The following is a 144,179-nucleotide window of genomic DNA, read 5'->3' as shown; positions in this document are numbered from 1 at the left end:
CACAATAGTGTTCCACTATATTCATATACCACAATAGATGGGTACTCCCTCATTTTCCAGGTCTTTGTTAATAGAGGAAAACTGCCATAAATATTTTGCACATCTGGGTCCTTTTCCTTCTTCTTTGATCACTTTGCGGTATAGGCCTACTATTAGTATAGCTGATTCAAAGATTATGCACAATGTAGTCACTTTGGAGGCATAGTCTCACATTGTTTTCCAGAATAATTAGACTAATTCACAGCTCCCCCACCAACACATTAATGTGTCTCCTTTCCCACATCCCTTCCAATATATCTCATTCTTTTTTTTTGTAGACTTTGCCAATCTGATGGATGTGAGGTGAACCTTAGAATTGCTTTATTTTGCATTTCTCTAATTGTTGGTCATTTGGAGCATTGTTTTGTTGGGTTATTGATGACTTGGATTTCTATCTTTGAAAACTGCCTATCTATGTCTTTCAAACCATTATGTTAAACATTTTCAAACCCTCTACACTTCATTCCCCCAAATACCAGTTCATTTCTTCCTCTTCCTTACTCCTTCTCTCTTCTAGGATGCTCTAGTACCTAATCTCCCTTCATGGGCTTTGCCTATAGATGCTTTCTTTGTTCTCTCTGGGACTCGTATGAGGTGAGACCTTTAAAAGATGTCTCCTGAACCAACAAACATATTTTTAAACTCCTACTATGGAGGGGCCAGGAAGTGTGCTGGACACTAGGGAAACAAAGACAAAATGAAAATCTCTGCCCTGAAAGATCTTATTTTCTACCAGGGGATGCAACATGTACATAAAATAGCAAAATGCTCTGTTAGGATAATAATGGCAGCTATATGGCTCAATGGATAGAACACTGGGCCTAGAGTCAGGAAGACCTGAGCTCAAATCCAGTTTCAGAACACTTAACTAGCCGTGTGACCCTGGGCAAGTCAATTTACCACTGTTTGCTCTGGAGAAGGAAATGGCAAACCACTCTGATATCCTTGCCAAGAAAACTCCAGTCCCAGCACTCTATCCACTGCCCCATCTAGCTGCCTTATGTGTATTGTCATAGTGTCATATTTTGTCAAATGTTGGCTCATCCTACCCATAAGCAATTAATATTTCTCTAATTACTATCTTTTTTCTGTACAAAAAAAGCTAATTCTTTCAAAGGACTAACATAATTGATAAACCATCAGGCAACCTGATTAAAGGAATAGAATAAAAAATCAACAAAATAAAAATGAACATGTCAACAATCACAAGAAAACCAGGAGAAATAAAAGGAATTATTATAATCTGCCATGATTCTACGTATTCATATTTATCATTCCTTATAATTCTATAATATTCCATTACATCTATGCATAGCTATTTGTTTAGCCATTCCTTAATCAATGAGCATCCACTTCGTTTCCAGTTCTTTGCTACCACAAAAAGGGTTGCTATAAATATTTTTATATACTGGGCACTTTCTTAGCAAAGTATATGTAGCACTAGTGATCTAAAAGCCTGCCTTACTTCTATATGATAGCTCTTTACCTAGTTTAGAAATAAGATCATGGGTCCTTACTATTGTTATCTTCCCCTTAATGCCCCACTATTTTCTTGTCATGGTTTTCAGTACTCCAGTAAATCTTAGATTATTGGTTGGACTAGTTTTCTAGGTTGGTTCTTTTTGCAAGTATATATTTAAAATTTTGTATGCATTTTTAGTTTGTTCTAATATTTCTTGTTGTCTCATAAAATTGGTGCTTTATGTTTGTCTCATTCTAATTTTCAGGGAATCCATTTAGGAAGTAAAATTTGCCTACTTCTGTTCTATGCTAGTAACCAATATTTCTCCTTCCCATTCTTTCCTCCATAGCTTTTATTTTTCCTGAGGCTCCACTTGGACTTGTGAAGCTATTTTTGTCTTCTGGAGGGTTTACCTCTGGGATTTCTTTCAATCCATAGTAGCTTTTTATTGGATTGGGCATTTTTGCTTCTATTTACTAATATTTTCAGCATCAGTTCCTTGGTTGGGACTTTATGTTTGGGGCAACTCTGTTTCCTTCAGTACTCTTGAATGTTATGGTCAGGCTCAGCTTGGTCCTGGAAGTGTTATCTAAGATTAGGCTCTGCCCTCTGAAGAAATTTTTGCATTTATGCTTAGTCCCCTGGCAACTTGACTTAGGTTTTGACTCCAAGGAAAAAACAAGTGATTCTTCTGCATTTAAATGAAACTATGCGCAAAATATCCAAGAGAACAGCAATACCATTTCTAAGTCTGTATCTCAAAGAGACCATAAAAATGGGAAAAGGACCCACATATACAAAAATATTTATAGCAGCTCTTTTTTGTGGTTGGCAAAGAATTGTAAATTGAGGGGATGCCTATCAATTGGGGAGGTGCTGAACAAGTGGTGATATATGAATGTAATGGAATATTATTGTTCCATAAGAAGTGATGAGCAGGTAGACTTCAGAAAAACCTGGAAAGACTTACGTGACTGATGCTGAGTGAAGAGAGCAGAACCAGGAGCACACAGCACACAGTTACAGTAACATTGTGCGATGACCAACTTTGATAGACTTCACTCTTCTCAGCAATACAAGGATCTAAGACAATTCCAAAAGACTCATGATGGAAAATGCTATCCACATCCAGAGGAGGAACAATGGAGTCTGAATGCTGATTGAAACATACTATTTTCTCTCTCTCTCTCTCTCTTCTGTTTTTTTCTTTCTTGTGGCTTTTCTCTTTGGCTCTAATTCTTGTTTACAACATGAGTAATGTGGAAATATGTTTAATATGATTGTACATGTGTAGCCTATATCAGATTGCACACCATCTTAGGGAGGGGGCAATAGGAGGGGGATAAAATTTATAACTCTAAATCTTATAGAAGTGAATGTTGAAAAGTAAAAACGATAAATAATTTTTTTTAAATATCCAGGGGAAGACTTTGATGGATTTAATCATTATTAGATGTACCCTACTGTAATAACAGATGCATTTATTTAATGATTTGAGGCTTACAAAGTGCTTTAGATACATCATTTCATGTGAACTTCACAATAACCTTATAAGGTAGGAACTACAAGTATTAGCTCCACTTTGCAGATAACTGTCTTAGAGAAATTAAATAGAATGCCTGTGGTTGTACTGGTTATACCATTATTCAGTATTAGAAGCCAAAATGAAGCTAGATATTCTGATTCTGAGGCCAGCACTCCATCCATCACATAACATTGGCTCTATTAATTTGAATTTGTATCCAAGATTCAAAGTTAAAGCAGTATAGAGATATAAAGAAATAATCTGGAAAAAATATAAGCAAAATTCTACCTTTCCTACTGAAATAATCCCCAGAACTTAAAAAAGAGAGCTCTCATACTATAGGAGGATACTTTAAGCTAATTTTTCATCGCAGGAACTGAAAGGTGGCATCACCTATTAAAATGGAAACGGAAAAACAGCATGATCAAAATGCTTTAGTAAACATAAGTAGCAGTCCTATAAAAATGTTAAATGGTCCTATTAAACAAAGTGATATAAACACTTTTAGCCCCATTAAGTCTTGTTTTAAGGGCTAAGACAAAATAGAAACTGAAATACTTATAGTGATTTAATTAAAAGAGGATTAATACTCTCGGCCTAAAATGCATTAATATATTACATGGTGAAATTCCTTACAAAGTCAAGGGATAAATTTTTAAAATACAAAGCATTATTCTTGATTTTCTCCTTTTCACCATAAGCCTTCTCAGAAAGGCAATTTTTTCTCCTTTTTCTCCCCATACCCACACCCCAGGTTTTTTTTTAACACTGAGAGAAGTGCTTAAGATGGTTATTCCCATCAATGATGTTTTCTCTGATTCTTTAAAGTTGTTAGTAAAGGATCATGGTATATAAGAAGCCAATATGTCCCTTGATCAATAAACTATGAAGACTCAGCATATGTGAACAAAGTTTGGTTAGTGGCCATGGAGAGAAATCCACTAATGGCTAAGCTTGCTGCTAGTTCCTGGTAAAGTATGGAAGTGTGTGTGTGTGTGTGTGTGTGTGTGTGTATGTGTGTGTGTGTATTGGTGTGTGTATGTGTGTTTGTGTGTGTATGTGTATGTATAGGGGGTGAACATTTGGATCCAAGGCACTGACAAAGCAGCATTTGTTAATTACTTCAATTGGGGCAGAAGCAATCAAGTAAGTTATTCAGGTAACCTATACCTTTACATTATGATAGAACTCTGTGGGGATAAGTGCCATATATTATAGTTAGCTGGTTCACATTCTACTCCTTCCTACATGAATCATCAAAGTAGGACTTAGATCATTCTGTAGCAGACAAGACAACACTATTCTGAAATAGTAATCAAATTTTTTGACCCTGGACAAAGTGCATGAAAGTCATACAGGTCTCATGGTCCCAATCTCATTGCAATCATATTTCAGGATCAGGGTTGATGGGAGAAATCTCAAAAGACTGAAGTGACTACATACGTAAAGAGAATAATAAACAGTTGGTAAAAATGTTGAGATGAGCTAGGCTAAGGGAAGATTCCAGGGGGTAACCTACTATAAAGCTCTTAAAATCAACCTCTTAATGACTATTTTATGCATCTTGTAATTCAACTATTTTCAAATCCATACCACTGTACTACCAACTAGGCTACATCTTTTTACTTCATCCACAAGAATAATATTAGATGACTTGACCAAACTTAAATCTACTCTGTTTACATCTGTCTCCTGACATGAGTCTTGATATTTCCATGGATGCAAGATGGCATCAATTTGAGCACTCACTCCGATGGCAAACATCATAAAACCATCCACATAGTTTCACCCTATGTAATTCCTTTGTTTATGTCCTCTCATAAACCCCCCTCAAGAATCCACTCTGTGCTGAGAGCTCTCCAACTGATCTTTTTGGAATTATTCAAGTTCCAGGAAATCATTGTGTTATTCATTATTATTACCCTTCACTCTCCTTATCAGGGGATGACATCTTTTCCTGATCATTGGTGAGCAAATGAATGAAAACTTAACTAGCTCACTATATCTAGCCAGTCCCAGGCCAAATTATGTTTCATATCCCATACAACCATCTACGCAGGCAACTTGCATCTCCCTCCCACCATGGGGATATACTTTTTGCTCTGGGCAAATTAATCAAATGAATATTACCTTTGCTTTTGGAAATGATGTACTAACTAAACTAAATGATATATAAACTAAAACTTCCTTCCCTGGCTACAACTCCCTTATGTCTCCCCCATTAGTGTATAAGCTCCTTGAAGACAAGGACTATCTCATTTTGTGCCATATGAATTCCCAGCACTGGAATATAGTAAACTTAATAAATGCTTTTTTATATTTTTCATTCATCATGCACTTTTGATTAAAGGAGCAACTTGAGATCATTTGAAGTGCTATGCAATTTTCCTTAACTTATCAAGCCCGTTCTTTTCTTGCTATTCAATTCTCCATCTAGCTTTCTCTCTACTATTGGTCTCTACAATACATGCAATACATGCTGATGGACAAGTTCAATGATCTATTCATTCAAGTTCATCACATTATGCATTTTGCTTTCACTAATCTAATAACCCTATCAAGAAGAAAGTGAAGTTAGTCTAGCATGAGTTGCTCTTGATAAATCCATCCTGATTCTTAATGATTATCTCTTCTACTTTTAAAAGTGCATGTTGCCTATACACCATAAAGCACAAACCCCTCACAGATCTGGGTTCCTATTTGTGGTGGGATTATCTGATAAACATCTTGTCTTCATTCACTTTGCTCAGGTCTAGTCAGATCTTGGAAACTTCTAAAGTCAACTCTAATCTGGATATCAAGCTATTACTATGGCAATAGGCTACTAGGTGGCATACTGGAGAGACCACGGTCCTAGAGTTGGGAAGACCCAATTTCAAATATAACCTCAGACCTTATCTGTGTGGCTCTGGGCAAGTCACTTCACCCCTATTTGCCTTGGTTTCATCACCTGTAAAATGGGGACAATAATAGCACCTAATTCCTAAGACCGCTGTGAAAATAAAATGAGACAATCATTGTAAAACACATAGCACAGTGCCTGGCACATAGTAGGTGCCATGTTAGCTATTAATATTAATAGACACAAATAATAGCAAAAATCATAAACCAAAAAGTGGCAATCTGAAACCACCATAGAATTATTTTCAGCATCTATTCTTCAAGTGAGCACCCTCCCAATTTCCTCAGGACGGTCTGGAATAGAAGTCTCCTTCCTGCACACCCCTAGGTTTTCATGAATCCAGAATCAAGTTGATTGTCTGCTCTCACTTGGCCTGAACTAAGGCAGTAGCTGTATCAGTGACCTAAGGACTGATAGATAACAGACTGCAAATTTGGTTTAGATGATAAATGTTTATAGCACGAACTTCAAAAAGAGAGGCAGAGCAGTAAAAAGGTGAGAGAGAATCAGAGTCAAGATCTAGGTTTTCTTGCCTCTGACACATATGGGCTACATGAACCCTTAGCAAGTCACTTATCCTCTCAATGCTCTGGGCAACTCTCTAAGGCAATAATTTGCAAAGAAAGTGCTAACCCACATTGGTAAAGGGAATTCCCTATTCTGTTGAAATCACAGAATAGTTCTTATCCTTATCTCTATGAACTTCAAAAGAGGAGAGGTTGTTGAATGATAAATGGCAGGAGAGTTTAGATGTATCAGTGGGGAGTAAGGAGTATTCTAACCTACCCTCCAGGACAAGCATCAGGGATGTGAGAGAAGATGCAACCAGTCCTAGAAAGGATGATTAGGGTGTGGAATGTTACACAGGGAAAACCAGATTGCTGTGAGTTCAGGAGGTGGATCACAATAGGAAGAGATCTAAAATGAAATGATTAGTTAATTATGGGTTGTGAATTCTGGAATACACCGTGGAATCAGTGAGTAGAGCTGGAGAGGGACATTGGAGGGCTAGGGCTGAGGTACTTAGAGATGAGAGAATGGGCAGTGGGGGTTAGGGATAGGAATGGATTCAGTATCATTTGTTCTGGGAGAATAAGAAGAGGTAGGAGTTTGCTACAATAAGGGAAGAGTCTGGGCTGTAGCATTGAAAAATGTTTTGTGTGTGTATGAAGTTTGTGATTGTGCCAGTATACATCTGAAGGAAAGGGGATAGATATAGTGAATCAGTCTAAGAGAGACTAAACAAACTGAAATTCAAAATAGAATTCAAAGTATCAATACTAAGATACTCAAATAGATCTGTGATCTCAACAATTTTTGAGTTCTCTCCAGTGATATGAAATGAAAACCATTCATGCCTGCCCATCCTGTTCTATTCTTACTCATGTCTTCCTAATTTTCCACAGAAGGCCACTCGACATACCCTTTCACTTTCTCCTGACATTAGGAAAGTTCTAGAGTAGCACCCTGGCCATCTACCTGTCATCTCTCACTCTTGACACATGAGCAATCCATCTTCTCCTTCTGTCATACAATTGATGACACCCTTTAGTCTTGTTCTGCTTGGAAGCTCTTCAGTGATTATATAATGGGGCTTACTCACACTCACCATGCACATGTCCTTATGTGCTATACTTGTCTTTAGTTCTTTGAAGCAGTGGTACTCCAGATCTCATGACCATATTGCAATACAAGAAAAATGTTTGTATTGAAAAGATGAACCTTTCATCTTATAGGAAGACTGGGGTTGGTAATGTGCTTTACAGCCCATTCTCCTCCTCCTTTTTCATACTGGGCCCAGTTCATTGTCTTTCTCTGTTTGTCCCAGATATATAATGTTGGATAAATATCAAAACTGAATAAAATTGAAACCAAGGCAAAACAAAAATACAATTGAAATTTGAATTTTTTAATTCAGTGAATAAGCACAAAAAGATTTCAAATATGAGCATCTCGGTGGGAGAGAAAAGGGTAAAAAGAAAAAAATTCTTCCAAAAACATCTAGAAATGCTAGAATAATTGTGAGTTCAAAATATTGTTTTAATCTAGAATAAAAATTAGCATGTTATTTCTCTTTTGGGTCTATAGAGGGAGAGAAAGTCTAGGACTTCCCAAGATAAAGTTCCTCAAAGAAAAACTCAGTGTTTACTGCTTTCCCAAAAGAGAAGAAATCTCTGAGCCCAAGGCATGTAGGACTTAATAAACAACAACTTGAATTAAGCTCAGAAGCAAACAAGGGACCAGTAAAGGTGATTATAGTTTTATTCTTTTACACATATTCTAAAGTATCTATTTTTTATGTATTAACATTTGGTGCAGTTACTGGCCTGCTACCATCCTAGATTTGTTTCCACTTGCCTTAACTGGTGTACAATTAACTGTTGAAAGTGATTTTGTTTCCCGAAGGCTCATTTTATTTTAAAAATTTTTTTAGATTTTTTATTTTTAGTTTACAACACTCAGTTCCACAAGTTCTTGAGCTCCAAATTTTCTTCCCTTCCCTCCTCTCCCCATCCTCCCCAAAACTCCATGGAATCTGATATATGTTCTACATATACTTTCACACTAAACTTTCCACACAATAGTCAAGTTGTAAAGAAGAACCACAACCAATGGAATGAATCATGAGATAGAAGAAACAAAATCAAAAAAGAACAGAAAAAAAGAGAAAGCAAACAGTTTGCTTCAATCTGCATTCAGACTTACCATTCCTTCTCTGGATGTAGACAGCTCCTTCCATCACGAGTCTCCTGGAGCTGTCCTTGAATCCCACTCCACTGAAAAGAGCCAAGTCCATCAAAGTTAGTCATCACAGAAGAAATATGTCTGTGGTTGTGTACAACGTTCTCCTGGTTCTGCTCCCCTCACTCAGCATCAGCTCATGTAGGTCTTTCCAGGTTATTATGAAGTCTGTATCTTCCCCATTTCTTACAGCACAATAGTATTCCATTACATTCATATACCACAACTTGTTTAGCCATTCCCCAATTGATGGGCATCCCCTTGATTTCCAATTCTTTTCCACCACAAAACAAGCTGCTGAAAAAATATTTTTGTACATTCGGGTCCCTTTCCCACTTGCGTGATCTCTTTGAGATATAGCCCTAGGAGTGATATTGCTGGGTCAAAGGGCATGAACATTTTTATAGCCCTTTGGGCATAGTTCCAAATTGCTCTCCAGAATGGTTAGGTCTGTTCACAACTCCACCAACAATGTAACAGTGTTCCAATTTTCCCACATCCTCTCCAGCATTTATCATTTTCCTGTTTTGTCATATTAGCCAATCTGACAGGAGAGATGTGGTACCTAACAGTTGTTTTGATTTGCATTTCTCTAATCAATAGTGATTTAGAGCATTTTTTTCATACGACTATAGACATCTTTAATTTCTTCCTCTGAAAACTGCTTGTTCATATCCTTTGACAATTTCTCAATTGGGAAATGACTTGTATTTCTATGAATTTGGCTCAGTTCCCTCTATATTTTAGATATGAGGACTTTATCAGAGACACTGGTTGTAAAGATTTTCTCCCAATATTCTACTTCCCTCCTAATCTTTGTTGCATTGGCTTTGTTTATACAAAAACTTTTCAATTTAACATAATCAAAATTATCCATTTTGCATTTTGCAATGCTCTTTATCTCTTGTTGGGTCATAAATTTTTTACTTTCCCATAGATCTGCCCAATTTTTCCTCTACTGCTTTTCTAAATCCTTTTTGAGCTCTTCCATGGACTGAGACCAGTTCATGTTTTTCTTGGAGGCTTTTGATGTAGGCTCTTTGACTTTGTTGACTTCTTCTGGCTGTATGTTTTGGTGTTCTTTGTCACCAAAGAAAGATTCCAAAGTCTGAGACTGAATCTGGGTGCGTTTTCACTGCCTGGCCATGTTCCCAGCCAACTTACTTGACCCTTGAGTTTTTCAGCAGGGTATGACTGCTTGTAGAGTAAAGAGTACTTTGTTCCAAGCTTGGGGGGATGCACTGTTGATTTCAAAGCTATTACAGCCAGCTCTGCAAAACCAGCACTCCTCCTTCCCCAAGAACCCCCAACCCGAACTGCACTTAGATCTTCAGCAGGCTCTGCACTCCTGCTCTGATCTACCACTTAATTCCTCCCACCAGGTGGGCCTGGGGCCAGAAGCAACTGCAGCTGTAGTTCTGCAGCTGCCCCGCCTCTGCTGCCCCCAGGGTGGTGGCTGAACCTCGAACTCTATCACCCTGTCCCCAGCAGCTTTTCCCACCAACCTTCTCTGTTTTCTTTGGTGTTTGTGGGTTGAGAAGTCTGGTAACTGCTGCAGTTCACTGATTCAGGGCGCTAGGGCACGCTCCGCCCAGTTCCTGGTCTGATTGGTCCGCGCGGCCCACCCTGGGCTCTGCTCCACTCCGCTCCCAGCTCTGTGCGTGAAAGACCTCACCCAGCAACCATCCAGGCTGTCCTGGGCTGGAGCCCTGCTTCCCTTTGCTATTTTGTGGGTTCTGCAGTTCTAGAATTTGTTCAGAGCCATTTTTTATAGATTTTTTGAGGGACTTGGTGGGGAGCTCACGCAAGTCCCTGCTTTCCAGCCACCATCTTGGCTCTGCCCCCTCCCTTTCCTATAGATCTGACAGGTAAACTATTCTTTGCTCTCACAAATTGCTTATGGTATCATGAACTCATTTTGACTTTATTTTGGTATATGGTGTAAGATATTGGTCTATGCCCAATTTCTGTCATACCATTTTCTAATTTTCCCAGAAGTTTTTGTGAATTAGTGAATTCTTAGCCCAGAAACTGGATTCTTTGGGTGTATCAAAGAGTAGATTGCTATAGTTGTTGACTACTGCATCTTGTGTACCTAACCTGCTCCATTGATCTACCACTCTGTTTCTTAGCCAGTACCAAGTAGTTTTGATGACTGCTCCTTTATAGTACAGTTTAATATCTGATACGGTTAGACCACCTTCCCTAGCATTTCTTTTCATTAATTCCCTTGATATTCTGGACCTTTCGTTCTTCCAGATGAATTTTGTTATTATTTTATCCAGCTCTGTAAAATAATTTTTTGGTAGTTCGATTGGTATGGCATTGAATAAGTAGATTAATTTAGGTAAAATTGTCATTTTTATTATATTAGCCTGGCCTAACCACAAGCAACTGATGTTATTCCATTTATTTAGATCTGACTTGATTTGTGTGAGAAGTGTTTCGTAATTGTGTTCACATAGGCCCTGGGTTTGTCTTGGCAGGTACACTCCCAAATATTTCATAGTGTCTATAGTGACTTTAAGTGGAATTTCTCTTTCTCTCTCTTGCTGTTGAGCTTTGTTAGTAATATATAGGAATGCTGAGGATTTATGTGGGTGAAGGCTCATTTTATGATGGCATTGTTGTCCAAAGAAAGGTAGTGGATAGAAAGCTATCCTTAGAACAGGAAGATCTAGGTTCAAGTCTTAGACACAGAGTGGTTGTGTGAGCCTTAGCAAATCACTTAACCTCTCACGCACTGGGCCAGAGGTGTCAGATACACTGCCAAGGGCAGCATGCCTCCACAATACTAGCGGGTCTGAACCAGACTGAAACTGGGAAATATTTAACAAGATAAATAAAAACACAACAAAACATACACAATATAAATATATGTTTTTTTAAGTCAATATGTGCATGCAAGGATCCTTATGTATGGTTCAGTGGCTCCTCTTTCTATTTGAGTCTAGACAACACATGAAGACTATAATTTGCTGACCTGCCTGAGTCCTAATTCCTTAGAAGGAATTTTCTCACCTGGAGATTCCATATACTAATGAAATCAGAGCTCTAAGTCCTTCTCCTATCTTTTCTGTTGCACAATCATTCAGGTAGTTCAGCATTAGAAGGCTAGCACTGGGATTTGAGGAAGGATCCAGGTGATAATCTTTATAGGCAGAAAAATTCTCTCCATAGCTGTAAGAAAAAATGTTGCCACCTTTTGAATTCCAAATGTTCTTTGCCCTTGAATTAAAATTCTTAGTCATGTGGGGAGACTGAAGTGCTTCAGTGGCCAAAGAAATAAGCCAATCAAGATTTGCTATTTTAATGCTATTGCATTAATTCCTTGGCTTTGATCTAGTCATGTCCTCTGGCTTACAAAAGGAGGAAAAGAAAGTATATTAGTGAGGGTTCATGAATATGTAATTTAGAGTAGATATGGACCCACAAATTGCTTTGAATCTGGGATAGCTGTTCTAGGGGCCCTATATGTGAGAAGAGGGTACTACTGTTAAGTTGTCCACTTTTTTTTTAAAGAAGACAAAATTGGCCCTCAGGTGGGTAAAAATGAGAAGTTAAGATATAAAGGAATAGCAACAGACATGGTTTGTGGATGAGCAATGGATCAGAAGGAATCAGAAGACCTAGCATTGAGTACTAACACCACAATTTACTACTGTAGGAAAATCACTTTACCTCTCTTAGCCTTAGTTTCCTATCTTGAAAAAAGAGGAGGCTAAATGAGTTAATCTCAAAAGTTCCTATCAGCTCTAATACTCTATAATTCTGTTTTATGACTTGGTTAAAGTCACATATGGTAGAACTGAAACTTGAAGCCAGGTCTTCTTACTCCTCCCAGACACTACAACATAGATTTGGTACAAAATCTATCTTTTTGCATCAGAGACCTGACTAGTGGAGATGTTTTATTTTGATACCAGAGTCACTCTTGAGATTTTAACTTGAATTTCTGTGTGGCTAAGAAGAAAGGTAAAGTTGGCATTGGAATTCTTTATTACCTACCTACAAAAATAGATAAAAAACAGAGAAGTCATAGGCTCTACCCCACTCCAAACTATATGATTTTTAAGTAGAATCATTTTCTTTTGGGGAAGGCAGATAATAAAATAAATCATGAAAGATATATAAGAATAAGCCAGGGATTAGATTCTAGGATTTCAGAATACTACCACCATCTTTACTCCTACTTCTTCGAGAAAGTTACACTGAGGGTTCAGTCATTAGTAGTTCAACTGCTTTTACCTCCAAAGTGCTCTAGTCATCCCTATCATAAAAATCCACCTTCCCTTTAATTTTTATTACCCCCTTGAACTTTTGCCCTTTTTAAAATTTCCCAGCCAAATTTGTTGAAATAATAAGATGCTTCCAATTTTTATCTACTCCCTCCTTGATCCTTTGTATCTTTCAACCCAATTGATTGGCTTGCATTCCTTACTAATCTCACACTGTCCTCTTCAAGCCTTCAATGATCCCTTTATTGCCAGTTTCATCGGTACTTTCTTGGTCTTCATTTTCTTTGACCTCTCTTCAGTATTTGGCACCAGACCACCTGTTCTGAAATTTTTCTCCTTAAGCTTCTGGTTTTTTGTTGGTGGGTTTTTTTCTCTCTTCTGGGTCTCTTCCTACCTCATTGATTATTCCTTCTCTGGCTCTTCTTACTCCTTTGGTATACCTACTTGATGTTATGATCCTCTTCAAGAATGAAGGACAAACAACAACAACCTAATACATGCAAAATTTGTGTCAGCTGCTGATAATAACAAGGGCCTAAGCTCTGGAGTCTTGGAAAAATTCTCACTTCTGTGGCTTTTACCAAACTCCTTCAAACCTCTGTCTAAAAAATCTGGGAAAATCATCGCTTGACTCTGACACCACCACATGTGGCAGTTCATTTCATCATGAGTGCTTGCAGGGGTGAGGAACCTGTGGCCACTTGAGTGCAGACTTTTGACTGATCAGTATCTTCTAAAGTATGGGACACCCTAAAGCTCAGGAGCCTAGAGTCGGGTTCCCAACCTGCCTGACTCTAAGGGTGATACTACATTTTGTTAATAGCTGGTTTATGGCTGCTATGACTGTTGTCATAATGTTTATAAGGATATGTTTCCTTTTTAGGACATATTTGCTTTGCTTTTTTTTTCTTGCTTGTAAACTGCAACCTTAAATTCTTTCCTTTGTGCAAGTAGATGAATTTACATTGTGAATATGCACGTATATGTTGTTTAGTGAGCATTGGTAAGTGCTTGCTGATGCATCGCATAGATGTGAGATGCTATATGAATTGTTGAATAAAAAGCTCTGCTTTTAATACTCTTATAGCATGTTTTGAGGTCTGAAGACTGGTTCAGGAAAGGAAAATCAGAAATTCAGGCCATGAACAAACTTAATTTTACCTTTTTTCTTTGATTTTTCCTTGAGACCCATTTTGATTCAATGGTCACTTATGTTGTGGATGAGCTCTAGGAAGCTTAACAAATAAATGTTTCACTACGTTGAGCCAAGGACATCAGACTAGGCCCAATAAACATAGAATATCAGCCATCTGGTGATACCTCCTTTCTTTCTACCTTCTTTTCCTCCTTCATTCATCTCTTTCAATGGATAAAAATCCCAGGATCTGAGAGGAAATACAAGAGATTCCCCATTTCTCACTGACCCAGAAACCTTATGAGCTGAGGAAAACTAATGCAACATAACTTTCATGTCAGATGGAACCATTTCTGAATAAAAACTGGGAAGATATATTTGATGCTGCTACCAATTCTTCTTCTCCCTCACCTTCCATGAGTTAATTTGATGTATACTTTTAAAAAATAAATTACATGTTTTTTTAATCAATGAAAATCTACACATTCTCCCTCCCTCTCAACCTTTATCCCTTTAAAAATGAAAAAAACAAATCCCTTGTTACATATATAGTCAAGCAAAACAAACTTCTGCACTGCCCATGTCCAAATGTTTTTTATATATATAAAATATAACATGAACACATATACATATATAGACATATGTGTATGTATGTATATATATATATGATACATGTTACATATACATATAAAAAATTCTCTACTGTGAGTCCTTTGCCTATCTCTGTCAGGAGGTAGGTAGCATATTTTATCATTAGCCCTCTGGTACTATGATTGTTCTTTATGCTAATCAGAGTTTCTAATCCTTTAAAAGTTGTTTGTCTATACCATATTGTTGTCATCATACAAATCGTTCTCCTGGTTCTGTTCATTTTGCTCTGCATCAGTTCATATAAGTCTTCCTAGATTTCTCTGAAATTATCCCCTTCATAATTTCCTACAGTATTCTATCACATTTTTAACTTGTTCAGCCATTTCCTAATTTATGGGGGCTTCCTCAGATTCCCACTCTTTGACATCTCAAAATGAGCTATAATTTCATATATTCTTAGAGTTATTTAGAACTTAGTCCTCTCTCAATCTACTTTCCATTTAAGTCCACCTTCTCCCTTTCCTACCTCTTTCCCTATTGAGTGAAAAATATCTCTGTACCTAACTGTGTGTGTATATATTCTTCCCTCCTTTGACCAATTCAAATGAGAATGATGTCAGTCATTCTCCCCTACCCCCTCCTTCTTGTTTGTATAAATGTCTATTTGTACCCCCGATTATATGAGATAATTTCCCTGAAATTTTCTTTTCTTTTCCCTACTTTATGTATTCCCTTTTCTCTCCTTTTCCATTCTTCTTTTAATACCATCAAAATATAATATATCCCTCCCCATAGCACTATACTCAGTTTTGCAAGTTAAATAATTTTTAGCTGTAAGCCTGCCAGAATATGGTGTTCCAATCTCTGTACTCTTTTATGGAAGTGGCCACTAAATCACATGTGATCCTGACGGGGGCTCCTTGGGACCTGAGTTCCCTCTTTCTGGATGCTTGCAATATTTTTTTCTTTGACCTGGATATTTTTGATTTGGGCTATAATGTTCCTGGGAGTTTTCATCCTGAGTTTTCTTTCAGGAAATAACTGAAATATTCCTTCTCATTCCCCTTTACTCTGGTTATAAAAGATCTCGACAGTTTTCTTTTAAGATTTCTTAAAATGTGATGTCTAGATTCTTGTTTTGGTCATGATATTCAGGTAGTCCAATGATTCTTAATTATTTTTTTTTGATCTGTTTTCTAAGTCTTTTTCCCCCTAGGATTTTGCTATGAGATATCTTAAGTTTTCTTCTATTTTTTCAGCTTTTTTTTTTTACTTTGTTTTAATATTTCTTGTTGTCTCATGGTGGACAATCATGTCTCATTGATTCCTATTTGGTCCATTCTAATTATCAAAAAGTTTGTTGCTTCTGCGACAAACTCTTGTGCCAAACTGTTAATTCCCCTTCTATATCTTTCTTCCTTAGCTTTCATTTCTCTTTCATTTTTAATTTTTGTACTCCCATTTCATTGATAAAAAAAATTTTAAAACTTTTTTCAACTCTTCCTTCACCTCTTCCAGGAATTCTAGTTGAATTGGTTTTATTGAGTTTGTGCTTGTAAATGTTTTGGAGTCATTCCTTTCTTCTGCATTTGTGTCTTGAGTGACATTATTACCATAATAACTTTTATGGTGGAATTCTTTTTTTTTGTTTGCTTATCTTTCTAGTCTTACTTCTTGACTTTAGATTTGACATTAGGGCTAGACTTTGCTTACTTCTGGAGGGAAAGTCTGGATTGGTCCTATTGTTACTTTCTTGAGTAGAGGGTAGGTCTCTCTTTTTGTTTTTCAAGTCAATAAATATTTATTAAAGGTCTATTATGTGCCAAGTACTATGCCGGGGTGGAGGTGGGGAAAGGGGAGTAAAAGGATACAAAGAAAGGTAAAAATAGTCCTTGCCTTCAAGAAGCTTACGTTCTAATGGGGGGAATACAACATCCACATAACTATGTACAAACAAAAATGTACAAACAAGAGTGCATATACGATAAAATGGAAACTATCTCAGAAGGAAGATAGCATTAAGGGAGACCAAGAAAGCCTTCCTACAAAAGGTAGAATTTTAGCTGACACTCAAAGAAAACCAGGAGTCAGAGGTGGGGAAGATAATTCCAGGAATGGAGGACACCCAGTGAAAATGAACAGTTTCCTAATCAGTTAAATTAAGGAATTGTATAAGTCTCTGAGGGCAGCTAGGTGGCACAATGGTTAGAACACTGACCTTGGAGTCAGGAAGACCTAAGTTCAAATCTGGCCTTAGATACTCACTAGCTTATGACCCTGGGCAAGTCACCTAACCCTGTTTGCCTCAGTTTCCTCAGCTGTAAAACGAACTACAAAAGAAAACTTCAAACCACCCCACTATCTTTACAAAGAAAACCCCAAATGGGGTCATGAAGAGTTGGACACATAAGTCTCTGAGATTGGTAGTCTTTTTCTTAGACTCCAAAGAATCTGTCCTGGAACTGGGTAGCAGGCAACAAAGTTGCCACTTCATATGTGTCCCCATCATAGCATCTCAGTAATGGTCTGAGAATGGCTAAGTATGGGTTTGGCACTTCCTCTTGTGCTGAGCAGTACACTAGACCCTGTCCCCAGTTTCTGCAGTAGATCTCTGTCTGTCTTCCTATGCTGACCTGGACTGGAAAAAATGACCCACTGTGAATTTTTCTTGGATTTCACCATCAGGATTCAGTCTGGTACATTGTATTTTTTTTTTTTAGATCTGTTTGGAGGGGATTTGGGGGAAGAGATTCTCACTATACTTATGCTTCCTGATACCCTGCCATATGGATTCCACCCCTCAAGCTTTGATTTGAAAATTTATGTTGTATAATGATCCTGACATCTTACTTTACTGTAAAAATTGTCCTTCAACAAATCTCATTTTGACATGTATTTCTGTATGTCAGTCTCTTTTTCCTTTCCTAGTGTGGATGCTAATTTAACATATCACTTGCTTTGAGAGACATTTGCTGCTAAGTGTAGGAAATAATATGGATAAGAGTTATTGGTTACCTCCCCTTTCTATGTCAAGAACTATCACATGGACCTAGAAAATAGCACTAATTTAATAATTTCAAGTAATGACATTAACTTGCCCTTGCAAGCATTTTAAATACTAAAGTTTTTATTGATAGAACAAAGAAAACAGAATAGAACCCAAAACATAACCCTTAAAAATCTAACACGTATCCTTCAGTGAGCCACTCTTTCACGAAGCTCCTCACAGATTCTTGGTCCTGAATAGTCTTACAATCCTGAATAAGCAGGTCCTTTTCCTGCTGCTCCCAGAAGCTGTTACCTTTCCCCTCCTTCTCCTTGTCCTCTTCCCCCTTCTTCTTTCTTGTTCTTCTTCTCCTCCTCCTCTTCCTCCTTCTTCTCTTCCTTTGTTCTCCCCATCCTCTTCCCCCTCTTCTGCCTTCCCTCTCCCCTCCTCAACATGGGGTATCAATCCCTCATCTGAGGGTGTTCTTCCCAAAGGAAGGTAAATTTTGATGGCTGAAACCTACCTAGTTATCTTGGGGTTTACTAGCTAGGTTTCTTTCTCCAATACCATGCCTTAAATCCAATTCACTTTGGCTCTCATTGATTGGCCAACAGTTAGTCCCTGACTAAGCACCACTTAATGATTATTTTTTGGGCCCTCCTGGCTCAGAGCGAATGTAAATAGTAATTGTTTCTCTTTTGGCTAGCAACTCTGAGGTTCTTCACCTCCCGGTTTAACTTTTTTTTATTATTATTATTGAAGGGGTCATCCCTTGACTTACTTCTTAAGCAGGCCTGTTCATTGAGTGGGCCTTATCTCACTCAACGTGAGAACTCAGAACGACCTTAGCTTGAAAAGACCAAGGTCTCCCACTGCATCCTGGGCCGTCTCCAGTTGTCCTGAGCTATATCTGACCACTGGACCCAGATGGCAGGTGACTTTACACAGCCCTCCCTTACTCAAATCCAATTCAATTGCAAGTCATATCATTATCTTCCTGATGTCATGGTCTTCTTCGAGAATGAAGGACAAACCACACAATCAAGGCATAGCTCCCAGTGGGCAGCACTAAGTCATTACTTTCACTCAAGGTCAAAACACTCTGCTAGGCAAATCTTTGTTTGCTGGGTACCCCAGAGAGGGGAAAGCCTCTGGAGTTGGGTTGTTTGTTTGGTTTTTTTCCCCTGGGAGGAGATACTGTTCTCACTGAGTTAATGTGGCAAACTAGGGACTTCCTCTCATTTGAGAGTTTCCTCTTTTGTTAATATTCCTAAAGACTTCTGGCCTTACAAAAACTTATCCAGGGAACAGTTATTACTCATAGGTAACATGGTAATATTAGCTATGTGACCATGGCTTTACGTGCACTTTACAGGCCCTTTACAAATGTTACCTCATTTGATTCACACAACCATCCTGGGAGGTAGGTGCTATTACTATCCTCATTTTACAAATGAGGAAACTGAGGCAAACAGGGATTAAGTGACTTGCCCAGGGTCACACAGCTAGTAAGTGTCTGAGGCCATATTTGAACTTAGGTCTTCCTCAGTTCCTGAGCCTAATGCTTAGTACCAGTACTTAGTACTAGTGCCTAGTACTGTGCCACTCAGTGGGAGAAAGTGCTTTACACCTTACTACCACAACCATACTTCTAAGATACAATGCAGTCAGTTAAATAGATTATGCCAGAACTATTTTGGTTCTATTTTGGAGTCTGAAGACCTGAGACTGAATTCTACCTCTGCTACTTATTTCTATTTGTCGTGAGATAAGTTATTCTGTACCTCTGGACCTCTGTTTCCTCATCTGTAAAATGAGGGTGTTAGATTGACCTCTAAGAGCCCTTCTGGCTCAAATTGGTGATCCCAACACCTTATATAACATAAATATTACATTTTATTTGTTGGTGTTCACAGAGCTATAATTATATACAGGATGTCTCAAAAGTCTAAATGCAGAGTTCAGCTCTATTAGCTTACATAATAACAGAATAATCTATATTCACTAATACAAAAAGGATCTGTGAATTCTTTAGCATAAAGGAATGCCCACTGTATAAATTCCCTCTGCCAATAGATTACTATAAGATAAATTCTAGGGAATTGCCTGAGATACATAGAGGTTAAGTGACTTGCATAGAGTCATACTGCTAGTAAACATCAGAGCTAGTATTTAAATCCAGGTCTTTATGACTCCCAAGAACTCCATCTACTATATTACCATCTTCTAGTATAGATATATTCTAAATACTCTCTTTAAAATATGGTAGAATCAATTTTCAGAGATCACATGCTGCTAAAGAGGGAGAAATAATATTTATTGACTTGAAAAAAAAAAAGACCTACCCTCTACACTCCTTCCCTCCCCCACCTCTTCAGCAAAAATTATGCTAGATTTGGAGTCAGAGGATCTATGTTTGAATTCTGACTCTGCTATTTATTACTTGTGTGATATTGGGCAAAGAGCTTAGGATCAGGAAATCCTGGGTTCAAATCTCACCTCAGAATTGACTAGTTGTGACCCTGAGCAATGACTGAGCAAATCACTTAATTAATTTGATTCTCTGTTAGACTTTATGGCCTCCAAGGTCCCTTCCAGTCCCAATTCTATCATCCTTTGAAAGACATATTACTTCTCTGGGCTTCATTTTCCTCATTTTTAAAATGAGAATGTTAGAATAGATAGGTTTGAAGGTCCATTCCAGCTCTAAATCTATGATTCTATTGTAGCATCCCACTAGTTTGGGCCACTCTCTCAACCCAACTCTCCCTTATAAATTAGGACCTCTAGGGGGATTGTCAAGGTACTTTTGTGGGTCCATATCTTAAAACTATAACCTCTGTGTTCCATTGGTATATTTACCCTTAACAATCAGTACAGTAGTACTATTAGTTTAAAACAAAAGCTGAAATAGAATAGCGCCATCAGTTGTGACAAAGCATTTCTCCCACTTCCCCGCCCCCTCAAACTTGAGAGTAGCTTTTTGTTTAGTCATCTCTAACTTTTTGTGACCCCATTTGGAGTTTTCTTAACAGAGATAGTGGAGTGGTTTGCCATTTCCTTCTTAAGCTCATTTCATAGATGAGGAAACTAAGGCAAACAGGGTTAAGTGACTTCCCCAGGACGTATTTGAGGCCACATTTGAACTCAGGGAAGATGAGTCTTCCAGATTCCAGGCCACTGGCCCACTGTAGCCACTGTGTCACCTAGCTGCCCATAGACCCAAGGTACACTTCTAGTAAATAATGATTAACAGTTGGAAGAGTGAGAACACACATAAAATACTCTAGTCAAGAGGCACGCATATGGGGAACATATACCATCAACTCTTCTTCATAATTTTTTTGTACCTCTTTTATACTAATGATGCAAGTTGATTGCTTATATCCTGGTAGATTATGTTTAGCACTACAGGGTCCCTGACCTCCTTTCTCTTCTCTTTTCATGGTGCTTTCCTGCTGATTTTCCTGAGTCACACATGCCACACATCTCTTCTGTGGTGTTCCTTAGGTCTGCTCTTCTCTAAAGATCATATCCTGACTAGCTTCTATCCAAAGTAGAACACTCTAGGACTGCTCTTTCCCGAGCCAGGTATCTCACGCTGTTTGCCTGCAAAACCTTGTTGCTAAAGGAGGTGGGGGAATAGAGGAAAATGTCCTCATCCCCAGCAGCCCTCACCTTTATCCCCATCCCATACTGGGGAAGAAATGATTCTCTTTCAAGAGGTGGGTTGTTCCTTTGTAGTCGGCTCTGTTCTCACTGCCAAATATGACTCTTAGAGTTCCTCCTGATTTGATTGACTCCAGAGCCAGCAAACTTGCATTTGAAAGGCTATCAGGGGCATGGCTGATCAAGTGTGATTGAGGAGCTTCTTCATACCTCGTGTATGTGTGTGTGTGTGTGTGTGTGTATGGGTGTGTTTGTCCTTTGTTCTTGAAGAGGATGTCAGGGAAATGATGACATGACTTGCAGCTGATTTTGATTTGAGTGAAAGAGGGCTGTGCAAGGTCACCAGTCTCACTTTCTCCTCTAGAGCCATCTGGGCCCAGTGGCCTGAGATTCACCAGGATGACTGGAGATGGCCCAGGATGCAATGGGAGAGCCCAGCCCTTTCAGGCTGAGGCCTTTTCAGGTTCTCACTTTGAGTGAGGTAATGCTCATTCAGGGAATAGGCCTCTTTAAGAAGTGAATTTTGGGGAGGCAATTGGGGTTAAGTGACTTGCCCAGGGTCACACAGCTAATAAGTGTCAAGTATCTGAGGCCAGATTTGAACTCAGGTCCTCCTGATTCCAGCACCAGTGCTCTATCCACTGTGCCACCTAACTGTCCCTCATAGCTCCTAAAGGAGCAAAGAAGTATAAACTCTTCTTTATAATTTCTCTGTACCTCCTTTATACTAATGATGCAAATCGATTGTTTATATCTTGGTAGATTATGTTTAACAAAATTGGTGTCGACTCATTCAATTTTTATTTTACTATAAATATTCAATATACAAATATGGATACAGTGTTGGCCTTGGATGCAGAAAGATGTGTTTAAATGTACCCCAACACTTATTAATTGTGTGATCATGGCCAATTTATTCAATCTCTCTGAGTTTCAAGCCAGTTTCTAAGACTTATCTCCTAAGTTATAAAAGGGCTTCAGCCTATTATAGTGGCATATAGCCGCATATATGGCATATAACAAGCATAATAAATGCTTGTTAATCGATTTTTCCATCTAAAAAGAATACCCACACTACTTCAATCATTATCAATTATGTATTTACTATATCAACTCCCTTGGCGGATAGTTGTATGAAATCAGGAAGTTTGAAAGGACAAGCAAGCAAAAGTGTTAATTATCGTGATTAGCAATGAAACAAATTCAGAACCTGGTTTTTATGCCAAGTTCTAAATACAAAAGAAACAAAAGCATGGTTTATTTATTTTGTCTGGACTTGTGCTTTAATTGATATGAGGAGCTTTAGGTGATGAAATTCCCTTTAATAATGTTGATCTGTAACTGCAATTATTTTTGTTCTGTCAGGTCTGACTCTTTTGTGACCCCATTTGGGGTTTTCTTTGCAAAGATACCTGTCATTGGCCATTTCCTTCTTTAGCTCATTTTACATGTGAGGAAACTGAGACAAACGGGGTTAAGTGACTAGCCCAGGGTTACACAACTAGGAAGTACCTAAGGTCATATTTGAACTCAGTAAGATGAGTCTTCCTGACTCCAAGTCCAGCACTTTATCCAGTATCACCTAGCTGCCCTTGTGACTGCAATACAAAGTTGCATGTATTGGGGCTGAAGTTAACCCAAGTCTTCCTGATTCTGCTGCCAGCTCTCTATCCACTCTACCATGTTCATTCTCTATATAGGGCAAAAACAATCTTTAATTTGGGTTTGTTCCTGATGCCCGGTGGGTTGTATTTATGTGATCAGATTTTTTCAAAAAGTGTTTCATGTTCTGGCAAAATTAGAAAGACTTCTAGAGACAAATTTTAGGATTTAGAACAAAAATATGACCTGAATACCCTTTGCCCCTCCCCAAATAGCATATGTAAGGATAACATTCTTTCTGGGATGATTTCCCCAACTCACACTCATACTGACAGGTTGAGTCCACGGAAAAAGACTACTATTGCTACTATGAATACTACCCAGATTTCTAGGAGTAGGCCCGAGGGAGCTGGGTTTCTAGTACTGTCAACCAAAAGCCCCCCACAGAGTGCTTCCCATTGACAATTGGCCAGTCAGACTTAATTAACTTCTAACAAAGGTGTTTATTAAGAAGATAGAGCAAGAAAAGTAGTAACAAAAGCATCCGCACCCCAGACCCAAAGCAGAGGCCCACTCTCCACTTATATAACACAAAACTCCTAGAGAGAGAGTAGGCTCAAATAAAAAGTACAAAGGCAATGTTTAGAAAAACTCCTGGTTACCCTAAGTTGTATGCTAACTTTGTGGAATTCTCATGAAGTCCCGTTTAGGTGTAGCTCTCTGCGGGCCCTGAGGAATCTATACCTCAGTTGGGTCACTTGTCTGCCATGAGGCAATCATGCTCCTTGAAGCTGATTTTACTCAAGCAACCATATTTCTTAGGGTCCTGCTGTGTAGACTGGATTCTACAAAAACTTGGCTAATTCTTCCTTAAGAAGTAAGGAGACTGTCTTCAAGATTTGATTGGCTTAAAGGACTGGCTCAGATATAATGACTTCTTTGAGGAGCTCCAGTTTTCTTTCTGAGGCTTCTACTATAGATTAACCAACACCAGGAAGTTGTGCTTAGTTGTGTCGAAGAGGTGTCCTTACTGAATAACTTGTTGAATAGCCTTTGCTTTCTGGAGCTAAATAAATCTCCTTTTATAAACTGTTGAATGACTTACAAGCATCTCACTTACTTCCAATATTGGACCTAAACTACCAGGGCACTTACCTGAATCAGGCCCAGCTGGAAACATTATACTGTACTTCTCAATCTATGCTTGTCTGCATTTGTTCTCAGTATGTCTCTTTTTGTCCCTGGCTGGATGCTCTGTCTTCTGGTGTTTCAGTCTGTCAAAATAAAAGTGTGTACGTGGGAGGGCCTAGGAGGGAGAGGGAGAAATTCTCTGCCTACCTCTCCTTTCCTCTCAGGGTCCTAGAATACTCAGGTTCCAAATGTGGAGTCTAGTGGTTTGGTTTCCTACTTGACAGGACTTGCTGTTTTCACATGTAGCTCCCCCTCCCCACCCCCACTTGATTTTTCTCAGCCAATCAATCACAAGATGTTTCCTATCTGGCATCATCTACCTTTCATCCAATGGCCCAAACTCCCATGGTCCTTTCGAAATGATTAAGGGCTTGTCCACATATTCCCATTTGACTATAGGAAAATTATATACTTTACTACTTTGTTAGCTTTGTTGATTGAGGTGAGACAAGACAAGAGGCATTTATTAAGTGCTTATTATATGCCAGGCACTGTGCTGAGCAATGGGGATACAGCATAAGCCAAAAAGAGAAGTTCTTTCAGGAGAGGGGTAGAAGAAAAGATACCTACACCATGGCCTAGGGTCAAAGTCTGGAAAGTCTGAATGAGGGGGAGGTGCTGAACTTTTCCCATATATATTTTTCTGCATATATTTCTATATATGTAGGCCTCCTGTGGTAGCATGCAACTTTCTCAAGAATAGGGATTGTTGTCTTTTTTTTCTAACCTTTATATCTCTAACAGCTAGAACTGGAGTTAGCTGGGGTAGCTATGTGGTGAAATGGATAGAGTGCTGGGCCTGCAGTCATGAAGATCTGAGTTCAAATTCAGCCTCATACACTCACCAGTGGTGTGACCCTGGTCGAATCACTTAATCCCTATTTGCCTCAGTTCCTTATCTGTAAAATAGAAACACACTGAAAAAGGAGATGGCAAACCACTCCAGTATCTTTTCCAAGAAAACACCATTTGTCCATGGGGTCACGAAGAGTTGGACAGGACTGAACCACAAACATCAAAAGTACAATGGTGGTCCCTAAGTGGTGCTTAATAAATACCTGCTGACTAATTAAAATGACATGTGATTGTGAAGCACTTTGCCTGTGACACCAAATGTTTCACCAAATGTAACACCATAGCATCAAATATTCCTAAGAATTACATTTTGGTAGCAATTATATCTGTTTCACTGAGTGATATTGTTAGATTTGCTATAAAAATCTAAAAAAGATTAAAAAGCATATTATCTCTAGTAGTAGATATTTTAAAACAATTTTAAAAGATTATTATTTTTGTTAAGTAGTTAATGGTTGTCTCCTGCCTCCCTGGAACTAATTGCCTCTTGAGTCCTTCCCTAATCCATCACCTACCCAAAGGTGCTCGGCAGTCCGGAGTTTACAAAGTTCCTTTTTTCCTAGGAAGTTTTTTATATTTATTTTTTCTATTTAATTTCCCACGTCTTCTGGGATGTGTAGGCAGGCTGGTCACAGCTATCTCAATCAATTCAATTCAAAAAGCATTTGTTAAACCTTTAAGTACAAGGCAGTGATAGGTGTTACGCGGTACAAAGACAAAAGCGAATAATAATAAGTTTGCATTTATAAAGCACTTGGAGATTTGCAAAGTGCTTTACAAATTTTATCTCATTTTATCCTCAACAAACTGGTAGGAAGGGGGTCCCTGAGCTGTTTCCTAGGAAGTTTGGGAGCACAGCCTCACGGTGATTTAAAGTGACTAGATTTTCTTTTCTTTTCCACGCCCCTCCCCCAACCTTATCACAACCAAGTTTGTACACGTAGGGTGAAGGCAACTTCAGGAATGATAAGAATCTTAGCCATAATATTAGAATTATAAATGAACTTAACAATCCATGGGGTTTAACTTCCTCATTTTACTGATGACACCCCCTGAAGCGCAGAGAGGTTAAATTACCTGTTCGAGGTGTTATACACAGGTAGTAAATAGTGGAGGCTACATTCCAACGCAAGTCATCTGCCTCCAAATCCAGGGTTATTTCCATTATATCCTGTTGCTACTTATTAGGACTTTAAAAAAAAAACAACTAGCTGGGGAGATACTTTTAGGGGTGAGGACCGGGATACCGTGGGGGAATCGCGCGTCTTCAACTCCTGGGTTTGCCCCTTATTTTTCCTGTCTGGGTGTCTCTTACCTTATCTGTAAGAGAGTTTGGCTTTGGGCTGGATGACCCTCCAGTACTAAATCTATGATCCTACAACTTTTCTGGGCCCTAATAATGGATCATGAGGCGAATGACCTATTTATTCGATATTTTTGAGCAAACTTGTGCTTGGGGGTTTTCGAAGGGGCTAGGTCTAGGCCAGATCCAGCAACTAGGTGGCAGTGGATATACTGCTGGACCTGGAATCTGGAAGTGCTGAGTTAAAATTCTGCCTCAGACACTCACTGTGTGTTCCTGGGTGAGTCACTTCATTTTTTTCATCCTCAGTTTCCTTAACTGTAAAATGGGGACATTGATAGCACCTTCCTTGAGGGTGGTGGGGAGGATGAAATGAAATAATATTTGTAAAACATATGGCAAATATTAAAGTGTTATGTAAATACTAGTTGCAATCATCATCATCATCATCGGTCCAAAGTGTTAAATACTTGTTATAGTAGCTGAGTTAAACTGTTAAATACTTGTAGTAGCCGAGTTAATTTTTTCATTAAATTGTCTCTGTTGGGGGACGGAGGGGAAGAGGTCGAGAAAAGGTAGCCATTTTGGAAAGGGAAAAGGAGGGAGGAGGAGGCGGTAGGGGACTCGCCCAGGAGGAACCCGAAGCTGGAAAGAAAAAAAATTAAGGTGGGGGTGGTGGTATTGGTGTTGGTGTTGGCGTCTCCTTAGCGCGCAGGCGCAGCCGCCCAGGCCGCTTGCCCACGGAACGGTAAACAGTGAGGTCACGTGAGGCGGCCCTGCTCCCTGCCCTCGCGCCGCTTCACGCAGATGGCTGCGGGGTCTCGCGCAGCAGCGGAGACAGCACGAGGCGAGCGACCCCTGGGCCCCGGGCTGGCGTACGGAGGCGAAGACGACGACGACTAGGAAGGCGAGGGCGAGGACGACCACGACCGCGGCAGTGGTGGTAGCAGTCGCATTGGCAGCCTACGCCCCCGGAGGAAAAGAGGCAGCGGCTGCGGCCGCAGCGACGACGACGTCCTGCGCATACCCCCTCTCGGCGGCACCCACCATTCCCCCCTCCTCCGCGGCGGCGGCGGCGGCAGCAGCGGCGGCGGCGGCCACCATCTTCCTCCTGCTGCCAGTGGTAGCGCTCGTCGGGCGGAGCTGGGTGAGTTGCGGCCGCGGCCGCGTCCTGGGAGACAGGCTCCCGTCCCCTCCCCCACCCCTTTCCCAAACACACCTCCTCCAGCTCCTGCCTCCCCAATCCCGTACCCGGGGCAGTGGGGGCGGCGAACGCCCAGCTCTCACCTAGCGGTGGAGAGAGCGCCGCCCCGGCCTCCTGCGCAACGTCCTCCCCGCCCGGACCCAGCGAGACCGTTTGTAAGGCGGAGGGCTGGGGGGGCCCGGCCTCGGCCCCTTGGGAGCTCCCGCTCTCTCGCTCTCTCTCTCTGCTGCCCCCTTTCCTTTCCTCCTCCGGAGTCGCGTCTGGCCCTGACTTCTTCCCCAGCCCGCGGGCCTCTTATGTGCGTGGGGCCCGGGGGAAAGCGGGCTGGCGGGGGTTTCTCCTTCCCCCCACCCCCGCCCCCGGCAGCCGGGCCGATAGGGACAGCCCAGGCCTAAGCGTGGCCCTGGCTCGGACCCGGCGGAGAGGGCGTGGGAGCGGCAGGGCGCCAGGGATTGGCGTCGGCCTACACGGCCGCGTCCTGGCGCGCCTGTAGCCGGAGGAGTTAGCCGAGCTTCATCCCTTCATCCCTTCCTGCCACCTCGCGTGTGCGTGTGCACGCCTGACACTGGCCTTGCGGTTAGCTCAGGCTGAGGCGAAAAGCCCACGCATCTTGTCTGCTGAGACACCGAGTAATTTAACGAGCCACTCGTAGTTGGTGTTTTAATGGTACTAAGTAACTGATCCTCTGACCTTAGAGGGAGGGGACCTGGAGACAAAATGTTTTATTCAATTTTAAAATTATGTATTGCCCAAATCAGTATTTTTAGGAAGAGTACCCTTAAAAGAGGGCTCATAGGTACTTCCTTTTTTACAAAATGTTGTAGTTAGCATTAATTGCATAGCAACTATAATTTTTTTCAACTATAATTTTAACAAAACTGTTTATGTATTATTTAACATGGAGGGAAAAGAAGGCATTTGCCGTGGTTAAAACTTGTATGATCTCTCACGTATGAAACTTACGGTAACAAATTAAATATAATTTTAGTTTATGAGGACATAGCAGTAGAGTACATCACTGCAGTATGTTTTCTCCTCGGCTTCTGTTTTATTTAGTAAGCATTAAGTCTACCCTCTTCCGAGTTGAGGTGCTGAAGATAAATTAACACCTATCTCATTTTTCAACCTGATATAAGAAAAATTCTTCAAAGGTGTGAAAAAATGATGCTATTCTTCATTGCTCGATGCACCACATTTTTAAAGTAGCATTTATATAGTACTTTAAGGTTTGCAAAGCATTTTACATCTGTTATCTCATTTTGATTCATAAGTGACATCTGACATTGCCGATGGGCTTTAAGGACCTATCCCTGGACTGGTAGTGGAAAGGATACAAAATCAAGAACTAAAAAAGTTGAGCACTTATGTTGGAGTTTGCATTGCTTTTCTAGTACACAAAAACTACCATAAAAAGCTTACCAACTTTTCATCCTCCAATTGGTTGTCAATAATTACATTTACTAATATTTTTGTGAGGCACTATGGTGCAGTGGAAGAAGGACTATATTAAGAGTTGGAAAGGGACTACCTGGTTTGTAATACTGGCTTCTCACTCATTTGATTTTGAGGCAAGCCCCTAGACGTCTGTAAAACAAGGGGGTTGAGAAGAAGACCTCCATGGTCCATTCTTGTTTTGAAACTGTGATGTAATGACTATCTCTCTTAGATTTTTTTCTCACTTCTATAGGGCACCCCGGTTGTATTTTAGCTATATTCCATTCCTAGTCTGATTTTGCTCCTTTTACAATCACCTAACCCCATTTTCTCTCCTTTCCTGTACCATAGGACAGAATATCTTGCTCCTTACTAAATTACAAAACTTTTTATAAGTGAGTTTTTATTCTGAATCATACTTACCAGAACTCATTAGCAGCCAACAGCCATTAGAATTGAAACTAGCTCTGAAACCTGGAACTTGCTAAAAGTAGAGAGATGCATTTTCATTCTTGAAGAATTGCCCTAGGTGCTTTTTAAAAGCAGTTTCTTAAATAAGCATCTTTTACAGGTGAGGAAACATCTGTATAGGCTAACAAATTGTGACTTGCACATGGTCTAAACAGTGAATGAAATAAAGACTACTGAGTTCTTGAGTTTTTCGGTATATAGTATCTGACCCTAGAATTTTTTTTCTTTTGTTGAGAATTTTATTTCCTTGGTGAAGAGATATCTTTTGAGAAAACCCTGCCTACCAACGAATTTTGGCACCTGTTTTGCAACTTAGAACCATAGGGAATTGCTCAGGGCACACTATGAGGTTAAATAACCTGCTGAGGGTCACAATCTTAGGCAACACTTAAAGGTAGTTCTTCTTGAGTGATATTGAAGCCAGCCCTCTTGCCAGCCATCATGCTAAACTTCCTCTAGAATTACAGTGTTACTTATTTTAACACTTATTTTGCACCCTCTGGGGACATTAGAAAACTTTTGGTACTCATCTGTAGGCTACTTTAGACTCTGAACCCAGCTGATTGCTCATTCTCATTGGCATGGCACTTTGCCACAGCCTTTCAACTTGAAAACTGAATTTACAGTAGTACTTTCCAGATTGTTAGGATAACCCTCAGACAACTTTTCCATGTGAACACAGTGGTATTGCTCATAGGTTATTTCTGAAGAGTACTTAGAGTCAGGTGAGGTTTGAATACGATCTCAGATACTTTACTAGCTCAGTGACCAAGGATAACCCTCTTAGTCTGTTTCTTCATCTGTAGAATGGAGGTAATAATGGATGCATGATCAATCTTAGAGGGTTGTTCTGAGGAAAGAACTTTCAAACCTTAAAGCACTATACAAAGTCAAAGTGATTGACCAAGTTCTGCTGAGTAGAAACTTACTGAAAGATGCTATTAGGTTATAAAATACCAAGTATGTGAAGTTGTCACTTTAAAAGGAAAGTGTTTATGAAATACAAATATTCCATGTTCAAAACCTGAAAAGAAATTATGTGTGAGAAACAAAGTGCATTTAGTTGATGGGGCAGTGTATTCTCAACAATTAGACCTAGAATTGTACACAGAAACTAAAGAACAGTGGAATCAACCCAGCTAATTTTTCTAGCAAAGATTGATAATTCTTTAGCTTCTGGAACACCTTGTTAATAATAAATGGAACATTAACAAACATCTTTTGTCTTGCTGTAGAGGATTAAATATTGGAGAAAATTTGGGAAAATACAGGTTAATTGATAGTCTTAATCTCAGATTTTAAACAGTTATTGGGAGATATTTAGAGTAGTGAATCCAAATTATGAATAAATTAGAATTTTCTAATGTACTAAAATAGATTGGGTTATCCATTTGACGTGGTAATAGGATGTACTCCTCATATGTGACATTACCTTGTATTTACATGTTATTTTACTCTAAAGGTAAAGATATTTAAGGGATGTCTGGCATGAATTAGTTTTTTTCCCCCTTCCACGGACTTTTTAAAAAAATAGCTATAGACTTTCTCCCATTTTATTTACAAATAAGCAAGTTGATGCTACTTGAAAACTAAGTTTATCCCCCTGCTTATAAGTAACCCCTCATTTCTAGCTAGAGTTGTACAGACCATTTATTACCAAAGTTTTCCATGAAACCATATTTCATAGAAAGTTCATTCAATTCAACAGAATTGGTTGATAAACAGTTATTAAGCACCTGCTTACTATGTGCCAGGCACTGCACTAAGCCTTGGGAATACAAAGAAAGGTACTAGATTGATTATTGCTAAGGAGCTCACAGTCCAATAGGGGAGACTATATGCAAATGATTAGGTACAAACAAGCTATATATAGGATAAATGGGAAATAATCAACAGGAAAGGCACTAGAATTAAGAGCTTCTTGGAAAAGGTGGATTTTCTGAAAGACTTGAAAGAAGCCAGGAGGTGGAGATAAGGCAGGAGAGAATTCTTTGCATAGAGAATGGCCACTGAAACTCCCAGAACCAAGATGGAATGTCTTGTTCAAGGAACTACAAGGACACCAGCATCATTAGATCCAAAGAGTATATAGCTACTGTAAGGTGTAAGAAAGACTGGAAAGATTTGGGGAGGGGAGTGGTAAGGGGAGGGTGTTATGAGAAGCTTTGAATGCCAAATGAAAAATTTCATATTTATCGCAGAGGTGATAGGGAGTCACTGGAGTTTATTGAGTAGAGAGGTGACCTGCTCAGACCTAACCCTTTGGGAAGATCACTGACAGCTGAGTGGAAGATAGATTGTAGTAGGGAGAGACTTGTGGCAGGCAGGCTGATCAACAGGCTATTGCAAAAGTCCAGATGTGAGGTGATAGGGGACTATAGCAGGGTAGTGGCAGTGGCAGAGGAGAAAAAGGGGCTATGAGGTGTTAGAAAGGTATTATCTGCTATAGGCCTTGGCAGCAGATTGGATCTACAAAGAAGTGTGCTTTGGGGAAGGGAAAATAGTGCTATTAGAATTTATAGCTTATAATTAAGATCTGTGATCTCAGTCATATGAAATCAGTTACACTCGCCACCTATGCAGATTGCACATCCCCTCTACCTTTTTTTGGCTCATGTTTTTTGATAAGCTATCAGGTGGTTCTACTTAATATACTAGTGGGGTGGCGAGTGGCTTTTTGGATCTTCAGATCTAGAAAAGGACAATAAAGATAATCCAGTCCAATCATCCTTTCTGTTTCTTATTCTTGCTATAAGGCTGACCGAGTTCTTTTTCCTCAGAGATAACCGAGGATGCGTGTCTAATGTACACCTTAGACACATTACTGTAGTATAAAATAGAAAATAAAAGATTAGTACATGCCAACTGTTAAGAGTGCTAGTCCTTGTCTACAGTCAGCGGAGAACCAGTTTACATATCTACATTTGAGTACCAGTTTCTCCTTTTGGATTTGGGAGAGTCCTTACTTGTGGACAAAACTTGCCTGATCATTTATTTAGTAGAGGCATGGACCTCGACCTTGAACGAGTTTGACGCCTTGAGTTCTGGCATCTAGCACCTGAAGCCCTAATTGTCTGTCTCCCTTTTACTGCCACTGTCTCTGGGTACTTTACACTGTCTTCCTTTTACAATCACTTCTCTCTTTTCCTTCTCCTTTGGTTTAATTTTTTTTTACAAGAAAAAAGAGAATTTACAAATTCAGGTAATTAGAAATATAAAAGAAATCTGATCCCAAAGCTGTCCTATCATAAGTTCCCAATGATCTAGCCTGGCTATCCTTACTGCTTCTTGACTAGGCTGTGTTCTCTCTCCTTGGACCCCCCAAGAATTATTGTCATCTTCTCATCTGGGCAAACTGAGGTGTAATTTTGCCTACATGGTCTTTCTATACTGTTTATTGGTTCATCTTTCTAATCCCTGGTTTATTCTGAGCAAGTTAGGAAGCCTCTGATGACATGGAAGGCTTATAATATGCCAAGTCATCTAGTCAGTAAATTTAACCACACCAACATACAAACTAGCAATTATGAACCAGGTGAAAAGAACTTGTTTCTGTCACCTTAAATTAGAAATTTTTAACCCAATACACAACTAAAACTCACAAAAGACACTCCCTTCTATAAGTAAGTAAAATTTTATGCAAGATTAAGAGTGGGAAAAATAATTTCTGACTGGGGTAATAATTTATAACACTTCATGGAGGAAGTGTCATTTGGGCAGTCTTAAAAGATGGATAGGATTTCAACAATGGAAAACAAAGGAGGAAGGGGAAGGGCAGGGCATTGAAGGCTTTGGAAAAAATGAATAAAGGCATGAAAATGGCAAAGTAATGGGTATGGTTGAAGGGTTTAGCAAGTAGATCCATTTTACCTATTCTGTGTTCTAGTCTGGGGAAAGTAGTGTAAGAAAGTAGAGTGGCCCGTATTCTTGAGGGGTTTGGACTTTGTTGAGTTGTGAAGAGGTGAAAGGCCAATTAGGCTATTGAAGTAATAGGTGGTAATAAGAGTTTCTACTAAGGTGGGGACATAAAGGAGTCTGATGGAGAGGAGGCTATGGAAGTAGAATTGGTTACTTGGCAACTGGATGAGTGGTGAGGGAGAGGAAAGAGCTAAGTGACTGGGCAACCAGAGCCTTGAATTTTTCTTTTTTTTCTCCTCTAATTGCAAGGATTAATCAGCTGTAGGACACATGGAATTTTGGGGGGGGTAGGCTTTGAGAGGTACTTGCGCTTCTGTTTTAGGAAATTGTGAAGACTGGGCTTGGGAAATGTGTAGTTATGTGCTTTTGAGGATAAAAAATATATATAATTTTATATATATATATATATACATATACATATATATACATATACATATATATATATACATATATATATATATATAACCAGTATAAAACTTTACAAAGAAATACTTAACACTTCTTAATTAGATTTGCTTTGTACTCCCTTCTATGAAAATATAAAGAAGTCAACGATAAAAGTTTTATACTGGTTGTGAGGAATGCAAAGAAAGCCATCCTTGGTATATAGGCTTCTACAAATTGTTTACAAGGCAAGAATATTTGAAAGTTTAAATAATTGTAGAAGAATTAAACAATTCAGTACCAGAAATGCCAAATGAATGGTACAAACCAGGAGTTCTCAAACTTTTTGGTCTTAGGATGGACACCTTTATACTCTTAAAGATTCAGAGCTCCCAAAGAACTTCTGTTTAGTTGAATTCTATCTGTTGATACTTAACCATATTAGAATTTAAAATGTCTTAAGATTATTATAAATAGGTTTGACTTTGAGAACCCCCTGAAAAAGGGTCTTGGAGACCCACACTAGTATATAGACAAAAATGCTACATATGAGTTATCTGTCTGTAAATTCTGAAGGTCAGAAACACCAAAAAATATAGTTGTGTGTGTGTGTATGTACACATGTATATATTTACATACATGGCATAGCTATAAAGATTACACTTATGTAAAATTGAAGCAGAATGGTTAAAAATAGTGCAGTAAAATTTTAAAAGCATTAGAAAATTTGCTGTTTGTCAGACTTGCCTAAAACTAGTTTAGATAAAGTTTTTGCTATGAGTACAAGTGTCAGAACTAATTGTGTCAAGATATTAACTTTAAAAACTCGATAAGACTTTATTGATGTTTTTTTATATCACTATCACTTCTCAATGACTCCCACCTCCACCAATAGAACCCTCTCTTGTGAAATAAAAAACTTAAGTTTAGTGGAAGAATTTTAACATTGGCTATCTGATAATATAGGCCTTATTCCATGTCGGTAGTCTGCTAAGAGTAGGGAGGCATGCCTTAGCATCAGTCCCCAGAATCAGGATTGCATTGACTATGGTGTAAATTGTTTTCTTGGTTCTGCCTACTTAGCTTTGCATCACTTCTTAAAACTCTCATTTTCTGATAGTCATCAGTTTGGATTACACAGTAATTCCATTGCATTCATTTTCAAGTTATTCCTCAATGCATGGGTATCCACTTGAATTTTTTTGCTACCACAAAAAAGTGAAGCTATGTCATTTTTGCATAGAGGACCTTTCAGTCTTTGACCTTCTTGACATACATACCTTGTAACAGGTTGGGTTTTTTTCAGAGTTTTAGTGACTTTTATATCTTTAGTGATTCATCTATCTTCTGTGATCTGAAATTGTTTTTCAGAATCTTTGGACCAGCTCACAGCCCACCAGTTATGCATTCATGTTTTTCTTCCCACCTCCTTTTCTCTTTGCATGTAAGAAAAAACTGCAAATTTATTTTAATTCACATTTTTAATTAGCAACTTGGAACATTCTTTAATATTGTGGTTAATTTGTATATCTTTTGAAAACTGCTTGTTCATATTCTTTGACCACTTTTCTATTGGGGAATGGCTTTTTACATATTTATATAAGAAATTTATCAAAAATTTTTATGAAGCTTTTCCCCTCCAATCAACAACTTCTCTTCTGGCTGTGTTGTTTTTGTGCATGCAAAACCTTCAAACTTTTATGTAATCAAAATTGTCTGTTTTATCTTTTATGATCATCTTTAATATCTTTGTTAAGACCTCTCCACTTAAATGTAGCTGTTCCAACTACCTTCTTTTTTTTTAATTGACTATCTGTGTATATATAGGTCCCCTATCCTTTGACACTTATTTTTTATGGTATAAGATATTGGGCTAAGTTTCATTCATTTATAATTTGTGTGAGCATTCTGTGAAAAGTAGAAGCAGCAATTGCAAATTTTGTACTTGGTAATTTTAGTTGCGTTTTGTGCACATATTTCATCTTCGGAGGAAGTTATTTTATTTTGTATATAACTCATTAGGTTAAAATGTGTACTTTTTTTGGAAGGGCTTCGGAAGAGTAAACAGTATTATTATCTCATGTATTAAAAGATTGGTGGTATGTATCTGTAAAACTATTTAGTAAATGTTTCCATTGTTCCTAGGGTTTACATGTAGCTTTGGTATTTCTTACAATCGTTAAGCTTCTTAGTCACTACTTTCTTCCAGTTTTTAACCTGTGTGCTCCATCTGCTAACTGTTATTTTCCAACACTGTTGTTTTAACTTCACTGCTCTCTTTTTGGTTCTTTTGTGTACTTTATTTTGATTCAGAGAGAAGCTGATGACATTGTAGAAAGAACTTTTTATTGAGAGAAGACCTAGGTTCTGCACTCCAGCCCTGCCTCTTACTGTGTTACATTAGTCAAGTCACTTAGTTTCTTGATTTCCCTATCTGCAAAATGAAGATTAAACTAGATTATTTCTAAGGGCCTTTCCAGTTTTAAAAATTGACAAACTTGAAAGAATGGAATACGTTAGAGGTCACCTTGTCAGGACTCATTTGAATAATTTTCCACATTTTTATATCATTTGGTAAGCTTTATATGGATTATGTCACTTGTTCCTTACAACGTCCCTGAAGATGGGTGCTATTTTAACTTCCATTTTACAGATTAGGAAACAGACTCAGAGATTTAAGTGACTTGCCCAGGGTCACACAATAAGTATCCATGTTTGGATTTGAACAGGGTTCTTTCTGACTTCAGTCCATTGTTCTTTCCAGTGTAATACAGTGTGGGGTAACTGATGATAATTAGCTGGTGCTTGCCATGAATATTTATCTTATTACAAAACAGTTATCTCTCTGCCTCTGATGGACTGGATGCTTTGCTAAACACCACCTTGGAGTTATTGTAACTTTAAGGTGTTCTGTTAAAGAGCAGATAGGAATACAGAACCGATCTGTATAATAGGTTCTTTTGTTTTTCCTGATTAGGTAGGACACTTGATGTAGACTGCAAACTTAATACCATAACTTAAGTGTTAATCTGCTAAAAGACTTCATGAATTACGTAACTGAATAAATTTTCAGCTGCTTTGATTACGTGCTGCCGGAAGTAATAGGATTCAGATTTCAGGTCTATTAAAAATTTTGTTTTATTTAAAGATGCCATTGACTTTGGTGTCTGTAGCCTGAGTACTGCTTTACCTTGGCAAAATATCTTGGGTATACAGTCTGGATTGTTATATGTTCTAATATTGATATTTCTTCCAGCATAATTGTTTGAAGGTCTTTAGTAAAAACATGTTGAGGGAAGTTAACCACAAGATTTGGTATGTTCTTAGGTTTTCAGTCCTGTCTTGAAGCATAACTTTGTAAAATAGTTGTAGTATAATTGGATATTTCTCAGTTCTCTTTTGCTTTTGCAAAGGAGAGTGGATGAGAGAAAATTTTCTTGATTCATCCTATCATCAGTTTGTGAGTAATTACATTAAATTTCTTTTTGTACCTAAACTTAAAAAATAACTTCTACTGTCTGATAACAAAGATCTGCTTCACTAAACATGTACCATTGATTAAATAGTCTTTCCTTAGTAGTCTTTTTTTCCTCCTTTCAATTCTCTTGTGCTTTTCCATGGTGCAGAAACCTTCACTTGTATTAGAGCATGACATAGAGCCATTCTTGATTGATTTTTAGGTATGTGTAGTTTATGGGTGTTCAATTTTTACCATTTAGATTATTAGTATTAGCAGCAAACTGGCAGTTATTTTTTAAGGTTAATATTTTACTTCAGATATCACGAAGCTTCCTCCTTTCCTTACAGTTTATCTATCTGATTCTATTCTTACTGGTTTGTCAATTGTGATTGAGCAAGTCTCCAAAGACATAGACTTTGTATAGTCGATCTAAATCATCAGTAATAGTTATATTTTGTAATGCATTCTCTGCAGATGTGGAGCCATCTCCTTAAATCTCAGTTTTTGTGTAGTTATTTGGATTCCTAAGAGATTTTTATGAAGTGTGGTTTTGCCATTTGTATTGCAGACTTTTAAATAGGTGTTCTGGAATTTATAGGCAGATCATCTGTGGAGAAATTATCTTAAAGAAAACTGAAAAGGAATTGAGAACTGAATACATTGTCAACTGGACCCAATGGGCCTCTAACCTGTGGATATCTGGAGTCAAGGAGAGCAGGCTAGAGACGAGAGTCAGGAATCAAATAAGCTTGATTTCAAGTGAAGGAAATGCCTTGCAAGCAAGGAGGCATTATTAGATACAAGTACTGGGGACCTGCATTAGTGTGGCGGAACCTTGATTTATGTACTTGTGGCTAGATAAAAGAGTCAAACCGTGTAGTGTAGTAGTAGTAGTGAGGTGCAACAGTAAAGCAAGGTTGTCTAGGAACAAAAAGTCCATTCATAGCAGGGTTTCATGTCTGGTGCTTGCCTGAGCTCAGGGACCATCAGTTCTCGAAGGGGAGTGCAAAGGATTGTTGTTATGCCAAGCTCAGGGCACAGCTTGCTTGCTGGGCTTTAGCTCTGGAAAACAGGTTGTCTCTTAATATCTTGACATCATAGAGTATTGTGTACTGGGCCTGGTTTCTTCTGTACTTTTCACAAACCAGTCTCATGACTTTTTTTTGTCACAACATATTCTTTTTAATTGTCTAATGTCAGGATAAATAGTTTGTAATAAGGTTGCAAACAAGATCTTAACTTATCTCATTTTGATGATGAACTGAGTCTTTTTAATTTTTAGAGAAGAAAAGAAAAGTTCTGATTTTAAATTTGATTTTTATCCATTACATTTCAGAAGTAGAATCTGTGGTATGAATAAGGATTTAAATCTTAATGACAAAAAATAGCATTTTAAAAACTAATAGAAGTCAACCCTTTTTGGGGTTTTAAGAAAATATAATGATAATTCCTATAAATATTGGACGCATTTTAAATGTACTTTAAAAAGGGAAATGTTCCAATACAGAGTAGTTTTACTTTTGAAGTGTTTTCAACAGATCAGAATAGAGAAACTGGCTTTAGTTTAAAATGGTGTTTGATGGAGATTGGTTGTCAAACTTAAAAGTTTGCCTCTTTGTATGTTCATACAAGGTACTTAGTTGTCGTACATACCAACATCTGTTAATTTTGTCCTTGTGAGCCCTCTGTTAACTATAATTTTTGTTTAGTGGGAGCTGATCAATTTAAAGCACTTTTAAATTTAGGAATAGAAAGAACAATGGCATGGAAATCAGGAGACTTGTAGTTTTGAGCCCTTTCACTGACCAGCTATGTGCCTTTGGGAGAGTCACTTAACCTCTCTAGACATCAGTGTCCTCATCTATAAAGTGAGTTGTTGGGACAAGATGATCCCTAAGGCTCCTTCTTATCCTCTAACTGAATAACTTAGAAGTTCTTTCTGAAAAAATGACTTGTGCTTAGCATAGTTTTTAATATTATAAGTGCTTTTTGTTATTTTTTTTAAAGCTGAACCATGATTCTGAGAAAGTTGTGTTAACCCAAATGCTCCATTTCCATAAACTTAGTTCCTTCTCCTTTGTGTTGTAGTTCTTTATGTGCATCGTTAAATACCCTCATTTACCTTCATTGCTACAGATCTTGATTTATTTCTTTTTCTGGGTATGAAGAAAGTGCCTTCACAAAGATCATTCAGTATCTGATTTTGAATAGGTAGTATTAAAAGTGACTTTGAGAGAGCAGTGTGGAATATTGGAATAGTAGCAGCTAGTGCCACAATGATAATTAGATTGTAGCCAACTTGAGAGCAAGACCTTGCTAGATCTTTGTTTTTATAGTGCCTAACCAAGCAGTTAAAATTTAACAGATGGTTAATGAGTGTTGAATTAGTTGAATTGAAATAGTGGACCATGCCAGAAAACAGAGTGAAGACTATGTATTTGGACATTAAAAGATCTTTCAGCCCTGAAATTGAAAACCAATTTTAAGATTATGGATATTTGTATATCCCTGGTGTTCACTTAATTGAATTTGTGCATGTGATTAAGCTTAAGTAGATAAGCACCTTCAATGTTTCAGCATCCAAGATTTCATTAATATTAGTACTCTGTCATCCCCTCAGTAGGTCTTCACGAGTTTCTGTGGTGTGTTACTTTTCTTCCCTCAAATGTCACTTGTTGAGTATCTTCTGCTGATAAACCTCTCTAACTTACCTAGACTGATTATTGAATGACATTTAGACCTGCTGAAGACTGTGCTTTGTTGATAAAGCCTTTAAGAACCCAAGGTCATGTCTGTATAAGAGTAAGGCATTGGAGTAGAAATTTTAGTGAAATAAGACAAGTAAGGAAGACATTTTAAATATACAAATAAAAACATTGTAAGAAAAAAAGTAGATCATAGATTTGGAGCTGGAGGGGAGCTCTTGGAGTCCACTTAGTTCAACTCCCTCATTTTACAGTTAAGGAAGTTGAAGTCCAGGGAGGCTGTGACAGGTCAGTCACACAGGTAGGAAACATCAGAGAGGCAATATTTGAACCCAGGTTGTCCAGAGTCAGTGCTCTTTTCTTTGAACAGTCATTCATTTAAATTGTTCTAATGTAAATACTCATTTTCAAATTGCATAAGCATTTCTTAATCACCTACCAGATAGGCACTTGTTCAGGAGGGGATGAGAATACAAGAAATAAGATTTGAGTTTCTGCTTAAAGTGTAATTAAAGGTAAAGGCTTTTGTTGTTTGGTTGTTTCCAATCATAGCTTACTCTTAATGACCCCATTTCTTGGCAAAGATACTGGAGTGGTTTGCCATATTCTTCTCCAGCACATTTTATAGATGATGAAACTGAGGCAAATAGGGTTAAGTGACTTGCCTCCAGGGTCCTAAAGCTTGAGTCTTCCTGACTTTAGATCCTGCACTCTACTGTTCTTCCTGGCTGCCCTTGGGTTAAGTCTTAAAGGAATACTTAAATGAAACTTGAACAGTATGAACCAGGAGTTCCTTTAAGATAAATAGTCTATCCATTTAAAAACAAACCAGGAAAAACCCCAACAACTTAGTAATAGTTTGAGGTAGTTGAGACCAGCATTGTATTTTTCTGTTGAATTAAGTCTGGTCATATAATTGTCCAATATTCTCAAACATATTTTAGAATGTGTTGTAGATAAATGGATTTTTAAGAAATATTTCATTGTTTTTAATGGATAGTTGGGAAACATGGATACTCCTTTTATTGATACAGATTGCACCTCCAGAATGGGTTTTTATAGTTGGAGATCATCTTTCTAAACCTCATTTTACAGAGGAAGAAACAGCTCAGAAAGGTTAAATTTTTAAAATTCAATTTTATCTTTAGTTCCAAATTCTCCCCTTTTCTCTGCCCCTTCTCCATCTATTGAGAAAGCAAGAAAAAACTCCTTACAAATATGTATAGTTATTCAAAATAAATTTCCATGTTAGCCAAATTTTTAAAAAGGGCAAGAAAGAGAAATAGAAAAAAATATGCTTCAATCTGTGCTTAGACCATCAATTCTCAATCTGGAGGTGGATAGCATGTTTCATCCTGAGTCCTTTAGAATTGTTGGTTGGTCATTGTGTTGATGAATTACCAAGTTTTTCAGATTTGATTAGCTTTACAAATATTGCTGTTAACTATATAAAATGTTTTTTGTTCTGCTCACTTCACTTTACATCAGTTCCTACAAATATTCCCAGAACCATAACTTGTTCAGCCATTCCCTAATTGATAGGTATACCCCTCAGGTTCCAATTCTTTGCCTTATAAAAAGAGCTGCTATAAATGTTCTTGTATATTTGAATCCTTTTCCTATTATTTTGATTTCTTTGTGGCATGGGAATGATATACCTGGTATACCTAGCAGTGCTATCACTGAGTCAAAGGGTATATATGCAGTTTAATAGCTTTTTGGGCATAGTTCCAGATTGTTTTCCACAATGGGTTGACTAATTCACAGCTTCACCAGCATTGCATTTTCCACATCTCCAGCATTTGTCATTTCCTTTTTTGTCATCTTTGCCAACCTAATGGTGAGAGGTGGTAGCTCAGAGTTGTTGTAATATGTATTTCTGTAATTATTAGTGATTTAGAGCATTTTTTCTTTGGTCATTGATAACATTGGTTTCTTCCTCAGAGAAGTTGAATTAATGAAGGTCACAAAGAAGAGCCAGTGTTTGAATTCAGGTCTTCTGAATCCAGATCCAGTGTTTTTTTTTCCAATTTTGCTTACCATCTTCACATGTTTTGCCTTTTTGTCCGTATCTTTCTGTATTTCGTATAGGATCTATTCAGTACACTGCAGGCCTTAAAAAAAAAAACAAAACTCCAACAGCATTTGTGGATACTGTTGAACTATTCATCTCCTATTTCTTACTCTTGCAACATGACTGGTACAACTTTTGTACTTATCTTTCTCAAAAAACATATGCTTTCCTCACCTTTGATCTTTCTGTTTGTCACCTGCTGCAGATTCTTGTGAGGTGGTGGCCTTTGATGAGTTAAAATCATTTAATTTCACTGAACTGTTCCAGATAATGAACAGTGTTGTGATCCTGCCTTGTCCAAAATAATATATATGTAAAATATATGTGTCTAATTTAGGAAGCTTCCTGTCCAATTATATGCTTTAATCTGGATAATATGCATGCTTTTTCCCCCCTAGTAAGCCAATTTCTTATGAATGATTATGGGTGTCTTTGGAGAACCTTGGAGAACCTTTCTGTCAGTAGAGAATTCATCTTCTGTTTGACCTCTACCCAGGACATCCTTCATATCACTGATGGATGAATTAGATCTCACTTTTTTACATTGCCCTTGCTGTTAGAACTTTGAGGATCATCAAAATAAAGTTAACTTTATGGTAGCATCTGCATAGAGTTTCTTTGTGGGATTTTAATATTCTCTTGGGGAATATCTTGTTTGAGGTTGTATCTAAGATTCTATTATTGTAGTAAGTCAGTTGCTTTTAAAAATAATCCACATATATTAGAGACAACTGGATCTTAGAGTTTATTCTATACCTTTTAGTCATCTTATTGAATGACCTTGTCAGCTGTAGAAAATAGTCAATGAAAGCTTATGTGTGGTATTGATGAACAGTCACTGGAATTGGACCTGTGTTTGAATCCTGGTCCTGTTGGGTATGTTAATTTTAAGCTCTTGAATCTCAGTTTCCCCATCTATAAAATTAGGGGATTTGATCTTCTAAGATCTCTTCCAATTCTGAGTAATATCATACTATATTTTTATCAAAAATTGTCCTATGTGCACATACCTTCCCGTATTTTCCCCAGAGATATTATAGAAATGATAAAGGTAAATTTTTTTTTATTAAAATGGATAAAATTGTCTTGATTGCCATTTTTGGATAAAAGTACTGTATGTGATCTTTTCTATTCTTTTTAAATCTTCTTTGAGATCCTGAAAATAATTATTGTCTTTAAAGTTGCATTGCTTACACAGTATGGATTTCTTTTGTATAAAGTTGGTCAGGTTGTGCTGGTCTTTGGTTTTCCCAGCTTCATATTTTTAAGGATTATTACGTCTTTTTCACTTATGAAATCAAATCTATATGAGAGTTGGGGCAGAAATCAGAATATAATTCTAATATGGTAGAGTCCAGAAATGTTGTTTTCCACTAAAGTAGCTGTTGTGAATAGGTCACTATGGAAACACTAGACGATATATATGTTTCTCTCCCCCCCCCCCCCCCGTTTTATCTACAGGTATTTTTTAGAGGATTTGGAGGTAGTGGGCTCTCCCCTACTAGTGGCTATCAGTATTACTTATCAGGGATGTTGTAGGGAAAGATTCTTATTCAGATGGTGATTGGATGACCTCAGATTTCTTCTAACTTTGAGATTCTTAATTCTTTGATTCTGGCCTAGTTATCACACAGATTTGTTTTCCCCTCAACTGCTTTTAAAAAAAGTTTATTTTTCACTTAACAAGTATTTATTTTCTCTTTTCCTGCCCACCACTGAAAAAAAAAACAAGAAAACTAAGCCCTTATAACTAATATGTTTAGTCAAGCAAAATAAATTCCCACATGGATCATGTCCCAAAATTTATATTGCATTCTACTCTTGGGTCTGTCACTTTTCAGAAGGTGGATAGCGTGCTTCCTTATCAATCCTCTGAAATCCTGGCTTCATTGCTCAGAGTTTATAAGTTTTTCAGAGTAGTTTGTCTTTTTTTTTTATAGTCTCATTGTTTTTGTTGCATTTGCATGATCCAACCGTAAACAATGAATAACTCCATTTATGTCATTTTTTAAAGACCACATTTGTAATTATATAAATTTTGAGAATGTCTTGGTAGATTAACTTTCATATAATTTATATATTTTGTAGTTTTTTTTTTGTCTACTGATCGTCACTTGTCTTTTTAGTGGATAAATTAATTTCCCTGGTTCTGCTCACAAGCCTTCTCAGGTGTTTTTATTCTTAGGGCACAGTAGTATTCCATCATTTCAACTGCTTTTCTAGTTTCAGCTTTCTTGTTTGTTACTCTTTAACATTGTTTAAATTTCTCAAAGGAATAGTGAGACTAAATATCTTAGTCTTTTTCTTTGCTTTTTTTTTTTTTTTGAAATTCAGCTTATTTAAGCAGGTAGGTTGGGAGCTGCTATAAATGCAGACAGTGCTTTCTTAAACCATCATTTGGTATTGGTTTTAGCCTTTGAAGTTCTCCCTGAGGTTACCAGTGATCTCAATTGATAAATCTTATGGCTGTTATCAGTATCCATCTTTCTTCCTTTCTGCTGCTTTTTTACTCTGTTGACCATTCTTCTCCTGAGCCTCCTTGGCTTTTGTGACATTGCTTTCCTCTTTTCTGGTTCTTTGTCTGATCATTTATTTTCTCTTGGTGGATTATCATCCATGTCCTACTGTAACAACAGTTTGGCTAGCAGCAGCTGTTGAGGTATAAGACCCAACGAGACTAGCAACAAGAGCTGCTAGCACAAGTTCTTTGATCTGCTTTACTAAGGAAAGTAACTTTAAGGGGTGAACAATCTCACTTTAATCACTTTAATCATCATTTACTTAGTTCAGGAGGAAAAGCCAGCACCCTGAACTTCAGAGCAAATACAAACAAATTACAAACATCAGCAGACACACCTTGTCTTGATCAAATCACAATACCTCTTTACCAGAGAAGAACCAATGGGTCTGGGTTAGCAAAGCTGGGGGGCAGTTACAGTGGCTTGCCCAGAGTCTCAACACTCCTTCCATGAGTGAGCTACAAAGGAAAAACACTGACCTCTGAGTTTATATACCCTGTTCAGGGTCAAAGGGCATCACAACATGTGACTCACACCCACATGACCTAAAAGCTTCTGGAGTCACGAACATGTGACTCAAACCACATAAACTAGGCTTTTCCTTGAGGTAAGGAGGTCATCACAACTCCCTGATTTAATCAAAGTAACAAAGGTGGGACTCATGAAGGGCACTTGATTAAGTGCTCCAAAAGAGAAAACAGTAAAAAAGTCCCACTTTAATTACCGATACACCTACCTCTTAATCTTGCATGCTCCAGAACGCTCTGTCCTGAGACCTCTTCTTTCTGCAGCCTTTCTTTAAAATTTTCAAAAAGCATTTATTGAAGCTGTGTGCATTGTAGTAAGTGCTAAAAATGAAAAGATTGTTTGTGAAACCCAGACGATTAAAAAAAGGAAGTCCTGATTCTGTTCTTAACAACTTTTCACTCTACTTGGAGAGAACTCGGGACACCGATAGTTACGTAAGGAAACATAAAATAACAGAAGGGAGAGTGCCAACCCAGGGGCAAATAAGGAATGCCCTCAATTTAGGAGATGGCACTTGAGTTAAGTCTTAAGAGGAGCTGGAGATTCTAGGAGGTGGAAGAAAGGAGGATAGCATGTGCAAAGGTGGGAATTGGAATGTAGTGTACTAAAATTAGCAACAGTCCAATTTGTTTGGAAAGTAGCATTTGTTAAGGGGACTTGTGACTTAATCAGTCTGGAAACATTGGCTTGCACTGTATTGTAAAACACTTTAATGACAAACAGAAAGATCATTTTGTTTTTGTTTAAAAATTTTTTTCTTGGGATTACATGAGTTCAATTATCATCTTTGTGCAGATGATTGCCAGATCTATATATCCAGCCTTAATCCCTTTCCTCAGGTCCAGTCCTATATTTCCAACTGGATGCTCTGCAGGCATCTCAAAAACATGTCTTTCCCCCAACCCACCCATTCTCCAAATTTCTTTTTCTCAAGAGTGACCGTCTTTACATCTGGGTTCCCAACCTCATATTCATCCTTCACTCTTCTCACTCATACCCTATCTAATCAATAGCCAAATCTTTTTAATTCTACTTCCACAATAGCTCTTGCATATTCTTTCTACTCACAAAGCCATCTATTTCAGGCCATCATCACCTGTTGCCTAGACTATTGCAACAGCTTCTTTTTTGTGTTGGTGGCTTTCATTTTTCCTTTCTGTGGTCAGTTGCTGAAATAAACTTCCTAGAGCAGAAGTCTGAATATGTTACTCTTCTGCTTCAGTTATTTAAAAGTTATTTAAAATATGAATGCCTCAGGTTGGCTTTTAAAAGTCTGACCCTAGCCTACCTATTCAAGCTTATTTTACATTTACTGTCCTTTATACATATTGGGATACTTGCTGTTCTTGACTGCATTGCATACATCTCTACCTTTGTACAGACTGCCTAGAGTATACTCCTTCCTCAACTCTTGTTTCTTAGAATCACTGGCTTCCTTTAAGTCTCACTTTATGTGGCGCCTCTTTTGGGAAACTTTTCTTGATGACTGTACTACTTGTTTTTACTTCTTTATCCTTACAGATCATGAAATGTATTAGTTGTTGTTATAGCCTGCTAGTAGAATGTAAACTTCTTGAGGGCAGGAATTGTTTTTGGTTTTCTTTCTATCTCCATCACCTTTCTTTAGTGCTTAATAGTGTGCTAGGGACAAACCAAAGTGAAATGGTCCTTTATTTACTGATTCCCAAAGTATATTTTTCCAATGTATTTTTATTGTCTTGGTAAGTCCATCTCCACATTGAAGTCACTGAACAGTAAAGTATGTGATTTAATTTGGGTGGGTCTTGTTAAATTCTTCGTAGATATTTCTCTGTCTCTCCATCAGTTTTTGAGACATAAGTTCCAGCTACTTTCCAGTGATGTTTTCTTAGGCTTTTTCATTGCAAGGTGAACTAACCATGTATCACAGGAAATATTTATTTATTGTTTTTAGGTATAGTGCATCCCCAAGTAGAATCCTTGAGCTCATCTTCCATTTAGCTGCGATTTCTTTGGTTGTGTATTTGTTTGCTTTGCATGGGGAAAAAAATAAACAAACTTATGTCTTAAACCATCTGTTTTGTTAAGTCTATCATAAGGAGACCATGCTAGATCATAGTTTAATAGAACCCATTTAAAAGGAAGAATACTTGATATATGATTTATTTCTTCTAGACAAAGTGAGATATGCTATCACTGATATATAATTTTGTAAAACTCACCAGTAGAAAAAAAACTTGCATTTAAAAGTTAAATCCTTCAAATTTTGTAACGTAACTCATTAGTATATTTATTGAAATTACAAATAGTTGGACTTGAGTTACTTGAGAAGGACATTATTGAGTAAGATTATCTCAGGTGTTTCTCCTTTAGTCATTTCTACTGTCTGATCTAGATACTTCATTTTTATGGAGAAAATATCTACATCTTTCAAAGAATTGTTAGTGTAGGGCTGGACAGTGGTACTTTTTCAGTATGTGTCACTAGTTACTGTAGAAGATTTAGGATAGCATGGTTAATAATTATGGCTAATCTGATTATGGCTTAGCCTTTATAGTACTTCATTGGAATGCTTGGGGATTAGGTCTTCTGATTGATATAATTTTCTGGTTAAGTGGGTGTTAATCAGAAATTCCCTTTTTTCTTTGCTGAAAATTTTTCTAAAGTGTATTAATCTGATGTTTGATAGTCTAAATTGTATTGAAGTAACTTTTAACCTAAATTAAATGCGCATTAATCGGAGATTTCCTTTTCTGTTGAAAAATGTTCTAAATGGTTTTAGTTCACTTTTATGTCCATAGTAAGTTAGGGTACTGAAATCAGTGAATATTTGGTGATTAATCTTTCAGTATTTGAGGGTCTTCATTCTGAACATCATTCATGATTAATAACAGATGTTAGAGAGTTGGAGATTGAGGGGAACCTGTACCAGTTCCTGGATATGTGTGTGTATACATATATGTTTATGTATACACACTCACATACAAACTCATGAAGAAATTTAAAAAAAAGAATGTTGCTGCTATTTATTGCCTCTTTTTCTCGAAAGTAAATGCACAGGAAATTGGATATTTATGCTGTGTGCTAAAAATCTTAGTGTAGTTTAAGCTTTGACTTTCTGGAATGCTTTGTATATATATTTTTAAAGTTCAGAGTGCTTTACAAATAAAATGAGGCTGTTGTATAATTTTCACAGTAATGGCATAAAATGCTTTTAAGAGTAATTCACTTTCATACTTACTCTATGTATATTTTAGGTGTTATTCTAGAAGATAGTTTAATTTATCTAAAACAGACTTAAAATGGGTTATTGTATTTAGCTATGTAATTTGAGATTTGACAATTTTTTTTCTTTTAAAAATATAAATATATTGTAGCCTGTCAACAGTAAACCAGAAATATGCCATTCTACATGCATGGTGAATCATACTTAATAAAAGTTGGTTTTGAATTGCCAAATGCATAGTCTACAGCAGTGAGAATTTTTTTTTTTTAAAGAAACAATTCAGAAATACCTTAAGTGTTCTTTTAGACTCAAAACAGGAAAAAGAAAATAATTTGGTTGTAGGTGATTTTACATTCGATAGCTTTATTTCTTATGATATTTTTTTTGTCTTTCTATAGGGCTGAAAGACACACAGAAGTCTTCATGGATATAGTTGATACATTTAATCATTTAATTCCTACTGAACACTTAGATGATGCCCTATTTCTAGGATCCAACCTGGAGAATGAAGTCTGTGAGGATTTTAGTACAAGTCAGAATGTCTTAGAGGACTCGCTGAAGAACATGCTCAGCGATAAGGATCCTATGCTAGGATCTGCGAGTAACCAGTTCTGTTTGCCTGTTTTGGATAGCAATGATCCCAATTTCCAGATGCCTTGTTCAACAGGTAACTCTTATGATCTTTTTTTTTTAAATCTGCAATTTAAATAAAGTAATTTTTAGCAGCATCCTTTTTGATGATGAAGAAAATGAATTTAGGATTCTACCCTTTATAGCTTAGAGCTTCTCAGGCATCAGAATAAGAACTTATTGAGCCTTCCTGACTATTCTCTCTGGAAGGGCTGTTGAATTTTCTTCTGGGACACTTTAAATTGTAGTCCTATCTGTAGCCACAGGGGAAGGACTAAAGAATCTCTCAATGTCACTTCCAGTCCTCTCTATTATTTATCCCAGTTTATATCCTTGATGTGCTTTGTGCAGGCACTCTCCTCACAGCCAGAAAAAATAATCAAAATCTGTAGCATTGAAAAACCAGAATATGAGAGCATTTTATGGGGCACAATATGATACTTTTGTTATATTTTCTCATACCCTAATGGTGGTGGTGAAGGTGTTTTAAATGACAGGTTTTCTATTTGATATTCTGTGGTAGAATGGCCACTAGTAAAGAAGTATGATAGAAGAATTGTAATGAGTTCTTTTATTTAGACATCATAGAAAGTGTGCTTTGGGAATAGAAAAGGCAGTGTGGTATGTGATCAAAATAAAATATTTTTAAAAGAATTTCGAAAATTGAAATGATGAAGGTAGTTGGACTGGCAGTAACTTGAAGGACATTTACATTTTTTGTATAAATACTCTTTAAAACATTATAGTATTTTGTTTGGGGAAAACCACAGGCTTTCTTTAAGTAAGGAAAGGAATAACACTTTAAAGCAGCAAAGTACAAATTTTCTGGTAATCATATGTCTCAATTAATTTAATAAAAGAAGAAAAAAATCTTACTACCTATGAAAAATTTGGTAATTTTTTTTATCCTTTCCCTAATAGTAGTTTTTCAAATGTATGTGTTGGACTGTTTTTCAATGACTTATTTTTTTTGCAGGACTTTTCAATTGAATACTTTTAAATGTGAGCAAAATTTTCTGTCTAGCTAATTTTCTTCTGTTAAATATATAAGTTGTAACTTAGATGTAGGTGTCCCAATCCTTCTACCTTTGTACATTGAGTTGTTTCCCACTTGATTGTTTAGACCAGTTCTACTACCTACAGTTTGAAGTTCTTTCTGTTTGACCGTCTAGTGATACAAGGGTCTTGAACTGTTTCCAGTTTTTATAGCTCTACCTAGATATTTCTTTGAAGTCACTTAATTTTACATTGAAATATTTTCATTGTTTTCTAAATGTCTTGAAGCTTTTCCACTTTAAAAAAATTTTTTTTTAAGATTTCTATTTTGGTACTTAATGTTAATACGGTGTTTCTAATTTGTGCTTATGTATTTGTTGCAGTGTTTAAAAAATTTCCTTTATCAGCTAACTTAATTCACAGTTGGCACTTGATCCACCCATTTTTCTTCACTTGCAAAATTCCAAATCTTTCATTGTTTTGTAGGGGTTTTTTCCTTTGGTGATTTATTTTGATAAAAAGTTTATGACTTGGGATTAAAAAAAATTAAATTGTTGAAAACTTTATCACCTTATCAGTAAAAGTTTTAGGACTCTTGTTCATTTACTTTGTTCATTTTACTCCTTTCCCATCAAAAAAATCCTTCTATTTATAATCTATGACTCTATTGCTTGCTGTTTGAAGTTATCTTTTAGAGTTTGACATTTTGATTTAAATGAATCAATTTGTATTATTTTCACAATTTTTTACATTAAAGTTGCTTTGGGGCATGTACTTTATTAAAGCTCTCTGATCAACTTGTTATTAATATTTCTATACAGATAGATTGTTGAAACATGTAGCAGCATTTTTATAGGTCTTTTAAAATAATAATTCTTTAATGTCTGTATTGCTTTATGTAGCATGAACATGGTGGGGAAGAGATACTTGAACTAGATGACCTTTCGGAGTGTTTTGAGCCTTTTGGTGCCTTTTGGTTATTTACATTTTCAGGTGATACTGGGAAGCTTAATTCCTTGAAAAGCATCTGGAGAAGTTTCCATGTTAATAAGAATCTATGTTGACACATGTTTTAAAGCTTTAAGTGGTTCACAAGTTATTTAATTTTCTCTGTTACAATGAAAAAAATATGATTAGTAGTTTATCTTCGTGGGTCTACTACCTCATTTATTTGGAATGGCTGAAAATGAGATAAATAATATATTTGTATACTCTTAGAAGAATGTAACTGGTAATTCTGCTTCTTAGTTGTGCTGAACTGGAGAAGTTGCTGTTGTAAAGTCCCAGGCTTTCAGTAGTTTTGCTAAAGTGATTGAACAATTCTTAGCTTATTTTTTCAGTTGTGGAGATTTCAAGATTGTAATTGTAAAGCATAGAGGGGGAAAACACTTAAAAAGTCAAGTAGGTATTTTCATTAATGTGGGTCACATTGATTTATTTCTTTATGGTCATATATTGCTTTATTTCTTTATTCACAGCAGATGAGGCCTGTACTCAAATTTATGAAAATAGTTTAACAATATCTGATACAATATGTAATCCTAATTAATTTTCTATTGGTAGTGAGTTATAACTCTATGTTTATATCATAGTCATCTTGCTGGCTACTTTTAAATTCCTTTACTTTGGTCTTTTTTTGAATTCTACCATGGTTTACTTTGTATTTCCTATATTAGTCCAAATTTTATTAGCTTTCGTTAAGAATATGTCTGATTTCAGTTTGTTTCTTGTATCTTCATGCAAAGTATTTTCTCAACTGTTCTTTTGTCCCTATAAAATCAGTAGTGTAGTTGAGAAACACTTGGCATAATGCCACTCTCCATGTAATTTTTAAAGTTGTACCTTGTAAATACTAGTGCTTAGTCCTTTATATGTTTAAGCTTTTCTGTGTTTTATAAGTCTTATGATAATATACTTAAAGTCATATTTAATAATAGAACAGCACAAATGAAAGTTTGGATTTTGGGGTTTTTTTTTGAGTATTTTTGTTTACTGCTGATTGGCCTTAATGTAATCATTTAATTTTCTTTAGTGTTTCCTTGGTGTATTTTTGGCATATAGAAAGCAGGTTCACTCAATCTTCAGTTGTATTGTCTACTACACATAAAAACAAGGCCAGTTGCTTGCCCTGTGAAAATGTTTGATGTTTTCAGTAGTCCCAGGCTGTGAATCATGGAACCAGCACCATTTTAGAAGAATCAGGTTTATACTTGACTCCTAAGGACAATGGAAAGATCTGTAGTTGGTGTAAAGGAAGGTGTAGCATATTACCAACAATGTTTGTATAAAAGAATGACATAAAAGACATTATCAGAGTCATAAATGACTGGAAGAAGAGGTGGACATTTTCATGCTTTAAGAGTGAGGAACCGGAGATACACGCAGTAGGGGAAGACTTTCAGTATGTTAAGTAGAACCAACCATCCATCCTTTCTGAAAGGATGTGAACCTAAAGAGCTAATAGAGCTATGCAAGGTGTGAAGAAGAAATGTTATTTTCTCCTACAGTAAAAGGGGATGAGGTGTGGAGAGTAATATACTTTTATAAGATTATATTATACAATATCTCTGAAAGACCACAATGTAAGCTTTTATAGCTTGGATTTTAGTTGCTTAAGAATCTTCCATAGCAACCCCATTCCTGTAGAACAAAGTGCCCCAGTATAATAATTTCAACTGTTAGACTTTTGTGGAACCTTTTAATGGAGTTAATTAAGGTTTATACTTGCATTAAAAAATTTACTGTATCAGCTTAATTAAAAAAAAATTAAAACAGGTTCCAGAATCACTTACTATATATACTTTTTGATATCTGATTACATCATTATGGGTATTTCTAATTGAGATCATGATCCATTTACAACTCATCCTTGTATTCTCTTGTCTATGTCCTATAAAATCCTTCACAGGCCTTCTGTGAGCCTTCCTTAGCTCTCTTGACATTGAAATAACAGTAGAACACATAGGATATCCATGGGTTAGCCTTTGCATTACATGATGGCACCACCTTTTCTGGGTACACATGCCTGTGATAATAGTCTTTTGATACTTTTGTTGTCAAATCTGAACACTTTTCCAATCATTGTTCTGTATTGCCATCTTTTCTGTAAGCACATCTAGGATTATGATGTTAGAGCATTTATTAAGTACTTACTGTGTGCCAGGCACCCAATTAAGTTCCAAATATGGTGAGTCCATTCTCTTTTGATAGAGAAAATAGTTTACTATAATGATTTTTGCAAATCTTTTCCATTTCTTTCATTTGTAGCCCTTTGATTTTCATCCTTAAATGCCCTTGAGGTGACTTTGCTTGGTTTCTTGCCAATCTTTCTTTAAACTGGTTTTGCCCTCTACTACTTCTCTCTTCTTCATGACTTATAATTAATCATCCGTCATCCTTTGGAAGGTTTTACAAGCAAGTTTATACTCTAACCTGGTGCTGCCCGTTGGTAGTCTTCGCTTTTTGTTTGGCAGATATTTGCTGACTAAGGAAATTTCTGGGTTCTTGTAGTTAGTCTCCTTGATATGGCAATTTCTGCATTGGTTAAACCTCTGGATAAAATTAAGACAATTAGTACTGATATTATTTCTGTTTTATTTCCCATTATTGATTTTTGGTTACCTGTTCAAGGTTGCTTCTGTTCTATACTATTTCTTTATTGTTCTTTTTAAAAAAAACAAACAACTAAATTGGATCTTAGCTCTAACAAGTGGATTCACAGTATAGAGTTGACTCATATTTAACTCTCAATAACAATTTTTTTTTCCTCTGCTAAATATAGCTTCTTTAGTTCTTTGTGCTGGTATTTGGTGTTCAACATGTGAAGTTGGCATTTGTTTCCGGTCACACAATAAATTATAGAGTGAGGAAGAGAACCCAGGCTTGTGACTGAATATAATTGTCTCTGATAATTTTCTTCAAAGTATTTGATGGGTTATTTTGTGGAAGAAGGCATAGTGTTACTTTTGTGTTCTTTAAGAGGACAGAATTCACCAATGGATGAAAACTCTAGGAATCCATTTCATCTTTTGTAAGAGTTTTTAATATTTAGATCTGTCTGGTTGTTTCTTTTGCTTATTTTAATTTATTTTTAGAAATTAGCATTTTCCATTCCAATTCTTATAAACATTCATAATGTTTTAAATTTCTAGATAAATTGTGTGTGTGTGTGTGTGTGTACATACACACTTATCGATACGTTTTATTTGGACACAGTAGACACTTCCCAACAAAACCCCAAGTAATACATCTTCCCTCAAAGTTAGTTGCCTGAAAACATTTAAGCCAAACTGTGATTGTGACTTACACATACCACTTTATGCTTTTGGAGTTTATTGATTCTTAATGGAAAAGATATGCTATAAATTTGATAGTATAGTATTAACATTGACCATTGTACCGATTTGATCTCTCTGCTCTTGACTTTTTTCTTTTTAACATTTCTGTAATCCTGTGTATTGCGCTTTTGCCTTTGCTTTCTTCAGTTTGCATGTTAATCTTTGTTTTAATTCTTGTTAGAATCCATAGTTTTTTGGGGGAAGAATAAGAGAAAGTATATGAGGGAGAATGAAATGACATAGACATTTTCCAGAGGATGCTTTAATAATCTAGTTTTTCATTATTTTTGGTCCCAGTTAGTTGTGGGATGTTGAAATTCCTTTTTAGAGTGGGATGAGTCTGAACTGATTAGATTCCTCCTCGTATTTCCTCTATCTCCATCTAATTACCTTGCAAAACTCCTAAAACTCTACAGGAGTTGAGGATAAGGTTTGTCAAATAAAATTCACAATTCTTGACATTTCAAGCACTCTAAAATTTAGTACCTTGACCCCCACTCCTCCTCCTATTATCATATATTACTCCCCTTACATACCCTGTCCAGCCAAATTAGATTATATACCTTTCTTTTTAAAGGCTTTGTATATTCCACTTTTTTTGCCTTTGCTTATGCAGAGCACATTTCAGTGCTTGAGATGACCACACCTTTATTCCTCAAAGTACCATTCATCCTTTACATGCTGAGATGCTGCCTTCTCCAGGAAATTTGCCCTGATGTCACCCTTACCTGACCTTAGTTAATAGTGACCCTTTATTCTTTGTACCTCATATAACATTCGCACCTCTTTTATATATTTTATTATTTTATATAATTTATTGTATAGTGTTTGTGCATGATTGTAAGTTCAATGAGAGTGAGAGGATGTACCTAACTTGACATTCTTAAAGACTTACTATCTTTGTACTCCAAATTCTTAAGCTAAATTCTTTAATCATATATCATCTTGAGGTATTATTGCAACCATAGTGTGATTTTATCATGGATCATGTTCAATTATTCGTAGCATATACATTAGCAAGAAGGTTGGAAACTCGGAGTACCTTTGACCTTGAAGGGATGTCAAGATATTATGTAGCTACTATGACCTTGTTTATATTCTTGATGCTGATGCATCTGGGGCTTCTTGCCTTTTAAAGGTATTATCCTGAGTAGTGTTTGCTAGTTGAAGGTGTTTTGTAGAGTCCTTAGAAATAGAAGTATGACTTAATTTACACAATTGGTGGGAAAATGTACTTTCAGTTCTCTCTCTTTCCTTCTCATTTTCTCTTTTACCCCTTTTTTCTGGGACAGCTAGGTGGGACAGTGAGTGGAGCACCAGCCCTGGAGTCAAGAGGGCCTCAGTTCAAATTTGGCCTCGGACACTTGACATACTGTATGACCTTGGGCAAGTCACTTCACCCCAATTGCCCTGGTGGGGCCCCAAATTTTTTTAAATTTACATCTTCTCTCTTCCTGGTTTTTTGTCTTCTTCATATTGTTAAAAAAAAAGTGCCTTTCCTGCAACCTGCTACTTACTTTAGCTGTTCTTCTATTTATCCTTTCTAATTGCCATTCTTTACCATTTATTCTGCCCTCACACTATTATTTGTACACCTTCCTGGGAGATCTCATCCCTAAATCTGATACCCTTTTGGTGCTCCTCAACTTTGCCATATGACTCTAGGGGCCATTTCTTCCTTAAAATTCTTTCCTTCCTTGTCTTTTATGATAATGTCATTTTGTTTCTCCTCCTTTGATTGTTCCTTGTATCTTTGTTGCTTCTGCTTCTTGCCACTTAAGTGAATTTCTCCTAAGATTCCTCTCCTTGTTCCTCATCATTCTTCTCTTTTGTTGATATTATTCACTCCATACTTTAACTGTTACCACTATGCAAAACACTACCAAATCTGAATGTTTTATTTCTATCTACTGTAGCTTTGGTTTGCATTGCCATATAGCTTCTGGACATTTCTACTTGGTTAGATAGAATCATGTGTAAAACCTATGCCATTATCTCTGCCCAAACTACTTCCATCTACTGACTTCCCTATTCTCCTGGCTCAAAAGCTCAGCTTCATACTTGGCTCTTCCCTTTTTCTCCTCTCTCATATTCAGATGGTTCTGAATTCCTGTCATTCCCTTTGTAATGTTTTTCACCTTTTTTCAGTACAGGATCTTTAATTTATTTAAAATGTTGTTTGTAAAATATATCTTTTATTTTTGAATGGCATTGATCTCTTTTCCAAGCTTCCTTCTCTGGGTCATTCTGCATACCATTGCAGTATTAATCCTCCTAAAGTAAAACTTTGGTATTACTGCCTCAGTTTTTTGCTTCTCATTCATTGCATATAGGATAAAATCCAAACTCTCTTAGTCTTGACTTTCAAGAGCAGACAAGGGATATTCTCTCTATGGGGTGAGAAGGTAAATGTTTTTATTGATTTCCATTTGATGAATAAAACTAAGAGGAGTTAAGGCCTTCCCCTCCTTATGACAATGATTGGCATATTTTGGGGAAAATAAAAATATCTAAAGCCAGATGATGACTAGATGTAGAGGAAAGAACAAAATTGGCAGGAGGAAGCAGGATCATTGTTTAATAATAATTTTAGGGATTTTTTCTTTTTTTTTTTAATAGACCCAATCTGGAGAAAAAAATAATTTTGGGAGTAACCTTAGTAGTAGGAGATTTTTGTTGTTGTTATTGTTCATTTACTAGATTTTTTCTCTTTTTTTTGGTCCCTTGACAACCAGTACAACTTGTTTTAATTTTAGCATCCATTCTGCATTGCTGAGCAAACCAAATTGATTAACATTTTTATCAATGGTTTCCTTTTACTGACTAGTAGCTCATGAATGAATTTCAAGGGAATAGTTCCAGTGGGCAGTTCCAGTGGGCAGAAGAACCCCACAATGAATGTGTCAAGGTGTGTCTTCCTTTTTCCTCTCTCTGCTTAAATTCCATGCCTTCATTTGTTATTCCTGAAGTACCCAATTTAACTTCAGTGTATCACCTACTTGTTGGAGTGAGAAATTGTTTTGTAGCTTTAAAGTAGTGTTATAATTAGAAAAGTTATCATTTGCTTACTACTTCTTTCTCCCCAAAGAATTAAGGTATAGTGGGGTAGGCATATATTTGCTTTTCATCCTAATGCTTTAAAGATAATGCAGATTTGCAGATGTAGCATTAACTTTTCAGACAAGAGGCCAACAGATTTAGGATAAATAATAGTTGCTATTTGGGAAAGGTTTAATTTTTTAATCTTTTGAAATTGTCTGAGTTTGTTTACTCTGTATAAGCTGTGAGAAACCTTTCACTTAGGGGTACAAAATCTCAAGGGAATTCTATTATGATATAATGTGATTTGGTGATTCTTCATCTTCTTTGCTAACTAGGAGATTAGTTTGATCCAGATAGGTAAAGTGGAAGTAAGAAGCTCTATAATTCTTTGTAATGTAGCTATGTATGGGCTCAGATGGCAGCAAAACTGTTTTCTTTTCTGGAAGTTGTTAGAAAGGCCAACTTTTACTAGTGGTAATTTTCCAGGAAACTGTCTTAAGATAAATAAGAGTGCTGTCCATATACTGACACTATACAATGGCTTTGGGACCTTTCCCAAACACCCCCCCCCCCCCCCGCTCCCCTTTAGGGGGTTTCCATATTCTTGGCCTAAAAATATTAATTGAAAAAATTTACAGATTTTCTGAAAGTATACCTGAATGATGGTAGTGGTGCAGAGTGGGAGAAGAGGAAAGAAGAAGTAATTTTGTGTGTGTGTGTGTGTGTGTGTGTGTGTGTGTATGTGTATATATAAAAATAGATAGACAGAGGCTGTAACTTTCAAATTGCCCCTTCTTCAGATAGGTGCACCTATCCATAAATGGGTGATAATTCATAGTCACAAAGTGCCTTTCTCAAAATTTCCTTGTGAAGATATTCTAAGAATGATTTATCCCCATTTTACAGATTAAGACACCTATTCAGAGAGTAAAGTAAGTTGGCTGGGATGACAGAACACACTAAATACCAGTGCTAGGATAAGAGCCTAGGTTTCATCGGATACCCGATTGTATTACTTTTTCCAATATTCATGTTGCCTTTTAGTCCCTATACAATTAGTGGAACATTTAAGTTCACCTAAAACTTTTGAGACAGTTATTTCTGATTTAAGATAATTTAAGCTTTTTAAAGAAACTTTACGTGAACTTTTTTTCCCACAAGTGGAGGCAGGTACATTTTTGTATCCTATTCAAAGTGTATTTATATTTTTATGAGTTTGGGTGGGTCCTATGCAATCAAATTTGCTCTGAGAACTGGCCCCACAACTAGGAAGTCCTGCCTCTGGGTGCATCATTTTCCTTTTCTTTATTTTAGGAAACTCTTAAGACTAAGTTACAGAGAAGGTGTTAACCTTCAATGGTAAAAGGAGTTTTCTTATTTGAAACTTATCTGTCGTAATGAAATTACAGGTCTGGTCTAGTTCCTACCTTTATCTGTACGTATATAGATAAACATATAAAATAGTAATAGGCTAGGTGATGTTTTGAATGGGTGCTAGACTTGGAGGAAGGTACACCTGAGTTAATATCCTCCCTCTGACTCTTTAGTAGCTGAGAAATCCTGGGCAAGCTACTTAAGTCTCTCTCAGCCCCAATTTCCTCATCTGTAAAAGAGAGCAAATAAGAGAACTTACCTCACTGGGTTGTGAGGATCAAACATTTTGTAAATAATGGCTGTGATTTTTACAAATTCATTTGCAATACAGGTTTCTTTGTGTTTATCAGCTTTTATCGTATTGAAAAATTTAAGAGAAGCTACAAAAGCTTCTTGCTACCGTTTGAACTGGACATTCTGCCCTGCAGGGTTATTTAGCACTTAGAGATACTTATCTCGAATGTCAAAATCTCAGAATTTCAGAGTTTGGAAGTACCTCAGAGGTTGTTAAGTCCTGTCTTTGCCTCAACAAGAATCCCTTCTTAAGGCAGCTTATTCTGCTTTTGAAAAGTTCTGATTTTAAGTAAAAACTTCCCTAACATCAAGTCTAAATCAAACTCTTTACAACTTAAAACTTTCATATATTGTTCTTACTAATTCAGCGATCCGTGGCTGAATGGAAAATGTCTAATTGCTCTTCCACTTGACAGCCCTTTAATACTTAAATGATAGTTATCCCCTCCCCTTCACATTCTTTTAGCAGCTTGTCTGTTTCTTGACTTTGTCCAAATTACACATGACCTTCTTAAAACGTGGTATCCAGAACTGAACACAGTACAAGTATGGTCTAATTGGGGCAGAGCTCAGAAAGACTGTAACCTCTTTTGCCTTAGATAGTATGCCTCTGAGGATTCAGTTAGTATTTTGGCTGCTATAATCATGGTGTGAATTCATTGAGTTTGTAAATGCCTAAATCTTTTTCACAAGAACTACTATCTAGTTATATCTCCTCTATCTTGAATGTATGAAGTTGATTATTTAATCCATTGTAATACTTTGCATTTATTCTTAAAAAAATTTAACTAGATTTGGCCCAACATTCCAGGCTATTTGAGATGTTTTTAAATTCTGCTTATTATTAATTATGTTGGTTATCTCTTCTAGCTTTGTGTTAATTTTAAATTTGGTAAGCATACCATCTTTGTCTTCAAAGTATTGGTAAAAATGGAAGATAGAAATGCTTTTTAAGACCTACTTCCTAGGTTTGCTTTGAGTGTCAAAAGATAAAATGTATATTTTGCAAATTTCAAAGCACCATTTAGATGTTAGCTATTGATACAGGGTGCTGTTCAGGTTGTAATTACTCGGTGAAGCCTTTCATTGTTTGGTAATGCTCTCCCTTCGCCAAATAAAATATTTATTTATCTATTTTTATGTTGCAACCCACAGTAAGTAATGCTGTTAAAAAGGAAAGATGATTAGTATAATGTTACCTGTTCTTTTTTTGTTACATTAAAAAAACACAATAGACACTTCTGTATGTGTACTCAAAGAATCCTAGCCACTACCAGCGCAAAATTTAATTACTGAAAACAGGTGGAGGGAAAGCCAAGATAGAAGACTGAAGAGGTTTGGAAAAGCTGCTGTGGTGAAAGTGAATTTATTGGGGATGTGTAAAAAGGGCAGCTAGACAGAGGCTTGGTATATAGTCCTGGAGTCAGGAAATCTGAGTTCATATCTGACCTCAGACACTTACTTAGGCTGTGTGACCCTGGGCAAGTTATTAATCCTGTTTGTGACCCTGCCAGTAACTTAACCTCAGTTTCCTCTGTAAAATAAGGTAGAGAAGGAAATGGCAAGCCACTCCAGTATCTTTGCCAAGAAAACTCCAAATGGGGTTGCAGAGTCAGACATGATTGAACAACAAAACAGATTACCTTGCCACAGTGAGGGGGCCAATTGAAATTATGTATATTTGTAATGGACCCAATCTGAAGTTTTGAGATTTTCTCTAGCTTCTTTTCAGCACTTGAACATAAGAAAAGGTATTGGATGTTGTAAATGATCCAGAGCTTGGTCTCGGCAGGACAAGGTCAGTGATAAGACTTGAAAGGACGGTGTAGAGTTGAACTGGTTCACCAAGGGGTCAAGATGTAGAAGGGAGAAGAGTGTAGCCAGTGCAGAGGTGACGAATGAGAAAGGGCTTAGGAATTAGGAGGATTGAGGGTCACCATGAAGATGAAGACCAAAGTTAGACAGTATCATATTGTTTTAAGTAATATGCTGAAAATAGAAGTTTTGACATAAATTTTGGAATGTCAGTTACTGCATTATACCTTTAAGGACTATTGGCGATATGTAGGATTGCTCGTTCGTATAATTAAATGATCCTACGTGGCTATTCTAATGCAGTTATTAGGAATGCATTTTGTAGTCATTTCCCTGTCAGCTATGTGGTGCCTTGGCCCACAAGGCTGTATGACCCTGGGCAAGTCCTAACTTGTTTGCCTCAGTTTCTTCAACTGTAAAATGGGGGTAATAACACAACTTCTAATGGTTGTTGTGAGTATCAAATGTTTAGCACAATGCCTAGTGCGTGGTAGGTGCTTGTATGTGTATGTGTTTACACACATGCATATATACACGAGTGCTTAATTCTTATTCCTCTTTTGGTGTTACTCTTCTTCCCTCTTTTTTTCTGGTAGAATGTAAACTCTTTGAGTATAGGGACCAATTTATTTGCTTAATTTAACTTGTTAACTCAGTGTGAGGTGAATTGTATTGCTTTTAAAGTGTCTTCCTCTAGCAGTATCCAGCCAGCTCACTTTACTGTCTGCTGCTAATCTATGAATTGGGAAATTAAATAACGAACCTGTTAATAATAATTATAATAGCTACCATTTATGTAGTGCTTTACAAATATCTCATTTGATCTTTAGATCATCTTAGGAGGTGGGTGCTATTTTTATTCCCATTTTACAGATAAGGAAACTGAGGCAAACAGGCTAAGTGACTTGCTTAGCTAGGGTCACAGAGCTGGTAAGTGAGGCCATATTGAACTCTGATCTTTCTGGTTCCAGGTTCAGGGCTCTATCTACTTTGATGCTTAGCTGCCTCAGGTGTTAGACCTTGAATTACTACCTGAAGGGTTATCTTGGGAGTAAAATGCTCTGCTAAATAACTACTTACTAGTAAACCGAATAGAGATTGAAGCTTTAAGATGTTAAATGACTTGCCTAGAGTCGTGTAGCTAATAAGTGAGGAGGATTTGAACTTAAGTCTCCTGACTTCCAAGACCAGGATACACATTATATGTAAACGTTGTCCCTGTTGGTAGGGTTCCTTGTTTTATGTTCCTACTGAGTAGGCATTGGTAACCTGTAGTTTGGTGATAAAGGAAGTCTAGGAAATTAATTTTTTAATAGAGCCTAAAGTGAAACTTTCTCATTTTCTTTTCTGCACCTTCTCTAATCTACCCAGCGACTTTGCCTTTCTTTCTGCCTGTCCATATCTCCCATATCCACATTCAGGCCAGGCTTACCTTCTCTGAAATGATTTTTATTTCAAAATTGCCCCTATCTGCTCTACCCTTTAATCAAAACTCAAGGGAAATCTTATCAAGGTATTAGACAATAGGTGATTATAGTCACATAGCAATAAGTTATCTCTGATGAATGAATTTTAACTCTCCTAAGACTTACTTGAATTTTGAAGCAGAACCTGTTCCAAATGAATTAGTTGTGAAATGTCATACGCGTCTCGACCAGTTTCTTCTTAGCAACCTCACTTTGCCACTCTATACTAAACAAAACTCTTTATTAGTTCTATACCCCTTAGCAACAGTGACTGGGCTTGTGATTTTATTGATTTAAGGGAACTTCTGGATAGTAAGCCACCTCTATTAGTATAATTCAGTTCATTCTTTGCCATCTGTATCCTTAGAAAGTTGTCTGGACAGCATTGAAAGCTTTACTGACTTGCCCAGGGTCATACAGCCATTATATGTCAGAGGCCAGTATTCTCCTACAACGTATTGCTTCTCATTGCTTATTAAATAAAATATAAACTCCTTAGTCTGGCATTGAAGGTCCAACTCAGCCCAGCTCAATCCAACCAGCTTCTACTATGTTCAAAGCACTGTGCAAAATAAAAAAAGAAACATCCTCTGCCCCTAAGGAGCTTGCATTTCTGTGGTGGGAATAAAATGAAGTATATTCATGACACTTTGGGAACAGAGTGTAAGCACCAACTGCTAAGAGAATCAGGAAAAACATCCCATAGGAGATGGAGACAGTGAGGACAATAATACTAGCTAGCATTCATATAGTGCTTTAATGTTCACAAAGCACTTAACAGTTCTCTCATTTTAGTTTCGCCACAGCCCTGGGAAGGTGAAACTGAAACAAATAGTTTAAAATGGCTTGCTCAGGATCTTAGAGCTAGTAAGTGTCTCAGGTGGTGAGAAAGTTTTATTCAAAGCTGTATGCTTTTGTGAAGACATGGAGGCAGGAGATAGAGTACATGGGGAAGAGGAACTTTAGGTAGGCCAGCTTGGCTGAAATTTGGAGTAACTAGGGTCTTTTGGCTTCCTAGTCAACTGTGCTTCTACCAAATAGAACCACTGACCCAAGTCTTCCCTCCTTCCTCATCCTGCTCATGATGTCCCTCATGCTGGGAATGGAGAATATGGCTTTTTTTTCCTCCTCTCCTTTTCCCTCCACTTAAGGCTTGACTACATTGGCCCTCTCATTTAGAGAGGGAGGAAGAATGGAGTGTTGGGTTGAGGTAGAACAAGGAAGGCCTCTTGCAAGAGGCAGCACCTTAAAAACAGCTCTGAAAACGTTTCAGGCATAGGTGGCAGCTTGTGCAAAGGCAGAAATAGAAGATTGTATGTTTACTGAAATGTTTAGTTGAAAAGAAGGGAAATCTATAGGTTTGGCAAAATTTCGTAATTACAACTTGTTGGTGGCTCTCAAACTAAAAGTTTTGTTGATAGGGGAAATGAAATATATTAGCAAAATTTTAGGCTTATTCTTACAGTATTTTATTTAAATATTCTTTTTTAAAAATGGTAGATCACACTTTAGTGCTTTATAAAATATTCAACTACTAATTAAATATGTTTGGTAGCAGGTTTTGACCTAAACTTTTAATGTCTGTAGTTAGAATTTTAAGTTAACCCCTCTGAAACTTAGGTTTCATCTCTACTTTTTCTATTAACTAAACATAGCTTTAGGTTGGAATGCTTTGTGGTGTATGAGAAACAATTTCCTTCCCTTCAGAAAACTTAGAACTGAATTTCATGTTCATCATTTAACACCTTTTTTGTGGTTTTAAAAAATTAACAAATGTTAATATAGTATTCTATTAAAGTTAAAAAATTCAACAGCTTCATTGTATTGATAGCTTGCCCCTGGGATCATTTAGTCAACAAACACTTACTAAGTTCTTACTGTATGCCAGGCACTGTAATAAACATTGGGGATACAAAGATAGCCAAAAGTCAAGGAACCTACATTCTAACGAGGTGAGACAACACATAAAGAAATGTTGGAATGGGGAGAGTAGTGCCCACACTTGAGGCAGAAATGAAATCCTTCAGCTTGGTGGGAAATGATGAGATGACTGCCCTGGGGCCCCTCCTTAAATAGAGGATCTGGAGTGATCTCTTAACTGTCTTCCCTTCTCTAAGCAGAGAGGGGTAGGGGTCCTGAGATGAGGAAGAAGTCAAATGAAATAAACAGGTAGGAAATGATGGAGATGAGTTGACAGTAGTGAGGTAAAAGCTTAGAGCACTAAGAAAGACAAGTTAAGAAAGTGAAATTAATGATTATAGAAATTTCTTAGTTTAAAATAAAATGGATATCATGAAATTTTATAAATTGTTTGAAACTTAGAAAATGTACTTTAGATGTTAAAATCCATTTGTCTTAGTAAGGTAGCTTAAATGATACTAAAAATATCACTGAACCCAGAGAGGTTAAATGATTTGTCTAAGGTCACAAAAATAGTAAATGATAGAGATGGAGTTTTAAACCATTTTTCTGACCTCAAATCTAGTGTTCTTTTAGGGTGTGTGTAACTTGGTGAGAAGAACTAAGTCTCAACATACAATGATTCTGAAAAAATTTACATCTTCAATCCTGATACTCAAGGCCAATTACCAGATTAGATTAGAAATCAGGATTGTCTATATCTAAAATACTTGTACTGTATTCTGAGTTGCATAGCTATACTGACTTTCTCATACTGTGAATAATACAACTACTTGTGTTTGTCTATTCTACATTTTAAATGTGCTATACTAATCTAGTTCTCCTGTTTCATTATGAGTTACTCATTATAGCAAGATCGTATTTTAAACTTTATACTTCAGAACTTCACATGGTTTTTGCACAGTAGGATCTTAATACATTCTTTTTATTGAATAATACAAATTGTTGGGAGTGGGAGCATTAAACGTCATACTAAGTGACTTGGATTAGCTAAAATTGTTAATAAGGGAAGAGCAACATTGATAAACTTTCTCTCCTTTAACTTTTATTTACTATTCCCCCAAATGAAAAATATTATTTGTTGTTATAGTCTTATCATATTGTGGAGTTTTTCCAAACTTTGTAAGATAAGTCCTGTTTCCTGACTGAAAAAGAGGACCAAGATGGAGATTTTCCCAATAGTCTTCAAAATGGCTTTTTAGGCTAATGTTAACTTAACCCAAGGGTTTTGCTCACAAGGAGACAAAATTTCAAGATAATATATTCTATGCTTTATACATACATTTCAAAATAATATTTTAAAATGAAAGTATGACGTAATCCAGTGATGTATCAGGGCAGGAAAGGTTTGTTGTTTTTTTTTTTTTTTAATTTTCCTAAACTGTGTTCCATGGACATCCTGAAAAATGCAGACATTTATGGATATGGAAAACCAAACCTCATTTTAGTGAATACCTAGAACAGAGATTGGAAACCTTACAGAAATGTAATGCCAAGTTTCTGAATCGAACACACTTCTGTTTTGTTGAAATATGATCCCTGTTTTTTGTGATTCATTTGGGACCTACCTTTTAATTTCTTAATTACTTGGTCCAGATTGTTTTCTTCTTTATTTTCTGATATTTACATGGTATCTTAGGGGAAACAACAAAAATAATTGGGGCATGTTTAATTTGAAATGCCTGGGGGAAAGAGGGAGGGCCGGACATGATAGGAGGAACAACCAAGAATTGATGTGAGATGTTACACACATAGGCTCCTCAAAACAACTCTGTTGAAATAGCCCCTACAGTATATGTCTTCGTTTTATGTATGTAACTGAGGCTCAGAGAGGTATATGTATAATGTATAATTAGACAATTAGCATATATTAAGCACTTACTGCTATGTCCCAGCTACTGTGCAGGTAATACAAAAACAAAAGTGAAACAGCTCCTGTCGTCAGGGAGCTTACTATTAGGGAAGACAATATGTATTCAAGTAAATATAAAGCACATACAAGGTAAAAACAAAAATAGTTTGGGGGGAGGGGCACTAATGTGAAGATTCAGATAAGGCCTCATGTAGAAGGTGGCATTTGAGTTTACCTTTAAAAGGAACTAAGAATATTAAGAGGTAAGGAGAGAGCACAATTCCAAGTACAGAGGTAGGATAATCTATATCTGTAGGAGGTGGAGTTACTAGTCTAGGAAACGGAGGGGTGATTTGGCTAAACTCTGGTGTACATAAAGGAGAGTAATGATTAATAATATGAGAAGGTAGGACCGTAATTTCAGCCACTCCCCCACCACCACACTCCTCTTTTACAGATGAGGAAATTGAGATTCAGAAGTTAAGTGACTTACCTAAGGTCCCAGAGCTAGTAAAGTATCTGAGACAGGGCTTCACCCCAGGTCTTCCTTCTCAGCCTAATAGTCTACCATAGTGCCTCAGGAGCCAGATTGTGAAGGGTTTTAAATACCGAATAGGAACTTTACCTTCCTGACTCCACACTAACGTCTGTTTCCATCACATACTGCTTGCTATTTTACTAAGGAAATGGGAATTTTGAAAGGGATGGGGAGAAAAAAGGGCGTTCAAGGCAATCTCTGGGGTTCATAGGCTAAAGAGCTAGGAGTCTTAGAGATCATCTAGTCCAGGAGTTCCTAATCTTTTTTGTGTCACAGATCCTAGAAGCAATCTGGTGAAGAGTATTAGGACCTATTACAGATATTGTTGTTAAGTGAATAAAATAAGTAGGATGACAAAAGAAGCTAATTACATTGAAATGCAGTTATCAAAATACATTTTTTTAAAAAGTTCACGGTCTCCTTTGCTTAGAGAGAATGTAGTAAATTCGGTATTTTGATTGTCCTACTTGTTTGTCTCCTGAATTTCTTTTTCTGTACATTTTAGCATAAGGCTACAGTGAACTACTTCTTTTTAAAGACATCCTTATTGTTAGCACACACCCTCCTTCTCTCTTCCCAATTTAAAGTACAATTCTGAGTTTTAGGAAGGACATTGATAGATTAGAGAGTTTGCAGAGATGAATGACTAGGGTGATTAAAGGCCTTGAGGTCATATGGTTTAAGGAACTGGATATACTTAGCCTGGTGAAGAGATGTCTTGGGAACCTTGTAACTGTCATCAAGTATTTGGAGGGCTGTTATGTGGAAGGTGTATTAGATGGTTTCTGTAAGGTGTTTTTCTATTTTATGGTCACTTGTAATGCCAAACAGGGTGGGACTTTTTGCTGTTTTTTGTTTTGGAATGCTTCTCAGCACTAAGGCAATCAAGTGCCTTTGAATCAAGAGTCCTTGATTGAATCGGAAGTCCTTGATGACCTGCTTAAGCCATGGGAAGGCCTAGGTCATATGGGTTTGAGTGGCATGGTTATGATATCCTCTGACCCTGAAGAAGTGTGTATATATGCTCTGAGGTTAGCATTTTGCTTGGGGGCTTACTCACTGGAAGAGTGTTGGTGTGGAGACTCTGAGTAGCAGTTAAGGAGCCAGCTGCCCCTCACCCCATCCCCACTTTGAAAACCCAGATGTTGGTGCTTCTCTCTGGTAGCTATGTGTATGTATTGCTATGGTTAGACAGAAGCCTGTCAATTTGTGTTATTTGCTCTGTTTATATAATTTCTGTTTGTGTTTTCTCTGAAGTTAAAGTTGCTGACTTTTTCCCCTGAATTAAGTGAATGATATGTGTATGTTTGATTAAAGTTGCTATGGTAAACCCCTTAATGTTGCTTTCCTTAGAAAAGGAGATCAAAGAACCTGTACTAGCAGCCCTCCTGTGTGCTGCTGTTAGTGGCCTTACACAGCCACAGTAGCTACAAGTAACATGGTTGTTACATCAGTTAACATTAATAACGTGTTTGTTGAGTAGTACACACATATTTCAGGGAATGTTTGTATGATTTTGATATATCCATGGGAGACAACTTGTAGAAGGAGAGTCTTTAAGGTTGTATTTTCCTCTCCTGATTCATAGGCTTTAAAAAATTTTTTTATTCATTTTGAACTTAAAAAAAAGACCAAAAAAGAGAGTATTTTCATGTATGTAGCACAACGTAAAAAGAGTAGTCAATATAAAACCATGAATTTCCATTTCATACCGTTTTTTTTTAAAAACTTAAAAAAAGAAAAAAACTAATAAAAACTGTAAATTGTTTTTAAAGCTTACTTGCTTTTCTGTGCTTCCGTCTAAATTTTCTTTTGTTCTCTGCTGTGCCCATTTTATTTTTTTTCCCTACCTCTCTCCCCACCCCACTCCAGAGAAGGCTACCATTAGACACAGAAATGTATATATGTATGTATGTGTGTGTGTGTATGTAAAACCATACTATACATGATTTTATTTACCAGTTCTTTGTGTGAATGTGGATAGCATCTTCCTTCATAGGTCCTTTTTAGTTGATTTGAGTAACGACCTAGTCATTTGAAGTTGTTTTTGGAACAGTATTGTTGTTATTGTGTACAGGGTTCAGTTGGTTCTGCTTGTTTTACTTTTAATTATTTCTTGCATGTCTTTACATGTTTTTCTAAAATTAATTAGCTCATCATTTCTTCTAGCACAGTACTACTATTCCATCACAATCATATACCACTGGGGCAGGTAGGTGGTGCAGTGAGTAGAGCACTGGTCCTGGAGTCAGGAGGACCTGAGTTCAAATCCAACCTCGGATACTTGACACACTTACTAGATGTGTGACCTTGGTCAAGTCACTTAACCCCAATTGCCCTGCCTTCCTCCCTCAACAAAACAATCATACACCATAGCTTGTTTAGCCATTCCCACATTGACTGGCATCCCCTTAATTCTCAGTTCTTTGCCACCACAAAGGGAACTGCTATAAATATTTTAGAACATTTAAGTTCTTTTCCTTTTTCCCCAATCCGTTTGGGAAACAGACCTAATAGTAGTATTTCTGGACCAAAGGGTAGACACCGTTTTATACCTCTTTGGGCCATAATTCCAGATGGCTCTCCAAAATGGTTGGATTAATTCACAGTTCCACTAACTGATGAATTAGTGTCCCAATTTTACCACATCTCCTCAAACGTTTATTGCTTTCTCCTTCTATCATTTTAGCCAATCTGATAAGTGTAAGATAATATCTCCAGGTTGTTTTAATTTGCATTTTTCTAATTTGTAGGGATTTTAGAGAATTTTTTGAATAAGACTATATATAGTTTTGATTTTTTTCATTGAAAAACTGCCTACTTACATCCTTTGATCATTTATCCAAATGGGTGGGGAATAACTTGTATTCTTACAAATTTGAGAGAGTTCGTTATATATTTGAGATGTGAGACTTTTATTGTATAAGCTATCTATAGAATTTTTCTCTCAATTTTCTGTTTTCCTTCCAATCTTGGCTACATTGGATTTTACAAAATCTTTTTAATTAAATGTAACAGAAATTATCCGTTTTATACCTCATAATGCTCTCTACGTCTTGTTTATTCCTTGTTCTCCTATGTTTCATGGTCTTTGAGTTTTGTTATGTCTCCCTTTATATCTAGGTCTTGTATCCATTTTGACCTTATCTTGGTAAATGGTGTAAGATAATGCATTGTCTGTGCCCAATTAGCTTTCCCAACAATTTTTGCCAAGTAATGAATTCTTATCACAAAAGCTTAAGGCTTTACATTTGTCAAAACACAAGGTCACTATAATAATTTACTACTGTATATTGTGTGTCTACTCTGTTCCATTGTTCTCTCTTTGTTTCTTACCCAGTGCCAGATAGTTTTGAAAATTGTATTTGTATAGTTTAAGATCTAGTACTACTAAACTTCCTTCCTTTACATTTTTCATTAATTTCTTTGATATTCTTGAACTTCTGATCTTCCAAATGAATTTTGTTACTATTTTTTCTAGTACAGTAAAATAATTTTTTTTGTTAATTTAATGGGGATGGCGTTGAATAAATAGATTAGTTTAAGTGAAATTGTCATTTTTATTATGTTGGTGCTGCATACTCATGAAATACTGTTATTTCTCCAGTTATTTAAATCTGATTTTATTTGCATCAAGAGTCTCATGTGATGTTCATGTAAGGGTTTGTTTTGGTAGCTATATTCCCAGGTATTTTATACTGTCTGAGTGCTTTTAAAAATAGACAATAAACATAGTAAAATTCTTGGTTTCTTTGAAACTTTGAGTGAATTGTGTGACTGTGAAGATGTGGTCTGCTATAGAAGATCGTTTATGAAATACTGCTTTGCCTTCAGTATATTGGTAAATTTTCATAACAATTTTGTAGAAATGGGAGATTAGGCATGTAAATTGCTATTGCTATTTTCTTAATCCCTTTTTGGTGGGGGGGAAATAAGCATTTATATAACACTATGTACCAGCCATTGTGCTATAAATGCTTTACAAATAATACCTTATTTGATCCTCACAACAACCCTATCTGGTAGGTGCTGTTTTTATTCTCATTTTAAAATTGAGGAAATGGAGGCAAAGGTTATGACTTGACCAGGGTCACTGCAGGTATTGAGTGTTTGGTGTCAAATTTGAACTCGGGTCTTCCTGACTCCAGACCCAGCTCCCTTTTTTGCTGATAAGGTTCATGATTTTTTTCCCCTTTAAATGACCTTAGGATGATCTGGATAGTCTTAGCAGGTTTTCTCTAAACTTGTTTCTGTTCATCACTTTTTTTTTTTTTGTGGAATTTTTGTGTGAAGTTGCATTTATTCCAGCCTGTGTCTGACCAAGAAATCTTTGATAACATCAACATGAGTTATGACATACATTCCCACTAGTCCCAGAGCCCAGGAATTTTGAGTTGACCATTTAAAAAGACTGCCCTCTTAAAAAGCCTACACTCAGTTCCATTTTATTGTCTTCCATAAGTGGATGATGCAGATCTATATATCAAACCCATGTCTCTCCTGAGTTCAAGCTTTGAATCACTAACTAAAGGGGACATTTCTTACTGCATCCTAAATTCAACATATCCAAAGCAGAAATGGTATCTTTTCCTCCAACCCAACTGTCTTTCAGATTTCATCATTATTATTGTTGAGGTAACCACTGTCCTCCCAGTCACTCAGGTCCATAACCTTGGCATCATCCTTGACTTCTTACTTTCATACTAAGTCATTTGCCAGATCTTGTCAATTCTATCTCCACAGCATGTCTCAGGTACATCACATTCTCTCCACTCAAAACAGCCACCATCCTGTTCAGTCCCTTATTACTCCCTTCCATGAACTCTGGTTCAACTGTAGTGGCCTCCTTGCATTTCCTCATACATTTGATCTTCTAGCTATACCTCTAAAGGCACTGGCTGTCTCTAATGCCTGGAATGCTCTCTCCTTGCTCACTTTTTGGAGTCCCTGTTTTTCTTTAAAACTTGGCTCAAGCACCACTTTTTATATGAAGCCTTTCTTGATTAACGTCACCTCCTCCCCTAGTTGCTAATTCCTCCCTTCCCAAAACTACCTTTTTTTTTCTTTTTAGTGTATAGTCTGCATATCTTTGTTAATGTTGTTCTCCACCCCCCCTAACCTTACCCCCCCCCCCTTTTTTTAGAATGTAAGCTCCTTGAGAATACTGACTGCCCGACTTTTGTCTTTAGATTTCCAGCACTTAGCAGTTAGCACAGTGCCTGGAACATAGTAACATAGGTTCCCAGAGTGGGCCAGGGAGAGATGGTAGTAGCCTTGGGTGCAATTGGGGGTTGTTGAATAAAAATAAAGGGGCTGTTGGAAGCATAAGGAAAGACGAGAATATAAGAGAATTTTGAAAAACTGTTTCATCTGTTGTGTAACAGTTTAAATTGTAGTGATTACATCATTTTCCAAATAAACACACAATGCAAATTATAACTGACAGGTCTTAACAAGCAAGTGTTGGCAGGCAAGTGTGTTGAGCATTGTTGGGAAGTCTAGCATGCATTGACAGGAATATGTGCATGTAATGGCTTGTTTGCAATATGATACCATAAATTGCATCATCAAAATTTCAATACAGGAAAACCCCCCACAAATTTACAGTACTTTTAAGATGCATCATTAAAAATATATTTTTTTAAAGTTGTACAAATAAAAAACATCATTAAAGGGTTAAAGAAAGTAGATTGGGGGGGGGAGTGCTGAGTAATTTTTTTTTAAAGGAGGTGGTAAGCCAAAAAGTTTGGGAACCTCTGATAGTAAGTTGGTATTTAATAAATGCTTGTTGATAGATGTCAACTCCATGGGTCACCTTTAACCCATCAGAAGGTTCAAGGATAGTTGTCATGGGTATGTGTGCGATTATGCCACAAAGCTATTAACTCATTTTCCCTGTGGCCTCTTACCTACTGTTTACATCTGATCTCTCGAATTGAGGTGTTTATTTAAAATTCAGAATTTATTTATAAATAAAACTTAAAATCCAAATCTACCCCTTTCCTCCCACAAAAACAAAACAAAACAAAACAACTTTTAATTTAAAACACCAACACACTCTCACATATGTAAAATCTCCACCCACCTCCATTAATCCTGTTTTGCCTTCTAGAGTCAAGGTTGAGTTTCTTCTATATAGTAGTCTTTTATTAAAATTTTTAAATTCATTTTTAGTTTTATATCAACCAGTAAATCTGCAGGCATTTATTAAAACACCTACTGTATGCCAGGTGCTGCTAAAATTGGGGATACAAGTCTAAGACTAAAGAGGGAGACAGCACACATATAAAATATGTACAGAAGGCATATAAAGAAGCTTTAAAAAAGGTAGTTGAGGAGGAAAAGGAAGTAGCAATTGGGGGTGGGTAGGAATGCCTTTATTTAGAAGATGGTATTTAAATTATGTCTTGAAGGAAAGGACAGAATGCTTATTTGGAATATCTTTTCCTTCTTCCTCCCCTACCAGAGAGTGATCTTTTGTAGCAAAGTAATGAAAAAAGAGAAAAAATGGTTCAGCAAAACCAATTGACATGTCAGCCAAGTTTGACAATATATGTAATATTACACAACCATAATCTCTTTAGAGAAAGGAGTAAGTGGGACATTTTTTCAGCTCATATTGTTGTTCAAGCTTCTTGGTCATTATAATTACAAGATTCATTTTTGGGGGGCAGGAAGTTTCTTTCCATATGCATCCCTGTCTTTGTGTAATGTGTAATTGTGTAGTTATTTTCCTTCTGCTCTCAGTTCATATAAGTGTGAGCATGCATGTTACTTTTGGAATAGAGATGGATAGTTGAGCAAAACAGATTACTGCATTAGTCATGTCCAAGAAATATCTCTTATTTTGCACCCTGAAGCCATCACTTCTCGTGAGGAGTGGGTAGTTTGGTGTAGTAGAAAGAACTCTGGACTTGGAGTCAGGAAAAAGTTAGATTGTAAGTCCACCTCCAATGCTTAGTAGGCAGCCAGCTGTTGAATAGAGTGCAGGGCCTGGCCCAGACACCTATGCTAGTTTTGTGACCCTAAGGAAGTAATTTAACCTCTGTTTGCTTCAGTTTCTTCAACTGTAAAATGTGGATAGTAATAGTACCTACTTTACAGGGTTATTGTGAGGATCAAATGAGATAATATTTCTAAGAAGTGCTTAGCACAGAACCTGGTACATAGTAGGCACTTAATGAATGCTTATTCTCTTTCCCTAGCTGTGTGACTTTGGGAGAGTCATTTAATATTTTTGATCTTTATTGCATCTGCAAAGTGGAAATTAATAGTAATTGTCAGAGTAAAATAATGTATGAAAAGGACTTTGTTAATCTTAAAACTAGTCAACTATCATTGTGAAAAATGTGCAAAGATGATGATTGTTTATCAGACTAACTTATTGGAGGATTGGAAACGCAAATAGACTGATTTACAAAAATACTCTTTATTGAAGTAGATAATTATAGTTGTGTGCTTTTTATTTCAGGTTGGTGTTTAATACAGGAAATTAATTTCTGAAACTGTAAAAAAAAAAAGTCAATGGCAAAATAGGATTTGTTATATAAAAATTTACCTAAAACTATTCAGATGCACATCTTATTTATTAGATGTGAAATCAAGCAGTACTGCGTAGTGAGTTTAAGAAGGTAAAACTTTTAATTACTAGACTACCAGCTGATTGGCCTATTTTGTGCACAAAGATCAGCACCACATTACTATTGAGGCCCCTTCTAACCTTTAGGATGTAGCCACATAATAAAAAAAAAAGTAAATTCTGTTCCACGAGCATTGGCCAGTTTTCAAAAAGGTAATTTTTTTTAAAAAAATTATTTGCTATTAATATTTATCTTCCTCACTTAGCAGGCTCCTCTCTCTTCCCCGAGTTGATCTGACCAACTCTGGTTGCTTGATGCTCCACAGCATTTTAATCCCTTACTGTGTCCTGTTCCTTGTTCTTACATTTTTGAATGAATCCTTTCTAATCTCATTTGGACAGCAATACTCTACCTCAAGTTTGATTTCTATCATTTTGTGATATATTTAATTACAAAGGAAAATAGTATATCCATCACAAGTGCTAAATAGATAACAATTCAGTGCTACTCATTGGTACTGATCTCAGTCCAAGCTAGTTTTAGCTTGAATTCCGTCTGGAATTGGGGCATAGGTTTTTTGATGCAATATTGCAGTTTTTCTTGCACACTTGTCATTCTGGGAAGAAACAAACTCCTACCTTTGTCACCAATCTTTCCCACACCTAAGTCTTTCCCAGGATTGGATCTAAATGTTATATAACTTCCTTGTGGAATTTGTGGGAGTCTCTTGTACACCTTTTCAGAGCCAGACACTTGATCCCAATCCCGTAGCAAATTTGACCCTGACTTGGCTGCAGCATCTTTGTGGTTTCCAGTGGACTAAAGGTCAACTTCTTCAATCCACCAATACTTAAATTTGTGCCCTTAGATCTGAATTGGAAGCAGATTTTGATTAGCAAGCAGTTCTGGCTTACAAAGGAATTAACTGGTTATGGTTATGATAATCTGTTGATTAGAATCTTTGCTGCTTTGATTATTTAATTCCATTTATCATTCTATAATAATATGAAGGAATAGCAAAGTATAGTCCTTGGAGCTCAGGGAAATAATGAATTTATACACATTGGAAATGGATTTAGACTTTCTGGTGAGGTGATGTCTTATTTAAACTTTCTCACATGCTTTTCAATTCTATTTTGATTCCTCATTTCTTCTTAGGAATCCTTAGATTTTTTTTATTCGCATGTTGAGATCTTTTGTTTTCTTTTGTTTTTGTTTTTTTCAGTTGTTGGTCTTGATGATATTATGGATGAAGGAGTTGTTAAAGAAAGTGGTAATGATACCATTGATGAAGAAGAACTTATTTTGCCTAACAGAAATTTGAGGGACAAAGTGGAAGAAACTTCAGTCAGATCACCAAGAAAATCGCCTCGTTTAATGGCACAAGGTAATTTTCTGAGAAGACAGAGAGAGAGAGAGAGGGAGAGTCTGACTTAGTAAATGGGTATAATTTCCAAGAGAAAAATTTGTTAGGTTGTACACTTACTGGGGGGACAATGTTTGTTCAATGCCTCATAATTTATAAAGTTAACAATAACTTATTTTAATGATATGCTTTGTTTTTTTATTTTAGTTTCACTTAGTGTCATTTATATTTTTCAGTGATGAGTTGTTTATTATTGTATTATTGAGTAGGGAAACAAGTTATTTTAATTGCTATATGTGATTTTGAGGAAAAAAAGGGAAGTGATAATCTCTGATAATTATAATGTAGTTCCTTAATCTAGGTTTATAGTGTTATCAAAGGTATAGTTGGAGGATGAGATAGTGGTGCTGTTAACTTCCTTAATAACTAAATGACCAGTGAAAACACTGAAAATATTTTCTTCTTAATCTCTATAAACAAATTAGTGTGATTTGAAATAATGTAATACTAATATAACATTTCAGTAACTTCATTTATGGTTAGATTTATAAAACCTGGTACATAAAACATTAGAAATTGTTTTCATGATGGTAAAAATCTACAGTATATGTAATAAATGGATCATGCATTTATAGGAGGTTTAGTTGAAATCTTTCTGAGTTTATTTTTTAATTGACATACAAGTATTGAAGTTGAAAACTTTTTGTTGATTTTAATATTAAATGAAATTCTGTAGTTTGGAGTATGAGTTTCTAGGTAAACATAAAGAAAACAAAATTTCGTAATTTCTACTTTGATTCATATACAATAAAGTAGTTATCCAGAGCTAAATATTTGGCTTGAGAATTATATCTTTCAAGCCTTTCAGTTTTCTGATTTCTGGCCTTTTCACTGCTTGTTAGCGCTGCCACTAATGGGGCCATACAAATTAGGACAAAGAGAGGAGAGGAAAACACAGTTTTCTTCTTGTTGGTCATTCTATTATGGGGGAAAAATTGAAACTTTAGGTTAAAATTGGGTCTGGGGGATCATCTTTGATATTCACCTTTTTTTGATATTCCAGTTTTGGATCATGAAGAACTGGCATGATTCTTTTGACTAAATTAATTGCTCCACATTATGTATGGTCCCTGGAGTTTCCAACCTGGCTCTTTATGTATTTGTTACTAAACTTCTGGTATATACTCTTGGGGGAAATTGCATGTTTTGTAATAATAAAAGTAAAAAAAATTAATAGAAATTCAATGAGAATGGGTTATAGAGGTTGGCTCAGTCTAGTTGTGATGAGTGATTTTAATTTTTAAAAAATTTACTCTGAAATGATGGCTTTTTTACTTCATATGCTTTAGTATGTTCTGATTCCTTGTTCAAGTCAAGCAATGGGCTCATAGTATAGCATGCCCATTTTACTTGTTTATCATCATACCTTTTAAGAGTTAGAAGGCTGAATAAGACATCTTCTGTATTCAGATTCAGTTGTGGATTTTTGTACAGTCACAATTCTGAGAACTTTGAAAATAGAAAATTTCCTATAACAAGGCATCTCACCACCACAAGAAAACTTTTATCTAAAAGTACACTTTTGTTTTGAAAAATTAATAAGTGATTACAAATCCAAATATTTAGAAAAGTGACGTACCACATATAGTGCAGGTTTGTATTGAAATTAAATTAAACTTTAAAATAGCTAAGTTATTCTTATTTTGTTTTTTCCTGTGATAGAACAAGTACGAAGTTTGCGACAAAGCACTATAGCCAAGCGTTCAAATACAACACCTTTAACTAATTCAAAGAGAGCAGCTGTCAAGAATGCATCTGTACAAAAAACAGGACTCAGACAACTGGACAGGTGTCAAAATAAGGAAGACAGTGTTTGTACACCACCTAAACAAGAAGTTAGAAGGAGTGGTCGACATACTGGGTTAACAGAAGAGGTACCTGAAGTGTCAACGGTTTCGTCAAGTCATTCAGCATCATCACCTTGTCATGAACTTAAGGATGAAGCCAAACTAGATATTAAACATAAATGTCACAAGGGAGAAACCACTGTGCCATCCCATCCATTAACTACTCCTCACCTATCAGAGACTTGTAATCCTGAAGAAAAAGAAGAAAGTAAAACCAAGAGTGACAGTCCAGTATTTTTTAAGCTTTTAGATAAAGAAGAACTTGAACATAATGATCCTATCACCAATAAAACAGGTGAAACTAATCTCGAAGAAAAGGATTCTAGTGGAAGTATTGACCATACATCAAAGGAAACCTTAAAATTTTCCAGAGAGGTTGACCAAATGGAGGTGGCAGAGGCTGTTGCTACCTCATCTGATGTTGCTGCTTGTTCAACTCCAAACAATATAGAAAAGAACAGTGTGGTTCTATCCAGTTCTGTGGAGGAGATTACTGGAAGTAATGCAGAATTGCAGGATGCTATGAAAACTGCTGTTCAAGTTGTACCCTCACTTCAAGAAACTACAAACCTGTTGAGTAATCTTAAAGGAGCAGATACTAAAGTATCTGATGAACACTCAGATACCACAGAATTTACTGAAACTGATTTAAAGAGTGTAGATACTAATACTAATGAATCAGAAAACAGTGTTTTAGAAAACAGCATCTGTGGTCCTCCTGACCAAAGTCCACAACAGCATGCTGAAAACATTAAGATAGAATCTCATGAAATAGCAGAAATTCAAGATGACAGAAACAGCCAGTCCAGTAATATTTCTTCATTAGATTGTAAGAATGCTAAGTCCAAGAACACTAAATCTCTGATTCAGTCTAAGCAAAACATAGCTATGGGTACTCAAAAAAAAACTATTTCAGCAAAACAAGAAATTCAAAGCAAAACTAGAGTTGGAGTTAAAAGTATGAAAAGGAATGCTGAGGAATCTCAGCAAAATTTTCATAAGCCAGTTAAAGTTAGAAAAAAACAAGTTGATAAAAATGTGAAATCACAGAGTAGTGGTTCAGATAGCAAATCTGTGAAAACTCATACAACCGTGAAAAAAGGATCACAAGCTCAAAATTTAGCACAGACTCCTAAACTATTGACTCACTCTTTGAGTGACAAAATGCATGGCCACCCAGGTGGTTCTAAAGACTCTTACCATACGACTCCAGCCCATTCTAGACATTTGCAACATTCCAACCAGAAACAAATCCATAAGCAACAGCAGTTATCAGCAACAATGAAAACTAATAGTCACATAAAGGAAGATATAGAATATTTAGGTTTAGAACCTGTCAAAGAGGAGGATAAACTGAAAGTAAAAAAAACTGAGAAGAACCTTCAACCACGCCAAAGAAGAAGTAGTAAAAGCTTTTCTCTGGATGAACCTCCATTGTTCATCCCAGATAACATATCTACTGTAAAACGAGAAGGCTCAGAACACATCTCTTCATCTGAAAACAAATATATGTGGGCTCCCAGCAAGCAGTGTGGTTTTTGCAAAAAACCACATGGCAACAGGTGTGTGTGTGTATATGTGTGATGTGTACATTTTAAGAGAAAAAATGTTGTGGGTGGGGAATTGTGTGATAATTTGTTCCTTTATGTAAAAAGGAATACTTCTGAAGTTTTTGGCAAATCAGAAAAATTTAACTTGAATGTGTTAATAAAAAGACCAAGTTGATTGTATAAACTGCACATAGTTTTGCCATCTTAAAAGATTTTCTGAAAAGGTAATTATTACTACATCAATTTATATATAAATGTTTTGTTACAAACATTTAGGAAATGTTTTTTAGTTTCTAGGCATCGGAAAATTCATACTTAAAGACTCATCAGTTTATGAATGCTTTACCCTACATTTTTGTTTCATTTGGTTCAAAAATCATTAGTCAAAGAAGTATGTATGGAAATTCTAAACATTGTGTATCATTAAAAAGAGTTTGTGTAAAGTGAAACAACCATTTCCTAGGACAAGTATCATGTTTTATAAACACCAAATTTGAATTTTGTAATAAAATTTGTAATCACCCTGGCTGCTTAAAAAGTGTTTTGACAGCCTTTACATTGTCACCTTAATTTTCTTTGTAACGTGGAGTAGGGCAAATGTGTATTTTTTATTTAAATGCAATATTTTAAAAGTGTTCTTAAAAATTCTCTGAAATTTTAAGACATTGATTCTACTCTATCCATAGAATTCAGAACCCTTTAGTTTTATAGAATTGCTCCTTTAATAAATAACTTTTTTTTTAAAAGAAAAAGTATACAGAGATGAAGTTGAAACCAGAATATCATATTCATCATTTCAGGTTGCTGTTTGAACATCTATCAACAACACTAATACAATGCTACATTATAGAAAAATGCTGTATATTTGACTAGGAAACTATTTGACCTCTGGTCTTTTCCTGTTCTTTGGCATTAAAGTGATGTACTTACTTTCTCCATTATTCACAAATTACATCATGTGAACTTTTTTGGGAGCAAGGATTCAGTGATGTGGATATTAAAGACATAGTATTTTTACCTTTTACTACACATGAAGTTACATGTTAAAGAGACCCTTCTTTTATGATACCAGAATGCTGGAAATCTATTCGCTTTTCCCAAGCCATTTTGGGTCTTTTTTTTTTAATTTGTCAGGCTTTGCTTTTGAACAGTACATGACTTTTTCAAAATATTTAGTATAAAGGAAATTCTCGAAGTACAAATGAAACCCTTGTTAGAATACCCTGGTAAATTTGATTCCTGTAAAGGCTGATACACATCTCATTTATTGTTTCCATGTTAAAATTTTATTTTGGTAACAAGTTAAAGAGATGGCACAGTGGATAGAGTGCCAGGCCTGGTGCCAGGAAGAACCATCTTCCTGAGTTCATATCTGGCCTCGGACTTTTAACTAGTTGTATGACCCTGGGCGCAAGTCATGTAACCCTGTTTGCCTCAGTTTACTTATCTATAAAATGATCTGGAGAAGGAAATGGCAAACTACTCGAGTATCTTTGCCAAGAAAATCACAACAAATAGAGTCGCAAAGAATTGGATACGACTGGACCGACTGAACAACAAAAGAAGATAAAATGAGCTCTAGTGTTTGAGTTTATCATTATAGAGCTTTAGTATTGAAAAGATCTTTAAAAGTTATCCTGTTCAACCCCTGATCTGAGGGTGAAACTTCTCCGTAACAACTCCTCAGAGTTGCTCAGGGAGAATGGAGTATGAGGAGTGTCACACTAGTTTGAGTTCCTTAAATAAAACCTTACCACAGGATTGGTAGGTATAAGCATTTGTGTATTTTTTTAATAGGTTCTCATTTCCATTATTTTTACACCTCCCCCTTCCCCCATTCAGGGTCTAAGCTTTATTATAATTTTTGCTATGGAAACACTTGTAACCATGACAACTAAAATGAACTACTCTCTCCTTTGGCTATTTTATTGAGCTGATACAAACTGAATTTTTAACAGGGCTACTAAATTTCCATTTCATCTGTCCTAACATTGACTTAGTGTAGGTGACAAAGGACTTACGACTGATTTATATAGACTTATATAGAAATTCACTTAGCTAAGAGCTTATTTTGGAAGCACATTTCAAGCATTTAGTTTTTATTAAAAAGAACAAACTGATTAATATTTTGCGACTACGTAAGAAATCGGTTGTTCTGGTGGATTTCCTTGGCATATAATCAATTTACTTATAAAAATGCCATTGCCCTTTTCACTGATGCCATTGAACTTGTTTGGGCAAATCTGGAGATAATTTTTATTTACTTTCTCTAATGCATTTTTCTCTCCATTTATATTACCATTCTTTTTTGTGTTGAGTGGTTTCTATGAAACATTTTCCTAATGTTAGCACTGGTGGACACCAGCTGTCTTCCAGAAATAAATTTTATCTAACTGTAGTTAAACAAATGGAATTGTGAAGGAAATTTATTTGTACTAGAAAAGTTAACTATTTTTGAAGGTCCTCCCAAGCAGAGTTTTCTTTTTAACATTAGGTTTTAAATATTTACATTTTGTTTTTAGGAGTGAAGTAGCTTAACTCTGTTGTGTATTTTGTCATTTGACATAGTAAAATAAGTGATAATGTGTACACCATGATATGGTTGTTTTGAGATGTTTACATTTTCTAGCTTTTTGACATGGAATTATTTTTTCATCTTGCAAAAAATTTGGTTAATTCTATAAGCGAGCATGTTTAGAGTAATCCATGAATCCTTCCTCTATTCCTCTGGAAAAATTTTGTCTCTGTGATCTGTCTTCAGTTTCTTGACCCTTCTGCAGATGAACAGTAGATAAAATCCAGAAAATACTCTTACAAAAAATGAATTCATACTATGATAACAGGAAAACCAGTTCTTTGAATTGCGACCCTTTATATCTAAAGATAAACTTTTTATTAGTTGGTTCGGATTCTTTCCAGGATTCCTTTTTAAATTCTAAGATAATTTTTCTCTAGAGAGTTGCTCATTAAATAACTTTACAAAAATGAAGAAGCTGTATTTCTGTAAACTGAAATAATATACATTAAAATTAGTATATTATAAAATTGAATTAAAATGGTTCAGAATATATTTATGGCTACACTGGAATATCACAGAATTTGGCATGATAGAGATAAACACTTAGCTAAGGTTGTGACATTAGAAGCACCAAAAAAAAATCTAATATGAAACCAGGATATCAAATGCTGCACCATTGTTAAAATGATAATCCTAGGTGCTTTTCTTCGCTTCCTTTTCTCTTCCCCTTTAAAAAAGTTGGAATGTAAAAGAATTAAACATAATGATCATTTTTCCCCTCTCCCTACTCCCCAAATCCAGGACTTTGAAGAAACGTGAATACTATTTTTATTTGACCCTTCTTTGTGACATAGGAAGTTAAGTTTAATTTCAAAAACACAAAGCTAAGATTCAGATTCTTAATTGGATTCAAAACAGCCTCGTATACGTATCTTTCTGTGCTCATTTTAAACTCTAGTAAAGAGAAAAAAATATGTATGTAAACCAGGTGTCTAAAATGACTTGGAGATATAATTTCACTACAGCACAGTTGTTAAGAATAACTTCCATGTTGTGGATTATGTTTTCTTTCATTGTTTCCTTGCTACCTTTTTAAACAATTTCATTCATTGCTACTTGCTAAGGGTTGATAATGAGGGATGATTGAAACCATAGAGAATTTTGGGGGGAGAGGGTTGGAGGTGAGGGAATATGGGCCCTTTACATAAATTCATAATGAAAAGGGAGACACTAAAACACTCTAAAGATACTGCTTTTGGATTTAATGCACTTTTTTCCTTGACAGTCAATTCTTATTTTGTCTCAGTAATGAAATTTGTATTAAATTTTAATTGCTATTTTGTACCTGCATCCGTTACCCCAATTGGGAAATCAGTTTGCCATCGTTTTAGTTTTAAGGTTAGTGAATAATGCTTTGCACTCATACATTTAGAAGTAGTTATAAGAATGCTAGTCTGTTCTCTTCAGTTCTCTAACTCACTGTTTTAGTATTACACATAATCTAAAGTGCTAAAAGCTAATTAGGTACTTCCATGGATGGCACTAGATTTTTTTTTATTTAAATAGATGTTTGTAATATTTTTGAACTATCATGGAAGACAAATTTATAAATTGCCTGGTCATGAAGTCTTATTCAAACTAAGTACAGGATCAGCCACTCAAGTCATCTACACCCTGGGGATAACTCAACGATATGTCAGCAGAGTGTTTAACCTGTGGTAGGTCCTAACAGAGGAAAAGGTTTTTAAGTATAGGACCAACAATGGACTTGGCTACTCAAGGTTTACCTTAGCTGAGTTAACAGAGGCTTGGCCGTGAAGCAAAGATTTTCATCCACAACTGTTCAGGCAGCCAACCATCTACTAAGGTGTGGAAGAGTTAATTTGAACTATTAGAGGGTATGGCCATACCAATAAAATCATGGATTCTTGAATTAGAGGATTTTTAGTGTGAAAGGACTGAAGGTTATCTAATCCACACTTTACACTTTACAGACAGGTCCCTGGGTGGTAAATTTCCTTGCTCAAAGTCACATGGGTAATTAAATGGAAGATCTGGGACCCAAGGTCTTTCTGAAGCATTGGTGTTCATTTGGATTTCATTTCTGTAATCAGCATTGAACACCATTTTGAAAACCTTAGAAATATTGTCCATCGAATGTATCTACAAACATCTAATTTTGGATTTATGAGCAGTTGAGATTTTATAACAAGTTTCTTTTGACAGGAAAGAGATTTTATCTTTTTGACCAAGTGATGAATTAGAATTGTAGGGTCATCATTTAGAAAAAAGAAAGCACCATGTACCCTTCTCAAGAATTTATTGTCTTAAATCATTTTAAGAAGTTAAATGTGAGAATACTTTGGGCATTGCAGATTGAAGATAGAAAAGCTTTATTTAAACAAAACAAGAATTTTATTGGCTTTTTGGTGAGTTGGTTCTTTTTTTTGTGACCTTAAGAAAAGGCACAGTGGTAGATAAAATAATTGAAATATCAGAATCCATTCCTTAGTGTTTTTTTTTTTGTTTGTTTTGAGAAGGCAGTGCTTTTGATTATACCCTAAACTTATGTAGGGTATGGTTTTAGTTTCCGATTGATATTTTTTATATGAATCTCAAAGAATTTTAAGTTCTATATTCAGTGAACATCATGTTTTGTTTACTAATAAGAAATAACTGAAAAGATGAAAGCTCAAGATGAGCTACTGCAATAAGTTACAGGAATTAATAAAATAACGAAAGTCCTTAATTTATGGATATACCATTCAGCATAATCACATAGATGAGAATAAATTCAACCAAATAGTAATCTTTTTAAAGATAATGCTAAATTCTAAAACAAGCTATTGTTTTTGGTTAGATTATCTTTTTTGTAATAAGGATGATGCTGATGATAATGCATGCAGGATTATAGAGAGGAGTTAATAGTAGAAAAATGAATATCTAATTGAGTGACATTTACTGAATAGTACCAAACACTTAATTTTTAAAGGTAGGCAATGACTAAATAGTACTAGTAGTTTATTAGAATAGGCAGGAGGGTTTTTGGCTGTAGGACCTAGTGCATCACTGATGATAAAATTGAGGTCTTTTGGTAGTTTGTAAGCTACTTCACACCAGTAGCACCTGAGATAGTTATGCTTTGGGTGAAGAATTAATTTTTTAAAAATTATCATAATAGTGTTCGGAAGCACAAGTGTACCCTGGTGTTTTAAAAAGTTTTGGTGGGGTAAACAGTTTGCTGATACGGTTCCTTCCTTTGCCAAAATGGTCCAGAGATAGAATTACAGAGCCATTATTTTAGGCCCATAATAAGTATGGCTAAAAATATGATGTGACATTTTACCTTCTTAACCAGTATTGGTATGGGGAGAAAAAAATATTTGTATAAATTTTCCGTATTGTTTAAAACTGAATGAAAATTATTAGTTTGTTATGTGTAAACCTAAGAAGACCCTATTTTCAAGTAATTCTGAAAACCTAAATTGTCCCCAGCCAAGGAAAAAAGTTCTCATTATCGAATCTTTAATACTTTAGTTTATATTTAGTCCATGGGATTTGGGGTCATTTCTGAGATAGAATTCATTAAATGGACAACAGTGAGATCCTAGTTTTTCACTATTAAGTGAATTAAAGTTTTCTGACAGTATGCCTTGATCAAGCGACAGTTTTTTTTTTTCTGGTGTTCAGAAGTGGGAGGAAAAGGGTAATTTTTTAAGAGCTAATTTCTGTTAAATCATAAAGAACTAAAAACAGGTAACATTAAAAATTGACTAGTAACTGCTTTGAAAACAGTTGTGCTCCTGGTACATTTTGAAATGAAAATGAAATTTTGAGAAAAATGCTTTGATCGCTTGTTACTGATAATGGAATTCTCTCTCCTCCCAAACTCCTTGTAATTTTGAAGTGATCTGTGACTCAATAACTGAGTGTTTAAGTTCAGGTCCGTATGACTTTGTGAACAAATATTGCAGAATCTTTGGATGCTTTTGTGCGGGTTTATCATGGTAGTGAGTTATATATACACAAATAACCTATTCTTCATCATAGGGACAACGTTTTAACATTAATATAAATGGCTAGTGTTCCATCATAATTTCTTTGTAGGCTTTCTGTTTACAAATTCAGTTAAGTTTTATATTTCTCTAAAATGTCACAATTATGTGTGCAGTCACCCTTCTAATAATAAAGAAAACATGGTCAATGTCGACAAATTAAGCAACTTGAACTTTGCATTGTAAGGAATTTTGAAACAGTATGTAAAATGTAATGGAACCATTTTTTGAGTAATATTTTGAACTAATTTATGAATTTGAGAGTAAATTTTAAACCATTTATTAACTGAAAGATTTTTCTTTTCAGGTTTATGGTTGGCTGTGGGAGATGTGATGACTGGTTTCATGGAGATTGTGTAGGGTTAAGCCTTTCCCAAGCACAGCAAATGGGAGAAGAAGACAAAGAATATGTATGTGTGAAATGTTGTGCAGAAGAAGATAAAAAGAGTGAAACTTTGGATTCAGAAGTTTTGGAAAACCAAGCTAAAATCGAAGTTCATAGAGAAGATAAAACAATGGATTGTGAAAAATTTGGTTTGTCAAAGCAAGCACCTACAAATGAAAAAAACAGGCATGTAGATGATACAACAAAGCACAAGGTCAAAATTTTAAGACGGGTAAGATTTCTTTTTTTAGGTTTCATCAAAATATTTTTTCAGTAATCACTTATTTTTCTCTTCTATCTCTCCCCCACCCCCATTAATAAGAGAGAAAAATAACTCAACAAATTTGCAAGATTAAAAAAATCCTCATATCGGCCATGTCCAAAAATGTGACAGGTGAAATTCTCATTAATACGTAATATTTAGCTACTGTTATAGTTTTAGTTTAGACGAGCTATTAGAATGAGAAGTCACTCTAAATTAGGACATTTTGATGGGCATTTTGAGGTTTCTTTTTAAACAAAGTATATTGTCTGGGGTTGTGATTACATTGATAAAGCTAATTCATTGTGAGAAAACTATCAAAGCAGATCAGCAACTCTACTGTTAAGTTTATAGTTTTATGAATTGCCTGAATAGCTTAAAGGTAATGAACAGTACAATGTTACACAGCCAGTATATGATGGATGGAAACTGAGCCTAGGTCTTCCTACCCCTTAGCTTGCTTTTGAAGTTACTACTGGCTTTCTTTCATGTAAAAGATATGATTATTACTTTTTGCCTTCTGTTGTTTTGTGTATTTTAATATTTTCTTTGCTCTCTTTCTGCATGAATTGTTAGATGTATAATTCTAATACCCTGGTGTATAAACCAGGCTTGCTTAATAAGGTGAAAATAAAGATATATTTATTTACCAAAAAAGTACTATTTTCATTGACAGATATTTCTTGTCTAAGTTAGCTTTGTTTTTCTTCCCAGTCCATTAAAATTCTATATTTTATATTTTATTCAAAACTTAGCTCCTATATGAAACATTTCTGACAGTCTCCTCCTCCATTTTCCCTTTTGAATTTGTATAGTAGCTAAGTTGATATTTTATTTCACATTGTCACCTACTACTTTGCTGACGTTTTTAGGTTTTGTTCCTGTGCTGTATGGGCAGTGGCACAGTGGATAGAGCGCTGGGCTTGGAGTTAGGAAGATTTATCTTCCTGAATTCAAATTTGGCCTCAGACCCTTAGTAGTTCTGTGACAAGGGCAAATCACTTACCCGTTTGCCTCAGTTTTATCAACTGTAAAATGAGCTGGAGATGGAAATGGGAAACCACTCTTAATACCATTACTGAGAAAACCTTAAATGGGGTCATGAAGAGTTATGTACTGTATTTCCCCATTAAATCTCACATTCTTCTAGGGAAAAATAGGTTTTGTTTCTGTGATACGGCAAATCCCTCAGTCTCTTCCTTCCCTCTACCCCAAATCCTCTCTTTCTCTTTTTCCTCTTCTCCCTCTCCCTTACTTCGGCTACATCTTAAGAATACTTTTTCTTCATTGTGTAGACCCTGCTGTGAATTTACCTTTTATGATTATTTTGAAGTTCGGAAATTTTCTTTGACATTCGTTTTGTTGATTCTTTTTGTCCTCATATCACAGTTATTTCTGAAACACCCAGACTTTTAATTGAGAAAGCAAAAACTGACAAAAATAACCCTATATGACAACATGCACTACATTTTTTCCTAGTCATTCAGTCAGTAAGCATTTATTAAGTACTTATTATATGCCACATACTGTAAGAGTAGTTCCCTGCTTCTCTGCCCTGAGAAGAGAGGCATTTTCATTATTCTTTAAATTATCACTGTTTTGTTTTTTTTTTTTTCAGTTATTCAAGAGTTTAGCTTCCTTTTAGTTATCTTTTCATTCACGTTTTTGTAGTCACTGCATGTATATTTTTTTGGTAGTGAGATGTCTGCTTTCCTATAAATCTCATTTTTCTCTTATTTCTTATTGGACAATAAGATCTTCCATTAAATTAATATAATCTTTTTTAGCTATTTGCTAGTTGATGGGCACCCAATTTGTTTCTGTTTTTTTGTTACCAAAAGGAATGTTAAAACAGTATATCTTAAACCTTTATTTCTAGCTTTGACTTCCATAGATTTACCCACTATTGGATTGGCTTTGTCAAATAGGATGGATGTGAAAATTGTACCAATTTTTTGACTGTTTTAGTAGAAAATGACTTTTCTAGTAGAAAATATATATATGTATACATACACATACATGCATGTGTGTGTGTACACACACACATACACACACACACATTTATCCTTTTACATCTTAAGTGGAAGACTTTTTGCTGGTGACATTTGAAGCAAAATTTTCCCCCAGAATGTAGTTTCTTTTTTTATTCTCCTTTTGTTATTTGATTTGTACAAATTTGTACAAATTGATATTGTCATTATCTTCTATTTTTTGGTTACTTTTCTTTTTATCTATAGTTGTGTGACGTATATCCATTTTCTAATAAATAAAATTCTATTGGATATCTATTTTGAGCTTATTGTATAATTCTTAGGATTACAAAAAAAATTAGAATAGTTAATGTGAAAAGGGGCTTCAGAACAACAGGTACTGTGGGTGGGACTGTGAACTGTTGTAACCATTCTAGCTATTTGGAATTTTGCAAGAAAAGTGACTTGATTTCTACCAATATGTGCTCCAGCTTTTTCAGTAGCTCTTGTCAACAAGGGAGTCCTTCCTCCATTAATTTTTAGTCTTGGGTTTATTAAATACTAAGCTAATGTTTCTGACTGCTTATTTTTCTTTTTTTCTAGTATATGTTTCTGTTTTACCTTTTTTTAAAATTTAAATGAGAGCTAGTTTTGGTGACTACTGTATATTTTCTAGTATCATTTGAGGTCTGGTTTTGCTCTACACCCTTCCTTTGTGTTTTTTCTCATTGTGTCCGTATCCACTGAAGTTCTAGACCTTTTATTCCTTCAAATGAATTTTGTTACTGTTTTAAAGTCTTATTTTCGCTCAATTTCAAGTTAAATGTATGAGTGGTTTGTTTTGCTTGATTACCTGTATCTCCTACAGAGTTGGGAAAACTGTGATACTAGTCCCTTTTATTCCTTTTGGTCTCCCATAACTGATACATTGTTTTGCCTACAGTAGGGGCTTAACAAATTCTTATTGAACATGTATGAATTATCCACCTGGTTATCATTTTTTTAAAGGTACCTCTTATTTTTTTTCTCTCCAATTAATAGGTATTTATTTTCTCTTCCTCCTCACTCCCTTCTCCCACTGAAATTTTTTAAAAAAACCTTGTGCCTTGTATGGATAATTTAGGAAAACAACCCTACTTTGCCCATGTCCAAAAATGTATGACTCATTCTGCATTTTCAGCTCTTAAGCAGATAGGGAACTTGATTCATAATCAACCCTCCAATCGATCAGAGTTCTTGAGTCTCCTAGAATAATTTGTCTTTACATGATGTCATTATTGTAGAAATTGTTCTCTTAGTATTGTTCACTCTTCAGGCAAGGTTTTATATAAGACTTCTCGATTTTCTGTGAAGCCATCCTTTTCATCATTTCTTACAACTCATAAATGTTCCACTACATCACATACCCCAATCTCTTCAACCATTCCTCAATTTATGGGCATCCCTTGAATTTCTCGTTTCTTGCCATTATAAAAATTTTTGTTGTTGATTTGTTTTAGTGGTGTCTGACTCTTCATGACCTATTTGGGATTTTCTTGGCAAAGATACTGGAGTAGTTTGTCATTTCTTTCTCCAGCTTTTTTTTTTTTTAACAGATGAGGAAACTGTGGCAAACAGGGTTCAGTGACTTGCCCAGGGTCACACAGGTAGTATCTGAGGTCATATTTGAACTCATGAAGATGAGTCTTCCTGACTCCAGGCTTAGTATTCTAGCCACTATGCCACATAGTTGGTATTGTTAGGTGTTAAAAAAAAATTTTTTTTTTAACTGATGGATCCGTTTCCTCTATCTCTGATCTCTGTGGGTTATAGATCTAGGAGAGATATTGCTGAATCAAAGTCTGATGACTTTGGAGGCATAGTTTCAAATTGCCTTCCAGGATTGCTAGACCAATTCATAGCTCCCTACATAGTTATTATTCTTTTTTCAATTGTGTAGAAACCTGATAGTTTTGGGTGAGGTGGGCAGGAAGCAAGAAGTTTTGCAAGATCTATTTTATGGACAAATGAGAGCTAACTGTACTACATGAACTTTTTTGGGAATACTTGATATCTTAAAATAGTGTGCTTTTACCTTTTTTCATAAATTATTAATGTACAATTTGGTTCTACTTTTAGGTATGTATTTTTCTTTTTTTCTCTTTTAGCTCCAACTGTAATTTTATTGGCATGGGGAACTCCTGTTCAGGAAATTTCCTCTTAACAGCATGTATCTTCCTTCTCTGTGGCTTTGTAGTCTTAGAGACTTGCTTGTCAGAGGTGGTCCTTGAAAGTAGGACTTTCTGATTCCAAGCCCTCTCTCAATCCATTATGTTATGATGCCCTCAGTTTGTTTCATTGTATGAAATTAAATTAATTGAATTAAATATATATTTTTTAGGAATCTGGGGATGGTAAAAATTCATCAGAATATAGAGATTCGGAGATTAAAAAATGGCAACTGGCTCCTCTTCGAAAGATGGGACAAACAATGTTACCCCGGAGATCCTCAGAAGAGAAAAATGAAAAAATTACAAAAGAGTCTACAACTGTTTTTTGCACAGGTGAAAAGACTACAAAATCAGGTATGGAGTTTGACAGAAGCTATTCCACTACTGTATTTATATGTAATGGCACGTGTTACTGCCTAGAACATTTGGAAAAATTCTTTAGTTTTCAAAATGTCTTAAAAATGTTTAGATGTATTTCCACTATAAGAAATGCATTTCTCCAGCAGTTATAGTAGAAAATTTTTTCATAAATAAAATTTTCTGAAGCTCTAACTCATCGTTTACTTTATTAATTTAATACAATGGAATAATGGTACAGTTAAGGAAATATGGTACTCCTTGCCTTGTCTCAAGGTTTGTTCTACTCCAGTCATTCAGCAAAAATTTATTAATTACTTTTCATATGCTAGATGCTTCAGATACAAAGATAAAAGTTAAGCAGTCCTCGCTCTGAAAGAGCCTACATTTTATTAGGGTAGGCATATACATATGTTGCAGGGATTCCCACTTACACATAAAAACAACTTTTTAGCGTTTGTTTTAAAAATTTTGAGTTCCAAATTCTTTTCTGTTCTTCCTCCCCTCTGCCCTCATTGAGAAGGCAAGCGATTCAGTATAGGTTATACATGTGTAGTCATGCAAAACATTTCCATTATAGTCATGTTGTGAAAGAAAACAGATAAAAATAAAGAGAGAGAAAGTAAAAAACTTATGCTTCAATCTGTAGTTAGACACCAACAGTTCTTTCTCTGGGGATGGCTGCATTTTTCATCGTAAGTCTTTCAGAGTTGTCTTGGAACATTGTATTGCTGAGAATAGCTAAGTCATTCACAACTGATCATCTTACAACATTGCTGTTACTTTGTACATAGTACTTTTCATTTTGCATCAGCCCATGTAAGTCTTTCCAGGTTTTTTGAGAGCATACTGCTTGTCATTTCTTACAGCACAATAGTATTTCATCATAATCACACCACAATTTGATCATTCACCAATTGATGGGCATCCCCTCAATTTCCAATTTTTTGTCCCTCCAAAAGAGCAGCTATGAATACTTTTGTACATATAGGTCCTTTCCTTTTTTGTTTTTTATCGCTTGGGATACAGATAGTAGTGGTATTGCTAAGTTAAAGGGTGTGCATGGTTTTATAGCCCTTTAGGCATAGTTTTAAATTGCTCTACAGGATGGTTGAATCAGTTCACAGCTCTGCCAATAGTGCATTAATGTCTTATTTTTCCCACATCCTCTCCAACTTTTGTCATATTCCTTCTTTGTCTTGTTAGCCAATCTTTTAGGTATGAAGTAGTACCTCAGAATTGTTTTAGTTTGCATTTCTCCAATCAGTAGTGAGTTAGAGCATTTTTCCATATGGCTATGGATAGCTTTGATTACTTCACCTGAAAACTGTTCATATCTTTTGATCATTATCAATTGGGGAATGGCTCTTATTTTTATAAATTTGACTCAGTTCTCTGTATGTTTGAGAAATTAGGCCTTTATCAGAGAAACCTGCTTCAAAATTTTTTTGCTATTGCTAACTGTATTTCCCTTCATCCTGTCCCTATTCTTTTCTCTCTTTTCATCCTGTCCCTCCTCAAAAGTGTTTTGCTTCTGGCTCCCCCCTCCCCCAATCTGCCCTCCCTTCTGTGACCCTCCCCCCGTCTCTTATCCCTTTCCCTTCCTACTTTCCTGTAGGGTAAGATGGATTTATATACGCAAGTCAGTGTGTCTGTTATTCCCTCTTTGAGCCAGTTCTGATGAGATAAAGGTTCACTTACTCCCCCTTACGTCCTCCCTCTTCCCTTCCATTGTAAAAGCTTTTTCTTGCCTCTTTTATGTGAGATATTTTATCCCATTCTACCTTTCTCTTTTCTCCAGTACATTCCTCTCTCACCCTTTAATTTTATTTTAAAAATTTTTCAATATCCCTTCATATTTAACTCACATCTGTACCCTCTGTCTATATATATACACTTTTTCTATCTGCCCTAATGATGAGAAAGTTCCTATGAGTTACAAATATCTTCCCATGGAGGAATGCAAATAGTTTAACCTTATTAAGTACCTTACTATTTCCCCTTTCTGTTTACCTTTTTATACTTCTGAAGTCTTGTATGTGAAAGTCAGATTTTCTATTCAGTTCTGGTCTTTCCATCAAGAATGCTTGAAATTCCTCTATTTCATTGAATTGCCATTTTTTCCCCTTAAGGATTATACTCAGTTTTGCTGGGTAGGTGATTCTGGTTGTAATCCTAGCTCCTTCGCCACCCTCAATCTTTTAATGTAAGCTGCCAATCTTGCATTATCCTGACTCTGGCTCCATGATACTTGAGTTGTTTCTTTCTGTCTGCTTACAGTGTTTTCTCCTTGACCTGGGAACTCTGGAATTTGGTTTTAATATTCCTGGGAGTTTCCATTTTAGGATCTCCTTCAGGAGGCGATTCATGGATTCTTACAGTTTCTATTCTACCCTCTGGTTATAGAATCTCAGGGCAGTTTTCCTTGATAATTTCTTGAAAGAAGATGTTTAGGCTCTGTTTTTTGATCATAGCTTTTAGATAGTCCAATAATTTTCAAATTATCTCTCCTGGGTCTATTTTCCAGGCCAGTTGTTTTTCCAGTGAGATATTTCACATTGTCTTCTATTTTTTTCATTCTTTTGGTTTTGTTTTATTGTTTCTTCATTTCTCACAGTCATTAGCTTCCATTTGTTGCAGGGATTCTCAACTTTTTGGTGTCTTGAACTTCTTTGGCAAGTCTGATAAAATGCTGTGTGTCTAGACCCATTTTCAGAATGATGTTTTTGATACCTAAAATACATAGGATTACAGAGGAAACTAGTTATAGTGAAATATAGTTAACAGAATATTAAAAAAGAACAAGTTTATGAATCTCAAGTTAACAACCCCTGATATAGGAAAGTAGGTAGAGAGTAATGTGGGTGAGGTACTAGATGATGGGACAGGGAGGGGGAAAGGCTTCATGTAGAAGGTCACATTTGAGTACTAGAAAAAGAAAGTCTTGCATTCTGAGAGGTGGACGAGGGAAATGGATTCTAGAAACAAGGGGCTAGTCAGTACAAAGGTATAGAGATGGGAATTGCCGTGCCACCTTTGCAGACTAGTAAGAATACCTGGTTGACTGGACCATAGAGTTCCTAAAGAGGAGTAATGTATAATAAGGTTAGAAAGGTAAGTTGTGAAGAATTTTAAATGCTAAACAGCTTATACTTGATCCTAGAGATAATAGGAAACCATTGAAGTTTATCTAGTGGAGGAGTGACACGGTCAGACCTGTACTTTAGGAATACCACTTTGGCAGCTGTCTTGAGAAAGGATTGAAGTGGGGTGAGACATTAACAGGAAGACCAATTAGATAGATATCTGTTGCAGTAGTCCAGGGGAGAAGTGATGGTGATTTGACCTGTGGTGCTTGATGTGTGGTTGGATAGAAGGAAATGGATACAATAGATGTTGTGGAGATAGGACAAGCATTTCCAATGGGCACTTAGAGATTAGTACATAGGTGTGGGGGGTCATTCGTGATGATAATTAAACTTATTGGAGCTGATATGGTCACCCAGAGAAGGATTAGGATAGAGAAGAAAGAGAAAGGGTACTCAGGACAGGTCAGTGCCTCTGGATACATCCACAGTTTGGGGAAGTGACAAGAGAAATTTTGCTCAGAGGTAGGAGAACTGAGAAAGCAGTGTTGTAAAAATGCAGAGAGGAGGTGGTCAACAGTGTCAGATGTTGCTTTAAGATAAGACTTAAAGGAAAAAATACAAGTATTTGTCTCCTGTTTTGAATTTAGGTTGTGTTCTAGAATTTATATTAAACTCTTAAGCATAAAAAGGATTTATTTCATTAGTGTGATTAAAATATTCTATTTTTAGTGTGGTGCATCTAATAATCCTCATAGCAGACATCATAATTTGATAGCAGTTTGTTTATATCATGGAACTAGTTTGACACAGCATAATCTAGAAAACAACTCAGAGCTAGCAATCTTAGACAATCTTAGGTCTTAGACAAAGCAGAAATAGATCTAATTAAATATTTTTGCTGAAAGTTACCATAGACAGTGAAGTGATTAAAATAAACCCCAAATGGCATAGTATCTGAAGTCTTAGAGGAAAAGTTAAATGTTATAAGAAGAAATAGGAACCACAATATATCCCTTTCAAACTTAGAGATATTGAAAACAAAGAATAAACAAGAAAGAAGTTTAAGGAGCTGAATAGAATTTTCTAAAAGCTAGGTATGATAAACTTAAAGATGTTGAATTGAAATAGAAATATACCTGTTTTTCAACCATGCATGATAAAAATTTGCCATTATTAGGGCAAAAAATCTTGACAAATATAGGCAGAAAAGCAGAAATACTAAATACTTATCACCCATAATACAAATTATGTTAAATATAAAGTATTTGAAAAAAGATTAAAAATTAATTGTTCACTAAATTAATCCTGAAGAATGGGTAGATTAAAGAACAAATCATGGAAATGGTCAGTTTCATTAAAGGTGAATGACAGCATTTAATAATTTGGGATGCAGCTGAAGTAATAGGGAAAATTTTATATTTCTGTAGTCTCTTTCATTTTTGAAAGGGAGAGAGTAGATCAATGAATTTAGTATACAACTAAAAAAATCTAGAAAGCCAACAAATTAAAACCCCAAATAGAAACGCTGAAAATGAAAGGAGAGATTAGCATAATTGAAAGTGTGAAAAAAAGAAATTGAAGTAAGAAAACTAGGAGCTATTTTTAAAAAAGCAATAATAAACTATCAGCTAATTTGATTTTGAAAAGAGAAAAAATAAAACAAAATTTTTTAGCATCAAAACTGGAAAAAAGTGAATTCATACAAATGAAGATATAAAATTAATTAGGCACTATTTCACCCAACTATGTTTTAATAAAACTGATAATCTAAGTGAAATTTTATCTATCTACAAATGAATTGCCCAGATTAATAGGAAATAGAATACTTAAATAATCTTATCTTAGAAAAAGAATTTGAAGAAGCCATAAATGAACTTCAGAAAGAGCAAGAGAGAAGGAACCTTGGATTTTCAGGCAAACTCTACCAAACATTTAAAGAACAATTAATTTAATAAAGAAAGGGTCCTACAATATTTTTCCCATAATTTAAATATGGTCCTGGTAATTAAAATAGGCCATCAAAACAGAAAGAAAATTAAAGATCAATTTCCCTAATGAGTATTGGTGCAAAAAATATAACCAAAATGGTTACTACAGCATTATATGTATATAAAAAAAACATGCCCTTTGATCAAGCTGGATTTATACTAGCAATGCAGGGCTGGTTGAGTAACATAATTGACCATATTAGTAAAAATCAAATGACTATTTCAGTAGATGAACAAAAAGCTATTGACAAAAAGCAACACTCATCCCTGTTAAAAACCCTAGAAAGGAATAAACACAAGCAAAAAGGAACCAAAATAACATTTTTTGTAGATGATATGATTTATTAGAGAATGTGAATCAATTAAAAATTACTCAACTTCACCAAAGTTGCAAGTCATCCATATTTACATCAACATTCCTCATACGTTTCTACATATTACTCACATAATCCAGCAGAAAGAGAAATTCCATTTCAAATAACAACAGACAGCATAAAATGCCTCAGAATCTACCTGCCAAGACAGGTGTGGGAACTATGTGAACACAATTTCAAAATATTCTTAACACAAATACATATCTAAATAATTGGAGAAATATTGATTGTGGTAGACTGAGCCAAATGTGGTAAAAATGACAGTACTAAATAACTTATTCAATGCCATACTAATAAAACTTCAAAAGTCTATCTTGTAGAGGTGAAAAAAATTAACAATTCATACGAAGGTAAGAAATAGGTTGATCAGATTAAGTACAAAATGTGCAGAAGCAGATGATTACAATTACCTAGTGTCTGATTAACCCAAAGATCCCAAGTTTGAACTAATTAGGGAATAGCAATATTGTAAGGATTATCAACTTTGAAAAAAGGAAAGTAGGAACTCTGATCAATTCAATGATCAATCACAGTTCCAAAGAAGTGATGGGTAGCATGCTATCCACCTCCAGGTGGCAGAGCTGATGGACTCTTAAGTACAGATTGAAACATTTTTTCAGACATAGCTAATGTGGGAATTTTTTGTGTGTGTGTGTCATAGTTGAAAGGATTTTGTTTTTCTTGTCTTAGTGGGGAGGGGGAGAAGGGAGGAAGAAAATTTAGAAATTAAAATAGAATTTTTAAAACGTTATCTATTAATAGTGCCTACTATATGTCTATTTGGAATTAAGCCTCAGGAAAAGTTTTGTGCTCAAGTAGGACTAATGACTTTTCTGTCCATAAGCAACCACTTAAACTAGAGGCCTCAGTTTTCTCATCTGTAAAATAAGGTTGTACTTCGATGGTTTCCAAATTGTGACTGTAGTTTTCAGGTAAATTAATAAATATCAACAGTTGAAAATCAGCAACTTTTTCACCATTAGGTTTTTTAGTATGCTGGTACAAAGAAGATAAAGGGAAAAGAAACTTTAAAAATCAGCTATTTACTTAGCCTATGTTCAAGAATGTATTTTCTAAATTACTTTTGACTCATTTATATTCCTTAATTTATGAAAATAATTATTTGAAAGGGAGAATATATGTACAGAATTTTTAGAAAGATTATATTTCAGACTTTTTATTTTCAATAGTTTGACAGTTTTTTTAAACAAACACACGGACTCTTAATATGTTAATTTTTCTTAAGAAAATTTACATGGACTTTATTCTTAAGTAATTCTCCACTTTATTTCAATTTAGGTATACATGAAAAACAAGAGTTAAAAAAGAAGAAAACTGAGAAAGCAGGATTGCCTAATGTGCACACACCCCCTACTCCTACTTCCAAACCTTCTGCAGACCAGATCAGACAAAGTGTCAAACACTCTCTCAAAGACATTCTCATGAAAAGGTAATATAATCATGGTAGCATTGTAAAAGATAGACTAATCTTTGGTTAATTTAAAAAAAAATTTGTTGTTGTTTCAAGGCTTACAGACTCAAATTTGAAGATCCCAGAGGAACGAGCATCCAAAGTTGCAACAAAAATTGAAAAGGAACTTTTCTCTTTTTTTCGGGATACTGATGCCAAATATAAGAACAAATATAGAAGTTTGATGTTCAATTTGAAAGATCCCAAAAACAATGTAAGTAAGTTAAATTAACTTGTTCAAAAGTGAACTTACTGCCTATTCAAAACCTTTAATGTGCTTCGAGTTGAAATAAATATTAGGAATGTTCTTGTAATATTGACTTGCCATCCATGTTGTGTGAACATATTATAACATCAAATCACATTATAACGAGGTCTTTTGGGTAGTTTGTATTTTTAAGGGGGACCTATTTTATACTGAATTCTCTAGTGTCACATAGATGTAACTAAAATGGATTCCTTTTTCTTATTCTCCTTAAAAAAACAAAATGCTTTATTCAAACATTTTGTAGAACATTCTTAGAAAGTTCTATATTAAGCAGGAAATGACTGTGAGAAATAAAATCTTTGCTAACATCATAAAAAAGCAAGTACATTCCATAGAAATCACCCTTACAGATATGAAAACCTTTTACATCATGTCCTTAAACAAGTACCTTACTCTGTATTTTATTAATGTATAAAATACTCTATCACATAGAATGAATTGCAAAGAGATATGCTAGAAACTGGCCATAGAAAATTATCTACCTCACACCCAAAAAGCACACTGAGGGAAACAAACAAGATTTTTGAATATTATTGTTGCTAATTCATATGGGTTTATTTTTGACAAGCATTGTTTCCTTTAGCAGCTTATTGCTTAGCTGTCCTTGACATTCTAATCCTGTGTTTGTATTGAGATGGTTTTTAATAGGGTTTTAAAAATTTGTCTCAGTGTGTTTTAAAAGATATTTTTAAATGCGCTTCAAATGAAGATGCTACGTGTTCCCATATTGATTCTTAGCTTTAGAAAATGTTCAAGTTTAATAATTTATTTTGTGTGTGTGCATGTGTGTGTGTGTGTTTTAAAAGAGGGACAACTGTACATCTTTTATTTCCCTTTGGTTTTCAGTATTCTCCTTACATTCTCCTTTGTCTAAACGATGTATTGTTGTATAGTGGAACGAGCACTATATTAGAAAGCTGGATAGTCACATTCTGCGTGTGTATCCTTTGACAAGTCTGTTAAGGACATAGTAATTTTAAAATGCAGAAGGTGGGGGAGCTCTAAAAACTACATTTATACCTAAGTTGTTACAATAATTTTTTTTTGCTTATTAAATTCAACAGTTATTTATTATATACCATCTGTGTACAAAGAAATGAGATGCAAGGATAGATAAGGCATAAGTACTGCTTTGAGGAAGTTAAAATGTATTGGTCCATGCAAAGTGCTATAATAAAGTGGAAATTGGACAGAACATTTCATCTGAGGTGACAGGTCACAGCAGGTTTGATAGAGGATTATGTGAGTTGGACTTAAAATAGAGTAAGACTTTTTTGGCATATGGCAAAGTAATAGAAGAGGTCAGAATAAGAATGTGAAGTATTCCATTTGGCTATCATATGGGAGAAAGCTATACAAACATACTGGAATTAGACAGTAGATGGCCTTGATAGTAGAGGGCCATTTTAAGAAATTTTTTCTTTGGTTAACAGTAGAAAGCCACTGCACGTTTTTGAGTTAAAGAACGGTGTCATCACAGTCATGGGAGCTCATTTGGACAATGATATGTAGAGGCAGTTGGGGTGTGTATGCAGGGATGTCAAACATGCATTCCACCAGATTAAAATGTAATTGGGAAAGACTTAACAAATAAAATTCAGTAGAACTCAAATAATATAGATATGGAGCTTCAGAGTTTGTATACAACTCGGATACTTTGTATGATTTAGGAGTCCCTGTAGCTTTTTGATTTTTTTTCCACTGGTGTAGTGGATAAGAGTGGACATGGACTTAGGAAGACTTGAGTTCAAATCCTGCTTGAGCCACTCACTCCTTGTGTGTACCTGGGTAAGTCACTTAGCATGTCTGACCTTTTTTCCCTCATCTGTTAAATGGGGATAATAATGGTACCTGCTGTGCAAGAAAGGATGAGAGCCTGTCTAGAGAGATACCATATACATGTAAGAGATATTACTGAAGTAAAAGTGATACATTTGACAACTGCCTAGATCCATGCAATTGGAATGAAGATAGAAGAATTAAAAGAGACTCTTAAGACTGAGGCAACCAGTTGGCACATTGGATAGAGCACTGGGCTTGGAAGCAGGAAGACTTCTCTTCCTGAGTTCAAATCTGTCCTCAGACACTTAGTAGATGCGTGATCCTGATGTCAACTGGACTGGAACCAGTCTCCAACCAACCTATGGGTGTTCAGAGCTGAACAAAGCAGGCTAGAGACAGCAGAGTCAGGAATCAAACAGGTTTAATTTCAAAGTGAGGAAAACAGGTTTGCAAACTAAAGTCCTTTTGGAAAGGAAAGCTTATGTCAGGGCTTTTATACGTGAAGACGTGGAACCTAACACTGTCTTGAGTAAACAGTTCCCATGGCTGGCATTTCTTGGGACAGTACAGGTGTTCTTGGGTCCTCTGGGAACAGTCCCGTGTTATTAGAATCATTGAGCCTTGTGATTGTCTCATGTCTTAAAAGATCTTTGAGCGTTGTGATTGTTCAGCAGTGTACAGAGCCAGAGTTAGTGTGGCGGAGAACAGGAGTGCAGCACCTGCTTTGGTTCACTTGGTGGTTACAAGCACAGGAATTGTTAGAATGTCAGGAGAAGTGATTGATGACTTTTTGTTGCAGTGAGTCAGCTGTAGCTCCAGCTCTCAGGCCAGGATCCTTTGGGAAATAGGGCTAAATAGTTAAAATCATAAATCCCAGTTCTGGGGTTTTGCTGTGGTTGAGATCATCCAGAGGGTGAGTGCGGAGGATTGCTGTTGTGCTAAGCTCAGGGCACAGCCTGCATATTGGGCCTTATAGCTGGAAAATAAGATGTTTCCAAATATGACATTGACATTGGGCAAGTCACTTAACCTGTTTGTCTCAGGTTCCTCATCTGTAAATGAGCTGGAGAAGGAAATGGCAAACCATTCCAGGATCTTTGCCAAGAAAACCCCAAATGGGGGTCATGAAGAATTGGACATGACTGAACAACAACTTAAGAGTGAGCCTAGGAAAATGGTGGTGCTATTAATAGGAATTGATTAAGTTGCTTGGGAGGAAAACAGCTTTGGGAATAGGTGATGAGTTTAGTCTTTTATTTTCCTCTTTGGTTCTTAAGAACGAATGGAGAAGATGATCTGTGTCTGATTCTTCCCATCACCATGTAGTAACTCTCTGGTACCTTTTATCTGAAGGTTAAGTTGAGGCTAGAGCCTTCACCACATGTAGGTAAAAGAATTATGAAAGCTAGATCTATTGTACCGATAGGTCAGAGGTCACAGATTTAAAGCGAGAAGGAACCTTAGAGATCACTGAGTCCAACACTCTCATCATTTATCAGATGAGGAAACTGAGGTAATTCCTGGTGAAAGATTGATCAATTTTTCCTTGCTAGAGAGAGCTTGGCAAGAGACAGCCTAAGGTCATTTTGAGAATCTTTAAGGATGAAAATGGAAGGAGAATAATAAACTGATGAAAGATGGGGAAAAAAAGTTTTGTCAAAATCTTCTCCATCAGTCAGAGAAAAACTGCCACATTTAGACTCTTAATCTCACAGACCTCCATGAGCTTCATGATGAAATAAGAACGACTACAATGAAAGCAAAGATGGGAAGAGCAGCTGGACTAGACAGAGTATACAATTTATGCTTTTGAGAACATGAGAGATTTCTTTTCAAGCTAACAAAAAGAGGAAGAACAGATATTTGAATTCACCCATAAAATGGAAGCAGAGCATAGAGTCAATAAAAACCATACTCCTACAATGTTCTTTACAAGAAACACAGTTGACACAGAGAGACACACAGATAAAGGTAAGGGGGCTGGAGACTCTATTACACTTCAGCTGAAGTTAAAAAAAAAAAAAGCCAGAGTAGCAGTTATGATCTTAGACAAAGCAAAAGCAAAAATAGATCTAATTAAGAGAGAAGCAAGGAAACTACATCTTGTTAAAAGGTACCATAGACAATGAAGTAATATTAATAGTAAATATGCAACAAGTGTTATAGTATCCAGACTTTTTAAGGAAAAAGTAAATAAAAGCAAACAGTAAAGGAAATACTAAAACTATATTATTGGGGAACCACAACTTTCTTCTCTTAGGACCAGATACATCTAACCAAAAAATAAACAAGAAAGGAATTAAGGACATGAGTAGAATTTTAGAAAAGATAGGTATGATAAACCTCTGGGAAAACTGAGTGGGAATAGAAAGGATTATATCTTTTTCTGAGTGATAAATGGCACCTACACAGAAATTGACCATGCCTTAGGGAAAGAGCAGATCAATGAATTGGGCATGCAACTAAAACAGCTAGAAAAGGAAGAAAAAAAAATCTTCAATTAAACATCAAATCTGAAATCCTGAAAATCAAAAGAGAGATTAATAAAATTCAAAGTAAGGAAAACCATTGAACTAATTAATAAATAGAGCACCTGGTTTTATTTTTTAAAAAGAATAAAATAGACAAATCATTGGTTTAATTTGATTTTTAAAAAAGAAAACCAAATTGCCAGTATAAAAAATGAAAACGATGAATTCACTACCAATGAAAATGAAATTAAAGCAATTAGGAGCTATTTTGTCCACTTATATGCCAATCTACATCTGACAATCTAAGTGAAGTAGATTAATTTTTGTTGTTCAGTTGTTTCAGTCATCCAATTCTTTGTGACTCCATTTTGGGGTTTTCTTGGCAAAGATACTTGAGTGGTTTGACCTTTCCTCCTCCAGGTCATTTTACAGGCTAAGTCCAATAGGGTTAAGTGACTTGGCTGGGAAGTGTCTGAGACCAGATTTGAATTCAGGAAGATGAGTCTTCCTGATTTCAGGCTGCCACTGAATCCATTGAGCCACCTAGCTGCCCCATGCCAGATTGCCCAGAATAACAAAAGAGGTAGACAAATTGAATTAGCCATTAATGAACTCCCAAAGAAAAAAATCTCCAGGACCAGGTGGATTCACATATGAAGCCTACCAAACATTTTACAAAAATTAACCAATACTATATGAACTTTTTGGGAAAACAGGCAAAGAAAGAATCCTACACATTCTTTTTATGACACAAATATGGTGTTAATACCTAAACCAGGAAGAAAATTACAGACTAATTTCCCTAATAAATATTGATGCGAAAAATTTAAGTAAAATAATAACAATCTATCGTAGAAGTCATAGACTATGACCAGGTGGGATTTAAGTGACCACATCCATAGGAAAACCAGTGAAAATCATAATTGTGGCAATAGATGCAGGAAAGACTTTTGACAAAATATATCAGTCATTCCTAGTAAAAACACTACAAAGCATAGGACTAAAGGGAGCTTTCCTTAAAAATGATACATAATAGCTGTCTACCACCATCAGCAAGGATTATCTGCAATAGGCGTAAACTAGAAGCCTTCCTAGTAAGATCAAGGATGAAGGAGGCCTTTATCACCACTGTTATTCAATATCATACTAGAAATGCTAACTGTAGCAGTAAGAGAAAGAAATCAAAAGAGTTAGAATAGGCAATGAGGAAACAGAACTCAGTCTTTGCAGATGATGTGATGGTATACTTAGAGAATCAGCTAAAAAAGTAGTTGAAATAATTACCAACTGCAGAATTGCATGATATTAAAAAACCCCACAAGCCATTAGCATTTTTGCATATGAACAACAAAGTCCAGCAGAAAGAGATAGATTCCATTTAGAATAACCATAGACAACATCAAATGCTTGGGAGTCTATGTACCAAGACAAAACCAGGAACTATATGAACACTATTACAAAAGATTTTTCACACAAATAAAGGTAGATCTAAACAACTGGAAAAATATTTATTGCTTGTGGGTAGGCTGAGCCAATATAATAGAAATGACAATTCTACGTAAATTAATCTACTTATTCAGTGCCATACCAATCAAACTACCAAAAATTATAGAGCAAAAAAAAATAATAAAGTTCATCTGGAAGAACAAAAGGTAAAGAATAGCAAAGAAATGAATGAAAAAAAAAGTTAAGGCTTATAATTACCAGCTCTCAGACTTTCTTACAAAGTGGTAATCATCAAAACAGTGTGGTACTGTCCAAGAAATAGAGTGGTGGATCAGAAGAATACAGGGTGTCCCTAAAGTCTGGACACATAGGCAAAAATGCATATTTTGAAATATTTGGAATATTAACAGACCTTAGGCCCCTTGACTTCTTTTTCTGGGCTAAAAGAGAAGGTGTACTCAATGAAAATCACAGGTGCAACACACTTGATTGAACACATAAAGAGTGAAGGTGCTAAAATTGACAGCATCGTGGAATTATTGCATTGAGTTCACGTGAATCTTGCAAAGCGTATCAGCCTTTGCATCACAAATGATGGAAATCATATTGAAGATGTTACTTGTTAATATTCCAATTAAATAAAATGTTTTTGAAAATTTCATTCATTTCTTGAAAATATGCATTTTTGCCTATGTGTCCAGACTTTAGGAACACCCTGTAGATTGGGTACACAATACACAATAGGTAATGACCATAGTAATCCAGTTGTTAATAAATGCAAAGATCCTAGTTTGGGGGATAGAATTCGCTATTTGACTATAATGCTGGGAAAACTGGAAAGCAGTTAGGCAAACTGTAAATAGAACAACATCTCACATTGCATGCCAAGATAAGGTCGAAATGATTTAGACATGGAGGGTGATACCATAAGCAAATTTAAAAAGTGTAGAATGCCTGCCATATCTATGGATAAGGGAAGAATTTATAACCAAAGGAGAGAATTACAAGATATAAAATGGATAATACAGATTACATTGAATTTAAAAGTTTTTGCACAAACAAAACTAATGTAGCCAAGATTAGGAGGAAAACAAAACGGGAGAAAATAATTTCACTGCAGGGTTTTTTTTTTTCTGATAAAGGCCTTATTTCTAAAATGTAGAGAGAGCTCAGTAAAATTTATGTGGATACAAATCATTTCCCAGTTGATAAAATGGTCAAAGGACATGAATAAGCAGTTTTCAGATGAAGAAATCAAAGCTATCTATAGTCATATGAAAAAAATTCTTTAAATCATTAAAAGAAAAAATGCAAATTAAAACAACCACCTCACACCTGTCAGAATGGATAATATGACAGAAAAGGAAAATGACCAATGTTGGAGGGGATGTCGAAAAATTGGGACACTAATTCAGTGTCTGTTGGAGTTGTGAACTGATTTCATCCTTTCTGGAGGAGCAATTTGTAACTATACCAAAGGGCTATAAAACTATGTGTACCTTTTTACCCAGCAATACCACTGTTAGGTCCGTATCTCAAAAGGGTTTAAAAAATGGAAAGAACCTATATGTACGAAAATGTTTATATCATCTCTTTTTGTGGTGGCAAAGAACTGGAAATTGAGAATATAGATGCTTAGCAATTGGGGAATGACTGAACAAGTTGTGCTATGTGAATGTAATGGAATTCTATTACGTGATAAGAAGAGATGAGCAGGATTCTTTTAGAAAAACCTTGCAAGACTTAATGAACTGATGCAACATGAAATGAGTAGAACCAAGAGAACGTTGTACACAGTAACAGTGATATTGTATGGTGACCAGCTGTGAATGACTTAGCTAATTCTCAGCAATACAAAAGATCCAGAGCTATCCTGAAGGATTTATGAAAAATGCTGTTTGCCTTCAGAGAAAAAACTGATGTAGTTTCAATGCTACTTGAAGCATACTACTTTTTACTGTTTTTTCATGGGTTTTTTTTTTTTGGTCTCTTTTTCCCCTCATAAGATGACTAATGTGGAAATATGTTTTGCATTGACTGCACATATATAACATATATAAAATTGTTGACTGTCTCTCGGATGGGGGAGGGAAGAAGGGAGAGAATTTAGAACTCAGTATTTTAAAAAGAGTATTAAATACTGTTTTTATATGTAATTGGAAAAAATAAAATACTAAAAGGGGGGCGGGGGGGTCTTGCCACTGCCATGAAGGAGGATGTCTAGCATATTCCAAATGGAAGAAGGATATTTTATATGTAATGAGGTCCTCTGTATGATTTTGTTGATGGATGATGATGTGCTGATTGCATAAAGCCCTAGAACATGACAACCCATAGGCCTAGCTCATTGTACATCCTCGTAAAAAGATCATCACTCTAGAGAGCTAGAAGAGACCTCAAAGGTCACCTAGACTAAGCATCTCATTTCATAAAATCAGAAATTGAGGTGCAGGGAGGCTCAAGATCCTATAGATAATAAGTGTCAAAGGTGGAATTTGAACTTAGGTCTTGGATCTTTGGAGCTAATGTATTTAACATAGTACCATACCATCTCCTAATACATATATCTTAGACAAACCCTGCAGATGGATTGAATAGGAAGAAGTAAACAGACTGGATTCTTTTTGCAAAGTGATTGAGTGCTTTTGATGACTTGCCCTAGGGGAAATATCTTTGCTACCCATGTAATATTAAGAGACCTTGAGAAAAGCCCTTACTTTGTTGAGAAGGCTTCTTCTGGAGGATTCATGGGAACACATGGGTGAAATTTACACAGGATGAGAATATAGGGATTAGTTTTGACTGCTACCGCTGAACAATATATATGATAAGATTTTGTCTTTAAATATAGAAGGGATATGAGAAAGTGATGAGACTTAAATATAATTATAAAGCTTGAGCGAAATGTTATGCCAATGTCATATACAGAAGTTAGGAAAGGGAAGATGAATGGAAAACTGGTGAAAGAACATGAGTAATGTGAGCTTAATGAGGAAAAATTTTCTCACAGCATTTGGCTGAATTGAAAGTTCTAATGTAATCCTTGTTACTAAGAGATAAGTATGGCTTCCAAGAAAACACTGAAACTTAAAGTTTTGGGCCATACAAATCCTTTCTTCTTAATGCCCCCCACCTTCTGTGTCCTTGAGATATCCTAGACGGTGTCATTTTTCTTTGTATCTTTCTTAGCACAAAGCACCATGCTTTGCATAAGATATGCACCTAAATGTTTGTAGAATCTCCATTCTTCTGTACTGTTTTTATCATTATTCATCATTATGAACAGTACATGTAATTGAATAATTGAATTCAACAAATATTTGTTATATGTTGTTGCCTTGCAGCCCACAGACTGGAAAAGCCTAGACAGGAGGACAGTCCTTTCCTGCTTTTCCCTTCTTGGGATAAGGTGACAGAAGAGAGAAAGAACTAGGTTATCCATCCCTCTATTTCACTCCCTTCAGTTACCCACTCTCGCTTTTATCCTTAGCTTCAGAAGCCTTGTGCAGGTGAAGAATTGAAATAGACCTGAGAATAGCAAGCTGGGGAATACCAAAATCAAGACTTGTCCAGAAAGAAAGAGGGCCAATAGAGGAACAGAACTGCCAGGCTGTTAACTGCTGTCTTTCGGGGAGGGGGGGAAGGGGAGGCGAGGCAAGAGAGCCTAAAAAGGCCCCAGCTATTAGGCTCTACTTTCCTCAGCAGCCCAGGGGCTAGAGGACAAGCTAAGAGCCCGTGGAAGGCCTCAGATTCTAGGCTCACCAATGTTTAGGCAGGAGGACCAATACAGTAGCAGAACCCCAAGTCTTTAGGTCCTTTCCTTTCTTTCTCAAGAAAGAAAATTATCCCTAGAAGGGAGCCAGAGCAGAGTCGTAGAATCCATCCTCTGGGATTTTTCTCAGGTTCAATCAAAGATGTAGAAGCAGAAAATTTTAGCCAAAAGACTTCATAGTCATCTTGGATGTTCTGCTGCAATTGATCATTCAGAACTCAAAGTTCAAGTAAGTAGTCTAGTGTAGCACTCTCCTGTAGAAGCAATTCTGAAGTTAATTAAAAAGCATTTCAGGAGAATAAAAACAGATGAAAGCCACCAAGAAGGTTAAAAGCAATTGGCAGGGAGATTAGTTGCGGTCTAAAGGGCTCCCTTCCAAAGCCCCCCAAACTGCTTTTATACTCTTCTTGCTGAAGGGCTCACAGTTTCATATATCCTGGGGACAAATATATTGCAAACTGGCCCATCCAAGAAATAATCCTTTTTGGCCTCTATACATGTCTGGAAGGAAAAATGATGAAGCAAGGACAGAATCCCCAACATCTGGGATCTTTTCCAGGTATAAGCAAAAGGGAGTAGAAGGAAGAAGAGGCCTTCCTGGGTCCTAATTCCTTCTTTAAGGGCAAGCTAGGCCCCCACAAATGGGCCCAGGTGCCAGGCAGGGAGAACCTTCAGGCTCTGAGGGGGATGAGAGCCTTAATAGAAACTTTAGGCCAGGCTCTGATTCTGTGGCCTATGAGCCTTCTAGCTCCTGTTAGTTGGCTTGTATCAGTTCAACTTAATGATACCATTCTGCCAGCCATTCTTCTATTAAACTGTGCTTCTTAAGCTTCTCTTTCACTTATTGCTCTTTCCTAAAGAAAACCTATTTTTTTCCTTCAAATTTCTTTTTCTTTTTGGGGTGTCTCTAGTCACTGCCTTGAGGTACACAACTGCATTCTTGAATGTCTTCTGGTAGTTTTATAAGTATCTTCTATCTCCTTCCCATTGTTTGCTGCTTTTTCAGTAAGACGTTAAATAGTGTCAGATTTGGAACTAAAAAGATCTGGGTTTAAATTCTCGTGTCATACTAAGTTTCTGTGTGATTTGGGGCAAGTCATTTAACCTTTCTGAGACTCATTATCTTCATTTGTAAAAGAAAGATAATGTTACTCTTAGTAAATGAAGGAATTGTGTGGCACAAATGAGATAATGCTTATAAAATATTCTTCGCACTTTAAAAAGCACCATATAAATGCCAGTTTTTGCTATTAGAACAAATTTGATTATGAAGGAGAGAATTAAAATTTATTAAACTCTTACTGTGTGCCATGCATTATGCTAAATCCTGGTGATATGAGTGCAAGGAAACAGTCCCTTCTTTCGTGGATTTTACATTCAATAGAGGAAAACAAAAAAAAGGGGAGGAAAGAGGTAATGATAGGAGGAAGGAAGGTAGTGGGGAAGGGGTGGGAGGCGGGCAGGTCCATAGATAAAGAGGTACAGTTCTCTAAAGATAAATTGGACTAGAAATGAAGTGTACCTTGTTAGGGTTCCTCCTAAAATGGTGATCCTGGTCAGAGACTAAGCAATGAAAGAGAGCTGGCCCTAGGATGACAATATCTCGAGGTTAGCAAAGCTGCTGGTCAGAAGTGAGAACAGTTTGAAGAGTGAGTTAAGCTGGGAGTGCAAATGGAAATATATTGTCTTTTGTATTGATTGTAATTTTAATAAAAGCACAAATTTATAAGGCACATGATAGCTTTATCCAACATTTGCAGTAGGTACTTCTGTAACAATTTGTAAAGTTCCCTTAGGGCAAAACTTTTATTTTCTTTGAAGTACCAAGAATGTTAAACAATATATTTATTATGAATTTCCCTCTTGGAGTTGCTATTTCCTTTTTAATTTTTGTCCATTCTTATACTTCTAGATTTTATTTAAAAAAGTACTGAAAGGAGAGGTAACACCTGATCATCTCATAAGAATGAGTCCTGAAGAACTAGCTTCTAAAGAATTAGCTGCCTGGAGACGAAGAGAAAACAGACACGTAAGATTACATGTATAGATGTAAATGTGTGTAAACACCCATATTTTTAAGCTATTAAATGTGGCAGGACTCTGTTCCTATTCTTTGGCTCATTGTTCCACATTCTTCCCTGCTACTTAAAAAAATCTGTTTCCTTAAATCCTGGAACTGTACCTATTCTCATTTCCTGCTGTGCAGAGTTTTTTCTTCATTCATCCTCCAATTCTTCAGTTACCAAATTTACTAATATTTTCTCCCCTGTTCTCTATGCTCTTCCTATGGCCCTGCCCAGCTGTAGCCCATGCACTCTCATTTTCTAATGTTTCCATAACAAAGGCCTTGAAGTATTAACTATTCTAAAGTATTGTAGAAACAGAATTGTAAAGATTGTAGTTTATGCATGTTTTTACCCACAGCTAGCACTGTTCCCCCAGTCATCATGTATATACCTCTTTTAAAAAGTTGACCCAGTGCCAATTCTGAAGGGTAGAACACCCATTATCATAGTTATTCTGTCCTCTTTGGAGCATAAAATCAGGAAAAATGCTTTACCTTAAATATCTTCTCTCATATCCTCACCACCACCGCCCCCCACCCCCAAAAAATAACAACCACAGTCCACAAACATTTACAAATTTTATTCCACATTGATATGCTAGTAATGGCTACCATCATAGGACTTTTGATGTATTTAAGATCATAAATAGTCTTGCACCCAAAGGTAGGTAAAGAGCAATCTACATGTGAAGGTAGCTTCCATTTGACTTGCAGCTTAACTGAGTACTTTATTTTTTGCATTAAGTTGAATATGTTATACTTGTTAAAATAAAATGTATGGAATAAAAAAAACAAGGAAGCAGGTATTGCTTGATCCTTGGTTACAACATTAATGTAGTGAAAGGGAGGGGAGAGAAAAGTTAGTATTCAGTTTTTTACTTCATCTTCCCTTCTGTCTTCCCATCCTGTAACTTCTTGGGGGAGGAGGGGAGACAATGTTGGCTGTTGGGGTAGGGTTACTCATTGAAGTCCCTCTCCCTTGCTTATCTCCTCTTACCTCTTCACCTCTTGTCATCTAGGTTTCTACAGTTAATTTTAATTTGTACTGAGCACTTTAATTTAGGGTAGATGTGTAGTAGCTCTTTTGGATTTTTGAGAATTCAGTGAGTTTCTAACTTTGCTGGGACACTAATACAATGAGCTGAGATCATATCAGCTGTGTCTTTTAACCCCAAATTTGAAACTTGAAAACAAATTGTAAACATAAAACACCATCTCAATTTGAATATCATTTTATATTCTACCTTACTCCTTTGCCAATTCACTTAAAAACATGATTGAACCCGCATTTGAGTTTCTATTTTTGTTCTTACAATTTTTTTCTTTTTGAGAATTCTGAATGATGGATAACATTTAGGAAATAATTATTTGTTCTAGAATCTCTTTCCATTTACCTTTGAAAAGCAAAGAAATCATTTCCATGATTTATCTTCCTTTCTCTAATTGTCTAAGTTGATAATTTTGTGGTTTGTTTATGCAATGAAAATTAAAGTATTTACATAGAAAAACACTTAATTTGCAGACCATTGAGATGATTGAAAAAGAACAGAGGGAAGTTGAAAGGCGTCCAATCACAAAAATTACTCACAAAGGTGAAATAGAAATTGAAAGTGACGCTCCAATGAAAGAACAAGAAGAAACCATGGAAATGCAGGTAATAACAAATATCTCCTGCTTTCTAACATCTAAGACATAACAGTTAATTTTAGAATAGTCAGAATATGGTTATGAATAAAAAATTGAAATAGAATTGAAATCGAAAACTAACTTCTTGCGCTACAAACTGTATATGAGCCATTTTAGTAGCTTAGTTTTGTTTCTTATATAGAGGCTTTTTAAAAAATTCCTTCATCAAGTTTAGTTGAAGAGAAGTTTACATTTGTACTACAGTTTTTCTCTGGACTTGTTATTTTATCAGGAAAATACCTCTACCAGTTCAGATTAGGAATTCTTCCATTTGTGTATTTTTTTAAATGTAGTTGTAATTTAGAGTCATTGAAGAATAAATAATTGTGGATGACAACGTCTTTATCTTCTGAACAAAATATTCTAAATAATTTTAAATAAATGTCCCTTAACTAATTAAATTTAACCTCAAAACCTGTGAGTAGTTAAGAAAATCCTTGTAGCAGCATTTCTAGTTCTGTAAATTTTGGGGCATTGTGGACAAGGTTAGAAGAAAAAATTATCTAGGAAAAAGTACTGAGAAGTTCTGCATGATTTTAGTCCCTGAAGGCACAGTAGTATGTAATAAAGCTGGTTTTGCTGTCATTTTTCTTAGGAATCTACTACTACTAAGTCTGTGGAGAAAGTAGAAGATTTAGAAAAAGAAGAGGCTGATTCTTTGTCTAAAGATACCACAAGCCAACATAAAAATCATCTTTTTGATCTTAATTGCAAGATATGTATAGGTAATTTTAAAAATGTGAAATGTCTTATCTATGTGAAGATTATAATGAAATCACAGTTAGTAGAAGAATATTATAGTGCTTGCTGTGTTGGTTGCTGTTGCATTGTTCAGAGCCATATAAAACAAAAAATGACAACAGCCAATATCTACATAGTGTCTTATACTTTACCATGTGCTTTATATTTATCTTTTTTGAAACATAATACAACCTCATGTTTTCCTCTTCCTCTAAGTCAGAACGCAAGTACCACTGTCTACATAAAACCTTTACTATTACCCTAACTGCTAATTTAACTACTTTGCATTTATTTGTACTTAACTCATCTCTTTGTATATATTGTGTATACTTAGATATGCACTTGTTTTTTCCACCATAGAATATAAGCTCTTTGTTAGTAGGAATTGTTTCATTTTTTGTATTCATATCCCCAGTACATAGCACGTTGCCTGGCTTAATAGGTACTTAATAAATGCTTGTTGATTCATTTAGTGCTAAGCAGCATTATTCTCATTTTATAGATTAGGAAATGGAATCTTAAAGAGGTTGAGTGACTTTTCCATAGCTAGTTAAGTAAGTGGCAAATTCAGAATTCAAACTCAAGTATTTTGACTGTCTTGCCATTATTTTTCCGTTTGGGGGCCAGTAGCAAATTCTTGTAATTCACACATGGACTTAGAGGTATAGTTTGTAGAACTTTTTTTGGGGAGGGGGTGAGGAGGGCACCTAATCACTAAAATGAGAGTTGATCTTAAGGCTTTGGTGTCCACGTCAAACACTAAGAAAACTGGTAGCAATAGGTAATATCAGTAGCATCATGACTGAATAGAGCATTAGAATGAGATACTTGTGTGTTTTCTTTATTACTGCTGTGTTGCTTTGAGGCTAAAGACAAGTTGGAAATTGTAATCTGTCTGATAGCCTTGCCTTATCTATATTGAATTTATTTGTTATTTTGTGCTTTATTAAGGAACAGATAAAAATTATTCCATTTTGTGTGCTCCATTAGGGATAGTGCACAAGTACAAAGGAAACCATTGTTTTGTTAGTGCTAAAGCAATGAATAGATATTTGGCTATGGGAAAGACTAATAGTAATAAGGGTGAAGGGCTTGTCTGGTATTTTGGATGTTTAGAAAAAATTCTTAAGCAACAGTACTTAGTATTGTTAATATAATATTTGAAATGCTTTATTCAGAATCATATGGTAGGAATATAGGTTTGCTTTGGGAAAATGATGGAAAATTTTTTATTTGCTATTTTAGAATATTCTTGATATTTTAGGAAGACAATAAAAAAGAGTAGATGAGAAGACTTAAATACTAAAATGATTGAATAAAATTTTCAAGTGTAACTTAACATTTAAAACCTTAACATTGAAACATACATTAATATAATTTTCATAATTTTTCTAATTTTTTTAGTATGTTTGTATACGTATTTAGCAGGCAGTCAGAGGGCATGAATTTCAATCCTGGCTCAGCTACCTAGTACTTTTTTAGACTAATCTCTGTACCTCTTTGGGTCTCAGTTCCTTTGTGTAAAATGAAGGAATTGGATTTGGTGATCAAGGCCCCTTGTAACTCTGAACATTCATTTTAAACACATTCTTTCTAATTTGGAGTTAGAGTTCATGTGCTTCCATAGTAATTAATTGCAGTTTTACATGATAGTAGGAAGAAAAGGACTCGTTTTAATGTAGCTTTAAAATTACTTCCAAACAGTGAAGGAATATCAAGATCCTATTTTGTTATATAGTTCTGTAGCCCCAGGATTGCTGAACTTTGTCTAATTTTCTGTATCTATAAAACATTTATGATATAAAAATCTTTATTTTTAGATGTTATGATAAAGCCAGTTCACTAAAATATCACATAATAGAAGTTACAGGATCTGGGATTTCTTTCTTGTATTTTCTCAAGATTGCTTTCATTCAACAGCTATAGTGAGGACCTTGTAGCTCATAGTCAGCATTCCAGTACTATGATATTGACACTTTCAGCAGCCATAAAGGGTGGAGGACCTAGCTCCTTAAGAAGTCTTCCCCAATTACTGTCTCTCTTCCCTCTCTCATTCCCACCCCACCATACACTAGTATCCTTTATTTTCAGTATGTTTCCCATTGAGGAATCAGGTGTCAATCCTTTAATTATCTGTGTTTTTTCAGAGTTAATAGAGGCAAAAACATGGTGATTAAAGGTTGCCACAAGATCACTGGCTAAAACTAAAACCAAATGTGAATAAAGTATAAAAGTTATTTTAGAAATAAGTTTTATTCCTTTTTGGGTGTCTCTAGGTCGAATGGCACCACCTGCTGATGACCTTTCTCCCAAAAAGGTGAAGGTGGCTGTTGGTGTAGCTCGAAAACATTCAGACAACGAAGCAGAAAATATAGCTGATGCATTGTCTTCAACATCAAATATTTTGTCTTCAGAATTCTTCGAAGAAGAGAAACAAGAATCTCCAAAGTCTACATTTTCTCCTGCTCCTCGGTAAATTTCCCCCTTGGAATATTAGATCATTAAGTTTAATTAATTTTGCAGATGAGAAAACTTAAGGTTGAGAGATTTTTTTTTTCCTGCATGATCATACTGATGAATAACAAAACACTCAGCCTTAATTAAGGGGAAAAAAGATTTCTGTCAAATTACCTTTGGAGTCTTTACAAATTTCTTAGGATCATTTCATTAATACACCTTGAAAAAATTAGATTTTCCTTTTTGTTGTCTGATAGTGGCCGTAAACATAAGGGAGGAAATAACACTCTTAGAGAAGGCATTTGCATGCATGAATAAACTGAGCCATGAATCTTAAATGACTAATTGTGATGGTCCAAAAATGACAGGTCACTAACAAGAAAAGCTGCTTGCTTTCTTGGACTTTAGTCATAATAGGCAAAAAAGAGAATAATTAAAGTGTTATCAGTGTCAATTTGTGAAATAAAAATTTATAACTTTTAATCAAAATGATATATAAAGAGGAGTTAAAGAAATAAACTCAAATGATGGTCTCAGATGATCAAATAGAAACATTGTTTAATATTACACTATCTGAATCCTATTCTTCATGTGATTTTTTTTTTTTCCCTAGTCCTGAGATGCCTGGTGCTGTTGAAGTTGAATCTACTTTCTTGGCTCGATTGAACTTTATTTGGAAGGGTTTTATCAATATGCCTTCTGTAGCAAAGTTTGTTATCAAAGCCTATCCTGTGTCTGGATCACCTGAATATTTAACAGAGGTACTATAAATTTCTGGGTTATTGTTCAGAGTCCATTTTTTTTTAAAGTGAAGCAAAATTCATTTTTTTAAAGGCTTAATTATAATACAGATTTGAATTTAGGCTATCTTAATGTTACTTTGGGAAATGGAGCAGAGTTACAATAAACACTGTAATGGTGAAGTGTCAGATTAAAATATGATCATTGTGAAGTACATTTTCCTATTAAAGTTATCCAAATCAGAAGAACCTAGACTCGACTGAACTGGATCTTACTTTTAGTTCCTTTTTATTACTTATCTCATTTGTCTAGGAATTTAAAGGGATTTTAGAGATTATCTTTTCTAACCTCCTCATTTTAAAGAAGATGAAACAAGTTGAGTCACTTGTTGGAGGTCATTCAGGTTGCGCTTTTCACTGTATCTCTTCATTGTCTGAGAAACCAAGAATCACATACTAGAACACAGATTTGGAGAAAATCTTCATTTTCTTAGGGAAAAATTATTTATAATTAAGTATAGTTTCACTATTTTGTTTAAGAAACTAGAAAATAGGGAAACCATCACGAGGCATTTGTTGGCCTTGAGCTTAATATACAGCTTTTTGTGTGTGCATGTGAGCAAAGGCGACATAACCAGTGATTTAATTTTTGTTGCTATACATAATACACCTTCAGTTATGCCTGTCCATTATGTGTATTAGTAAATCATCACTGCCTGTGTCTTAGATTTGAGGCCAAAGAATGTATATTAGTAATGAATACCTTTAAAAAAATTCCCGTTATTAGAAGAGCAAATTCAATCCAAAAAGCATTGTGTAAGACAGTAAGAGACAAAGATGAAAAATGATATGACCTAACCCTCAAGGAGCTTACTCTTTAACAGAGGGAATATGATGCGTATTTGAGTATGATGAAATATAAAATGTAGTAAGTCAAAGAAGTTTAGACATAGTGCTGTCAAAAAATTTGAGGAGGGGGAAAGATCACTTTCATGGTTGGCACAGAGATGGGGGACAGCTTCTGGAAGGAGGTAGCACCGCAGCTAGATTTTGAAAGAAGAAAAGGATTTCAGCAGTTGGCAATATGGAGGTGGGTGGTGTGAAATAAGACTTGAAGTGTATGATGTGACCAAATTGTGAAAAGCCTTAAACCCTAGGCTATAAAGAATTTTTATTTTGTCATATAAATAATTGGGAATAACTGAAGGGATTTAATTGGTGGAATAACATGGTCAGGCCTGTGTATTTATTTTAGCAACTGTATGGACTGAATTGGGGTAGCTAGGTGGTGCAGTGGATGCAGTGCTGACGCTGAAATCAGGAAGACTCGTCTTCCTGAGTTCAAGTTTGACCTCAGAGATTTGCTAGCTGTGTGATCCTGGGCAAAGTCACTTAACCCTGTTTGCCTCAATTCCTCATCTGCAAAGTTTGGAGAAGGAAGTGGCAAACCACTCATGTCTTTGCCAAGAAAATTCCAAATGGGGTCACAAAAGTTAGACATGAACAACTGAACAACAAAAACAGCATGGAATTAATTAGAGGAGGGACAGCAGACAGTTTTAAATGTTGGAGAGATTGAGTTAAGAGAATTAGATTTGTTAGTCATTTGGCCAAAGGTGAGGTAATTGAACCTGGGAAGTAGGGTAGTCAGGAAAGAAGCTAGGTTTCAGAAGGTTGAGGGGAAGTGGAACTCAGCAAGTATATGTAACTCTTAATAGAGGTTTAGTAGTGAAGGTCAGGGGGTGAATATAAACCAATAGTTTAAGGAGGTAGTAGGACGAAGGAGATACATTTTTTTAAGCTAGGGGAAGACTTGGAGGAAGAGAAAGAGCCAGCACAGGAAAAGGGAATTGAAGAGGAGAAAGGAGGACTGATTGAGCTGGGAGATTGAAAGACTCAATCACACATGCCAAGTACTTGCTTTTGGCAAGGAGAAAGGATTCATGAAATCTTGGAGAATGGTGCCATAAAAGTTTTAAAGGCATTCAGATTTTGTTTTAGAGTATGTTGGGAGTCTTGCTTATAAGGTGCTTTTCTTTTCCTTTTCAAAATTTTGTAAGGTGCCTTTCTATAGCACAGAATTAGGGAAAAAAAAAAAGAATTTGCATTATATCTCCAACTTTAAAATTCTAACTTCAAATTAAAATTGTATGCCAGCAAGCTACAATTTTCCTCACTTCTCATGTTCATTGGTACTAGATGGAGAGAACTGGGAGTTTCCTTTGAATATCTGATGCCTGCTGTGACTTTTATGTATTTACAGAACTCAAGCTGACTTTCACAGAGTTAAGAGAAGATAATGAGCAGGAGCAAAGAGGGGCATGAAATGAAAACTAGTTGAAAGGATATGTATAAAAGTTTTAAAGTTTATTAAATTGCAGAAGGACTTAAAATCAAGATATAGTAGAATTGACCAAAATGGGGGAAAAGTTGGAAGTTCTGCTTTTCAAATACTAAAGAAGAAAGTAAGAGTGCATAAGAGAAAAGGTGGTTATATTAAATAGAATTATGGAAAGAATATTTATTTAAAAGATGGTGAATTGAAAGTGAGGTTTGTCAGATTTCATTTTCACCTCTATTATAAAAAATTGTATGATGTTATATTCCTCAGTGCCTTGGTTTCCCCATATTTACTTAGTTTAATTCAGTTCATTTGCCTAGAAATACATAAATCTAGAGCACACTGAGTTTATGCTTGCTAGTGTAGTCTTTGTTTGCCCTACTCAGCAGGTAGAGACCTTGGAATTGAGTGTATAGGTAGTGAATTGAGTGTAAGGTAGTCACACTGAATAAACCATGGTTGCTGTGGCAGTCTGCTTAAATACATGAAAGTATAGGAAGGAAATGAATCATTGGACTTGTGTGAGTGAAAGGAAGTAAAGATGGAGATATTAAATGTAAAAATCAGGTTAAATGCACTAATATTTTTTATAAAGATTCTGTGTGTTAACGTATTCCATCTATCAGGAAAGTTGTATTTATTAGAAAATGAACCTTTGATCCAGGCCATATTAAATAGGTTTCCTTTCCAGATGAATTTATGAGACTCCTTTGATTTAGAATATATTTACTTTTTTTTTCTGTCAATCATTTCCATGTAGTTGCTTTACAGTACTCCACTTTTCCATTCAAACTGAGTATAAGCTTCATAGGTATTACTTAATCTACAGGAAAAAACAATCCATTAACTAGATTTCCCAGTACACCAACTAAAAAAATTTAATATATAATTCAAGGTACATGTAAGCACCTGATTCATAAATTGCTTTCTTGTATAAATCTTATTGGAAGAATATTTGATCTTTACTGTCTTCTGGTTCCTTTACAACAGGATCTACCAGATAGTATTCAAGTAGGTGGCAGGATATCACCTCAAACTGTTTGGGATTACGTGGAGAAAATAAAAGCTTCAGGAACGAAGGTAAGGTACATTTTAATGTTGTCAACCATGGAAATAAAATGTGAGCTGTACTTCACACTTTGTGTGTGTGTGTGCGCACGCATGTTTAAGTTCCCTATAGGAAGGGTACTCTATGTGCAACAGAAAAAGTGAACTCTATGCATTTGTGGAGTTGAAAGATGGATACTAGCAATCTCACTCTTTTCTAGAGCCACATGACTCTATTCTGGATAGCCGAGTGGAGAATGCCACTATAAAAATACCAACCTTGTTATGTGTCAAGAATTAAATTGGGCTAGTTTCATCCTAAGGGACTTATAATTCTGATTCTGTGAGCTTGCTGTGTTAGCTCAGACAAACCAGGAAAAACACTTTACCAAATAAAAAACAAGGTTCTAAATTTAGAGTTTTGTTACTTAAAGAGAAACTGAATATTAAGGTTAAATAGTAGTGTGCATTAACTGTCACAGTGAGGAGAACAAAAGAGCTTAGAAACTGCCTCAGCCAGCAGATACTTCATTTCCTTGGCCAGGTGGAAAGATATGGCAGCCAAAGCATCACAGGTTTAGAATATAAGTTTGTTTGTAGAACCTAACAAAAAAGGGCAGTGGAAGATTATGAGCAGAATGCTTCATAACACAGTGATAAGCAATAAAAGGGAAAAACAAGTTTACCGAAAATCTGGCAAGGTATTCACTGAAACCAAATTATTCTGAAGGCATTTACAGACAAAATCAGAAAAGATCTGTCCTGATGCCTATTGTAAGTTTCTTCATGACTTAATGCATTAAGTGAGAAGCACTTCAGATCTTAATACTTCTGTGGGTGCTATACGAGAAAATATAAATGATATAGTGGATCAAAATAGTTCCTTTAAGAGTTCTTAGCCAGCAAGGTATTTTCCATGTACATCAGCACTAAATGGTTTGCACCGGCCTAAAAGAAGCAAATGTATGCTCACCAAATGTGTTCACCTATGACATGGAGGATTTTCAGTATAGAATCCAAATGAGAGGGTTCTTACAGGATGTGTGACTGGGGGGTCAGGGGAAGGTAAAAATGCATCTTTATTTTAATTAACCTCTTAATGAAATTTTGCATTCCCTAATTTGAATTTTCAAAAACCAAAAACTTTATTCCAAGAAGGCCATAGAGACCTGATTGCCAAATAAATCCCTGAAATATGAAAAAGATTAAGAACTCTTGATAGAAATGGAAGAGCAATTCCTTATAGATATGAAGGTCGTCCAGATGTTCCTTTTGCTAGATGATATGGTGATCACATTGAATTTGAGAATAATTCAGAGCCTCATAGTTGAGGCCCATAATTTCTCAAAGGAGTTTAGTCTCACTGTATACACAGGGAAATCCAAAAGAAGAATAGCACTGTCCAGATTATGATACACAGGTAAACGATAAAAATGTTCATCCATAAATTTGGACAAACATTGAAAATGGGTAATGAGCTAGGCCCAGAGTTGAATAGTAGGAATTGTGCAAGGATGGATTGCATTAAGGAAATTGTCATGGATTTTTACTAACTACCACCCATCTTCAAGCAACAAAGACTTGCATTTGTATTACTTCTAAAATGGCTTCAATATGTGGAATACCATTATCTCTGAAAACAGTGAAGCTTATTCAAGGCACATGCAGACCTGAGTAGGCATCAAAATATTACCAGGAAGTTATAAAGGGTGTCATCAGATAGATATATACCTGGAAAAGGAATAGGTCTGATCATCTATGGAGAGAGAGCCCATAAAAGCCATTAATATCCATGCAGTGTCAAAAGATCAAGAAGAAACCTCTAGAATGGAAGGTTTATGAAAAAAATTGGGCAAAAGTTACATAGGACAAGAAGGCGTTGATGTGGTGTGATCTATATGGTTTGAGAGAGTATCCACATTGAGAAGATCGTAGATTCATTATACTATTAAAGGAGAAAAATATAAATTAGCTAAAATGGGTTTCTGATAACATTCAGAAAACAAAAGGGCTTGAAGAGTAGTGTAGTTCAAAACACAGGTAGGTGAAATGGTTAACATTTTGGAGGAAGAGTCCCAAAAGACCTTGACACACTAGAATATTGGACTGAAACATGAAATTTAATGGAGGAAAATGAAGTCCTAACATTTGGATTCAGTAAACCATTTTGTAAATACATGATGATAAAGGTATGACTAGACAGTAGTTCCTCAGGAAAAGATCTGTGGATTTTAGGTCACAGACCTTTCATTACAGTACAATAGGGCAGCCGATAAAAAGCTAATTTGTCCTTTGGGCTGCATTAATTGGCATAGCTTTCAGGACTAGAGAGGTAACAATTCTGTTGTACTTCACTGGCCAGGCTGTCTGAAATTTTGTGGGTGCCACATTTTAGGAAGCATGTTATAGACTGGAGAGCGAGAACCAGGACTCCTTATGGACGTAATAAATGAGTATCAGTTCAAGGAATTGGGGGTATTTAACCTAAAAAAGAGAAATCTTTGGGGATATAACTGTCTTAAGTTTTTGAAGGGCTGTCACGTCAAAGAGAGGTTAGACTTTTTTCAAGGCAGTAGGAGGAAATTACAAAAGGGTGAATTTAGGGTTGATGTAGGAAAAAACTTTCTAAAAAGTCATATCCAAAAATGAGTTCACATTCTGAAGTATTAGGATCCCTATATTTCTTGATGTCTTCGTTCTAAACTTTGAAAATGTTTCTAATTTAGTATGTGAATTTTAATATATAACTTCTGGGTGTTGTTATGGGTCATACCTCAAATTGGGTTCTCCCAGCCATAATGACAAATCTACATGAAAAAGAACCCACTTAGAATTAAGTTATAATTGCTATACCACCATTCAAAGTAACACTTATCTTTCTGGAACATGGCTGAGAACTAGAAAGAAAGATCAGAGTAGCCAGAAGAGATTTCACAGTCAGCGAACTGTGTTCATAGAACTTGCCTCACTTTACAACCACAATAGATTACAGCCAGCAAATTAAACTTGTTGGGTGGGGGAAAGAGGGGAGGTTAAGAGGGAATAAAAGAACATTGTGATAGAGGTAAAAGTAAGGAATAATGTGTCTCATTGTTGCAGAAATACCACCAAACTGGCCATCAGGTGACCTGATCTCTCTGGGTACTTTTGCTTATGTATATAAGGTAGTTGGCCTGGATGTAAGGTCTCTTCCATGTGTACAATTCTTTGATGAAAGCCATGACTTGAAACCTATCAGCCACAAGGAATTCAAAAGCTTGGCTCTTGGTTTAAAATCAATTAGTCCTGTATAATTTAGTGATTCCTGAGGACTTTAGTATTTTTCTTCATCATACATACATATATACATACATACATTGAATGAATGGAGGCATCATGGTGGAGTAGAAACAACATTGACTTTGTAGGCAGAAAACCCAATTTTGAAACCTACTTTCTATGACCTTGGACAATGCAGTTGTTCTCCCTGCTTCAGTTCACTCATCTGTAAAATGAAGGTGTTGTACTGGAATAGATGGCTCAAGGTCCCTTCTACCTCTGATTCTGTGACTTGGAAGATGATCTCTAAAAAGTACCTTCTATTACTAAAATTGTGATTTATGGTGATGACTTTGAGTCTTCAAGAATAGGTAAAAATTTGCTTCACTGGTGGGTTGAAGGAGTCTGAACCTGTGATTTAATTGGTTTTTGGGAATTGTGAGGCAACTCCCTCTACCTAAACAGAAGCTAATATATGTCAGAGGTGGGACTCAGTTCATAAATTTAGAGCTGGGAGCTGGAAGGGACCAGAAGAAGCCAATTAAACCAGCTCCCACATTTTACAGATGAGGAAACTGAGGCCCAGAATGATTAAATGATTCGTTCAAAGTTTTTCTGACTCTGAAGTCAGCTCTCTGTCCACTATGCCAGATAAAAAGTTAGGAAAGTGTGAAAAGTGTTTGTGTACACACACATATATTTAAATAATCTCCACCTAAGATAGTTAAAATGTTTTCAAGCTAAGTATCTGAAGTACATAACTTTGAATTATCTGGAAAATTCACTTATGTATAACACCTAATTTATTGACAATGCTTGATAAATTAGGCATTGATATAATTCTTAAACATCTCCACAGGGATATGGAAAAGAAGAATGTTCTAGTTAAAATGTATGTTTAAACGATAAATCAGATGTACAAAATCTTTATGAAATGGAATTATTTTAACTATCACTTTAATTTAGGCTAAACATTTGTTATTTTTCTTATCAGGAAATTTGTGTGGTTCGTTTTACACCAGTGACTGAAGAAGATCAAATTTCTTATACATTATTGTTTGCATACTTCAGTAGCAGAAAGCGCTATGGTGTAGCTGCTAATAACATGAAGCAGGTTAAAGATATGTACCTTATTCCTTTGGGTGCCTCTGATAAAATTCCACACCCTCTTGTGCCTTTTGATGGACCTGGTAGGTATACAGATTAATAATTAGTTATGATTAAAATTAAGGATTTTCCTTTGGCCAAACTTCTTTCTTATAGTCTTTTCCTTCTGTAAAATTGTACCTAAAGCCAACTTAAACAATTTTTATTAAAGATTAAATGCAAAAACAAAAAAGGTAAAATATGTTAGTTTTTTATCTGAAATGAAATATTTGTGAAATGTTTATAGTAATTTGTGTTTTCATTTTTTACAGGGCTTGAACTACATAGACCTAATCTGTTGTTGGGCTTGATTATCCGTCAGAAAATGAAGAGGCAGTTTACTGCTAGTAGTAGCTCTAGTCATGTAGATGAGACTCCTGAAAGTATCCCAATGACCTTGCCCCCTGATAAAAAAATTAAAATCGAGATTTCTAATGAGGAAGAGCCAGAGGAAGAAAATGATTTTTTTAATTCTTTTACAACTGTATTACATAAACAGAGAAACAAGCTTCAGCAGGCTTCTCAGGAAGAAATTCCAGCTGTAATGGAGCCTATAGTGGAGTTGCTCAAACAAGAGCCTCCCAAACCTCTAAGGTTTCTTCCTGGTGTGTTGATAGGCTGGGAAAATCAACCTTCCACTCTTGACTTAGCAAATAAACCACTGCCGGTGGATGACATACTTCAAAGCCTTTTAGGTACCACTGGTCAGGTACATGAACAGACTAAGCCAGCAGTGGAACCAACTGTTACTGAAGAAATACCTTTAATAAATGAACAAATGAGCTCAAAAGAGGAAAAAACAGGTGTTTTGGACATAGCTATTGGTGAAGCAGATGATATGAAGACAAAAGTGAATGACCCACCCAAATCTGCAGACAATCCAGCAGTGGTAGAAGATACACCAGTAGTGGGAACCTCTTTACAGTTACCAGGAACTTTGCCAGGTCTCACTCTCAAAGGAAAACCACCAGATGTTTCTACTGAAGCATTTTTAACAAATTTGTCTATTCAGTCACAGAATGAAGAAACTGAAGAGGGTAAAGAGCAAGTATCCAAAAGACAAGATCAAGAAAATGCTTCACAAGAAAATAAGACTTTGAATACTAGTTCTCCTACCATGTCTAATGGAGGAAAAGGAAATGGAGATAACATAAGCACAAGTCCTGAAAATATGACTGCTAACGCATCAAGGTCCCCGCAATTCATCAATCTTAAGAGGGATCCCAGGCAGGCAGCCGGGCGAAATCAGCAGATAACTTTGGACAGCAAAGAGGGGGATAGTAGCCGAAATGAAGATAAAAAAAATATACCTAGTCAATCACATGACAAAGAGCATACTGGATTGATATTAACCCAGCCCACAGATCTAGAGGAAAAACAGACTTCTGTAGAAAAAGACCCACATTTTCAGCAGAGCAGCGATTCAAAGTGTGAGGATCAGCAGACAGCAACTTCAATAGAAAATGCACATACTTCTCAGGCAGAAGAGACAAAACATTTACAGGATGAGTCTTCAATGCAAAATATTGAAACTGTGCACACATTTCGAAGGGGACCAGCAGCAACAACTTCATCTCATTTTGAAGTAGGAAACGCATCTCAGCCTGAATTTAATTCCAAAACCACCAACTTTACTTCAAAAAGCATGAGCCCAGGATCAGGTGGAAACTTTTCACCTGTTAGGCTACAGCAACACAACTTTCAGCATCCTAAATCTAGTCCCCCTGGCTTTCCATTTCCAGGGCCCCCCGCCTTCCCCCCACAAAGCATGTTTGGATATCCTCCACATTTGCCACCTCCATTACTTCCTCCGCCAGGCTTTGGTTTTGCTCAGAATCCTATGATGCCTTGGCCACCTGTTGTTCATTTACCAGGTCAACCTCAACATTTCATGGGCCCTCATGCACAAGCATCAAGATTTTCAGGTCCACAAAACTTTTATCCTGTTAAAGATAGTCGAAGACCAGAGAGACGTCATAGTGATCCCTGGGGCAGACAAGACCAACAGCAGTTGGATAGATCGTTTAGCAGGGGGAAAGGTGACCAGCAGAGATTTTATAGTGACTCACACCACTTAAAGAGAGAGAGACATGAAAAAGAATGGGAGCAGGAATCTGAAAGACACAGACGTAGAGATAGAAACCAAGAGAAAGAGAGAGACAGGAAAAGCAGGGAAGAAGGGCACAAAGACCAAGAGAGGTCACGGCTATCACACAGTGATCGAGGATCAGATGGAAAATCAAACAGAGATAATAGGAATGTAGAGAAAAAACCAGATAAACCTAAAAATGAAGACCACGAAAAGGACAAAGAACGGGAGAAAAGTAGGCATAGTGAAAAGGACAGGGACAGATACCACAAAGATAGGGACCACACTGACAGAGCTAAAAGCAAAAGGTAAAAGATGCAGGCTATTTCAAAATCGCATTTAAATTACTGTTGTATGGTTCATCTTAAAATTTTGTAAGAATGCCTGCTAGGATTGTGCCATCTTTTTAAAATTCAGTGTTGGTGTTTTGCAGAAATGTCCGTGTTTTGGTACAAAGCTCTACGTACCAATGCTTGTCATCCTTTACATCATACCAACTATTCCTAGGTGTAGGAGTTTAATATTTTTCAAAAGTTTTACATTGCTGTATATTCAAAGATTTCTTTTATTAATATGCAATAAAGGCTTAGAAATTTTAGTTTTCTTCTGTAATTGGTAAATTTGGTTATATATGGAATATACTGCCTCATATAAATGTCCTTCAAGATGATTATTTCTTTAGGGCAAAGTTCACTGTAAGTTTGTTTTAAAATTGCACTGTTTTTAAAGGAAGATTGTAGAGGAGTTTAAAAATCCAAACTGAATTTTATTAATCAGATACTAATATAGCTGAGCATTTTTTGACAAGCCTTTGGAAGCCTGAGCAGTACATTTATTGCTTTAAACTGCACTTGTTTAATAAGACATTTTTAATGCCATAAACTACAGCTTTGTAGTAAACCATTATTTTCCCTTTCGGCTCTTCAGAAACTTGAATACTTAAGCTTGTACATGATCTTGTGTTTTGCTATCCTTTTTACTGTAAAATGTAAATATTTTAAGGGATATTTTGATTCTTAATCTGATAAAATTTTCTCACCTATCTTGTGTGTTTGATTTCAAAACAGTAAAAGGATGCTTTTCTAGGTTTTAATTACACTTAAAACATACTTGTAACAGATACATAGAGCTGAATATACATCATATATTCATCCATTGGTTAAAGAGAAGGAAAACCAGGAGTAGTTTTTTTTTTCCTCTTTCATACCCAGTTGACATTTTAAAAAGCAGCATTTCCCTGAGTGAATGTCAGAGTTGTATATTACCAGGGTGTACAGATATACTTCGCTCTATATAATACTTGTATTCCTGAAAAGTTGTGTGTAAATCAAATTTGTGTAAATTAAATAATTTTAAATCACAACAGTAGCTTTCTCTTTAAAGGAATCATTGTGACTCCTTTCACAGTGAATAATTACTCCCAATTCATCTTTAGTGTAAATCTGAATTTTAATATATAATGGCTTACTTAATGAGGTGCACAGGTATGTATACTACATAAACTGTGACACCCTATTCACAGCATTGTATAAGTGGAGAATCTAAAATACATATTGTGGGATTGCTGTAATTTAAAGTTTCTTCATGATACAAAGTAATGCAGAATTTGAAGCCAAGAGAACTAAATTTTACTTGTTTATGTTCATGAGAACAATAGAAATTAAAAGCAGCTGCACACAGGAGCATAGATATAGAGCTGGGACAGCCTGATTTTTTACTGTGGAGGAAATGAGGTAAATTAAGATAAAGCTTATCTTTAATAGCTATTACTGTTTAATAGCACTGATAATGATTGCAGGGTAAAAGCAGAGGGTTTTTTGAGTTTCATTATTTCTTTTTGGTGGGTGGTTGCCTATTCCACAAGAACCTTCTATAACACTGTTGACTCTTACATTAATGATCAGAAAATTATCCGAAATAAAACAGTTCTCATTCACTTGTTGAAACCTGATTTAACTTAACTTTACCTTTTTTCTCTGACAGTTTTAAAAGTCTTTAAAAAGTCATTTAAATTTTATATTTTAATTAAGAGGATTAATTAATCCTCTTTATCATTATGAAAAAACAGTGGTTCCCAATTAAGAGCAAGTAGATCTTTACTGGGTTTTTTTAAACCTTTAGCAAATTTACCATTTCAAATGGAGTCATTTAAAATCAGAAATAATTTGACTTACCTGGTTCTGGCTGAGCAGGCAATAGACACATCGTTTGCAGGCAGGATTTCTTGTTTCTAGGCCTTCACAAAGTCCAGGTAAAGAAAAGCAAGCTAGGTTATGGAGGAAAGCCAGGTTCCTAGCCATTTCTTGAGTTGAAATTCAGACAAACATTAAGCTCTTTTAGGGTATGGATACCTGGAAAGTAAGAGGTATAGCAGTTCATGGGGAAGGTGGCTTTTGAATTGTGAGGAGTGAAAGTGGCAGCTTCTTGACAGGCCCTAAAACTTTTCTTCAGTTCTAACCCTCATTTTTAATGTAGTAGGAAGGATTACATCCAGGCAAAATGGTTGAGAAAGGTAGTTTTTGGTAATCCCTTATACTACCTTTTTGAATGAAAGGACTCGGGTTTTGGGTTTTTTTTTAAGCCTCACTGTTTCTGTTACAAACATTTTACATCCATAGAGCAAGGAGGATAACCAGTTTGTCCTTAACTTTGAATCACCTTTCTGTCTCCTGAAAGATGAGGAAAAAGTTTGGAAGAAATCTCTTAACTGAGAGCTATTATGTGTTCTAGAAAATCGATGGGTTCATTTTAGTTACACCAATCTCTTCTGATTTTGGACCTTCCTTCTCCTTCGCTTCAACTACTTTCAACACCAGCCCCCTATGACTGACTGCCCCCTCCCCATTGGTACCCTGTGTGACTCCTTTCCCCACTGCAAAAACTATCCAAATAGGCGAAGTCCTAGTATCACTTTGTTCAGCAAGTTGCTGGAATATAAATGGATAAATTGGTTTCCAATTTGTTTTAGATTTAAAAATGTTTATGTAGGTTAAAAGAATTATATCCAACAAAGAAAGGCAGTACAAAGTACCAGTAACTAGTAAAAAGAAAAAAAGTGATATTAGTTTGGTGTTTAAACAAAACTACCAAAGTTGGGTGTTACACTTACTGTTTTATGTTGTAATATATATTTGGGCATGAGTCTTAAGGAGATAATCTGTTCTAGGCCTTAGGCAATAAGAATGTTGCTGGAAAATACAAATTCACTAGGAGAATTTGCCCTTTAAAGGAATCCTGTTGTGAGTCTTTTAAAAAAAAATTACTGAGCCCCCACAATTTTTGTAGTTTTCTCATATTACTAATTTATTATACTTAACTGTTAAAGTGTAAGTAAGATAATGGAGTATCTCACATTTTAGAGCACTGGACTTGGAGAGAGAGGACTGGCTTTTGAATCCCTGCTCCACTATTACTTAGTAGCTATGTAGTCTTTCTTGGACAAGTTATAGTGTATACTACCATTGTGCAGCTGTTGACTCTGCATTTTACCTGCTTTTCTTTTTGTCTTTGTATTTCTTTGTATTCTCATTACCTACAAAATGAAAGGAGTGGATTAGATGACTTTTAAGATCCTTTCCAGATGAATATTTGAAAAGCACTTTACAAATTACTTAATTAAGGTTTGAAAAGCACTTTACAAATACCTCATTTTATCCTCACAACAACCCTGTGAGGTTGGTGCTAATGTTATGCCCCCCATCTTATAGGTGAGGAAACTAAGGCAAAAAAGTGATATCACCTGAGGCTGAATTTGAACTTGAGTCTTCATGACTCCAGTTTCCAGTGCTTTCACCCACTTTTCTCTCAGCCCTGTGAGGTAGGTAATGAAATCATCATCCCCAATTTTGCATTTGAGGAAAGAGGCTCAGAGAATTGAAGTTACTTACAGTGATAGAACTGGAAATGTGACATCAGTTTTTTCAACTCCAGTCTTCCTTCTCCAGGGGTCTGTTTCCTTCCTGTTTGGTCCCTTGTCATTTTTTCTTATAATTAACTGTACACACAGCATTTTCTTACTGGCACTTGATGAATGTTAACATAAGACTGAAGAAGAAAAATCTTTACACAAGATGACAAGAAAGCACTACTAAAATAGCTAACCAAGTGAAAGCACATGGAGTTTTTTTCCATAGAGGTGGTCCCAATTTTCCTTCATCCAGCCATGAGTTCTCAGTTTCCCTTCTAGCCAGTGTTCCCTGCTGGGGAGATGGGTTAGGGGTGGATTCATAGGCCATGGAACGTCAACAATCAATTACCAGATGTTTATTAAGGGCCTATTGTGTGTCAAGCACTGTGCTAGGGCAGAATGAAACTGTGTTTGCAGGACAAAGACTTCGGGACTTCGTCTAAAAAACAATTCACAGATGAGGAAATGGCTCATGGGAGTGAATTGACTTGTCCAAGATCTGATAAATACTAATCACCAGTGGTGAAATTTGAACTTAAGGCCCTCCAGAGTCGGTGTACTTTCTGTTGTACCACAGGGGCCTCAGAGACAAACGAACCCCTAAGACCATAGATTTAGAGCTGAAAGGGAACTCGGAGACCTGCTAACAGACCCTCTTATTTTATAGGCTTGTAAAATAAGTGGCAAAAAAGGTGAAGTAACTTGCTTACGGTAACGTGTAATAGAGGTCACATTTGAACTCAAGTTTTCTGAATGTGATATCAGTGTACTGTGGCACACTGTAAGAACTAAGCAGGACTAGGAATCAGATTTGGCAGGCCCGGGAACTTGACATAATTGGCTGGACCAGTGAAACTTAAAGTGTCTAACTGCTTTTCCTTTTGCTTTCATATTTCTTGGCAATTTCTTGCCTGTTCCATATTTGGGGCCTTTGTGGCTATCCAAAGCTCTAATATGTCAACACAAATCTTACCCAAAGATCTCCATCCTACCTTCCCTACAAAACTACTGACATGAGTGTGGTGCTGTTCAAAGAGTTGGAGTGAGAGACCTTGGTTTGAATCCCCCTCTGGTCATTCAACTGCCTGTGTGGTCTTGGGCAAATCACTTGACCTTGTCTGGGTCTTTGTTTTCTCATTTTTAACATGAGGAAGGGTGGATTAGAAGGTGTCTAAGATCCTTTTAGTTTTAAATCCTGTGAATGCTTGGTTAAAGAAATTCACTTGAAGATGATGTAGTGTTTTCCTCTTAAGGTGATTATAATTTTAAAAAGCTTCCAAAGTCTTAAAAGTAGTGCAGTGGGAGGAAGGGTTATTTTTGAGCAGATGTTGCCTTTCCAATATTTATGTGTCTACCTTTTTACTCTTCTACCATAATGAAATAACAGGTATAAACAACTTGGTAGTTCATTTCTGGAAGATTTGTGATCCCTGGTGTTTGATTAACTATCATCATTACTTTAGGAATGATCAGAGGGAATATGGAACACATAAGATTAAGATAAATATAGGCATATGTTTATTTGCTCAGGATGCCTCTGAATATGTCTTGGTATTTTCCTCCCACTCACTTCAGTTTTAGTTAGGCTTTTTTATATTGTAGTGAATGTTCTAAACTTTTTCATGTGTGTAAAAGACCCCTTGGAATGTTTTTTTTTTAATCATAATTTGAGAAAATGCTATTTTTAGTCATTTTTCCTTAAGTTCATTATCCCCCTCAGAACTCCTCTAATTGTAACATGCTCTTCCCTGTAAGAAACACAAGCAAAACTAATCATTTCAGTAGCTTCACAATTTCTAGAGCAAGGTTTTACAGGTGAGTATACTGAATCAAGTAGGCTTAAGGCACTTGCTCAGGGTTAAACAAGGCAATAAACAACAGAAGCAGAATTTGAACATTGCTGCTCTCACTAACAGGCAGTGCTATTCCTATTGTACTACTCATCTGAAAGAACGCTGTAGCTCATATGCGTAGTTCTTCATCTCTTAAAGAGAAGGGAGTTGAATTCCATCATCTATATTCCTAGTTGTCTGCATTTCAACCTTAGTTAAATTTTCATATAGCTAAAAATAGACACCTAAGCATACTCATGGATACAGGCATATTTTTGGGGAAGTTAGTGGGTTGGGAAATTAGACTGACCTGGGCATAGCTTCATAGAAAAGGCTATAATACTTTGCACCCCAAATTTTGAAAGTTGAATGGGGTCAAAATGCACTCAGCAAAAAGCCATTTTCCCCGTAACAGCCCTGAATGATCTACTTTCATTACTGGGTATTTATAACCTTTTCAAAAAAGTTTCTTAGAAATTATACAAATGCAATTGTCTTTACAGTTAGACCTTTCTAAACAGATACTGATGCTTCTAGGCCAAGGAGGCAGCCACTTAAAATTAGAGTTGGAATAGTATAATGTTATAATTGTACAAAAATAGGTTAAGTAATTTCCATAGAAGTTCATCAGAGAACTCCAAAAGGAATTTAGAACACAGCTGGATCAAGGCATTTGAATGCCTTGAGCAAGATTTTAGCATTGTGTATCACTGTCAGCTGGGAATCTGAGCTTTTATTACAATAGTGGCCTACACATAGATAACATTTTAAAATCTATAAATTGCCTTATTACAAAACTTGGCAAGATAAATTGTGGAAACTTTACCATTTCTTACAGATAAACAGGACCAGAGAACTGCTGTTAACTTACCCAGAGTAATACTGCTAGTGTCAGAATTGAGACACGAATTTCTGTCTTCTGATAATAGCATTTTATCAACTATGTTAGCAGGCCCACTGTAATGTACATGTTACATATGTAAATGTTCAAATAGAGCTGTGTTCTCATTGATCCAAGAGATCCCTCCAGTGATACAAGATTGCAAACCATCTATGCTTCCCCATGCCATGCATGTTATACAGGCAACACCAGTAAAAGAATAGCAGCCTACTATGGAGAGAAAAATGTTCATACACTACAGATGCGGTTTCTAAAATCCCTTCCTGTGTTAAATCCTAGGTATACTAATTAAAAATCCCTTCCCCTGTATCTACTTAGCTTATTTTTCATACTGGTGCATTAAGTAGTAAATTGAGTATTTTGTCTACCCCTTGTCTAGCCTCTAGTTGCCATTATAGATCTTGCTAACAAGCTTTTACTGGCTTAAAAATCCTATATTTTTAAAAAGCTAATATATGCATCTTGCCATTTATTTTAAGTAATACTACCCCATTGTGGCTCTCCAGATGTAATTTTTAGTGTTGACAAGGGTATGGGATGTGTTTGTACAGCAGTCACCATGGAGCAATGTCTCCTGAAAATTGTGCAAGCATTTTGACCAAGGTTCAATTCTGCTACTGCTTCCTGAATGGGACAAAGAATCGCCCACATTTCTATTTGAAAAATAGAAAAAAAAAATGGTCAGAACTGGTAAAATAGACAATGTTTTCTAAACTTTTATAGGTAGGTAATTTCTAATTTTTAGGTCAATACATGAAACTGTACTCTGCTTTTGATAGCATAAGTAAATTAAGTCCATGTTGCCAAAGCTCCCATTTTGGTTCAAGTTAAAACTTTTCAAACTAAATGTTATATTAGAGCTATTAATTGAGCAATGCCTTCACAATGATCCAGATCCAGGGAGCAATGGTGTAATCAAAAGGCAGGTAGGTAGGGGGAAGGAAAAGGAGTCTAGAAAATAGTAAGTAGTTACACCAAATGAGCTGGAAGACATTTCTTTCAGTAGGCAAATATTTGCACACAAATACAATAGTAAAGATAACAAAAACATGCATATAGTTATTTACCTGGTGGTCCTATAATCTTTAAAAAATTGAGTATTGCTGATTGTCAAAATAGGTTTTCACATTTTCTTTTTCAGATATTGGCACCTCAATTTCATGTTAGCTTTCTCGGCAATTGAGTAACATGACTCTGGAATTACTAAGCAAAATGGTTGAGAAATGATGTTAATGTGTAACCCTGATAACTATAGTCAAAACACAGAATTCAGTTTGGCACAGTTCAACAAGTATTTATTAAGTGCCTAAGCTAATTACTGTATGAATTTGGTGATACAAAGTCAAAATAACGAAAAGGAAAAATCACTGACTTCGAAGAACTCACATTCTAAAATGAAGCACAACTTCGTGATATGACATAGATAGTTGGATATTTTGGTAAAATTGGTAGTCCACCTTTGAAAATCAAAATCTGATTTTTAAAGATTCATTTTGAGCAACTCCTAGTTTTGTGACATGTTTGAAGAACAATGTTAAAAGTTAATTGTAAAGGTAATGACTTCTAGTAGTATAAGAAGTGAGATCTTTTAATTAGCTTTATTAACATTAACTTCACTTAGCAAACCACAGTATAAACACTAGGACAACCGTAAATAAAAAACATTTAAAACAATTTTAAATGCAATATCAATTTTAAATAGTGATAGTGTTTTCCCAAGTAAGTATTACTAAAGAAAACTATTTCAGCGAAGCACATAACCATTACAATTTAAGTAACCTAGTCAAAGTCAAAGTAACTAATGATCCTAATGTTTAGGTTTACGTTGGCTATCCAAACCATCTCAGCGGGTAGCCTTATTCATCTCCATCATAAATATTGTATCCTTCTGATTTAATTAGCTCAATTTTTCTTGGATCTTGAAAAAATGCCACATCTTTAATTTTGCCAATAAAATCTTGGTTAAAAAGTCCTTGAGTAACCATCTTTATTCCCCGACCAAATTCAAAACCGCCCAAATAGCTGATACCACCATAATTTAAAGCAATGTAATTTTTTGTTGGATCAATGTCTTCAAAGATAATTAGATCGCCATCGAGGTAGACTTTGATAAAAGTCTGGTTTTGCACTACCCTTACATGATGCCATTGTTTACAACTTAAGAGAGCACTGCTATTCAGTAAAGGCACAGAGATTCTTTCTCCTAGGTTAACCACCACTTTTAGAGTTTGGTTGTGGAAACCGATGGCCAGGAAGTCATTTTCTTCGTGTTCAGCATTTCCCATCCATAAAATTAAGCCTTCTGTTGCAGTTGTGCTAAAATTTAAAGCTACAGTGGTGAACTGAAGGTCTCTTTTTTTATAATTTGGATCAACATACTTAATGTAAGAGTTACCAACAAATTTTGCTGTGAGAAATGAAGTTTCATTCTCACAGTATCTACCCACCCAACCCAGTGGACATAAACAAATATAAGAAGCAGGCTGAATAGGTATACAACGAGACTGATGGAGACACAAATTATTACTACAGTATATTGACTCTTCACACATCTTTCCTATCCAATGCGATAAGCATTTGCAAGAGAAGTTTGAGCCTTGTGATACACATTTTCCTCTATTCTTGCACACCTTATACCCACAGGGAGTTCCATCACAGTCACCTATGTTGGAACCACTTTTAGCACCTGTCTCGGTTAATTCTAATTCCCTATTATTTATAAGAATTTCTCTAACACAACCATCAAATCCAACAGGTTCATTCTCGATGGCCATAGGGTTGACAAGGTTTAAAGATGATACTCCTCCAATGTAAAAGTCTGTGGTTGTGTCGAGGGCTCTCATGCCAGCAGTGGCTTTTTTAGTGATGTTGATCCCATCTAGCTCCAGGTAGCCTTCATTACCGACTCTTCCTGCCTTAATCACATGCCAAAAACTCCTGCCAATGTGGACTTTCTGTAAGGACTGCAAAATGACTGTTTGGTCCCCAAGGTTGTAGCGTAGCTGAACAGAACTATCAGCTAGCGATAAACACAAAAAATCACCTGCCAAGAAAAGAGAACATTTATTGTAATATTTTAGTGGAGTTATAATGGGTAAAAATCATTTGGCTGCCCTACTTTCCTCTGTTCTATGAAGGGGAAGTACCAGAAGCAAGGATGGTAAAGAAAAATAACACTTGAATCTAGTCAGATCGTCCCCTAACTATATATGGGATCTTGAGCAAGTCACTTGGTATCATAAGGCATAGACTTAAGACTGAAAGGGATTTTCTTGATTTATATAGGATAAAACTGAAGCCCCATAGTGGTTAAGAGACTTACTCAAGGTCACAAAATTAATAAATGGATGAGTCAGGATTTAAGCCCTGGTTCTTGGATTCCAAATCCAATGCTTTAAAAAAAATTTTTTTTAAAAATCCTCTATGCTGCCTCTCTTAATCTGGTCCTTAGTGGGGGATGGGGAGTATGGACTAAATTCCTGAGGTTCATATGAATGCATGACAGCTCTTACTGGGTCTAATTACATGAGGGAGCTGGGAGCAATTTGTTCTTTTTGTAAATCAGTCTCCTACCATGTTTAATTAAAAATTCTTCCTATCAAATACAGATACTGCCCATAGAACATTGATTCCTAGGTGATAACAGTGTTTTACCTTGACTAAACAAGAATTTAGGTGGAGAAGTAAAAATGGTAGTCCTTCACAACTCATCATTCAGCTGGCCCACAGTGAGTACCATCCTCAGCTTGCTCATCAGGCCCTAATCCTATCTTCTGTGCCAGCAAAAGTAGGAACTATGGGAAGCCCTTCCAAACAACCCTTTTACACATCTTTCTGCCGATGCTGCTGTCCACTTTCCCCTTTCTACCTCCTGGTTGAAGAATGACCTCCATGTGCATTCCTACTCTGTTAGGGGGGAACCTCTAGTCTCCACTGTATTCCAACCCCATACCTCTTTTCCAACTTAAGTGGGCCAGGCCCTCACCCCCTTACTGTACAGATGTGGCTGGTAACAATGCTTGGACGAGTAGGGAATTACCAACTGTGATCTTTCTAGTAAGATGAAGGATCAGGGAGCCTTCTCATCAATCACTACACCCTTTAGCCACCAGGCCTTATTCTGCCCCACTTCTTTGCCCTCCAATCCCACCTTCCCCTACCCCCACTGCTGAACAGAACTATTAGCTAGTGATAGACACCATACTAATGAACCCTTGGGCATTGGCATCTACTTGACGTCTCATGTGTTGTCACTTCTAATTAGGTTTTTGAATAAAGAACAGGGGACTGTGTCTCCTGTTTGTATCTCATATTAAGTGCTTAGTAGGTGCTTTTTCATTCAGTTAGAGAAGGGAAAGAGTAAAGTGGTACAATGGAAAGAGGTCTGGGTTCGGAGTCAGGAATGAGGGGAACAATCCCAGCTGTTCTATTTAATACCTGTGTGGCCTTTTATGAGCTACTTCCTTCTGAGCCCTAGTTTTCTCCATCTGTGAGATGAGGGGGTTGGTTTAGATGACCTCTCAGGGCCCATAGAGCTCTAAATCTATGATCCTAGAAAGGTATTAGAAAGGACTGATAGAACAGAAGTTAGCTCTTGTGCAACTGCTTACAATTGAATGAAAGACACAAAATGCCTGCGTAGTCCCCCCTATTTTATGTATTTATCGACAGTAAAGAGCCTCAAATTTTTGCTAATGTTGGACTATGAAAATTCTTTTCCCTGGTCACCTGTATCTAGAGAAAGAAAGGATTTTTCCATTTCTTAAGCTTAATTTCTAAAAAGAAGAGTCATTTCAAGGATAAAGAAGAGACATGCAAATTGTAAGGCCTTATAATGACAGTACAAAGTACAGTTTGGGTCATGTTAAATTTCATTATATCAGCAAATAATCACAAGGTCATATAAGAAATACAAGCCCTGAAAATCTGATGATATTGATTATGGATAGCACGGCATAGTGGCATTGATGTTGGGTGCTGAGCTGAGAGACAAACAGTTGAGTCCTACTTCACATTCCTTCTTGTGTGATCTTGGGGAAGACATTTCAGAGCCTCCTCAAGACCCAGCTTCCTCACTTGTTATATGAGAAGGGATTGAACAGGTTGGTCTTTGATCTATGATCCTAAATCCATAAACGTTGTCATCATCTAAGGGCACTTTTTGGAGGGCAAAATAATAAAAACTAGGGCTATTACACAGAATCATGCATTCACTTTTCTAGCTATGATAGATCTTTGGTAGTTGGACCCTTTTAAATACGCTGTCCTGGGAATAAAAAAAAATTGAGGATAGGATAAGAGTAAAAGACATCTGAAGAATTGGGAAGGGAAGGTATACTGCGTACTACAAGCAGTTCCGCTCATGTTGAGATCAAAGGCCAAGGTGCATATATTCAGGGGATATTGGAAAGGGCCAATAGAGGTATTCTATTTTACCATTAAGGTCAGGGATGAACTCAAGGGAAAGAACACTTGCCCACTACTTCCAGTCATCCCAGAGGAGAAGTAGCTGCAACAGCAGTCCCAAAGCTGAACCCATATCTAAGTCTCACCCAGTCTTATCTGGAACATCCTGATATACTACTACTTCCTTCCACCCCTATAATTTCTTCTGTTTCCCTATCACCAGCTGTGTTGGTGATCCATTCCTACCTAACAAGAAGTAGGCTACCTCTCATTCTCTCATCCCCATCTGTCTAAACCCTACTTCATCAATGTCACACTCCAGTCTCCATCCTCTTCAACTCTACCCCATCCACATTCTATAAACTTGCTTACTCCTTCCCCTGAGCCCTTTGGAATTCCCAGTGCACATTTAACAATTTTTCCTTTATTCTGAACCTCTCTTTCATACTAGTAAATTTATTATCCCTCACTGAGATCTGGCTCTCCACTTATAACACTGCATCCCTGTTGATCCTCTCTGGTCCTGGTTGTACTTTCACACTTGCTTATGCACTGGTCTTGGAGGGGAATTAAGATACTCCTTTGTTCCCTAATGCTACTTCCAGACTTTCCCTTTACTTCCATTACTCAGCAACCTCTCTTTAGAAATTTACTCAATTTAAATTTCTTGCCTAGTCCAAATCATTGTGGTTTTTGATAAAAACTATCTTATTTTAAAGATTTAATTGCTTGAGAACCTGTCTGGGAATAATTAGTGGTGTTTTTAAAAAAAAATATATATATATATATATTAGCTAAGGAGGAAAGACATTTCAAGAAGAATTCAAGCCAGATTTGATTCATTTGGTTTTCACAAAATATTGCTTAAAATCATCATTTGCTATTCAATACCTTTGAACAAGGAGTAGAGTTTAGTCAGCTCTTTAAAGTCACTTTGCAAGGTAGAAGTTGTACTGCCTACTATAAAGTTTCCTGACTCCCATTGTACCCCAAATTTCAGGTGTCTGGTATGATCAGAATGACTGGCTATCCAAGAAATGCTAAGATAAGACCTTTCTCAAAACATTTAAAAAATATGACAATTAAATTGGTACACACATAGATGAATATATTGCTAATTAGCTTCTAGATTTTTATTTGCTTATTTTTATATTACATATACTCAAGAAAGTATGTTGCCTTTTGGGAAAACCTGTGTGGATAGTATCTTTTTCTACATATAGTGATTTAAAAAAATAATTATTCACCTTAGTAAAATACAGAATATGAAGGCATACAAGTTACTGTTCTAAGAGACATGAACATGTTTGAAAATGTGTGAGTCACTGAGTAATAGATCAAATCTTATATAAAAGAACAGAACTCATATACATTGTATGCTAAATCAAATTGCAAAAGACAGCTTTGTCTTAATTCACCAAAATGACTGCATTTTCTATTAGTTTAATTTTGTCTTCTATAAGCAAACATTTTAAACCTTCTATTATTCCATTTTAGATACTTAGAAACTTTAAATACAACATAGCTCACTGTGTGAAAGTTATAAATCATTACAACCCTATATAGATTGCACCTTATGACAAATAGGAAACCATGGCTATGAATTAAATTACTTGCCTGTGCATAACATATTCAAGAAAATGTTTGAGTATGTATACATGTAGTGTTTGTGTCTAACTTGAATACTGAGGGCAAAACTACAGTTATAATACTATTAACTTGTCACAGTCCGGCTTGTTTCAGTTCTGCCTTTGATCCAAGAAAGGTTTCGACACAGTCTAAGATCTTTTTATTTATACTACTCAATTGAGATTTTTACAAATGTCTTTTCCTGCAGAAATAGTAATTTTAAACTATCTAGCATCTTTTATGAGGTTTAAATTAGTCATTAATTAAAAGCCAAATATCTAGTCTCAAGTGAATGGTTTTTTTCGGAATAAATGTGTGTTCAATTCAGAGATAGTATGGTACATTGGAAAGGATGCTGGATTTGAAGTTAGAGGATCAGGCTCTGTTATTTAAAACCCAATATGGCCTTGGATAAGTAATCTATAAAGTGAGGGGAATGGCGTAGATGACTCTAGGGTCCCTTCCAACTAAAAATCTGTGATTCAATTGCTATTGCTTGACTATAGGGTAATTTCATTTAGCAAGACAACCAAACTGTTCCCAGTGTCATCTTATACTTTTAACAGTCTCATCTCTCACATTAAGAACTCTCTATTAGGAATATAGACATCTACATCAGAGACATTTGTTGAAACATGCAACTGGCATAGAGTTTGGGACACCATTCTTATTGAGAAATGGAAAATGAACAGATCTTCAATAAGCTCCTGATGGAATTTTTTATGGTACCAAAATTCCTCCCCCCTCCTTTTTTTTTTGAGGATTGGATCACCATGAATGAGTGCCAAAATAGAACATTTAAAAATATTGTGGCTTGTAGCATATGAACTAATAACATACAATGATAACACATACAAGTGTAATATTTGGTAAAGCTCTGGAAAGGAGAAATGTGCAAATGTAAATAAAGATGGATTTGACACATAACTAAACCGCCAAATTTTGAAATGTCATTTAAATATTTTCATTTTGATAAATATAATGTAGTCATACGTGTGTGTGTGTGTACGCATGTGCATGTGTGTGCAATCTCTAGGACTACAATATAGGGTTCATTGGTATAGAGAACTCCATGTGGAGAAAATCCTACTGATTCAGATCAAGTTATATCAAGATGACCGTCGTTTATTAACGATCATTTATTAAGCCCTAATATGTATCAAGCACTGTGCTTGGTGCTAGAAAAGAAAGGCAGAAAACCAAAGCAACAGTCCTTGCTCTCAAGGATCTTGTAGGCTAACCTGATTTATAATTTATAGCTTTAGAGTGTTGCCTGGGGGGCACTGAGAGGTTAAGTGATTTGCCTGATGTCCCTCAGCTCCTGTGTGGGTCATAGGTAGCATTAGAACTCAAGTCTTCCCAATTCCAAGACCAATCTTCTGTGCTGCCTCTCTGTAAAATTTATACACTCCTATACACTCCAGGCTTATCATAATTCAAAGCCTTAAAAAATGCCATCTACTATGATAAATAGTATGAGGGATGGTGGGAAAAGTGGAAATGGCACTGAATTTTAGAGTACAGGGACTTAGGTTCAAATTCCAGCTCTGCTATTTATTCCCTGTGTGGCCTTGGATCAGATGTGCCCTTACTTTTCCCTTCCCCTATCTCTCCCCTTTGATTTGCTCCCCCTCTCCTTCCTTCATTCCTTCCTTCCTACTTGTTGGACTTTCAGACCAGAAGGCAGCAAGGGGAGGGGAAGGAATGTTTTTCTCTTTCCAGAGAAGAAAATGGTAATTGATAAAAGAAAATTACAACCTCTCAACAGGACCGCTATTTTTCAAGGTCAACTGTCTTCCTTAGCTTTAGATCTAGCAAACCTTGCTTTCGTTAACTGTTTGGAAATTTTAATAGCAGATATTGCTTGATAATAGGATAAAATGAGGTAACAAGAAAGTGCTATACAAACCTTAAAGCACTCTATAAATGCTGTTATTATTGTTGTTGTTGTTATCTTTAACCATACTGTATAATACAAAAATTTCTGAGTTTACTTTAAAAAAAAAGATGTTAACATTTCACAAAATTTCACTGGAGGAAAATAAAGGCCCTATGCTTGTGAATAGCACCTTTGACATTCTTACCTGACCTACTGTTGAGGTACTGTGCTGTATAAAACAGGATGCCATCTGTAGAAAGAGGCTGAAACTGTATCTGAATATGCGTCTTTTGTCGAATATGAAAGGGAGCGAATGACATCCATGATGATTCATTACTTCTGAAAGATGGATCACTTATAGATAACGCTATAAAAAAAGATCAATAAAATTCTCTGTGAGTTATTTGCTGTCATAGAAACTGGTATTACTCATGAATTGCTCACCTGATTTTGACATTTTAAAAAGCTTTATTATGTGACTGAATGGTCAGATAGGGAATCTACTTTTTAAATAATATGCTTCCTTCTTTGATTCAGTTATTTTTGGCACAGGGTCCTTGATAATCTACATGCCTACATTTTAAGTGTGATTCTATTGTAACTAATAAGGTCCTTCTAATATTTCTGATAGCTATGCCCTTTGGACAAAGGTACATTAGGGCAACTCTTGTCTTCTAGTTGGTTGCATGTCAATGACTGGCCCTTTATTGGATCTAAAAAGCCACAGTGCTTTCTTGAAAACAAGCCTCCTTTTGTTTTCATCATGGCTTTTGTAGAGACACTTTAAAATAATCATTACTCCAATTCAAAGATAGGGAAATGATTACATTGTACGAAGATCCCTTCATAAATCAAGAGAGGCTGAAACCATATATCAAAACATTTTTCACATAATGGAGAACTTTGTGCATGTTAATGGAACACTCATCTAAAGAAAATGTGGAAACTTTTCATACATCTCTACTCTCAGATCCTCAATCCCATGGAAACAAAACAAAAACAGGATAGAAAGGAATGACAGTTCATATGAAAAGTGTTCAAGGTTTGCTTTCTGTCTTTAGGTTCAGGCTACGCACTGTATGCTCTTACAAGCAGAATTTGTTTAAAGGTGTTTGCTTACAGCCTTTTTAAAATGTCAAGATGTATGATAAAAAAAAAAACCTAAGTTGCACATTTTAAAACCATGACAAAAGGATAGAAAGACATAAGAATTTTATAGCAAAGATTTTTTTTTCTTTTTTTTATACGTGTGTAAATTTTTCTCCTGGATGAAAGGAAAATAAACTCAACAGGGAAATGTATAGTGGTGAGTCTTATGTCACAGAGAGAGAAAGTGCGAGAGTGGATAGGGAGCCAGGTTTGAAACCTGAAGACCTGCATTCTAGTCCTGCCCCCAACATAATTATTTATATGAGTAAATCACTTAACTTCTCCATTCTCTAGGCAATTTCTCTAAGAATATAACTTTCGGATAAAATGCTTACCTTCATTTGTAGAGAGAATTTCCTCACCTGGGAGATCATGACCCTAATGAAATTACAGGTTTAGACACTATCCTTATGTCACAAATAAGAGGGAGAAAAGACTAGCTACATAGTCATACATTGATGAAATGTATATATTAATCAACCAATGAGCACTGTTAAACCTGAAAGTTGGTTAAAGAAGGCAAACAAGCTAGGTGATAGAAAAATCCATGTTGTTTATTATTTTCCCTTAAAGCATAGCTAAGCTAGTTTACTTGTATGTACGAGGAGTCAGAGCACAAGCTCTGGCTGTCTGAACAAAGAAATGAGAAAACTTATGTACATCACTTTTATGATCCCCATGTATGTTTAACCATGATACAAGAAGAGGATTTTCCTCAATGGAATAGATTTGTAAATACAATAAAAGTGTTGACAAGGGTCAGTTAAAACTACAACCCAGCATTTCTGTGTTTCATTAACATTCCATAACACAGTATATGCCCGTAAAATATTAAGCGAAGTAGTCTCTCAGGATTAGGGTCTCATCCTTTAATGGTTAACAGGGGAATGTTCTTAGATCAGCCAGATTTGGCCTTGTTGACAGAAAAAAGATATTCTCTGAGCAAACTTTAGAGAACAAAGAAGCCCAGGTCCAGGCTCTTCTTCCAGCTGATCATTAATTCAGGCCCTGGCCCTTGATTGAAATTACAAAAATGATATAAAATGGTATAGAATGTTCCACAGCACCTATTAAGGATTTCACTATGTGTGCACCAGGTACTATGGTGGTAACCCAAGAACTATTTTCTTACGTCAGTCTCCCTTCAGATTGTGACAAAAATAATGATACCAAAAACAATTGATGAAATAACCACATAAAACATTTTATCCTGGTAGCCTCCCACCTTTCTGCAGTGAGGAAAGAGATTTTCTTCTCTGGAGACTTGATTTTTTTCTACTTTTCAGTCAATAAACATTTATTAAGGACCTGCTACTGCTGGGCACTATAGGGATATAAGTACAAATTAGAACAAAGAGTCCTCAAGGGGACTTAAAATCTGACTGGGGGAGATAACACACAAAAGGAAGCTGGAAAGCAAAGAAAAAAGGTGCATGGTCAGAAAGCAAGGTGGAATTGAAAAGCAGGATAGCTGATGGTGAATGGGAAGAAGATTGTGCTGAGCCCCCTCCCTAAGTAGAGGCCTTGGAGCCCCTGGCTCTGCCCTCCGGTCATAGGGTCCAATCAGATAGACAGGCAGAGTGTACCAATAAGATATGGCTATTGAGCAGATTCAATCTTTCAGCATAATGAGATTTCCCAATGATGAGTTTTCTGGGGAGGGAAGGCATGATGGTGAGATCCAGAAAACTCTAAAAGCAGTACAGCTAGTGGGAAATGGGCAGAAACACCATGCTGAGCCCTCTCTTTAAGAGAGTTCAACTTCCTTTTAGTGGTCTTTTCATATGTAGTTTATTTAAAATTTTCACTTATATGTTTGTAGTATATATTTTAACAAAGTTAAATTAAAAAGCATGATCCTAGGATAAATATGAATAGGACATTCACAACTTGGGAATGTACTTACATATGTAATTCAATCATTATATTAAGTACTGATCAAATCTCCTTAGAATACTAAGCCCAATTTAAGACTGTCAGATTTGGAAAGGTTGCTCAGAAAGGCAAATAAAAACAAAGGAACAAAGAGAAGGTTTTAAGTAAAAACTCCCATCTAAGTTAAGTATGAGCTTTCTCCTTTACCTACTTTTTGTTGTTGTTCAGTTGTTTCAGTCATGTCCAACTCTTTCAGACCGCATTTGGGGTTTTCTTGGCAAAGATACTGGAGTGGTTTGCCATTTCCTTCTCCAGCTCATTTTATAGATAAGAAAAATGAGGGAGACAGGGTTGTGACTTGCCCAGGGTCACATAGGAAGTGTCTAAGGCCAGATTTGAACTCAGGAAGATGAGTCTTCCTGACTCCAGGCCCAGCACCCTATCCACTGTGCCACCTAGCTGCCCCTATCTATTTTTCTGTACGATTAGTAATGCTGACAGGTAGATGGCACAGTTTATAAAACATTTGGTCTAGAGTGAGGAAGACCAGTTCGAATTTAGTCTCAGACACTGTGTGACCCTGGGGCAAGTGACTTAACCTCTGTCTCAGTTTCCTTAATTGTAAAATGGGGATAATAACAGATCAAAGGAGGTAATATTTGCAATCACTTAGCATAGTGCCTGGCACATAGAAGCGTTTAATAAATGCTTCTTCCTTTCCCTTCTTTTCTGCAATGGAGCTAGACCCAATTTCATCATCACTATTGTGCGACATTAGGAACATAACCTCTAAAATTTCATAGG

The 144,179-nt window shown here is 36.1% G+C and overlaps 1 protein-coding gene across 4 annotated transcripts; it reads left to right on the top strand.

The window, feature by feature from the left end:
• The first annotated feature begins 26,972 nt into the window (after positions 1-26,972).
• PHF3 (PHD finger protein 3) lies at positions 26,973-125,839 on the top strand. 4 transcript variants are annotated; one of them, XM_036769454.1, is made up of 16 exons: positions 26,973-27,387; positions 48,541-48,809; positions 75,212-75,373; positions 77,075-78,821; positions 85,690-85,999; positions 90,380-90,563; positions 97,317-97,467; positions 97,546-97,702; positions 109,140-109,256; positions 110,815-110,946; positions 111,574-111,703; positions 113,996-114,191; positions 114,790-114,937; positions 118,248-118,337; positions 122,557-122,752; positions 122,981-125,839. In XM_036769454.1, the coding sequence occupies exons 2-16, from the start codon at positions 48,566-48,568 to the stop codon at positions 125,107-125,109; spliced, it is 6,093 nt and encodes a 2,030-aa protein (XP_036625349.1). In that variant the 5' UTR covers positions 26,973-27,387; positions 48,541-48,565; the 3' UTR covers positions 125,110-125,839. The 4 variants fall into 4 exon arrangements, with proteins under 4 accessions (XP_036625349.1, XP_036625350.1, XP_036625351.1 ...); XM_036769455.1 differs by having other exon boundaries at positions 27,017-27,387; positions 48,633-48,809; XM_036769456.1 differs by lacking the exon at positions 48,541-48,809 and having other exon boundaries at positions 27,017-27,387.
• Positions 125,840-144,179: the final 18,340 nt, after the last annotated feature.

Source organism: Trichosurus vulpecula, chromosome 7 (genome assembly GCF_011100635.1).
Source record: "Trichosurus vulpecula isolate mTriVul1 chromosome 7, mTriVul1.pri, whole genome shotgun sequence".
Lineage (NCBI taxonomy): Eukaryota > Metazoa > Chordata > Mammalia > Diprotodontia > Phalangeridae > Trichosurus > Trichosurus vulpecula.
Note: the sequence above shows the minus strand (reverse complement) of the source record. Positions and strands in the feature narration are given on the sequence as shown.

Bases quoted from the DNA above. Each gene is read 5' to 3' on its own strand.
- PHF3 (XM_036769454.1), top strand. From the start codon at position 48,566: ATGGATATAGTTGATACATTTAATCATTTAATTCCTACTGAACACTTA. The intron at 75,374-77,074 runs GTAATTTTCTGA...TTCCTGTGATAG, and splicing joins GCCTCGTTTAATGGCACAAG to AACAAGTACGAAGTTTGCGA. The intron at 114,192-114,789 runs GTAAATTTCCCC...TTTTTTCCCTAG, and splicing joins ACATTTTCTCCTGCTCCTCG to TCCTGAGATGCCTGGTGCTG.